This window comes from Pagrus pagrus (assembly GCF_965226575.1).
Source record: "Pagrus pagrus genome assembly, chromosome: 22".
Lineage (NCBI taxonomy): Eukaryota > Metazoa > Chordata > Actinopteri > Spariformes > Sparidae > Pagrus > Pagrus pagrus.
This window is the reverse complement of record NC_140204.1, coordinates 1348604-1475372: the sequence shown is the minus strand read 5'-3', so window position 1 is coordinate 1475372 and position 126769 is coordinate 1348604. Positions and strand designations below refer to the sequence as shown.

The 126769-nt window shown below is 44.7% G+C and overlaps 10 protein-coding genes across 10 annotated transcripts in view; 8 read left to right on the top strand and 2 right to left on the bottom strand.

The window, feature by feature from the left end:
- The window catches only part of LOC311251798 (GTPase IMAP family member GIMD1-like), a gene marked incomplete at its 5' end in the record, with an annotated part of 4647 nt that extends 3783 nt beyond the window's left edge, over positions 1 to 864 (top strand). Inside the window, 2 exons of the mRNA XM_084344441.1 lie at positions 224 to 486; positions 586 to 864. Of these exons, the coding sequence (XP_084200567.1) occupies positions 224 to 486; positions 586 to 861 (539 nt within the window). The 3' untranslated portion in view covers positions 862 to 864. The remainder of the gene's footprint in view (positions 1 to 223; positions 487 to 585) is intronic.
- A 373-nt stretch (positions 865 to 1237) lies between these two features.
- aimp1b (aminoacyl tRNA synthetase complex interacting multifunctional protein 1b) lies at positions 1238 to 6507 on the bottom strand. Its single transcript, XM_084343969.1, has 7 exons — positions 6376 to 6507; positions 3445 to 3539; positions 2983 to 3096; positions 2255 to 2428; positions 1970 to 2169; positions 1688 to 1859; positions 1238 to 1586 (listed from the first exon to the last, which is right to left on the bottom strand). Exons 1-7 carry the CDS (start codon positions 6396 to 6398, stop codon positions 1420 to 1422), a joined length of 945 nt encoding a protein of 314 aa, XP_084200095.1. The 5' UTR covers positions 6399 to 6507; the 3' UTR covers positions 1238 to 1419.
- A 1976-nt stretch (positions 6508 to 8483) lies between these two features.
- LOC311251698 (phosphatidylcholine:ceramide cholinephosphotransferase 2-like) lies at positions 8484 to 15991 on the top strand. The gene is made up of 7 exons (XM_084344292.1): positions 8484 to 8651; positions 10865 to 11665; positions 12223 to 12340; positions 12428 to 12485; positions 12581 to 12676; positions 12829 to 12995; positions 13388 to 15991. Exons 2-7 carry the CDS (start codon positions 11133 to 11135, stop codon positions 13559 to 13561), a joined length of 1146 nt encoding a protein of 381 aa, XP_084200418.1. The 5' UTR covers positions 8484 to 8651; positions 10865 to 11132; the 3' UTR covers positions 13562 to 15991.
- A 597-nt stretch (positions 15992 to 16588) lies between these two features.
- Positions 16589 to 18027, bottom strand: LOC311251699 (transcription factor 7-like). Its single transcript, XM_084344293.1, has 4 exons — positions 17915 to 18027; positions 17339 to 17446; positions 17196 to 17245; positions 16589 to 16657 (listed from the first exon to the last, which is right to left on the bottom strand). Exons 1-4 carry the CDS (start codon positions 18002 to 18004, stop codon positions 16636 to 16638), a joined length of 270 nt encoding a protein of 89 aa, XP_084200419.1. The 5' UTR covers positions 18005 to 18027; the 3' UTR covers positions 16589 to 16635.
- A 3419-nt stretch (positions 18028 to 21446) lies between these two features.
- LOC311252000 (uncharacterized protein) lies at positions 21447 to 30530 on the top strand. The gene is made up of 8 exons (XM_084344740.1): positions 21447 to 21759; positions 22144 to 22215; positions 22659 to 22733; positions 22956 to 23109; positions 23202 to 23299; positions 23383 to 23615; positions 27214 to 27302; positions 27447 to 30530. The coding sequence occupies exons 1-8, from the start codon at positions 21513 to 21515 to the stop codon at positions 28858 to 28860; spliced, it is 2382 nt and encodes a 793-aa protein (XP_084200866.1). The 5' UTR covers positions 21447 to 21512; the 3' UTR covers positions 28861 to 30530.
- Positions 30531 to 31591: 1061 nt separating this feature from the next.
- On the top strand, positions 31592 to 65719 carry LOC311251914 (butyrophilin-like protein 2). Its single transcript, XM_084344584.1, has 6 exons — positions 31592 to 32627; positions 59926 to 60045; positions 61267 to 61593; positions 61866 to 62189; positions 63337 to 63669; positions 65004 to 65719. Exons 1-6 carry the CDS (start codon positions 32474 to 32476, stop codon positions 65093 to 65095), a joined length of 1350 nt encoding a protein of 449 aa, XP_084200710.1. The 5' UTR covers positions 31592 to 32473; the 3' UTR covers positions 65096 to 65719.
- Positions 33014 to 48114, top strand: LOC311251777 (uncharacterized protein; the record flags this gene model as incomplete). Its single annotated transcript, XM_084344420.1, has 3 exons — positions 33014 to 33365; positions 46803 to 47135; positions 47405 to 48114. 3 exons carry the CDS (start codon positions 33014 to 33016, stop codon positions 47494 to 47496), a joined length of 777 nt encoding a protein of 258 aa, XP_084200546.1. The 3' UTR covers positions 47497 to 48114.
- A 236-nt stretch (positions 65720 to 65955) lies between the features above and the next one.
- Positions 65956 to 73507, top strand: LOC311251915 (uncharacterized protein). The gene is made up of 7 exons (XM_084344585.1): positions 65956 to 67217; positions 67264 to 68382; positions 69577 to 69930; positions 70010 to 70120; positions 70350 to 70676; positions 71297 to 71629; positions 72713 to 73507. The coding sequence occupies exons 2-7, from the start codon at positions 68346 to 68348 to the stop codon at positions 72802 to 72804; spliced, it is 1254 nt and encodes a 417-aa protein (XP_084200711.1). The 5' UTR covers positions 65956 to 67217; positions 67264 to 68345; the 3' UTR covers positions 72805 to 73507.
- Positions 73508 to 82323: 8816 nt separating this feature from the next.
- LOC311251776 (butyrophilin-like protein 2) lies at positions 82324 to 93481 on the top strand (the record flags this gene model as incomplete). Its single annotated transcript, XM_084344419.1, has 8 exons — positions 82324 to 82384; positions 88953 to 89306; positions 89388 to 89489; positions 90185 to 90511; positions 90945 to 91271; positions 92136 to 92462; positions 93211 to 93340; positions 93460 to 93481. The coding sequence occupies exons 1-8, from the start codon at positions 82348 to 82350 to the stop codon at positions 93479 to 93481; spliced, it is 1626 nt and encodes a 541-aa protein (XP_084200545.1). The 5' UTR covers positions 82324 to 82347.
- Positions 93482 to 112430: 18949 nt separating this feature from the next.
- On the top strand, positions 112431 to 118367 carry LOC311251916 (butyrophilin-like protein 2). Its single transcript, XM_084344586.1, has 6 exons — positions 112431 to 113294; positions 114487 to 114840; positions 114920 to 115030; positions 115255 to 115581; positions 116195 to 116527; positions 117743 to 118367. Exons 1-6 carry the CDS (start codon positions 113258 to 113260, stop codon positions 117832 to 117834), a joined length of 1254 nt encoding a protein of 417 aa, XP_084200712.1. The 5' UTR covers positions 112431 to 113257; the 3' UTR covers positions 117835 to 118367.
- Positions 118368 to 126769: the final 8402 nt, after the last annotated feature.

Genomic DNA, 126769 nt, shown 5'->3' with positions numbered 1-126769 from the left:
GCCCAGAGACACTGCAGCTGCAACAGCTGAAGAGGGCGGTGTGTTTAACAGGGCAACTGCTGCTCATAATGCACCGTATCAGCTCCACTGCACAACCCATTACATACAGTTAAGAAATAGCATGCTAGCTAGCCAGTGTTTACATCCTGTGTGGTGGAAATGGGATTGATTATCATTCAGACCGTAATTAAAACCATTTATTTATAAATCGTGTGTTCGACAGGTGGAGAAGAATTCCCAACAGGTAGCTGCACCTCTGGACTCTGCGTGACGACGGACTGTCAGGTGCTCAGACGAAATTTCCAGGGATATTTCAGGAGACAGGGGGCGGAGTCTGACCTCATGCTGAGGGTGGTCGACACGCCCCCTGTGGTGCCCCGCCCACGCATCGTGCATGAGCTCTGCCCCGATGGCGTGCACGTGCTTGTGCTCGTTGTGAGGGCTGACCTGACACACGGCAACACACACCTGGAGGAAGATGTGGAGGTACACACACACACACGCACACACACACACATAAACACACACTGTAATGTGATTTTTTTAGTTGATTTTGTATATTTTGTGTATTTTGTGTGTTTTCAGAAGCTCTTCGGTCCAGAGTGGCGTCGTCACGCTTTGCTCGTGTTCACCCACACCGACCACCTGAAGGAGGTGGGGCTTAGCCAGTCAGTCTACCTGACACAGACCACTGATTGGCTGAGAGCTCTAGCTGAACAGGTGGGAGGAGGAGTCTTGTTCTTGGACAACAGCTGTGATTGGCCGTCGATCAGAGGACGACCGCTGAGAGAGCAACTGCTCCGCCTCTCAGCCAGGAACCATCACAGAGCTCTGACAGTCAGGACAGAGGTCTCACTCTGAACTTTAAAGAGGAACCACACACAGGAACTACAAACTTTTAGTAGAGTAAAAGTCTTAAAGTATCTGATGTTAAATCTATATATTTACTTTATTTTTCATCACTCATTTTAAATTACAATTGATGATTAAAAAATATAATATATAATATTTTGGATGTTTTACTTTGTCTCTGATGCAGCATGTAATCTGTAAAGTAACTAGTGACTGAAGTTATCAAATAAATGTAGTGGAGTGGAAGTATAAAGTAGCAGAACATGGAAATACTCAGGTGAACTACCTCAAATTGTACCAGAAGGTGGGTAAATGTACTTAGCTACATTAGATTACTCCTCTCCTCAGGTCATATATGATCAAGAACACTGAAGAAAACAGACGATTGTTGTTAAATGAGTTTTTAATCAATAAACAAGAATGATGCAACTGAAATTAAATCAATTTCAATTCATTTTGTCTTCTTTTGTAAGCTAACAGCACTAGCCGCTAACGAGCTAGGTCTTTGTTAGCTGGTACACCATCTCTTGGGGACGTGTCGTCCTGTACGCCGTGGCCCCTCGCTGTCTATCTGATGATGCAGTTGGTGAGGGACGGCGCCCTGCACAGTCCCTTCCCCTTCACCTCAAATCTGCAGCCCTTGTAGTTGGCCATGCCGCGGCAGTCGACCTGCAGGTCGGGCTGAAGAAGCTCCCAGATCCTCTGCTTGGACTGCAGCTCTCTGTCCGGGTCACCTGAGCACACACAGAGAAGGTGTCAAGATTACCTGGAGAGTGAGTGCGGATCTCAGCAGGCCATCACGGCGGCCATGTCCGCTACTTATGTTCATGGTTACCAGGGTAGTTGTTGAAGGTAACTCTGTCTCCAGGGGCGGAGCCTGTGGGCGGGACCAGCATCTCGCTGACATCATCCGAGGTGGAGCAACAGAGGAGGCGGGCCTTAGAGACCACGCCCCTCACTTTACAGGCCTTGACGTTGCATAGCAACACAGCTAGGGCGCCCTGGAGCTGCAGAGAGAGAGAGGGGAAATACCTGTAAGTACTTTTTTTTTAAGCTCAAAATATTTCATAAAGTTTTATAATAAAGTTGTAACATGTTTATAATAAAGTGTTGTTACCTCCTCCAGGTGTGTTTTTGCCCCCAGCTTGCTGACGACCATGCGGGGGGCGTTCTCTCCCAGGTCCACTTCCTGGACGGACAGGGCCTCGGCCAGCGGGTGGCGCCGGACGCTGATGATCCGTCCAACCCGCAGGTCCAGTCGCGACACGTCGACCCGAGGCTCCACCCCCAAGGAGAGAGCGTCAGGGGTGGGACGAGCTAAGAGAGAGAGAGAGAGAGAGAGGTGATGTCAGTCGTTTCCTCGCCTGCTTCCTTTCTTCCTTTCCTCATAGTTTCCTCTCACCTTTCCTCTCTCCTCGCCTCCTCCTGCTGTGTCTCTCTCTCTGGTCGTGTGAGGAGGGGGGAGGAGGGTTTGTTGGAACAGCAGCTGTTGCTCCTGCAGGGGAGGGGGGTTGATTGACAGGTGTTGTAGGGGCGGGGCTTATGGTGGAGGGAGGCGGGGAGAACAAAGCCTTGACTGAAAGAGAAAAACTGTCTTTAACTTTTATCAGCAAATAAAAGCAGGAATTTAATTAAATGAATCTGGAAGTTAGTTTTTATCTCTCGGACGAATCTCCAAAAGGTTTTGACTTAATAAAGTTCTTACTTAGTGAAAATAATTCAGTCTGGTTCTGTTATTTAAATCCGACCGCAGTCGACACTGAACCAGCTCGGAGGGAAATCAGCTCCAGTTGTTCGAGTGTTTCTGTTTCTGTCTCTGAGGACCGGCTGCAGTGTCACACCGCGAGAGGCAGGACAGTGTTCAAAAGTGAGGAGATTGTGGATGAAATATGAACAACTTATATGCAAAGTGAAGACTTTTTGAAAAGTGGGGACACACTTATCAAAACGTCTTCACGTGAATTTAAGTTCTCACTTTCCAAAAAATATCGAGGTACCCCCAAGTCTCATATATGACTTGAAAGAGCTGTTTAAGGGTTAAGACTTGTTTTAAGGCTTTAAGACCAGAGTAGGGTTCAGTGTGTGTGTGTGTGTGTGTGTGTGTGTGTGTGTGTGTGTGTGTGTGTGTACCGGTGCGTCTCCTCTGTTTGTCTTGCAGCTGAACTCTCAGCTGCTCGATGTCTTTCTTCAGTTTGCCGTTTTCCACCAGCAGCTTCTTCTGATCTCTGACCGACGCCTGCAGCACTAAAACACACACATAGATGTAAAATCCTCCACAAGGGGGCGCATTACCTGCTTGAACATTCATTTTTTGTCTCAGTCACACATGTACAAGCCTAAATTTGAGCATGAAATAAAGACAATATGAATATCAAATATTATAATATTAATTTGATTAATTGATATTTGAACGGTCCTTTATTGATATTGTATTCTCAGTGTTTCCTGCAGGTTTCTGATTGATTAGGATTAAAACAGCTAATCAAAGGTCTTGGGTCATTTACAGAAGAGGGGTTTTCATGTTTGGGATCATCACGATTATTATTGATCATGTATTTAATTGGTGTGTAACGTGTGTGTATTGGCTCTTACGTGCTTTCTCTCTCGACAGCAGGGCGTGAGTTTTGAAATACTCCACGATTTGCTCGCCGTCCTCTGGATCGAGCTTCTTGAGAGCAGCTTCCAGGCTGAGAGACAGAAAGTCAAGAGGGTTACATACTGACATATTTCTCAACACACGATTATCATGGACTAAAGTATTCATGATAAAGATATTATCCTAATATCTAGAGATCTTTTTTATGCCATTGACACCAACACAAGACACTGACGCTGCTGTGTCACACATCACACCTCTGCTGTTTGTGGCATGCTATCCAAAATCCTACATCGGGACATCAGCATCATGCTGCTGTTGTTTTTTTGTTCAGTGCCCAGAAATAAAGAATTACAGACATTTTGTAGAATTATGAAAAAAAAGCAGCAACAAGACAGTGATATTATAAATTCAACATCAGGTAAACACTGTGCGAGCACCGAGCATCAACGACGTAAACACTGAGTCCACCTCCGCTCGTCTGTAACAACGGGTCCTCAGTGTTTACAGGACTTTGATGACATGAAGGAGGAATGAACCGGAGATTTAATCAGCTGAGAGAAGATGTCACAAATGTTTCTGTATCTTTTTATCAACATGTCTCATGCAAATGTGACGCGTTTAAATGTAAATTAAAGAGTGAGAATGACTTTATGGTCCGACTGACAGTCAGTGATGTCATCAACACGCCGATCAAACGTTTATATAGATGATATCTCCGAGGAAGGATGTCGACGTTAGTGCCATTAAATGTCAGAATTAATTGAGAGGGGAAGTTTGTTTGGGGCTTGATTTATGTATCAGAGCAGAGATGAAATGAATCCTGTTGTTTCAAGGCGCTTCAAAGCACTTCCTGTTTGACTGCAGATGGACAGGTGGATTACAACACACACCTGTCGGCCTGGGACCAAATATTGGACCTCAAGGTGACTGTGTGCAGCTTTTAAGGGCCAAAAAGGTACATACAGGTACCGCGTTCTCTAAGTGTACCCTTTTTACAAGATCAACGTTTGTCCTCTTTAGTTAAGGGTCCAATTTAACGTACAAACAACATGGATACAAATACAGTAAGTACCAAATGTCAAGGGTACAAAAGGTGTACTTTAGAGGGTACAAATATAAACCCTCTTTCACTTCCTGACAGTGTCTCTCTGGTTCTGTCACCACAGACACTTCTAGAAATGTCTCAGTTGATTTAAATTATAAATAGAGTTTTATCTAATAATGACTGCGATGCATAATAATATTTTTACAGTCAGATTTTGGCAGATTGAGAATGGATCAACGCTTACGACTATAAAGTAGATAAAAGTAGCTCCATCTCGACTTGTAATGGAGTATTAAAGTATTTTATATCGTCGTTTCGTTGAAGTAAAAGATCTGAATTCTTCTTTCCAAAATAAAGTCGAGACTTTGGCGTTTGAACTGAGACATGAAAGCATAGAAAGAGCCGACACTGAAGTTTTGATGGATGTTATCTGTGATGAAGGAACATAAAGATTATTACCATCAAAGTACTGCACACACACACACACACACACACACACACACACACACACACACACACACACACACACACTGAAACCAGCCTATTTGCATAATGATAAACAGAAATCTGCTGCCTTACCGTCAGCTGGTTAACATTTACATACACAAACACACTGAGCTGACACTGACACTCTTATCTACACAAGCTTATTATTAAAGGGAAAATCCCCCTAAAACACTCAGATAAAATGTTTCAATTGATGCTGCTGGTGAACTTTACTGCACGAGAAGCTAACGTGTCCAACCTAACCTGACGAAGAGAAGGCAGCACACAGGCTGGGAAAAGACATGTTGAAAACCTTTATTTTTATGTTAATTTGATTTTTAAAAAATGATATCATAATAAATATACAAATATTTTAGTATAGATTAATAGTCTCATAACACTTGGCCTTGTGGGGACCTTTTGTCCCCAGATCGTATTTGGGTCCTCACACTATACGTGTGTGAACAAACGTCCTCACAATGTAATTAATACACACACACACACACACACACACACGTGCAGCAGCTGTTAAACTACTGAAATGCAGAGAGACACAACAGCTGCAGTCGGCCTGCTGCTATAAATAACATCAGCTGCAACAAGACAAACCGACGACTCCAGTAGTAAAGTCAAGTCAACACAGTGATATCACAATGAAACAATACTGTGGTACAAGTACATGTAGTGCTAGCAGACAATGGACTTAAAGTATTACAAGTAAATGTACTTCTTATGCAAAATATCTCCAAAAAGTCAAAGTTATTCATGAAATATTTATTATTTGAATGTTATTCAGAATTCTGCATCTGAATGTCAAAGTAGAGCAGAAAATTCAACCAAAGTTGTGTTTAGTTTTGGGCAGTTTTATATATAACTGCATATTTCTGAAAAAAACCTTATATATTTAACATTTAAAATCTTGATCTGGAAAGTATATACAGCCTTAGAGTACAATACGAGCACCTTACATTACAGAAGTTGAGTAGATCGCTGGTCTTTACACAAAATGAAATAATGGAGCAAAGAAAAACAAAACAACAACAGAAAAAATAATTTTAAGAGAAACGAGCGTCTTCAATGTGCTAAATCTCCTCAGAGTTCTTTAAAACAATAAATGAATCTTTCTCCGTCCAAAGGACAGATTAAAGATTAAATGGACTTCAGTAAGTATAAATAACATAGGATAAAGATAGTAAAGAAAACACACAAAAAGATGAATTCCAACATACAAAGGACATTTTTACACAACTTTGGCTGAACAAACAGACTTCAGCTCTGACTTAACCTCTTTAATGAGTCCAGCTCGTCGTGATCTTTGTTTAACACTAACACACACTGAGGACGCCTTCATAAAACAAATCAAACACACTCAGGAGAAGGTTTGTGGTCGTACCTGGGGTTAAACAGGTTGTCCATGTTGTCGGCCGGCCGGTCGGAGACAGAAAGCTCTGAGTGTGTCTTCAGCTGAGACACACACTCTGTCAGCTGTCTGCGTCCATCTCCAGCTGCCTGGAGGTCAAAGGTCAAACACCTCCCCTTTAAAATCTGATGACATGATCTGAATCTGATACGAGACTTGATCACCTCTGAAGTCTTCAGTCTGCTTCTGCTGCTGTCACGTGTTTGTTTTATTCTGTTTTTCTTTGTTATATCTGACTCACATCTGTGTCGTCTCACTCTTCACTGTCAAACAGCGCTGTGATTAATCTGGTCTCACAAAACGGCGCCTGAATAACGCCAGTGACTAAAAGATTTAATATTTAAGAGTTCGGCATCAAAATGTATCAAAACGACTCGACCGTTGACTTCCAGGAGAGTCAGAGACTGAGGAAGGACGACTACCAGGTCTCTGCTGGTCTCTGCTGGTCTCTGATGGACTCTGCTGGTCTCTGATGGACTCTGTTGGTCTCTGCTGGACTCTGCTGGTCTCTGCTGGTCTCTGCTGGTTTATGTTGAGGAATCAATTAATCGACTGTTTGATAGATTCTTACACTAACTCAGGTTGACATCATCTATCTGGTATCTGGTATCTCCTCAGTGTCATACTAGTGTTCAGTATGTAAAGAAGTATATATATGTGTGTATATAGAGGATGTTGTGTCACTACAGCAGTCAGTTGTGTTTGAGTGCACGGTCAGCCCCCTCTGGTGGATTGAAACACAACTACAACCCTGACACAAACCTTACTGTGCCTCCGGTGTGTTGTCATGCTGGTGTCTCTGTCGATACTTCTCTATAATGTCTCTTAAAATGTTAGAAATAACTTCAGGATGGTTTTCACTCTGCTGGAAACAAGATGTTGAGATGTTTTGTTTTTAAAAGTGAGTGCAGTTAAAGTCAGCAGAGGTTAAATGACTATTTTGATTTATTTCTTCAGGATAAAACTGTCACATTTTTAATAAAAAAAAATAATAATAATCAGCCATAAAAGTAAATTCAGTCTTTATCTCCTCTTCGTCCACAAACATCTCTGGAGCTTCACAGTAAAACATTCTGCCGAACACCTGAAGCAGCTGGAGATGATTTAAAACGGAGAAACAACCAAAGAAACATCAGATGTGTCCGAGTCTGCAGGAGCCAGAGATCACAACGCTTTCATCTTGGCAGCTCCAGTGTTCATACTGTGAATTTACACTTTCTGGGTGAACTGCTCCTTTAACAACACTCACTTGTGACATCACGGTCGGACGTTGAGTGTAAACTCCTCCGCTCATTCAAATCGTCAATGATTTCCACACTTATCAAATATACAGTGACACAGTCAGTTTGGCGAGCTGCCAGACAGGGAGTGAGCCGACGTGTGAGTATCGGTGACATCACAGTGACATCACAGTGACATCACAGTGACTTACTGCCTCTTCAGACTGTCCACAGGAAGTGCTTCACACTGCAGACAGGACCAACATGAGTAAACCTTTATTAGTCACCATGTCGGATCTACCTGGTTTAAAACCAGTCGACCACTTCCTGTGGACCTCACGGACCCTCAGATGAACGTCACAATACATCTGCTCACACTGATGGCTCCATGCTGGTGTTGGTTCTGGTGCTGATGAGACGATGTAGTTCACTGAGCGCTTTGACACAAAACCACATGAGGTTTGACTTTAATACAACAAACTGACAAACATCATGTGACTGATAACCCAGTTCAACTGGATCAGAACACTCTGTCTGCTTCACTACCAGACACAGGTTTAATTAAATAAAGGTAAAGATCATAAATAATTTTATCTAAAAAATGTGACGTAACATCGAAGCAATGATAACATCTGCTGTAATCTGTTCACCTATTTTCAACTTTCTGTCTTTTATTGTAAAAACAATCATCCGCCATCTTGTTCACGGAAAACCCCGAACTCAGGTGAGCCGTCGTCGTCAGCGTGGCCGGAAGCTGCCGAACCATATTTGGATTCTAAACGTCGGACGGGAGGGGGCGGGGCTCGTCCCGCACACAGGCGGAGGAGCCGGGCGCGCGCTCACAGTTGATGAGGAGGGCGCGGGTCGAGGAGAGCAGGAAGTTTGAACGTGAAGCTTTGGAGGAGAAGACGTGGAGACCTTCAGCCCGAGCGGTGCGCGTGCTGCCCGACAGGAACATGGCGGCTCGAGCTGCTGCTGCTGCTGCTGCGGACAGGTAGAGGCTGAGGTGGAGCCCAACACCTCCGACAGGTGAGTTCACTTCCTGTTTGTGTCGAGTCAGAATGAAGGACGTGGAGGGCTTTCTGCTCCTGCCAGGCTGAGCAGGTCCTGTTGGCTCATCGATAATCGACTGTGTGATAGATTATTAACTTAATAATTCACCTTCATGAGCAGTGATGCACTTTATTAATATACACAGGTGTGTTTTAATACTTTTATTCACAGCTGGAGCAATTATCAGATTCATTCACCTCATTTTCTGTGTTTATATGTTTTAAACTGAATATCTTTTAGTTTTGGATCCAACAATATGAAACAGGTACAAATACAAACTATTATTGTTCATGAGTTAATAAACAAGCTGCTGGCAGGCTGAGGTGGCAGGGTCCGCCAGTATAAACTGTGTCGTCCTTTCAGGTCAGTTTGTTTATTCAGTCATGAAAACAAAGAGAGTTTGTTTAAAATCAGCCAATGAACATCTTTCACTGCTCATTAACGTTTCCTCACCAGAACTACAGACTGATAAATAAGAAATAGTCTGTATTTGTAGCTCGGAGCCCGGTCCTGGTCTCCCGGTCCTGGTCTCCTCCCGGTCCTGGTCCCCTGGTTCTGGTCTCCCGGTCCGTCTGTCTTGTGTTCATGAGTTGGGTCTAATTAGGAGGGAATTGAATGCTCGTGATCTTAACTTCGTTAGAGTCGCTGTCGTCCTGCAGGGCCGTCAACAGGAAGTGTGACAGCCTCATGTTGAAGAGCTAAAAACATAAATCAGGTTTTATAAACGTAATTCAGACAGTTTATCAAACTTTAACACTGTTTTATTACCAACCAAAGCACAGAGAAGAAACTGGTGAAACAACAAAACTCCAGTTGTTAGTTTAGTTTTAGTTTTCTTGTTTCAGGCTGTGTTTGTCATGTCACTGGAAATTGAGCGTTAACTTTTGGACTGTTGGTCGAACAAAATGAGGAACTCGAAGACGTCTTCTTCTTACAACCACAGAGCAGGTCAGTCGGGTCACGGCAGGTGTGCAGTTCAGAACTGCATAAGGAATTCATTCGATTTAGTGATTTTCATTTGAAGCTTCTGTTGAGACTTTGAATTGACGCATCACAATAATCCAGCCGGACGGGTTTGAACAGAAAGTGTCTCTGAACGTATTTAACTTGTGTGTTTGAGCAGCGAGCTTTAACACGAGACACAAACAGTCCAACACACACGTGTGTGTGTGTGTTAGCACACATTCACTAGTGTGTGAAGTGTTGTTGCAGAGGCAGCAGGGCGAGGAGGCATTTAGCAGGAGAGGGAGACTCGACTGCAGAAACATCACACGCTGTCACAGTTTCACCTGCAACACAAACCAACACTGCCTGGATTTAACTACACAGATGTGTACGAGCCTTCCACCGGATAATTACTGCAGTGATTATTGATTATTAACTAACTGATGCAGTGAGGAGCTTCTCACTTCTGAACCAAACTGTCAGAAGACATCTCTGTTTCACAAGAGTCAAATTATTGACCTGAAAACAACTGAGGAGACGCTGAAACTATAAAAAACTGAGTTAAGAGCTGTCCAACACATTATCTGAGTCTCCAGGTTTTTCCCACAATGGATTTTTTCTTCCCTGATGGACATTTTCAAGACGACACTGTCACGATTCATCAGGCTCAGACTGTGAAAGAGAGACTTCATTACCAGAACCACAGAGTCCAGACCTGAACCCCAGTGAGGATCGATGTTTATTGTCTCACGAGTCAGATATAGTCAGTCTGAAGGTGACACCAGCTGACGGAGGATTCAGGTCAGGTCTGACGATAAGGACGTCTGTGCTGTCTGACTCACTATCTACCAGAAATCTAGTGTGTGGGTGTGTCTGTCTCACAGGGTGTGCCTCCCTCAGGTTACTCAATGTCAAACAGTCGAGGTGTGTGTGTGTGTGTGTGTGTGTGTGTGTGTGTGTGTGTGTGTGTGTGTGTGTGTGTGTGTGTGTGTGTGTGTGTGTGTGTGTGTGTGTGTGTGTGTGTGTGTAAGGAATGAACTGCACACATAAGAAAATTCCTCCTTCCAACCGCAGAGCAGTTGAGTGCTCAGGTCACAGCAGGTGTGCAGTTCAGAACTGCATAAGGAATTTATCCGATTTAGTGTTTTTCATTTGAATCTATTGAGGCTCTGAATGTTTGGACCTTTAAGTCCTCAGGCAGTTTGATGAAAAGTAAAAATATGTTTGTCTTGTTTTGTTTCCAGGTTTGTGCTGAATCATCCTGATTGGAGCTGATCGATCAATCACCTGCCCCCTCTGTGACCTCACCAGTTCAGACCAATCAATGACCCTGGACTTGTGAGCAGACAAAGAACTTTGCTGACTGGATTATTGATCACGCTTGAACCGGAGAAGCTGTATATAAAGGAAACCTCCAGAGACAACTGAAGCTTTTTCATTCAGCTGTTTTTCATTGGACAGAACGAGGGAAACTCTTCCTTATTGGTCGAACAGTCAACAACAGGCCAATCAATGGCGGCGTCAGAGCTGATCCAGGACACCGACGACGTGCGCCCTCATGTGGAAGTGAACGTCACCACGATGAATCCCCCTTCACCTCCTCGCCCTCCGAGGGTCGCCAACGGTAAACCGACCCAGCTCACCTCCACGCCGTCACCCACCACGGACGCACATGATGGCAGGACGGGCGGCAAACTGAGCAGCCTGCTGAAACAGAACCAGCTGATCCACTCTCTGAGCAGCGGGCTGAGGAAACACTGCGAGTACGTCAAGATCCCCATGCAGGAGGAACGGGCCAACCGCCTCCCCAAGGAGTGGTGGAAGACGGGCGTGGCCTTCCTCTACGCCCTGTTCAACCTCGTCTTCACCACCGTCATCATCACCATCGTCCACGAGAGGGTGCCGGACAAGTCGGTGAGCCCGCCGCTGCCCGACAAGTTCTTCGACTACGTGGACCGAGTGCCCTGGGCCTTCACCGTCACCGAGGTCAACGGGCTGATCCTGTGTGGACTCTGGCTCGTCCAGTGGCTCCTCCTCAAGCACAAGTACGTCAGCACTGCAAGTTTTGTGGCGTCTGACTCTGTTATTTAGTTTATTGAACCAGCATCAGGTGTCAGACATCTTGTGATTGAAGTTTCGGTCATGTAGATGAAGGAAATGGATCAGAACAGAGAAACATATGATCCATTAAACATGAACAACAGAAACTACCGGGTCTTCCTTGATGAATCAATGCACTTTATATGAGTTTTTAAAGCAAATGGAGGATTAGAGGTTCAAAAGTTAGTAACATAGTAACACATCTAGTAACATAGATGAGAGCAGCCTATCCGGGTACTCTGACCTTGTGTCATGCCCCGCCCCCTTTTGGGTGAAACCAAATTTAACTGGCGGTAAAAGTAAAACGTGGTCCTGTGTCAGTTTAATAGCATAAAATAAGAATACCAGTTTTTTAGCTATTAGAAGCCTGAATCTGATGTTCAGACAGACAAACCATCATGTTGTTCAGCGTCATTTCATATAAAAGATAAAGAAACAGTGGCCGATGAGTCTGTAGGTGTAATAAACCTTGGTATCTCTTCCTGTCTGTCTTTGTCTTCAGAGCTATAGTTGGTCGTCGCTGCTTCTTCCTGATCGGGACTCTCTACATGTATCGCAGCGTCACCATGTACATCACCACGCTGCCTGTGCCTGGAAAACACATGGTGTGCGCCCCAAAGGTACAAATACACACTAATCTGTATACTTCAGTGTGCTGCAGGTGTACATGTTCCTTCATCAGTAGATGTTTTCTTGTTTCTGTGCAGCTGTACAACGACTCCACGGGGAAAATCTGGAGGATTTTGCGGCTGATCTCAGGAGGAGGTAACGTCTGACGCTGCGTCCAGTTTCTCCTTCATAGACTCGATGTTATCGGACTCACAGCGCTGTTTGTTTGTTTGTTTGTTTGTTGTGTTCAGGTTTGTCTCTGACCGGCACTCACCTGATGTGCGGTGACTTCCTGTACAGCGGACACACCGTCATGTTGACGCTGTCCTACCTCTTCATCAAAGAGTGTGAGTTCACTTCGTTTATCGTCGGTTATTTCACTTCAGACTCACTGCTGCTGTTTTAGTTTTAATAACTGGGATCATCAGTGACGCTGCAGTTCTGATGTTTGACACAATAAATTGGATCATATTGATGGATTGTGTTTTGTGTTGTCCAGACTCTCCTCGGTGGATGTGGTGGTATCACTGGGCCTGCTGGTTGCTCAGCGCCTCGGGAGTCCTCTGCATCCTGATCGGACACGAGCACTACAGCATCGACGTGGTGATTGGGTACTTTGCCACCACCAGGACCTTCTGGTGGTACCACACCATGGCCAACACACACGTAAGAGCACACACACATATCAGCAAATTAAAACTAACTGTGGAAGTGTTATTGATTAATCTGCTGATTCTATTCTTGGAATTTATTGATTGACTCAATATAATCTCATCACCATTACCCAAATATATCAGATCAAGAGTCCGAAACTAAAGACCGTTATGTTTATTATCATGTGTGATCAATACATCATCAAATATTCACATGTTAGAAGTGGAACTGTGAAAGTTCTGCACCTTTGCTGGAAAAGTGATTAGTCAGTTATTGCTGCTCGTGAGTCTGCTGGTCTGGATCTCCTGCCATGTGGCAGCAGGGTGGACTGAGCGGCTGGGTGTCGTCTTTTCATTTCATCTCCAGTAATTTCCTGTTATTTACTTCTGTGTGTTTCTGCTCAGGCGCTGCGTCAAGCTCCCAACAACTACCTGTCGAGGACGTGGTGGAACCCGGTCTTCAATTTCCTGGAGAGGAACATTCAGACGCCGGTTCCTCTCGTGTTCTCGTGGCCCATCACGCTGCCGTCGTCCTGCAGGCAGCGGTACAGGATAGTGGAGGGGGGCAGGGACGAGTGAGGACAGGGAAGAAGACAACTGTTGTAGGAAACAAAACTTTAACATCAGTTTATTTAGAAGAATCAACATGTTCAACCTTCTCCTGCATACTGAGGGAGAGGTTACTATGTTTACATTATTATGGTCACTTGGTATTTATTAATCTGCAAGTATAGTCGCCAAAACAGTAATAATGCAGCTCAACTTCCTTTTGAATCTGAATCTGAATCTGAGCTCAGCTTCCATGAGAGGTTTTGACTTGATCAAGCCACAATCATGATCAAGACAGATGGTGGTTGAAAACTAATTTTCTAATATTTGAGGTTTAAATTGGATCAAGTTTCTGATGTCGTAAAGTTTCTGAAAGTAAATCCAACTTCTGGTCTTGTAAACTATGAACATTTGGGATTCTGTCACGACCTTGTTCAGCCTCTGAGCTGGAAGGTTTTATGGTCTCCAGCTAACAGGATGAAACTTAACACATCCTGCTGTTCCACATTCATACCAACCAATTATCACCAACAATCGTCACTTACTGCTAGCTAAGACTCGTGATGTGCTTGCTTAAAACAGAGCCTATGTGGAAACAAGCAGCTGCGTCACCACTGTTATTGTTTGCATACTTGTCCGTGTGACTCATGTGAGTCTGGAGTATTGAAAGGTTTATCTGCCGGCCAACAACAGAATATAATCAAGGCGAACAGAAACAGTTTACAGGTTTTGCAGCGTGTGCTGTATAATACTACAGAATCTAAAAAACGTGCTTACATGAAGAAGATTTGAGGATGTTTACAGGATGGATGTTTAGACAAACAGCAGAAAACTAGTAGAAATATTGTCATACTGATGCCGAAAACAACACCTGAATTTAAGAGCAAAATAATGCGACTGACATTCAGCAACTTTGAGTTATAAAAGCTTTTGTAACTCGGTGTTATGAACGTAGTTGTGACGGTACCAGAATCATTCCAGGAGGAACCACGAGGATGTTTTCAAATGACAAAATCTTGGGAGAAACGATCTTTTGGTAAAAACATCAGTGTAGCATTAGTGACAGCTGCGAAGCCAAGATGGCTGCCACTAAAAACAAACCATCAGCCAACAGAAACGTTATTATAATTTTAACAACAAAAAAGTATTTGTTCAGTGCAGTTAGCTACTTCAGTGGTAACACCAACAAGGTTTAAAGAAAACAAACAGCATGCATTAAAGATAAATGTAACACTTCCCAATAAAGTAAAAATACGTGTTTCAATATAGAGATTATTTCTTTTTGTTCAGTGTGTAAGCTAGCTGTGTACAACCAAAGCTGCCTTGCTAGCAGTAGCATTCTCAGTGCTGGCCTTGGATCTAACAATTAAAATGAAGCCAAAAAAGCTCAACTTCCCGATTATAACAACACCCGAATCTTCCGGAGAGACTTCCGCCGACCGAGCCGGCTAACTTCCTGTTTAGCGCCCGGCTAACTTGAATGGAATAAAATAACTTCATCTTGTAGCTCTTCTAGACTTTTCAGATGTTATCGGACTGAGCGGATCAGATTATGGTAGTGAAAGGAGTTACTTCATGCAGGTTGTTAACGGCCGCTTCTTTCCCAGTGGAAGCTTATGGGAAAAGTCTTTTGGGCCGCAGTCCATCACGTGATGATGTAATTACACAGTTTGGCCACTATGAACGTCTTCAAAGCCTTCCTCAGGGGGCTTGGTGCTAGCTACAGTTGAGTCTTCATTAGTATGAGATTGCTTATGGAACTGAATTGGTTTCAGTTAGCCACATGCTAGCTAATCATAAACAATTGTTTTGATCTGCGTAGCATCCATGTAAGGTACATGTGCCACCTGTCAACAAAGAGAAATCACACTATTTAAATGTGGAGATTGTTAATTCTGACTGTGTGGTTAGTAAGCTAACCAGCTACTAGCTAATAAGTGGTATCAGTATCTGTATCTGCCCTTAAAAAAAGCCCTATCAGTCGACCGCTAGTCTGGATCTCTTGCCACGTGGCAGCAGATCCAGACCTGGTGTCGACCGATGTGTCTTTTTCAGGGCAGCTAGCTACGTGACTTAACATTCCAAGTGCTAACTTCAGTTTCATCAGTGTGAGAGTCGATGAGTGAATTTAATGAGTGTTGTTGTTTAAGTCTTTCTGTATTTGATTGTTTAAGTTATATTTTCAAGTCAGATTGTGCAAAGTACTGAGACACTGAGCTCACAGGTTTGTTTTGCTGTTGTCTTAACTTATGCCGTTCTTTAGCATAATGTAAATGAATGAGTGAAACAGTCAGATTCCACCTGAACCTGCTGCTGACGTGAAGTCGGAGTAATGACGACTGTTGTTCCACAAAGCTCCAGTTACTTGTACACAGATGTTACGTGATGTTCTGAGTTTATTATATGTGGTTAAACAGATGAGATGTTGCTTTGACAATAAAAGCTTTATTTTTCAGTCAAGAGCTGGTGATGATTGACGTGTTGTAAGCGAAGCTAAGCTAATGGTGAAAATGTACTACCACTCAACAACTATTTAATGGATTGTTATCAGATTGTGCACAGAAATGTTCCACTTTTTTGTTGTGCCATCATCGGTTCAATCATATGCTGCTAATTAACAAATGTTAGCATGCTATCACGCTAAACTAACAAGGTGAACATGGACATTTTGAGCATGTTAGCTAACAACCTAAAACTAACTTCAGCCAGAAGTACGGACACTCATCGTGTGTCTGAGTCAGTCGGGATGATTTCAGCCAATCAGCAAGCAGCAAAACAGCAGCATCACATAGAAATATACATTTTTCTTTATTGAGCAACAAACATGTTTTACACAACGTCTCCCAACGAGTCGGACGCACTTTGTGTTTTAAAGAAAAAAAATAATTTAATACAAAACTGATTAATTTCACAAACCAACACAGGAAACATGAAAGATTTAAAACAAACTACAGTTTCATCAGCAGCAACTACGTTTACTGGGGTGACGTGTGTGTGTGTGTGTGTGTGTGTGTGTGTGTGTGTGTGTGTGTGTGTGTGTGTGTGTGTGTGTGTGTGTGTGTGTGTGTGTGTGTGTGTGTGTGTGTGTTGTCTCTTCAGGGCTCTCATGCAGCACTCAGAGTCCAGCTGCAGGAAAAAAACAACAGATCATGTCAGAGACGCGTCGAGTCAAAGGTCAGCTGCTGCTAAATAACAGTGGTGCATGATGGGAAAGTGTCGCAACACATCAGCACAGTGGGACAAGAGGAACCTAAAAGACATACTCGAGTAAAAATAAGTATATGGTGCTAAAATATTACTGTGGTAAAAGTGAAAGTCACCCATATGAAGAGTACTCGATTAAAAGTCTAATATTAAATGTACTCAAGTGTCAAAAGTACAAGTAAAAGTAAATTATACAAATATTTACATTTGTTTTTATTAACTTATCACTGATGCTGAAATAAATTAAGTTAAAAATGTTGTACTTTGGTTCTGATGCGGCATGTAATCTGTAAAGTAACTAGTAACTAAATGTCGCAGAGTGGAAGTATATAAAAATAGATATAGATGAATATATATATGTATGATATATAAATGTTATTTATCTTGTACATATTTTACTACTATTTTTATCTATTTTTTTATACTTGTTTATATTTGATATGTATTTGTCAAACCTGACCTGGGGCTACTTCCTGTGTGCTGCTGGCTCCTCTTCCTCTTCCTCTTCCCCTGGAAGGAATAGAAGGAGAAAGTGAAGCCGTCTGAAACACACAGTACAAAATACACACAGTACACAGTATACATGTACAGTGCAGTACATACGTAGTTATCCCTGGCGGACCATCCAGGGTAGAGCTGCATGTGAAGCAGCCTCTCCTTCTGGGCCAGCTCGTAGTATTTGGACTGCTCAGAGTGAGACAGCGCGTGCCACTGAAACAGACGAAGACACCGATGAAGAGTCCGGATGTGTCAGAGCATCTGTCCTCTAGATCCATGACATCATCACTGAGTCCAAAACACACAATTCATCAATAAGATCGAGCCTCAGTGTCCGACCTACAGCCTACAACAGCCAATGAGTGATTGACGTCCGACCCACCCCCTCTTCTTCCTCCTCTCTCCTGAGCCACTCACACACCAGCCTCCAGGTGATCGATGCATCATGTAGCCAATGAGAGTTCAGATCCAGTAAGTTCAAATGTGAACTTGGACCATGTCAGACTGTGTGATGTGGACACGTGTTGGCTGTTGTAGGCTCTGGGGCGGAGTCTTCTTACACATAAACAGGAGTCTTCTTACACATAAAAGCACGATTAAACAGAAATCTGTAGCCGCCATGCCACATGACATCACTGTGACATCACGGTGACATCACTTTGACACAGCTCACTCCCTCACCCTTCGTCCCAGGATGCGGTTAATGGCGGCGCTCTCCCTCTCCCGTCCCTCCTGCAGCACCTTGTGTCTCGTCTCCTTCATGTAGAGCATGAAGGCGTTCAGAGGCTTCTTCACCGGCTGTCTGCTGCTGCTGCTGCTGAGGGCGAGAGACACACAGACATACTGCCACTACTACTACTACTACTACTACTACTGCCGCTACTACTAAGATTTACCTGAGATGGTCACAAACTCACCTAGTGACAACGTTGCTATGGTAACATGGGTGTGTCTCAGAGTGGGCGTGGCCCTGTCCCGCAGCGGGCGCCCTGATTGGCTGGCTGTAGGGCGAGGACAGAGGGAAGTGTGTGTCGCTGTAGAGCAGCAGAGGGACGAGAGGATGGACGGACGACTGCAGGGAGAGGACAGAGACTTTAAGGTTCAGACATGAACATGATGATCTGACTTTACATTACATGTAATGAAGATATTCAGATATCTACTGTTAGTTTTACAGTAGTAGGATTGTAGTTCACACTTCATCCACTAGAGGGCAGCAGAGGTTCAGTTCAGGACCAATGAAGAAAGCACCTTCTTCACCTCTACTACTGATGACAGCGGCTTATCATCAATAATACTAAGTGCATTTAATATCAGATTCTTTAAGACTCATACTCGAGTACTCTTCATATGTTTGACTTTAACTTTCACTCAAGTATGACTTAAGGGTACTTGTTACAACACTGCCAGTTGTAGTGGTAGTTATAATAATAATAATAATAAAAGTAGTATCAGCACATAAAAAGTATCAGATTGTAACAGGAGGAGACAGCAGCATCTGTTTCCTCGCAGGGTTGGATGGAAACACACTGACACACACACACACACACACACACACACACAGCTGGGGGTATGGACCACACACACTCTCTGGGTACAGTTAACACTGATCGTGTCAGAAAGGGACACACTGGCTGGAGGGAGAGTTCAGAGACACACACTCACAGCAGCAGTCTGAGTGTGTCGCCCCCTGCTGGTCAGAGTCAGGTGCTGCTGTGGAGGCGGACACCAGTCGAACACCTGAGGTTTACCTGAAACATGACGTAAACAAAGACTGATCGTCTGAAGTCCAGGATGTTATATGTTATCATGTGTCACTGAGTTACTGACCACAGGTGGAAGCTTCAGGCTGCTGACTCAGCACCTCCTGCAACAAGATCAATAACAATCAGTCGACAGAACCGGATCATCAACCAATGACTGGAAAAATAGTTTGAGGTCATATTGTAACATTAATACAGAATACATCTTTTTCATACACAAAATGTAGCTTAAAGTGCTTTTAAAATTAAAAGTAAAAGTCAAATAATTATTATAACAAAGTACAATATATATTGATTTATTAATAATAATGTGTAGAAGGTTAAACGCAGCTGTAGATGGAACAACAGTTTAAATATAATGTCAAATGTATATTACTTCAAATCAAGATTATAAATCCATCAAAGTTGATTTATTTAATAATCAATATGAAAAGTAAATTCTGTTGAATAGAAAGAATATATATATAAAACTCTTGACATTTCAAAGATGTTTGATTAATTAAGATGAAAAATCAAATATTCATACATATATACATATATACATACATATTCACACAAAGACTTTCTTTAAATAATAATAATAATAATAATGAGTCCTTACCTCTCTGCTGTTCATCGGCTCCATCTGTTCACTCGAGTCAATAAAAACCAGATTCAGTGATTTTATATTAAATAATATGAAGTCAAAGAAGAGACGAGTGAAGACGCTGCTGACTGTCAGATCAGACTCACACTGTGATGTTTATAACACCCCCACCACACACACACACACACACACACACACACACACACACACGTTAACCCTCAGGTTCTTTCACTGCTTTGCTTTTATTCTTATTATAAGTTTGAAGTTAAAATTAAAGACTCTGCATTAAAGATTGTTTACTGAACACTACAAACATACGTGACGTCCTGCGTTCAGAGTCCTACTGAAGTAAAAGTACTGCAGTATTGTCAGCTTTACGCAGTAAAATGTCTCAGATCTTACAGGAGCACGATGTTTTAAACACTTTGAATCTGTTTTTTATTGAATTTGAACAGAAACAGTAATTCTGAGAACAGTGACGAAAAGTAACTAAGTACAAATACTTGATTACAATGTTGTTGCTCTTTTACTTAGCTCACTTAAAGCAAACATTAGTTGCTTTGCACATTTAGGTTAATAGAACAAAAAGTCATCAACAAATTAACAAAGTACTGTTTATTTTCAGTCATTTAAAGGAGCAGTGTGTAGTTTTATAGAAGAAATTCAACCTCAGGATTCAAATATTTACAATATTAATGAGGTGATAATACAAACTTTTGTCCATCAGTGAATAAACAAAGATAAAGTCCCAGATTAAACACAAAGTTACATGAAAGATGAATTAATAACACAGAATTGATTTCAGTTAAATTGCTGATCTGTCACAAAGTCAACACACATGGAAGCTACTAAATGCCTAATTATTAATATTTGATCTCATACCAGTATTTTGTATTTATTTTGATATATTTGATAAGCAACTATTTTCATGCAAAGATCTAAAAGTTCAAAAAGCCAAACATCCAAATTCAGATATTTTACTTTTAAATTACAAAACGTGGAGAATAAACCAAAAGTCAGGGCTTAATATTCTCCCTGCTGTGATTCAAATATTTCTGACAGCTGTGCTCGCACATCCACAGGGACATGAAACCTCTGACATGAAACCTGAGGGGGAAATAAAGGAAGGGGACGAGCAGACAAGGTCAAAGGTCAGAGTGCTTAAAGGACAGGAAGACCGGGGAAACAGAAGTGGAAGTCGTATCCAGTGTCAGAGACTGTTGCTGTGAAATGTTTCATCAGTGATCATTAATATTAACTTAAACAACAAAATACATAATAATGTATTAACAGTAAATATGAGACGCTGTGATGTGGAAAGAAAAAATACGTAAATAAAATGAAACAAACTTTGATTAAAGTTCTGATTTTCCCAAAAACCCATTGTATTATTTACAGACACTGACTGGTGGTAAATGTAACTTCATGATTGACTTCAACATGTGAGGCTGAAACGTTTCCGTGCACAGTGATGTCCCTGCAGCCTTGTGAGGCTCTGATGGAGCTCAGGCTTCAGGAGGCTGAACACGGATCATTAACTGTCATTAGATCTGGATCGTTGGGAGATTTAAATGATCAATGTGATGCCTTCAAATCTTTTCTGGTGTTTATGTTTATATTCCTCTTCCTGTTTATTCTTTTCTTCTGTTGCTGTTTTTTTTTATTATTTCTTGATGTGAAATAAGATGAGATTCTATTTTATTGATATTATTTTTGTAATGATGTGATTTATTAATCGCAGACTTCGGGCAGTGTGAAGGGGTCAGCAGGCGGTTTTAGCGGGTGTCAGAACCCTGTGGACCCGCTGGTGTTGGTGGAAAACGAAGAAACCCTGAAGCGGAACCTTCAGTTTGGACGCTTTCCAGTCGGACATCATTGGAGCGCGGGCTCAGGACCAGCAGGAGAAGCATGAAGTTTCTCTGTGGAGAAAATGGCGACAGTTAACGTGATGTTCGTGTCCTCGGCGGACTGCGCGGACTTCAAACTGTCTAAAGCCGAGATCCTGAGAGGGGTCGTGGCGGACAAACTCACCACGGCCGCGCAGGAGATCTTCGCGGTGGTGGAGAGAACAGTGGCCGGGTACGAGGAGGAGGCGTCGGGGCTGAGGCAGGAGATCGACCGGCAGAGGAGGCAGCTGGAGCTGCTGCTGCAGCCTCAGGTCACTCTCTACAGGATAGGTGCGCACCAAACTCCAGTCAAAAATCTTGCGATTTAATATCGTGGACATCTAAAGCGAGAGTTTTAAACACTTTGAATCTGATTTGATCACTTTTAAACTTCACTGTGACGGGGACAGTTATTCTGAGCCTCGGGACAGTGGGGAAAAGTAACTAAGTACAATAGTTGAGTACTTTATTTGAGCTACTTTAAGCTAACTTTAGTTGCTTTGCACAGTCAGGTTAGTACAACAAAATATCATCAACTCATAAAGTGTTATTCATTTAACTTTCAGCAAAGTAAATTTTACTTTTTCAGTTTTACTGAGTTAAACATAATTCTGGTGTGATCATCTCGTTTTAACTGAACCTCCCGTCTTGTTTCTGGTTCTGGTTCTGATCCAGATGATGAGTTTCCTGTCATTGAGCCAGCAGCTGGAGGAGGAACTGAAGAGGAGCAGCACAAACCTGAGCCCAGTACGTAATGAAGAAGTGAACCATGATGACTTATTTTAGATTTGATATAAAGTCATTAAAACGAGCTCCACGTTGAACAGCATCAATACTGATCTCACTCTGAGGTGAGTCTGTTGGAGAGAATTCATCACCAATAACTGTTTTAGTAGTTGTTGGGTAACTGACACTCTGCACCAAACTCCATTCAAAAATCTGGCAATTTAATATCATGAAAATCTAAACCAGCTGGCTGCACTTTGCTGAGTTTTAAGCACTATTACATTTCACTTTAAAGAGAACAAAATAAAATGAACAAAAAAGTAATATTAATATTAATTTAATCGTGTTTTATGATACATCTTTAGCCTTAGCAAAGTTTTTACTGAGTTAAACAGAATTCTGGTGTGATCATCTCGTTTTAATTGAACCATTCGTCTTGTTTCTGTTTCTTGGTTCTGATCCAGATGATGAGTTTCTTGTCTGTGAGCCGACAGCTGGAGGAGGAACTGAAAAGGAGGAGCAGCACAAACCTGAGCCCAGTACGTCTTCATTTCTGCTACTTGATGCTTCTATAGTTCTTTCTCCAAACTTGTTAAAAACTTAATTAAACATCTTCAAATAACAACATGACACAAAAACTGCAGACTGTGAATGATTCAGACCTTCATCTCTGATCCAGAGGAACCTGTGTGTGAGGAAGAGGAGGCTGGAGGACAGGAACTCTTTGCAAAATCAAGATATAATGTTTTTGTTTCGTTCAGATGTGGAGGACACAGAAAGACAGGACGTCTCAGGCCACGCTGAGGAAGAGGAGGGTGGAGATGAAGATGAAGAGTCTGCTGAGGAGCCAGCACAGAGCACCAGTCTCCATCAGGACGTCCCGAAGAACCTGGATTATCAGACACCAAAAACAAGGTTCAAATATGATACGATATCACCACTTAATAACTTTTGGGTCACACAGAACAACACTGATGTTTCTCCTTGGTTGGATTTCTTTCTTGCAGAGGTCGGTCTGTGAAGATGAAGAGCAGTGGGAGTGATCCTCTAAACCTCCGAGTCGGTCTGCTGAAGGACTCCCACTCCAAAGTCCTCAAAAGAAGCGGTAACAGTCCAACAGAAACCTGAAACGTTCTGAATTTGTGCTGTTTCCTTCAGCGTTATGATGAACTTCTGTTTGTGTGTTAGTGCTGATGTGTCCGGTGAAGGACCTGACGTGTCCTCAACGCCTGCAGGAGTCCGACTTCCTGGATCTGCTGAGGTCCACCTTCCCTCAGCTGACCAGAGGGTTTGACGTCTTCACAGTCGACTCTAACAGGAAACTGATGCCACTGAGACTACAGACACTAACACCGGAGGAGATCCAACGGTCCATCAAATCCAAAGGGAAAGGAAGATCAGCGCTGTATATCCGAGTTAAGGTACGTCCAATTATTTAAATATTACCGCATACCTCCACCGAGGCCCAACAGGCCCCTTTAATTCAATCAAGCCTGATCCAATCCTGATCCAATCCGATCCTGACAGCCCTGTATCACTCTAAATCTGAAACCTCACATAACTGCTTCACCATAATTTGAACTCACCAATTGTCACTCATAGATACCAGCCACCTGAATATCTGAAGTTTTTTTTCATCAACGTGCATTAGTCCCTGAGAAATCAATAAATCTTGCAACGTTGAAATGCCCCTTTTTCAAGATCCACACCGAAGGTTAATCTTGTCTGTTCTGGGCCGAGACCCATCCTCCATCCAAGTATGGTGGAAGTCTGTTCTGTAGTTTCTGTGTTATTCTACTGACAAACCAGCCATCAACAAACAAAACAACCAACAAAACAACCAACCACCAAACAAACAAAACAACTGTTGGGAATGGATGGTAGGGCAGGTGTGGTTATCGGGAATTAATAATTATTGAAAATAATTATTAAAATTAATAAAATAAAAATTAATAACATTAATCTTCAAATCGTTAAAAACGGGGCACCACCCTGAAATCAGGGACCAATAACCAGACCAAAATTAGTCTCAAAAGAAGGGTTCACTTTAAATGTAAATATTTATAAAATACTTACACTTAAAGGAACAGTGAAGGAAATGAATCCGAGCACTGACCATCACAACCAATAAATGTTACAAAACATATGCACAAAATAATCACAGAAAACTGCTATGTACAATATAATAGACTTTATTATTGTTAGCAAATTGATTAAATCAATAATACTTTCAATAAACACCAATCAATTACTCAACCAAAGCAGCTAAACTATGAAACTAAACTAAGACAAACTCAAGCACAAATAACAAACAAGCATGGGTGTGTGTGTGTGTGTGTGTGTGACAGAGACAAAGAAAGAGGAGCCAAGATGGCGGTTGTAGTCAAAGAAACAAAATGGCGGTCACTCTCCCTTGGAGGGTGACGTCACGGAGTGTTCCGTTGAAAGGACTACAAAAATGGCCGAACAGGAAATGGGAACTCACGTTCGTTCGACTACAAAAAATGGCCGACATGTGACTTGGAGAAGTCACGCGTGGGTACGAATTCAAAGGGACAATATATTTTGCTGAATCATATGTCTGGAATTCCAAAAATGGTGCACGTGAATACGTCACCTAAAGCTAGTCAATTGAACGAACGCGCGAGATTTGAACAACAGCAATGGTTACACCACCGTTGGACTCGTGTGCACTTTGATGCACAGGAGATGAATTTGTAGGGAAAGTGACCTACGGTCCCACAAAAGGTGGACGTGCTACCACGAGGCTTCTGTCTCCTAGGAGATATCACGAGACACATATCTTATGTTATAGTGAGGTCATCAACCATAAGTCTCCAACAGGTCGCCCATAAGATTATGTGTGTGCATGTGTAACCCCTAATGTGTGTACATGTGCATGTGGGTTAGTTAAAGAGAGAGAGAGACAAAGACAAAGGGCCAACGCCCTTAGCGGCGGCTAGCCTAACACTCCCGCTCCACGGCGTGGAGGGGCTCAAATCAGCTCGTAATGAGCGAAAAGTGAAAGCAAACAACATGTTTTACCACGTAAAACAAACAGCAATAAAAAGAGGGACACGGCGGTCCACAAACTCACAAACAATAATGTAGCTTACAAGCATACAATACACGCTAACTTCTAGTATCTGCCCAGACACTAATTAAGCCTCACTTGTAGTCGTGTCTTCCTTAATCCAGCTCGCTTCCTCGGCGTGGATTAAAGGCGGGTTGCAGTTTCTGCGTTGGCTGTTAAGACAGCGTGGTCGACGGGCAATAAGAAAACGGGCAGAAGCGGCCGTTTCTTGAGGAAAAATTAAAGTATCCTCCTTGCAGGCAGGTAAAGAGAGGCTGGTTGCACAGCATCTTTTCAGGATCCCGAGCGTGTTCGGTGAACACGGCGCAGTTTCGGCTCATCCGACGAGATGAAAGACTGCGTCCTAGACGGGAAAAATTAGTCCAGACATCTGTAGGCCCCGCCTGAGTAGTAGTTGCATATGGAAGCCCATGCTTCCTGCAACTCGTAACTCTGGGGCTACTTAGTCTGCAAAGACCACGTAAAAACTTCAGGTAAAAACCCTGCGTAAACTCTAACAACTCCAAACAACTCCCAGTTGAAAAGGGTCTGCCGCTGTATTTATCTCCTCCGGTGTCGCGGATGTGACGCGTTCAGGTGCGCACGCAGACAGTGGGAGATGGGAGTTTCCAACCTGGGGGCTGTGACAAGCAGGCGCCACCTACTGGACCTAAGAGTCGTTGCACTTTCCTTTGTTCATCAGGCTTTTGTAGTGCAAGGAAGCCGCATCAAAGCATTGAGCTGCATGCGGGCCGATCCGACGTCAGAACCATGTGGCTGGTCCCAACACAACCAACCACCAAACAAAACAACCAACCAATCAACCAACAAAACAACCAACCACCAAACAAACAAAACAACCAACCAACAAACAAAACAACAAACCAACCAACCAACAAACAAAACAACCAACCACCAAACAAACAAAACAACCAACCACCAAACAAACAAAACAACCAACCAACAAACAAAACAACCAACCAAAAAACAAAACAACCAACCAACCAACAAAAAAAACAACAAACCAACAAACAAACAAAACAACCAACTACCAAACAAAACAACCAACCAACCAACAAAAAAAACAACCAACCAACAAACAAACAAAACAACCAACTACCAAACAAAACAACAAACCAACCAACAAACAAAACAACCAACCAACAAACAAAACGACCAACCAACAAACAAAACAACCAACCACCAAACAAACAAAATAACCAACCACCAAACAAAACAACAAACCAACCAACAAACAAAACAACAAACAAAACAACAAACCAACCAACAAACCAACCAACAAACAAAACAACAAACCAACCAACAAACAAAACAACAAACAAAACAACAAACCAACCAACAAACAAAACAACAAACAAAACAACAAACCAACCAACCAACCAACAAACAAAACAACAAACCAACCAACAAACAAACAAAACAACCAACCAACAAAACAACCAACCAACAAAACAGACAAACAACAAAACAGACAAACAACAAAACAAACAAACAAAACAACCGACTGACTGCAGGCTAACAGAAAGAAGCAGAGACTCTGGTGAGTGCTGAGACTAAACTGAACTCCCTCTGTGCTGTTATTTGCTATGTTATGGCTCATGTACAGTGAAGTATTCTGGCTGGTTGAATACAGCGAATAAACCGGCTGTCAAACTGTGAATAATGCTTGACTTTTAATGGCCAACACAGCTAGGTTGTTAGTCTTTGCTAGCTTGGTTGCTTCGAGCTAGGTGGGCGAGTTTCAGCAGGCAGGCTTCATTCGGCTCCACCTCTTTGTCTGTTTTTGATAAGCCAGGGTCAAGTACTGTCAAGATGGCGACGACCAGTACCACCAACTCCGAGTCTCATTCTGGCTCTTCAGAAACCTGCAGGTGACTGTCCACTGTGGTTATGGTCAGCAATTTAACTGTTGTCATTTCTTCCAGAGAGCCAGCACAGAACAACTTCCTCCTCCAGAGACAACAGATGAAAACACCAACGACACAAGAAGAGATGATAACGGGCCTCATGCAAGGTGAGACAAGACCAGACAAAGAGGACGGTATCTTCAGGGGCTGGATGTTAGTAAGCTCCGTTAGCTCAGTGTTTGAGTTACAAGTATCTTCAGTAAACATGAAGGTACATTTAAATAATGAAACTGCCTGTTTTCTACCTTCAGTTCCGACGACGGTCCTGTTGAAAAAGTGGAGAGCAGCAAAACGAATCATCTGTCCAGCATCTCACGAAGGCAACAACAAGTGGAAGCAGAGGAAGACGGGCAACATCGTGGAATATCACGTGACTCTACTGCCCCTTCTTCTGCCCACCCTGCAGCTGAGAGCGAAGGAGAAATTGGAGATGATGACGAGGAGGTGGAGGAAGATGATGGAGATGATGAGTGGAAGCCAGACAAGAATGACAAGGAGCTGAGTGAGGACCAAGCTGAACTGAAATCATCCAAGACGACGAGGAAGCGGCGAGTCAAACATCCAGGAGTCAAAACAAAGAGACGGAAACAGAAGGAGACGTCTTCGGAGGCGTCGGCTGAAAACAGCGATGCTGCTCTGTCCTGTAAAGTCTGCCAGGCTCTGCACGGGTCAAAGAACATGTTGATCAAACACGCCTGGAGTCACGTGGACGATCCGGAGAGGCTTTGTGGAGCGTGTGGAGAGCGTTCAGAGTCTGCAGGCGAGCTGAGAAGTCATCTTCAAACTCACCGGAAAACACACAGCTGTAACATCTGTGGAAAGTCTTTCCTCACTGCTGCTAGTCGACGTAGCCATGCTACGCTACACACAGGAGAGCGACCGCACAAATGTGAAATATGCTATAAAACATACACGTGCGTGTCTGGTTTGAGAAATCACCTGTGGCAACATGTGGACGACAAACCACACAAATGTGATGTCTGTGATCAGTCTTTTGCTTTCAAGCAGCAGCTGAGGATCCACAGCAGCACCCACACCGGAGAGAAGCTCTTCTGCTGCAATGTTTGCGGCAAATCCGTTGCCGACTTCCGAGCTCTGTCCCGACATAAGTTGATGCACGTGGGGTTAAAATATTACTGCTGTCAGGTTTGTGGGAAGCGTTTTATAACTTCTGCAAAACTGAAAGCACACGAGAAGATTCACTCAGAACGAGACAAAGCGTTCCTCTGTGACGTTTGCTGCAAAACGTTCTACACAAGAGGTGAGTTGAGGGTTCACCTGAGAACACACACCAAGGAGAAGATCACCTGCACCGAGTGCGGCAAGGGCTTGTCATCTAAAGGAGCTCTGAACAGACACTTGATCGTCCACGCAGGAGCGAGGCCGTACCAGTGCTCAGAGTGCGGCCTGCGCTTCAACGGGATGAGCACTCTCACAGAGCACATGAAAATCCACACGGGCGTCAAATCGTACGTCTGCGGGGTTTGTGGGAAAACCTGCGCTCGCAAGACGTACCTGACGGTCCACATGAGGACGCACAACGGGGAGAGACCGTACCAGTGCACCGTCTGCGAGAGAGCCTTCACTCAGAGCCACTGTCTGAAAACACACATGAGGAGCCACCAGGAGGAGAAGGCAGCAGCAGGCGGACTCAAGTCCAGTTGAAGTGTTGGACTTTTCTTATTCGTTTAGATTTTGAAGCTCTGGAAGTTTTGGAGACAAATGTTCTGAGATCTCTGTTTCAGAGGCAGAATGTGTTCACGATGCTGCAGACTGTGGTCACAAACACTGTGAGGGGGGAGCAGCAGCGTTGGCTCGAGGCGGTGTCGGTCTGTCCAGTGCTGAATGAGCTGGGCCGCATTCCTCCACATTCTGCTCCCTGCTCATTGGAAACAACTGAACCAGAAAACGTTGTGTGGACTCGGGCCTGAGACTTTAACTACGGTACCTCACAGACTGCAGTGGTATGTTTGAGGCCTCATAGTTGTGAAACTGTATAATTTTATTCATATATCTCGACAACCGTTGATCTGTTCTACTTAACACTTTACCGGTTTGTTGCTGAGGACCTAAAGAAGTGCAGTGTTGAGTTTGGTCCAGTTTGGACACTGGATCCAGTGTCCAGGATGTGAGACGGCGACTTCACTGGGGCATAGTTCACCAATGTTGAACTCACAAAGCCAAGATGCACACTTTTTATTTCGCTTCACATAGAGGAGTCAAACATTCACACCTGCTGATGTGTCTTTGTGACCACATCTGTCAGCTCACACGTGATCCCTCTAATGTGATGTCACGGGTAAGCAGACATGAAAAAAATGGCGATTAGCATGGTGCAACGGCTTGATGTTGCAACGACTTGCAGTGAGAAAGAAAAGAAAAGCAGAAGGTGAAACGAGTCTGATGTTCTGTCAACAGCAGCATGCTGGCTAACGTTAGCCTCAAGGGTTACAGTGTGTACTGTTGCTTGGCAGCACCGTCAGCTGCTCCCAGGCGCCTCGGAAAGTAAATAAGTGGGCAGTTCAGGAGGCTTCAGACTGGATCTGTAAAGCCTCATCACCAGCTCACCTGAGCCAGACTCCATGTTTGAGCAAGATCATTCCAGATGTAGTTTGTGTACAAGGAACGTGATTATGACCCGAGCAGGACTCGACACTGACCGGCACAAAGGTCCTGTTGTAATCATGGCGTTATTCTCTCAGATTAATCAGTTTTCTGAGCAACTGAACGTCCGACAGATAATGAAACTTTGCTCACGTGTCACAGGTGGTGGAAATGACGTGTTTTATGGGTTTTGAACCTCAGCGGGGCAACTTTCACGTACATGTATGAACTTTGGAAGTGGAGATCTACAAAATGTGTCATGGTGCCAACAGGAAGAAATAAGTGCTGATATTTGTGATTTACACATGTTGTACTGTAAAAAATAACTATCTTTCACTACGTTGACTGTTTATTAAATTCTGAGCTTTTCTGAACAAAGTTCTGCCTTAAATAACTGGACTTGAACCTGGAATCTGTTCTGGTGGTTTTCCACTGTGATGAGTTTGTTTTACGTTTGCAGTCCACAACACGATGTGGTCAACGGTAAATAACTGATAAATAAATAAAGCTGCAACAGAAACAAAACACTGAATACTCCTTAAAGCAAATATTAGATTATTTCATGTTTACTTTTTCTGTTATTCTGTGATATTTTATCAGTTTGAGCCTCTAACAGGTCGTCAGTTCATCTGAAGCCAGCGAGGAAAATCATTTTTTAAAAACTAACTTTAAAACTCTGAGAAAAGTATAATGTAAACATTTAGCACATTATATTAAAGTACATAATGTTACTGTGTAGTTTCTGGTTATTTTGACTTGTAAGATTCCTGTCAGCCAATCGGAGTTAATCACTGATCAGACGATCTACAATAAACTCACCCAACTCTTCTATGAACTGGGAGTAAGAGGTCTGTAGATGACCACCAGGTGGAAGCCTGTTCCCTGGACGAGGCCGTTACTACTTGATGAAGATAGTTTAAAACCAGAGACTCATATGAAGTCAGTGTAATGGTCGTACCTTGAGCTCCACTGAACGGCTTCAGATCATTTATGAGCTGGAACAAGGAACCTTTCAGTAATAGTATGTTTGGTTGCCTGCAGGTCGGGATGACAGGATGCAGTCGTGATTAGTTTTGGTATTTTATCATGTAAGACTGTGTGAGGTTGTAATATATTAGTGATTTTAGTGCTATATTACTGATATATTTATAGAACGTACATGTAAATATATGCATCATTAGTTTTATCTGTACTGTTGATACTTCTGTTTTATATCAGATACTTAAACCTTTTAATGAAGCACTATTCATACGGTGAATTTAACTTTAACCAGAGTAATATTTCACCTCCATGTCTTTACTTTTACTGCAGTATGACTTGTGTGTACTTCTACCAAAACTGGTTGTGGAGATAAAAAGTGTTGTCTCGACACGAACTGGACCAGCAGCTCTGAAAACTATGAGGAAACTGAAGCTCCTCCTGTTTCCTCAGAAGTGATCTGTGGCGGTCTGGGCTTCATTCCAGGGAGCTGCTTTAACAAACTCTGAAGCTCAACTCTGAACTGACAACTGCCGACGGGTCAACAACAGTCTGTCGCCCCGAGAGTCACCAGACTCCCTTAACAAATGTCTCAATTTAGTGAGTTGTTGTTAGGAGACTCTTCAGATATGAACACATGGTGCAGTAAACTACACCTCAAATAATATTTAAACAGGAAATGAAGGACTTTATTTTGGTAAGAGGACGTAGCTGACTCACACTCACATCTAGTGATCAGAATCAGTATTTACATCAAACTGATCTCTGGATAACAAACATGACGAGTGTGTTGGTGACGTGTTGGACCTGTTTGTTCACATTCAGCAGCTGCTTCACTGGAAACAGCTCAAAGTGAAGGTGCAGTTCAGTCCTGGTGTCAGTGGACGGTCAGCAGGAGGACAGTGACGACTGGCTGTGAGCTGATGTCCTCCATGTGTCTCTGAAGTGAAGCTCATTAAAGAGGACTTTGTGCTGGTTGTAGTTGTGACAGGAAGATGAAGATGTTTGTGGTGTTTGTGATCCTCGTGCACGGTAAGATAACCTTCCTCCCTCTGATCTGATCATCACCTCAGTCCACCGTCGTGTCTTTAATGTGGGTTTGTGTCATGTTCACTTCATCAGTGTGTTTCAGCTCCAGGACCATGTTTTCTTCAGAGAAACACATGAACAGTTAAAGGCAGCAGATGTTCACTGTGTCTTTAACCCTGATGAATGTAGAAGACTGTACAGTCGCACTGTCCTCACTTCTGGTCTTCAGGATTAGATCCCTGCAGCTCGCTCACACTCTGATGGCTTCTGTTAACAGACGTGATGATGATGCTTTGCTGACAGCAGCGTCACATGTGGATGTAGATGTTGGCCTTCATTCACACAGAGTCTGAGTTGAGCTTCAGCAGCACAGTTTACAGGCTGCTCACACTGCAGAGGACCACATTCACTCATCACATGAAATAAGGCTGCTGTCATTGACCCTCTCTGTCTGTGTGACCTCACAGTTTCCCAGGATGCCTCAGCTGTGGAGGTGTATGTGGGGGACCCGTTTGTCCTGCTGCCCTGTGACTTTCCTGCTGATGAACTGGACGAGCCCTCAGTGGTGTGGAGCCGCTACGATCTGGATCCTTCAACCATCCACCAGCGTCAGCAGGAAGGTGACCAACTTAAAGACCAAAACCAGCTTTACAGCGGCCGAACATCCATGAAGACTGACGCTCTGGAAACTGGAGACCTCAGCCTCAACCTGACAGACCTCCACCTCTCTGACAGCGGCTCCTACACCTGCACCGTCAGAGGGTTCAGAAGAGGGATGAAGAGAGAACTGAGAGTGACGGACGTACAGCTGCAGGTCAAAGGTCAGCAACTAACCCTAAAACCTACTGTAGATACAGGTCAGAGGTCAGAGGTCATGTTCTTTATGTTTCTGGTCCCTCAGAACGATTCCCATCCTGGGCCACAGCTCTCCTGGTTCTCCTGGTTGTTGGACTTCTTGTTTCTGGAGCTCTTTTACTACATTTTAGGCACTATTTCATGTCAGGTATGTCACCACTACTACACTACCCATCATGCACATGGGCAGCATCTTTACTCTGGTGGCTCCCTGACTGTTGAGACAGACTGTCAATAGTGAGGTCTGGGATTATAAGAGAAGGATGAGACAGTGAGGTCTGGGATTATAAGAGAAGGATGAGACAGTGAGGTCCTGTTACCATCACAGTTCCTGCTGCTGTCTGTACAGCTGATGTTGTGGTTTGTTGTCCTCTCAGTCTACCAGGTGAAGGTGGATTCAGAGGCAGAGTCTGTCCAGCTGCCCTGCAAAACCACAGTTCACCTGCCTGAAGATGCTAAAGTGGAGTGGAGGAACAGAGACGACAGGAAGGTCCATGTGTATCAGAACGGCTCTGACCGGCCTGAACAACAGGAGGATGTTTACAGAGGTCGAACAGAGATGAAGAGCAACCTGCTGAAAACTGGAGACCTCAGACTGACCCTGAAATACCCCACAGAAAGAAACAGTAACACCTTCACCTGCACCGTCTACAACAGGGAGGGACACATCCAGATGAAGAAACAAGTGGAGCTGCAGGTCAAAGGTCAGTGCTGTAGATACAGGTCAGTACTGTAGATACAGGTCAGAGGTCAGTACTGTAGATACAGGTCAGTACTGTAGATACAGGTCAAAGGTCAGTACTGTAGATACAGGTCTTTTTGTATCAGTTATTGATTGATGATCAGTTCTCAGCAGATTCAACAAATCTTCACTTCCTGTTGAAGAACTTGATCATAGAAAATGTTTGGGGTTTTTTTTGAAAAATATTGTTTATTACATTTTCTCAAAACTCAAAACACACAGAACTGCTCAGACATGACAGAAAAAGAAAAAACATCAGTGTGGGCATGTAGGTACAGTAAATAAAAAATGACTATGAAAATAGAAATAAATAACAGTGGGCATATTTTCCATCCAGCCCCCTCCCTTTCAGTCTCCTGCAGCAAGACAAGGCAGTATCCAGATGACATTCAAAACGGAGCATACAAACATATCAAAGCTTCAAGGTGCTTGTTAGATAGTGAGCACTTAAGACAAAGTCACAAAGACAGACTAGGCTGATCTGGGAAATCCACGTAGCAAAGAAGATGACAGCGTGGGCCCGTTAGCTGCAAGTAAGGGTCCCAGACCTTATAGAAAGCATCTGTTTTGGAGTGAAGCATGCATGTGATGTATTCACTAGGAATGCAGTCCATAACAATGTTGAGCCATGATTTTTTTGTTGGAGCAACATTCTTGATCCAGAAGAGCAGAATGTTCTTTCTAGCAGCAAAAGTCAGTATATTGAAAAGTCTCCTGTGTTTACTGTCAGTGATCTGACCATCCGGGAAACCAAGTATAAGGCACATAGGGTCCATCTGTGTTGAGACACCAAAGATAGCAGACAGTTCATTCACAACACCAGACCAATACCTTTGTAGCTTCACACATGACCAGAGACAGTGAACATAATTACCAGTCTCAGAATTACATTTCCAGCAAAGCGGGGAAATATTAGCATCCATTTTGTTCTTGACAACAGGTGTTATATGTGTGCAATGTACAACTCTAAACTGTATGGATTTGGTGCGGTTACACACTGAAATGTTCATAGCCTGAGACCAGACTTCCTGCCAGTCAGCATCATCTATAGCAACGCCCAGATCTTTCTCCCAGGCTTGCTTAGTGGTTTGTGAGGTAAGAGGAGAATTGGCGGTCAGGGCTCCGTAAAAAACAGTAATGCATTTCTTATCAATCTGTAGAGGCAGGGCTTTCTTCACACACAAAGTGGTGTTATTTAGGGCCGGGACTTTATCGCGGTAATTAAGATTAATTAATTACACAAAAATTAACGCGTTAAAAAAATTAACACATTTTAATCGCACTTATTTTTGCACCGCAGAACGTTTCTCACTGGATGAGTTTCAGGCGTACCGATTATACTGGAGCACAATTATTTAACGAGTTAAAAAGCCGCCAACACTGATCACTGCCCATGGATCTATAAAGTTTTAATGTAGCCTGAACGCAGCTCAAACCGACCCGGTGCCTCAGCACTGCGACCAAGCTTTGATAAACACACCGGATCCGCGCCGGTTTACAGGATCCTCCTGTAGTTTAGCCGGTCGCTACTGTTTAAAAAGCGCTCGTCGCAGTGGAGCTGAGAACAGCGGAGTTTCCTCTGCTGCAGCTGAACAGCTGACATGTGGTCAAGACGTAGGTAGCCTACAGACCTGTCACTGTCTCACGGTGCATAAGACTTCAACCTCAGAGCTCTCTGTCTTCAGACTGTCCTGACCTGTCCCTGAACATCACACAGGGAAAACATAGAGCTGCCTGTGTTTTATTAATGTTTACATCAGGCTGAGTTCAACAAATCAGTTTATGCTACTGTGATTTAAGTAGTTAAATACAGTAATCATCATAGTGTAGTGGCAGGAAAGACCATTTACCAAATAACGTTACTTAAACATGTTTCATTGTGCTGTGCTCTAAAAATAAACTAACAAACCAGTGCAGAGTCCTGTATAAGGAATGTTCAGCTTAAATTTTCCCCTTAAATTTAGGTTCTTTAGGAAAATCGCTTCTTATCAGGAAATCGTTAATCGATCGATAAGGTCCATCAACTATCGATTAATGAATTAATCGATAATTTGCATCCCTAGTCTGTTGGTCTTGGTTAAGTACCACCTTGAAAAAAAAGAAACAATGTTTTGTTGCTTAAGCTTATGTATTCATGTATTCAGTCATTATTCAATGGTATACTAAAACCCATATGAAAAAAATTGCTTCTCACTGTTCTCAGGTCAAATATTTATATGCAATTAAAAATGCGATTAATTTCGATTAATTAATTACAAAGCCTCTAATTAATTAGATTAATTTTTTTAATCAAGTCCCGGCCCTAGTGTTATTAGTCATTAAGGTGGTATCTTTAACTATGAAATCTCTAATTTGTAAATATCTGTAGAAGTCACCTTGATTAAATAAGCCAAATTGTTGTTGCAACTGCTGAAAGGATAGTAAAATCTGGCCTTTAAATAGATCACCTATTTTCTTTAGCCCTTGGGTGCCCCACACTTTAAAGCCCTGATCCTCACAGCCTGGCAAGAAGTCCGGGTTATCAAGAATGGGAGTGAGAGGAGATGATAACTGAGCCCGGCCTTCTATAGAGCGGATGGATCTCCAGGCTTTGATGGTACTGGGATAGTGCAGAGGTTTTTAACAGATTCGGGGTTAGGGACACTTCGACTGAGAGGATTCAATATCATGGAAATCCAGGCTGGATCACACTTGTGCCAGCTTGCAATCACCCGCAGGTGTGATGCCAGTTGGTAAAATCTAAGATTTGGTACATCTAATCCTCCATCACAACCTGCTATTTGAAGTTTTGTCATCTTAAGACGGGGCTTCCTTTTGCTCCAGATGAAGGAGCTTAGCCAGCCTTCAAGCACCTTAATAACCTTGTTGGATGATTAAATAGGCATCATTTGCAGTGGGTATAGCAGTCTGGGCAGGACGTTCATTCCAAGCATCAAATTGTATGTCATTCTGTTCCAAATAATTGTAAAAGATATGCCAAATTTTCCAAAACTTATCCAGTTTATTTTTGGTGAAATAACTTATCTTTTCAAGAGCAAAATTAAAGGACATTCCCTTCAACCACTGGGAGATTCCACTGACCGATTGATTCTTCCATGAGTGGGCAATACATCTTTTGGCTTCAAGTAAACAAATGTTAAGAAGAGACCTTACATTGTTTGAAATAACAAAATCGTCCGGGTAAATATTTAGAATGCATGTTTTAGGGTTACAGGGTACCTTTTTTTTTTTCCAACAGTATCTTTATTTATTTATTTCCAGACATAATAACACATACATATAACCACTGGGACACCAAACGTCTGCCCCAAACTGTGCAGAACCCATGTTATCAAATCCCAACCAAGACATAACAACAAAACAACAACACAAATAAATAAAATAAATCACTAACGAGAGAAAGGAACTTAAATACACAGTGAAATAATAATACAAATACTACATAAGTAAATAAAAAGTAAATAATAAAAAATAAAATACACAGGTGGGGGAGAATAAATATAAAGTCAACCATATACTGCTCATACTCACAAGTGTGCACTGCACATAAATTAGATAATGGTCAATCAACATCAGACAGTAAATATTTTTCCAAAATGAACTGCAGAGGGCTACTTATGGATCATCACCAGATGTTTCCACCAACCCAGACGAGTCTTTATTCACAAGAAAATTTCTAAAGGGGCCCCAAATGTTATCAAAAATAGGTTGCTTACCCCTGATTGCATACGTGATATTTTCTAAGGGCAGAGTTGCTGTTAATTCTGAAAGCCATTTACCTATCCTTGGTCTATCTACCTCTTTCCAAGCTATTGCAATGACTCTCTTCGCCAACAACAAGCCTATATCTAAAAATAAACAATGATTCTTTCTTATATTACAATTAGTTGGGTAGATACCCAAAAGAAATATTTTTGGCTCTAAATGTAATTTTATCTCTAGTATTTCCTCAATACACTGCTTCACTTCTTCCCAGAATTTCTTTATTTGAGAACACTGCCACAAACAATGGAAAATCGTGCCCTTTTCTTTGTCACATTTTATGCAAACATCCGGTATGGCATTATTGAATTTGTTAAGTTTAACTGGAGTCATATAAGAACGCATTAACCAGTTGTACTGCAGAAATTTTAAACGTGTGTTCACTGTTTGTAATTGTGCTTTGGTACATGCCCTCTCCCACTCCTCAATGGAGATATTCTCCTGTAGGTCCTCTCTCCAGGAATCGAGCTTATTTATTGACGATTCTGAAGATTCACCAACCAGGTCATTATATATTTTGGAGATCAAGCCCCTTCCCTGGCAGTCTTTCACCATCATTTCTTCAAGTGTTGATAGACTAGGAATGGACAAGGACTGATTTTGTTGAATTCTAATAAAATCTCTCAGTTGTAAATATCTAAAGAACTGGCTGCGAGCAATGTCATGCTTGACAATAATTTCATCAAAAGACAACAGATGATTATCATCAGGACTATAAAGATCTCCTATTTTTTGTAACCCCTGTTTAGCCCAAATTTTAAACCCCCCCTTCACCTCCTCCTGGGGGGAAGAGATCATTTCCCCATATCGGACTAAATAATGAGAGCGAGTCAACTACTTTGAAATATTTCTCAACTTGATGCCACACACTAATCATATTTTTAGCCATAGGATTCTTGGTGTTATTTTTGAGTTTCTTAAAATTAGCTGAGTACAGGTAAATGGGCAAAGGCAGCTTCAATGTATCACCTTCCATTTCTCTCCACAGTGGCACATTCTCCTCAGAGTAGTAGAACATCAGTGTTCTCAGTTGCGCCGCCCAGTAGTACCATAGTGGGTTTGGGCATTTAAGCCCTCCTCTATCGTAAAGCAAGTACAACAAAGAAGTGCCTTCAGCTGAGAAAATAAATTGCTTGGTGGTGGCAGCGGTAAATTTTGAAATAAATACAAAAGTTTAGGAAGTACATTCATTTTGAGAGTGTTTATTTTTCCCATTAATGACATTGGTAAAGCCGTCCATCTATCCAAAGAATTTGAGATCTTTTGCATAACTGGTCTATAGTTAGTTTCTATGATATTGTTAAGCAATGGAACAATTTGAATGCCTAAGTAAGAAAAGCAATTGACAACTTTAAATTGTGCAACTACATTAGTTGGATTTTCCCTGTCTACTTGGTTTAATAACATAATGGATGTTGTAGATTTATTAATCTTGTAACCTGAAGTCTAGCAGGGCTGGGATGGATTTGTTGGTATTTTTGAGAAAAACAATAATGTCATCAGCATATAAAGCTAAACGGTGTCCTATAGCTATTCCAGAAATGCTATTATATGACCTCACTGCAATTGCCAAAGGTTCAATTGCCATTATGAACAACAATGGAGACAAAGGGTCCCCTTGTCTACACCCTCGATTTATTTTTATAGTTTTTGAGATATTACACAGGGTACCTTTTTACCAGTAATGCGACTGATTACATCTAAAACCTTTCCCCAAAAGCCAATAATCTGAGGGCATTCCCACATACAATGGATCAGTGACCCCTTCTGATGATTACATTTAATACACGTGTCAGGAATATTGGGATTCAAGTGGTGTAATCTAGCTGGAGAAATATACTGTCTACTTAACCACTTAAATTGTAGCAATTTGGAGTGTGTGTTTACAGTTTGGGTTTGGACTAAGGAGCAAGCCTCTGTCCATTCCCTTTCTGTTATATTCTCTGTTAAGTCCATCCTCCAGGCCTGCAGGATATTGTTTGAAGATTCTTTGCACTTGCTGACAAATAAATTATATAATATGGTCACTTGCCCCTTGTTTTCAAGATGCTTTAAAATTATGTCTTCCAGTGTAGATAAAGGTGATAGCTTCAAACTATTACCCTGTCTAGACATTATAAAACTTCGTAACTGGAGATATTTGAAAAACTGCTTCGTGGGGGTATCATATGTGGTTTTAAGTTCTTCAAATGACATAAATGTATTTCCATTGTAAAGGTCAGCCACCTTAGATAAACCTTTAGTGGACCAAAGTTTATAACCTGGATCTGCTCTGCCTGGCTGGAAGTTATCATTACCAAAAATAAGTGAAAATTGCGATAGTTGTTGTGTTTCATCAATATATGCTAAAACATTATGCCAAATTGTTATTGTGTTCTTCAGAAAAGGGTTTTTTTGTCTGTTTAATTATTTTTTTCTTCTCTGCTGAGTGTATATACAGTTTTAAAGGGATTGAGATCGAGTGGGATTCAATTGTTACCCATACTGGGGGATGGTCCTTAACGAAATAAAACATGCTTGCTCTAATGTGGGCTGCCCAGAAATACCATAAGAGATTTGGTAGTTTCAAACCACCTCTGTCATATGGCAAATATAACAAGGAAAGTCTGAGTCTTGGTCGTTTATTGTTCCAAATGAAATTTGAAAATGTTTTCTTTAAAGATTCAAAGAGAGAGAGTGGAGGAGAGAGTGGGATCGATTGGAAGAGGTATAAGTATTAGGTAAAATTGTCATTTTTAGAATATTAATGCGTCCGATCAAGGATATTGGTAATTTTGTCCACCTATTTATAAGCTGTATAACTGCATCTGTAGGGGGGTTGTAGTATGCTGAGATAATTTCACTGACAGTGCCCTCAATTTTTGAAGCTCTATAATTTGCTGTTGGTTAGGATTCTGGTAAATCTGGTTTTCAATTTCTTTTATTGCTTTTCCAAGCTCTTCCATTTCCAATCTTTGGGATTTGTGTTTAAAACTTGTAAAGCTTATCATTTGGCCTCTTAAAAACGCTTTTGAAGCTTCCCACCTCACAGATGTCGACGTTTGGTCAGTATTATGTTCAAAAAACATATCAATTTGTGTACCAATAAATTCTATAAATTCAGGATCTCTCAGCCAGTATGTTTGTAGACGCCATCTTTGGGAATGGTGTAAGGTGCTAGGCAGTTTAAAAAGAAATGAAGTTGAGGCATGGTCTGAAATTAAGATGCTGTCATACCAGGAGCTTGTAATTTTGGGTATTAAACCAGCTGAGATTAAAAAATAATCAATTCTAGAAAAGGTCTGATAGGTACTGGAATAGCGGGAGAAAGTTTGTTTGTTGAGGTACATATTTCTCCACACATCAGTCAAGTTAAAATCTTTCATACACTGAAGTAACTCTTTTCTTGCCTGAGGGTGAGAGGTGTCTATTCCTGTAGACCTATCGAGCTCTGGTTGAAGTGCACAATTGAAATCCCCACCGATGACAAGGTGACCAGGCAGAGCAGCAAGTGACAAGAAAAGCTGTCTGAAAAATGTGGGATTGTCATTGTTTGTCCCATATACATTTACCAGGTTCAGTCTGATTGAGAGAATTTCACATTGGATGATAAGATATCTACCAAATTTGTCTTGAGTAATGTCAATAAGTTTAAAAGGCAATGATTTATGTATAAGAGTAATTTTATGTTATTTCTTCAGTTATAGTAGCTTGGATATACTTCAGTATATATACACTACTCACAAAAAGTTAGGGATATTTGACAAGAATATCCCATAAAAAGTTCATGCTATTCTTTTCTATTGTTCTTCTATGTTCATGATATTCTACCATGAAAGCAGGGCATTTAAGTGAAAGGATGTAATGGTAATTTCTTTATCTCAAACAAGCGCTAACAACAGTGGTGGCTATACCACAACAAAAAATCTCAATGTCTCAATAACTTGATCAATTTTAAAGTGATGATGTCAAAATTTGAACATCATGATGAAGAGGACTGTTTGAATACAAATTGTCATTGAACCAGAACATTTAGAGGTTCAATGATAACTGAACCACTAAATCAGACAGGTGTTGTGATTTTCTTGGTTAATCACCTTGTTAGAGAACAGTGCATCTGAAATTTAATCCAAAAGCCAAGCATCCCTAACTTTTTGTGAGTAGTGTATATAACAGAGATGCAAAACAATAACAAACGGTGAATGAACACTTGAAAAATAACTGGGCGCACTTCCCAAACTGAAATACACCCCCCCACCCCACAATAAACTGATCCCTAGGAGCCCATAACCAGGCCCAACTATGGAGCTTTGCCAGTCCACCCTTGCCATCAGCATGGAGAGGAACAGCCTGCCTAACATACTGGAATAAACAGTATCATTATAAACTAAGACAACCAAACACTATGACTTAGTTATTATTATGCGAACAGTATCACAGAGTCATAATCCACTGTATAGTTTGAAGCCAAACATAAACAGAGCTGAACAGAGACAAGAAGAGCAGTAATGACATAAAGTCGTATTTAGTGTTGACTATCATTGTTCTTTTCTGCCCGTTACCTATTGTGCCAAAAATGCAGTTCAAGCTGTGTTAGTGCCATTAAGGCAATTTTAGTGATTACCCACAAACTTCTGGTTGTAGTCCCTGTACAAACTTCTCTGCTGCCGCCGCAGTGTCGAATATGTGGCGTTTCCCTTGGTAGGTTACCAAAAGTCTAGCCGGGTGGATAATCCCGTATCGTAGCTCTGGAATGGAAAGGGAAGCCAGATCTTTCTTTACTTGGTCGAAGATTTACCTTCGCTTGAGCAGGTTGGCGGAAAACGTCGGGGAAGAGCATGATCCTCTGGTTGTCAAGAGACAGCGGTCCCTTCATCCTGGCAGCCTTCATTATCCGAGTCTTGTCCGCGTAGTTCAAGAACTTGATTATCACTGCCCTGGGCCGCACCGTTGATTGTCGGTCAGTTACATTAATTTGGCCGATTCTGTGTGCTCTCTCGATCAGCAGCGGTCCAGGAAAATTATCCGCACCAAGCACATCAGTTAGCCATTTCTCCAGAAATGCGCACATATCATCCCCTTCTTTCTTCTCCGGGAGGCCCACCAGTCGAAGGTTGGAACGGTGGCTGCGGTCTTCCAAGTCGTCAACTTTAAGCACCAACTTCTCCACGGTTGCTTTCATGGCAGCATTTTGGGCCTGCAGAGATGCGATGTCATCATCGTTGGAGCTAATTCTATCTTCAGCCTCCGTAACACGCACTATGACCGCTTTCAGTTCGCTTTTCACTCCCTGAATCGCATTCAGCAGTCCATCAAATCTCGACGTGAAGTCTTCCTTCATTGCTTGAATAGCGGTGAGGATTTGGTCTGGGCTGGCCATGAAGCTAGCACCTGGTGCTTCTCCGCTAGCCACAGCCATGCTGCTTGCTTGCTGTGCAAGATCAGGTGTGGGGTCTGTCTTCGCAGGTTTTTGTGCCTGTTTTGTCAGTTTCGGTGCCATTGGTACTACACCTCTCTTCAACTTAAAAAGAGAAGAAAAAAGTGGCTGTACAGGGTTATTTGTAGTTGTTTGGTTGTCCAAAAGTCAAACCTTTATGGAGGAGCTCTGACCCACCTCTGCTCAGTACCGCGCCATAACCGTAACTCCAGAGCAACCCTGCCTAGCCTGGAAAGAGGGAGAGGGGCCCATCGGTCTAAATCTGCCCTTATAGCATCCAAGGGGGAAGTTGGACTTAAACATTTGACCAAAAGTGGGTGTTATGTGCACTCCTAAGTAAATGAAACTGGTGGGAGACTAGCGGAACAGGAAGGGCTCAGCCATACTTGGAACACATGTTAACGACCCCATGGCCTCGGATTTTGCAAAGTTAATTTTATATCCCGAAAATGTAAATGTATCAAAATGTTGTCCGCGTATAAGGTGATTTTGTGTTCCCTTTCACCAGCAAAGATACCAGAAATTAAAGTGTTCTGCCTTACTGCTTGGGCCAGCGGCTCGATAGCAATGTCAAAGGGCAGAGGGCTGAGGGGGTCGCCCTGCCTATTCTTGCGGTGGAGGGGGAAGTTGTCGGATCTCAGCCCATTAGTCAGAACTGCTGCCGTTGGAGTGTTATACAGAACCCTAATCCAGTTCACAAAATTATCGCCTAGGCCAAATTCCTCCAGAGCGTAGAACAAATACGACCACTCGACCCAGTCGAATGCCTTCTCAGCGTCGAGAGTCAGCACGAGGGCCGGGTCCTTACAGCTCTGGGTTAGTTGGATGATGTTAAGGAGCCTCATCATATTATCACAGGAGTTCCAGCCCTTGACAAAACCGGTTTGGTCCTACTTGACAATATGGGGCAGCACCTTTTCTAGGCATAAGGCCAAAATTTTGGAGAGCAGTTTTTGGTCCGATTTAAGTAGGGCTATCGGCCTATAAGAGGCGCAGCTATCCGGGCATTTTCCTTTTTTAAGGATGAGAGAAATGTTGGCCTCCCTAAGGGATTGAGAAAGGATCCCATTTTCAAATGAATGATTAAGCATAGACAGCAGAGGGTCTAAAAGAATACTACTTAACTCCTTATAAAACTCACATCCAAATCCATCCGGCCCTGGGGCCTTAGCGGACGGTATAGATTTCAAAGCAAGTAGCGCCTCCTCTCTAGTAATTTGGGCATTAAGTTGTCATTTTTGATCCTCCGTAGCTTTGGGGAGTCTCAAATCTGCAAAAAACTGACGCATAAGGGTCAGGGCATTGTTAGGCTGTTCTGAACTATATGGATTGGAATAAAATGATGCAAAGTGTTTATTAATGGTTCTAGTATCGAACGATCTAACACCATTAGAGCCAGTGATAGAAACTATACTTTGAGAATCTGCCCTCTTCTTGACAAGATTAGCAAGAGATGTTCCAGGTTTATCCCCAAACTTATATAGTTTGGCAAATTTGAGGGACTGTTCGGAGTCCTGAATCAGAAAAATATTCAATGCAGCACGTGCGGATAACAGTTCCTTAAGCAAATCTGGACCCGAGCTAGATATGTGATTCTTTCCCCCAATTCAGCTACTCATGATTCGAGAAGTTCACGCTGCTCATTTTTCCTACGTCTTTTGAATGCAAAAAAAGACATAATCAGTCCGCGGGAGTATATTTTACACGTCTCCCAGAGGACAGAGGGATTATCTGTGGATGGTGAGTAAGTAAAGTAGAAAATAAACTTGCCATCTTTGAGGAGATAAGGTTGAAATCTGCAGCGCCGTGACAACGCCCTCTCCTCAGCGAGAGAATATACCAAATAAAGGGGGGCATGGTCTGACAACACAATGTTGCCTATGGAACATGATAAAGCAAGAGACACCTTTGAGGAGGGGATGAAAATGTAATCAATTCTGGTATAGCTTTTATGTCGGGCTGAAAAAAAAGGTGAACTCTGAATCAGTAAGGTGAAGCTGCCTCCACACATCAGAATATTCAATATCATGACATATATTAGTGAGCACCCTCGCTTTCTTAGAAGGGCGAGAAGTGTCAGATGGAAGTTTGTCAAGAGAGGGATTAAGGTGACAATTGAAATCTCCTCCCACAAAAGAGTTCCCAGAGCCCGCTCCATAAACACTGCAAAAGCCTTGGAGAGAAAATCAGGGGAATAGACTGGGGGACAATATAGATTCATAAATGTTACCTCTTTTCCTGCGAGTATTCCTTTAACAATTACATACCGGCCCTGGCCCCACCCAACTCCTTTGCAATTTAGCATTGTCTTTGTCCTCCAGGTGAGTTTCCTGGAGGAACGCAATAGAAACATCTTCCTTTTTAAAAAATGATAATACTGCCGTCCTCTTGGCAGGTTTTTGTAGGCCACGGATGTTCCAAGAACAGAGCTTAATATTATTTAAATCAGAGATGGCCATAAGACACTATTCGCCATAAGGGCAGGATAAAAAGCCAGAGCCGGTTACACCTACACTCAATCCTGTACATGCATCCCATGACCTACATTATCAGATAAATAGGACAGTTACATTTGGCAGGAGTGGAAAACACCACACTGATACCCAACTTAAATCTTATATACGTGTCATGTCCTTAGCAAATCACATTAACTACACTCAGCAAGCGTAACAAATGTACAACAGAGAAAAACAAACTGAGGGTCTTTTCCCAAATAAACAGGGACTGTTCACCATACAAGCACTCTTTCAAGAGCGAACTGATGGCATATGATGAATAGCGTGCCAAGAAAACTAAAAGAGTCCTCCCTGTGGGAATGATCGAAATAAGGTGGAAACATAATATTCACGTTACGAGCAGCCGTGTCACTCGGTTAAGAAATGTTCAATATGTTCAAAATGTGAAAAAAAAAAAAAATTGAGAAAAAGTGTCCCAAACCAGACAATCGGAGCTCCGTGCACCGCAAAGTTATCATCCAGGCAGAGAGTCAATGAAAGTGCGTACCTCCTCCGGGTTGGAAAACCTCTTTTTGGAGCCTCCGTGTGTCACCTGTAGAGTAGCCGGGAACTGCATAGCATACAGCATCCCTCGCTCTCGCAGCCGCTGTTTTACCGCATCGTATGCCTTGCGTTTCTTCATCACTGTCGAGGAGAAATCGCTGTAAAAAGGGACCCTGGATCTGTTGTAGATTAAGCCACTGTCCTGGCTGGCCTGGCGCGCCGCTTCCATAACCTTCTGTTTGTCTCTGAACGGTTGGAATCATAGCAGCAGCGACCTGGGGTTCCTGTTCGAATCCGGTTTCGGTGCTAGAGTCCAGTGGGCTCTCTCCAACTTTATGCGGCCGGCCTTTGTGGTCATCTTTAGGACGCAGGGTAGCCATGACTCGAAAAACTCCACCGGCCACCCAGTCTCCGTATCCTCTAACAAGCCGACGACCCGAATGTTCAGGCGTCTGCTATAGTTCTCGGCCATGTCCAAACTCTCTGTAAGGGCGCTGACCTGCTTTTCCAGCTCCACAATCCTCGGCTCTTTTGCTGCGCAGAGTTTTCAACTGCTAGTAGCCTATCCTCTGCTTCATCTAGCCGCTTGCTAGCGACCTGGAGGTCTGTAGCATGCTTATGGATAGTCTCGGCTAGAGGGCTGAGTTTTTCATCGATAACTTTAATAATGTTGGAAGTCATTACGCTCAGAGCTTAAGAAAGGGCAGGGTCAAGCTCGTCCGCGGTTTCAAACTCGGCCTGGTCGCTATCTTGTGTATCGTCACCGGGCTCGGACGGGACGTCTTTTTTGTCTTTATTTCCTCTGGTTCTTCCCATCTTGTCGAAAGACTGTGGCCAAAAAGAGAGAGCTAGTACCAAGTGGCACGGAGCTCTGGCAAAAGCATCTGCTCAGCTCACATGTGACCCCCAAAAGAAAATGTTAAATTTGACGTCCAGAAATGTGAAAGTGACAAAGAGAAGCAACAAACAGCAGTTCAACACTGAGAGGAGACATTACTGTGAAGACCACAGGGACAAAACATCACAACACCATCAGGACTCTGATCATGTCCAACACCTTGAACACCTGGTTTTACTTCCTGTATGTCTGTCCCCTGTTACCTGCTGGTCTCACCTGGTTCTGTCCTTCAGCTTTCTCTACTACTTTGTAATCAGTCAATAAAGTTATTCAAACTGCTGCTGCTGTCTGTACAGCTGATGTTGTGCTTTGTTGTCCTCTCAGTCTGTCAGGTGGAGGTGAAGGAGGGGGAGGAGTCTGTCCAGCTGCCCTTCAAAACAGCACCTGACCTGCCTGAGGACGTTACAGTGAAGTGGAGACGCTATGAACCCTCATACAGGAGAGTCCACCTGTATCAGAACAGACTTGACCAGCCTGATAAACAGGACCAGGATTACAAAGACCGAACAAAGATGAAGGAAGACCTGCTGAAGACTGGAGACCTCAGTCTGACCCTGAAATACCCCAAAAACACAGATGCAGGAAGATACTGGTGTGCAGTCTACAACAAGGACAAATACATCCTGAGAGCGAAGACAGTGAAGCTCAAAGTCAAAGGTCAGTATGAAGATACAGAACAGAGGTCTGTGTGCCTGTCTCTGGTTGGCTGCTTGTCTCGGATTGGTTGCTTGTCCCTGGTTGGCTGCTTGTCTCGGATTGGTTGCTTGTCTCTGGTTGGCTGCTTGTCTCTGGTTGGTTTCTTGTCTCTGGTTGGTTACTTGTCTCTGGTTGGTTGCTTGTCTCTGGTTGGTTGCTTGTCTCTGGTTGGCTGCTTGTCTCTGGTTGGCTGCTTGTCTCTGTCTAACTGTCCTCTGTCTCCTCTGCAGAGAGAATTCAGATCAAATTTGAAACAGTGGATATCAAGAACAGAAGCAGCTCCACTGATCCGACTCCTCTGATGGCTGATCAATCTGTTTGATCGGTCTGTTGGTCAATCTTTGATTATTGATCTGATGTGACTTTGGATCAGAGACAAAATGGAGGTGAAGGAGCTGATGGACGACGGATGAAGACAGGAGGACGCTTCGTCAGCTTCTTCTTCACTCTGACTCCTCCTGCTGACTCTCACACAGTCTACACACTCACTATTGATGACTGTTGATCAGTGATGTCAGAGTGATGTCACATGTTGTTTGGACTGAAACATGTGGTTTAGATCCTCTGAACTGTGACAGTAAAGTGTAAATACCCCCTCAGGTGTACAGACAGCATGTCTCTGTAGTAACTAAATGTCTCCTGACCTTCACAGAGTGTCTCCAGATAGAAACAGGTCCAGTTCAGACTGTGAGGACCTGTGGCCGCCTGCTTTAACCTCACATATCATCTTTACCTTCTGTTCAAAGCAGCGCATCTTAAGCCTGAACCTCAGTTTGTGTCTCATCGTAGTTTTCTATAAACTGAGACTTTCTCTGCAGCTCTTTGTCAGACTCACCCAGAACGCCCTGGTGTGCAGAGCGCCGACCGTTCAGCTGCAACAGATCCACTCTGTGATTCTCTGTTTTATATTTAACACTTTATTAAACAACACAAGAGACAACTGCTGTTGTTCATCTGCTGTTTGTTCACTTCTCTACAAGGGACTCACACACCTTCATGCACACAGACTCACACACCTTCATGCACACAGACTCACACACCTTCATGTACAGACTCACACACCTTCATGTACACAGACTCACACACCTTCATGCACACAGACTCACACACCTTCATGTACAGACTCACACACCTTCATGTACAGACTCACACACCTTCATGTACACAGACTCACACACCTTCATGCACACAGACTCACACACCTTCATGCACACAGACTCACACCTTCATGTACAGACTCACACACCTTCATGTTCACAGACTCACACACCTTCACAGACTCACACACCTTCATGCACACAGACTCACACACCTTCATGTACACAGACTCACACACCTTCATGCACACAGACTCACACACCTTCATGTTCACAGACTCGCACACCTTCATGCACACAGACTCACACACCTTCATGTACACAGACTCACACACCTTCATGCACACAGACTCACACACCTTCATGTACACAGACTCACACACCTTCATGCTCACAGACTCACACAGACTCACACACCTTCATGTACACAGACTCACACACCTTCATGTTCACAGACTCACACACCTTCATGCACACAGACTCACACACCTTCATGTACACAGACTCACACACCTTCATGTACAGACTCACACACCTTCGTGCACACAGACTCACACACCTTCATGCACACAGACTCACACACCTTCATGCACACAGACTCACACACCTTCATGTACACAGACTCACACACCTTCATGTACAGACTCACACACCTTCATGCACACAGACTCACACACCATAATTCAGACTTTGTATCTCACAGTAACTTAATCTCATCATGTCGACTTCATTCTTTAACAATCCTGATGTTTTGTCTCATAATCGTCACATTTGATCTCATAATTTAACTTCATGTCTCTTAGTTATAACTTTTGATTCTCAGTATTTTGATTTGCCATTAAAACATTTGTTTTAATCAAGCTCAGATATCAGATGAAGATTCCTGTCAGCCAATCAGAGTTAATCACTGATGTTCTTGTAAACAACCACCAGAGGGCGACATGACTCCAGCAGGATTATTACCTCTGCCAGCGTTTAGTTTTCAGTACTGCACTACAGTACAGTTTAGAGGTATTTGTACTTTACTCGAGTATTTCCATGTTCTGCAGATACTTTTTACTCCACTACATTTATTGAAAACACTGTTTTAGTTACTAGTTACTTTACAGATTACATGCTGCGTCAGAGCTGAATCAGCACTTTTTATAATTCATTTATTTGATCAACAGTCAGATTAAAAACAGCTCTTGGGTTGGAAATGCCACATGCAAGTTTTTTTATGTAAACAGACACAAACATTTGAATTATCCTGACACTGTTTATACACTTTACATCACGTTGATACACAAACCAGTCAGTAGGTGGCGCTCTGGTGCTGCTGTGGATCCACTAGGAGACTTCAGCTTCATGCTCTGCACATGCGCAGCTCAGAAACAAACGAGCACTGTCCTGAGCAGGACGATAACTGTTGTCCTCTCTATTTCATCCCACAGAAAATGTCTCTGCTACACAGTGCTTCCTGGCCTGTGTCCTTTGCTACTGGTCCAGATGTCCTCTAGGTCTGGTGCCGGTAACACGTGCAGTGGACTCCACATGAGTCCAGACGCTTCTGACAGCAGCTGCACAGCCAGTCATTGATGACTCAAGCTTTGCCCAGGAAGACTTTGTGGTAGCTAATCTTTTGGACAATATTTAAATGACATATTTAGTTATTCTTTGTTGAGTGTTTTCATGTGATCCATCCTTAAAAACTCATTAAACCTTTGATGATGCCATTTATGATCCATTTGGAGATCACAAGCTGTAATTTCCAGTTGAACCGCATGGCATTTGACTGCACTGCTGCTGCCAGTAGACTGTAAAATGTAAATACAGTTTGTATTCATAAAATATTCTTTTGTTGGCAGTTTGACCTGGAGAACAACTGTGCAATGTGCTCTGCCTCAAAGTCCCCAGGATCTGGGCCTCCCACTACTGACTGGGTGAGTGTTTCTCATAACGTGTACTTATAATGTGGTTTTATCATAATATTATAATGTAAGTAAATGTATGGTATGACATAGATTGTATTAACTGTAGCATCACTCGGTCTATCAGCAGCACCACATACGTATAACATGTGTGGACATTGTATTTATGAAATACCAATCATGAGCCATTTCATTACACCTGTACAATGTAATACAGTCCAACCCAACATTTAACTGTGAGGAAGCTCATCATGTCTCACTTTTTGTTGACACTGTCCAACAGGAAACAATCACACTGTTTATTGTTGAGCTCACAGTGGGTGCTGGTGTTTGTTGGGACCCACAGATGTAGTCGTTCACTGTGGATTTCAAAATGGGCTCTGAACTGAACTCAGTTTCCCAGAATTCCCCATTCTTCACACCTAAGTGCAAATTCAGCTTTGAGCTGCTATTGGTCAGAGAGACAGACCCCCCTCTGAGCAGATAGTCAAAACTCCAGCTCCTTTCTGTGTTCTCTCTCTTCTCCACCTCTCTCTCCACGGGGCTGCCTGCCCTCAAGCTCTCTTCTCCTGGATTCTTCTGGGCCTAACAGCTGCTGAGAGCTGCAAGCTGCATTTCCAGCAGGCCATAAGAACTTCTCCTCACTGCAGCGACACAAGGTCCTGCTAGTGTTCCAGATCAGTTAGCACCAGCAGCTGCGACGCAAAGCTTACCAGCTAACACCACAATCTGAGGAACACCAAGCAAGTTAGCACTGAGCTGATATCCCTGCAAAGGAAAGGAGCGACCAGGTTCCTCCATCTGCTGTCTTTCATCAGATCTTGCACAACAAGAACAGCATTGTTCAACATTGGAATCCCAACGTTCTCCTGGTTGGCTCATCAGCCAAGGAACCACCAGCACCTTTACTTCAAAGACTCTTAACCCTGAACTGGGCCTAAATTGCATAGCATAGCATGGCTAAGCACAGGACTTTAAACTCTGGTTGATGTAATGCATATGTGTTCAATCTATGTGTTTGTTCACTGTTTGAGTGTTATGTGATCTCAGGTCAGGTCATTGGTAGTTTGCTTTGCTACACGGCTAATTTGACATTAGTTGAATGATGCTTCACACAGACTCAGAGTCTATGCATGCAACTAACCATCTTCTATAACCTGGCATCACATCACACACACACACACACCTGTATTTTGTACATGTTAGTGTGTTTTCATCTTTGTGTAAATAAAAGACTTTTGAACCTTCATGCTGTCTATTTAATATTGTACAAGAGTGAAAGTTGCCAACCTCGACTCTGTCAAGAACTCCAAAATCCTTCAACCATTACAGCTGTTATGGTAATATTGGTTGTAGTTATTAAGTTAATTATTAATCAGAGTTACAAATAGTTTAGTACCTTTTCTGAGACTGATTTGGTGAATTAACTCTTTTCCCTTCTTCAAGGGCGGTGCCCCGAGGTGATCTAATGTAAATTGGATCTTATTATTAATCATAATTAATAATTATCCATCCATCCATCCATCCATCCATTTTCTTCCGCTTATCCGGGGCCGGGTCGCGGGGGCAGCTGCCTGAGCAGGGACACCCAGACTTCCCTCTCCCCAGACACTTCCTCCAGCTCTTCCGGGAGGATCCCAAGGCGTTCCCAGGCCAGCCGGGTGACATAGTCACTCCAGCGTGTCCTGGGTCTTCCTCGGGGTCTCCTCCCCCCGGTGGGGCATGCCTGGAACACCTCCCGAGGGAGGCGTCTAGGGGGCATCCGATACAGATGCCTGAGCCACCTCAGCTGACTCCTCTCGATGTGGAGGAGCAGCGGCTCTACTCCGAGCTCCTCCCGTGTGGCGGAGCTCCTCACCCTATCTCTAAGGGAGCGCCCCGCCACCCTGCGAAGGAAACTCATTTCGGCTGCTTGTATCCGGGATCTTATTCTTTCGGTCACGACCCAAAGTTCGTGGCCATAGGTGAGGGTAGGAACATAGATTGATCGGTAAATCGAGAGCCTCGCCTTACGGCTCAGCTCTCTCTTCACCACGACGGACCGATACAACGACCGCATTACTGCGGCCGCCGCACCGATCCGCCTATCAACCTCACGCTCCATCCTTCCCTCACTCGTGAACAAGACCCCAAGATACTTGAACTCCTCCACTTGAGGCAGGATCTCTCCCCCAACCCGGAGGGAGCAAGCCACCTTTTTCCGGTCGAGAACCATGGCCTCAGACTTGGAGGTGCTGATTCTCATCCCAGCCGCTTCACACTCGGCTGCAAACCGCCCCAGAACATGCTGGAGGTCCTGGCCCGAAGGAGCCAACAAGACAACATCGTCCGCAAAAAGCAGGGATGAAATCCTGTGGCTCCCGAACCAGATCCCCTCCGGCCCATGACTGCGCCTAGAAATTCTGTCCATAAATATAATGAACAGAACCGGTGACAAAGGGCAGCCCTGCCGGAGTCCAACATGCACTGGAAACAGGTCTGACTTACTGCTGGCAATGCGAACCAGACTCCTGCTCCGGTCGTACAGGGACCGCACAGCCCTTAGCAGAGGGCCGCCGACCCCATACTCCCGGAGCACCTCCCACAGAATGCCACGGGGGACACGGTCGAATGCCTTCTCCAAGTCCACAAAACACATGTGGACTGGTTGGGCAAACTCCCATGAACCCTCGAGCACCCTGCGGAGGGTATAGAGCTGGTCCAGCGTTCCGCGGCCAGGACGAAAACCGCATTGTTCCTCCTGAATCCGAGGTTCGACTATCGGCCGAATTCTCCTCTCCAGTACCCTAGAATAGACTTTACCAGGGAGGCTGAGGAGTGTGATCCCCCGATAGTTGGAACACACCCTCCGGTCCCCCTTTTTGAATAGAGGGACCACCACCCCGGTCTGCCAGTCCAGAGGCACCGTCCCCAACTGCCACGCGATGTTGCAGAGACGTGTCAGCCAAGACAGCCCCACAACATCCAGAGACTTGAGGTAGTGAGGTAGTGCTTTGCCACTGGGCAGCTTCCGAACTACCTCAGTGACTTCAGCTTGGGTGATGCATGAATCCACCTCCGAGTCCCCAGCCTCTGCTTCCTCTATGGAAGGCATGTCAGTGGGATTGAGGAGATCCTCGAGGTATTCCTTCCACCGCCCGACGATATCCCCAGTCGAGGTCAACAGCTCCCCACCTCCACCGTAAACAGTGTTGGTGGAGGGCTGCTTCCCCTTCCTGAGGCGCCGGATGGTTTGCCAGAATTTCCTCGAGGCCGACCGGTAGTCCTCCTCCATGGCCTCCCCGAACCTTTCCCAGGCCCGAACCTTTGCTTCCGCGACTGCCCGCGCTGCAGCACGTTTGAACTGCCGATACCCGTCAGCTGCCTCAGGAGTCCCCCGAGCCAACCAGGCTCGATAGGACTCCTTCTTCAGCTTGACAGCATCCCTTACACTCGGTGTCCACCACCGAGTTCGGGGATTGCCGCCACGACAGGCACCGGAGACCTTACGGCCACAGCTTTGGACAGCCGCGTCAACAATGGAAGTGGAGAACAAAGTCCATTCGGACTCAATGTCCCCAGCCTCCTTCGGGATCTGGTCAAAGCTCTCCCGGAGGTGGGAGTTGAAGACCTCCCTGACAGAGGATTCCACCAGACGTTCCCAGCAGACCCTCACAGTACGTTTAGGTCTGCCAAGTCTATCAAGCTTCCTCCCCTGCCAGCGGATCCAACTCACCACCAGGTGGTGATCAGTTGACAGCTCAGCCCCTCTCTTCACCCGAGTGTCCAAGACATACGGCCTGAGATCAGATGATACGACCACAAAGTCGATCATTGACCTCCGGCCTAGGGTGTCCTGGTGCCACGTGCACTGATGGACACCCTTATGCTTGAACATGGTGTTCGTTATGGACAAACTATGACTGGCACAGAAGTCCAACAACAGAACACCGCTCGGGTTCAGGTCAGGGAGGCCGTTCCTCCCAATCACACCCCTCCAGGTATCACTGTCGTCGCCCACGTGAGCGTTGAAGTCCCCCAGCAGAACGATGGAGTCCCCGGTTGGAGCACTCTCCAGTACTCCTCCCAGGGACTCCAAGAAGGCCGGGTACTCTGCACTGCCGTTTGGCCCATAGGCCGAAACAACAGTGAGAGACCTATCCCCGACCCGAAGGCGCAGGGAAACGACCCTCTCGTTCACCAGGGAAAACTCCCAACACATGACGGCTGAGCTGGGGAGCTATGAGCAAGCCCACACCAGCTCGCCGCCTCTCACCGCGGGCAACTCCAGAGTAGAAGAGAGTCCAGCCTCTCTCAAGGAGTTGGGTTCCAGAGCCCAGACTGTGCGTGGAGGTGAGCCCGACTATCTCTAGTCGGTAGCGCTCAACCTCCCGCACCAGCTCAGGCTCTTTCCCCCCCAGCGAGGTGACATTCCATGTCCCCATGGCTAGAGTCACCGTCCGGGGATTGGGTCGCCGGGGCACCCGCCCAGGACAGCCACCCAAATAACACCGCACCGGCCCCTTCTGATCCCTCCTGCGGGTGGTGGGCCTACAGGAGGCCCACCACCCCATCACTATCCCTGATAATCATTAATTATTATTGATAGCCAAATTTAACCTATAACTCCCTGTTACTGTTGCATGAAGCACTACATATGGTGCCCCGTGTGAAGTGAGCACAACATGTTGTCCTGGACTGCATTATATTGAAAGGTGTTCCTAATATTCTGTCCCTCGCATGTCTTCAAATGGGGTGGACAAAATATTAGAGACACCTCTCAATATAATGCAGTCCTGTCCAGCAACACTGCAAACTACAACCGCAATAATTAACATGTAGTTTAATGAATAACTCTCTGACAGTGTCAATCAAAAATGAGCATTATTATCTAAAGGACATAACATTATTAGTTAATAATTCACGGCACTAAATTGCTCCTCTAGTTCTTGGGAACTGACACTGACACTGATATTTACAGATTTACAATCAAAACAGTCAGGATATGTGGCTTTAGTATAATCAACACACCAAAACAGTCGTCAAATAGACGTCCTGCTATTCTAAGCTGAAATAGGTTTTACGCCTTGAATCCAAGAAATGCATTGAAGCACTGCTCATAATGGAGAAGGATCACTGACGAAGAGGCTTGTGTGTGTTTTCAGACGTTGTAACACCAACATCCTGTGGGTCACTCTCAAAATATGGGAAGCAGGGATAAGCAGGTCACATGCATTGCATAACTTACCAATTAATATTACCAGAAAGTCAAAACATTGTAGTGACCGTAGACGTCCAATGGCAGTGATAAAATGGACGGCTAAGTAATACTTAGAACAGTTTTTTAATATTTAAAAATGAGACATTATATAATATGTTGCAAGGATTCATTTAAATTGTAAAGCATCACATTGTTTAATAAAATATTGATAGTTCTAAAATGAAGGATCCTCACAGAAAGATATGCCTCAAATATGGGAGGCTTAGTACATTTTAATGTACATAACCAGTCTTTGAGGCCAGTATGCTGCACACTATTTGCTACATGTAATAAAGTGGACATAATACACTATATAGAAATCTGAAGAGAAAATTATTATAAAGACCGATGACCAGAAATGATCCTCTGTTGTACATCTACTCCATTATTTCAGATGAAAAGATGAGTTAGACTTTATAATCACTTGTTTCATTGTACAGATACAGTGTGATAGTTGTGATAGATGTTTCCACGTGCAGCTCCTGGGGATGAGTAAGGACCAACTCAAAGACACCAGGGCAAGAAACAGGAAGTGCTTTGTCTGCACGTAGGACTCAAGATGTTCAGAACATCTGACGTTATTTTCTCTGTTGTGTTTTTAGAGACCAGTTTTAGTCAGACAGTCTTTGAATGACAGTGTGCCTCATGTCTGAATAAATGCTGTGATTTAAAATGTAAATAACTAGATAGATGTATATAATTAAAGGTGTTCATACTGTTTTATTTTCAAAGACACATTTTAAGTGTATTTTTATATTTTCATCTTTCTTTATTTTAAAAATGTGAAACAATGTAAATAATATTTTGTATTTGAAATAGATCGATGCTTGTATGTGTGTGTTTATTGCAACATCAGAACAACCTCAGGTAGGTTGAACATCAACAGCCAGAAACAACAGAGCTTCATCCCACAACTACATGTGTGAATTGTTTGGTCCTCTCCAGCCACCAGCTCGCTCTCAACGAGTCTCACTAGCCACACTGTCTCGTCCTCTTCCTGCTCTGCCAGCTACACCAGCCATCGCTTTCTTGCCACTAATCCAGCCCAACATGAAGGCGATGAACTACGACTTCAGCAGTATTATGCATCTGAACTACTTATGAAAGAAATGTTTTTAAATCCACATCAAAGTTGGGTGAAAGACATATTCTTGTTCTTGACAAAGGATTACTCAAAAAATACACAGTAAAAGTACTTCATAGCACTTATACAAGTAGACTAAAAAGTACTTAGTTCAGCAATATATGAATGTTGAATTACTTATGGAAACAATGTTTTTTTGTTTTTATCTCACGTCGTCCTTCACTTTGAAATCTGGAAGGATACCTTTGTGATACCTTCAGTTCATTACCAGGAATAATTACTCTAACAGTACCGTATGTTTCATGGGTCTGGTTGTGAGACTGAAGGCTGATCCGGATTCAGAACCAGCGGCTCTTCAGAGCAGGTTCATTACGATTACCGTAAACGTCAGATCATTTGCGCAATGGAAAAAAAGTGGCGGCTGATTTGACCGCAGCCGGTAAATCACCTGTTGGACTTTGCTTCCCGTGACGCCCACCTGGACTTCCGTGAGATCGACAGCTGAGTCTTTCACAGTCCGCCTGGTTTTGTACCATAGCTGACGTGAGACTTCATTAAAGAAGACTTTGTGTTTGTTGTAGTTGTGACAGGAAGATGAAGATGTTTGTGGTGTTTGTGATCCTCGTGCACGGTAAGATAACCTTCCTCCCTCTGATCTGATCATCACCCCAGTCCAACGTCATGTCTTTAATGTCGGTTTGTGTTGTTTGGACTGCTCACAGTCAAAGGTCGCTCTAAGATGTGCAGTTTCATCTCACAACACAATGAAAGTGGCATGTTGGCTGCAGGAATGTCCTCCAGAGCTGTTCCCGTGAACTGAAGGGGATCAGACTGCACATTTCAGAGTGGCCTTTTATTGTGACCGGTCCAAAGACCACCTGTGTAATAACCCTGCTGTTTGATCAGCACCTTGATATGCCACACCTGTCAGGTGGGTGGATTATCTCGGCAGAAAAGACGAGCTCACTAACACACATTTTAACAAACTGCTGCTGAGAGAAATAATTCTTGTGTGCATCAAAAAGTCTTACATCTTTGAGTTAAACTCATGAAAAATGGAGCAAAAACCAAAGTGTTGTGTTCATATTTGTGTTGAGTGTAGAAGACTGTGCAGTCACACTGTCCTCAGTTATATGGCCTGTTGCAGCAGCTGTACGGGGCAAAGTCCACACAAATGATCCATAGAAACTCATTTATTAGTTTGGTACTGAAGGTGTGTCATGTTGGATCACACCACAGAGAGGCCAGGTTCTTCTACTCCGGTCCAAACTAAAACAATTTTAAAAACTGTGAGGGCAGGAGCGCATCATGACACATGTAGACATAAAAATCACAAGAAAACTCTGTTCAACTATTAAAAACCTTTATTGTCACAGCATGGATATGTTAGACCTTAAAGACTAAAAACTCTGAAGTGTTTGTCATCAAGTCTTCATCAGGGAGTCAAACAGATCTCATGGAACAAAAAGCTCTTTTATAGTTGTGACCCATCAACAGGAATCTTCCACCTGATGCTGGAGTTGGGATCTACAGAGGGTAGTTTACAAAAGCTCCAGCAGATGGCAGCGACAACATCTACAACAGTTACACAAAAGATTCACACAGAGCAACTCAATGTTGACAAAAAGCAGCAAACTCAAGTTCCTCATTCAGTTCTGGCTGTTTATTTGTCTGTAGTTTGTTAATCAAATCACTTCCTGTTGGTGAAGCTTCCTGTCTGTCAGCTTCTCGTAGGGAAGATGGGACCAATCAGTGCCAGAGTATTATAATGTGGCTGGTTTACTGTCATGGAAGTGCCAACTTCAGATTGCTGAAACACGTCAGAGTTTTTGTTTTGAAGGTCTAACACAACCCTGCTGTGACCATAAAGTCATTTTTTATAGTTTAACAGAGTCCCGTTATGACATTATATCATAATGATGGCGTCTCTGACGGACTGTTCTCAATGAGAAAGTTCTCTGAGCTGATGGATTTGTTGCTAACACTGTAACGTTAGCGTCTGAAGTGTCCAGTTGTCCCACACAGAGTTTTAAACCCTGTAGCTCCTCCAGTTAGTTAGAACTGAAGAAGCCTCTTGGATGAAAGGTGAGACGTCTTCAACAAACTGAAACACGTCCAGTTGACAACGATACAACACTTAGAAAACTTTGAGGTACTTCCACTCCAAGCCATTTATTTGATAACTTGAGTTACTAGTTACTTTGCAGCTTACCCATATTTTCATGTTTTGGTGTGTAACTGATTCATACATGCAAAAAGTTTTGGACTCAGTCCACTGGATCGCCTCAGCTGGCGGCTGCACGCGGCTGCAATGTAATCCTTTGGGGCAACTGCGACGACCTCAGTGCAAAGGCTGAGGTTGTTATTCTAAGTGTCTGACAACATGACAGAAAACGCTCCTAAACAATAAGATACTTTTTGTCTTCTTCAAGAAAAAATTTGATCTGAAGTCTGGAGACGTGAGTTGTGTCCTCATCGAGAAATCAAATCTGTCAAAATCAGTTAAATATTCAGCCATGACTTACAAAGAAGTTCCTTGAGGTGAACTTCAAACTCCTCTCTCTCTCTGATTTATGTTTCCACCGTCGTCTTCATCACCTTTATTTGATCACATATCATACGATGTACAACATAGTGAAACTGCTACTGTGCATGTAACCAGCAGTGGACAACGTATGCAACGTTACTAATAATAAAGATTTTAATTCAGCTGGTGCAACCTTCAAATGTTAGCAGCCCCTAATCCTCATCCTAAATAATAAAATATGATCAAACTAGACTACGCCTGAACTTAACAAACGTGATGGTGATGCTTTGCTGACAGCAGCGTCACATGTGGATGTAGATGTTGGCGTTCATTCACACGGAGTCTGAGTTGAGCTTCAGCAGCACAGTTTACAGGCTGCACACACTGCAGAGGACCACATTCACTCATCACATGAAATAAGGCTGCTGTCATTGACCCTCTCTGTCTGTGTGACCTCACAGTTTCCCAGCATGCCTCAGCTGTGGAGCTGTATGAGGGGGACCCGTTTGTCCTGCTGCCCTGTGAGTCTCAGACTTTTGAACTGAACGAGCCCTCAGTGGTGTGGAGCCGCTGCGATCTGGATCCTTCAACCGTCCACCAGCGTCAGCAGGAAGGTGACCAACTTAAAGACCAAAACCAGTTTTACAGCGGCCGAACGTCCATGAAGACTGACGCTCTGGAAACTGGAGACCTCAGCCTCCATCTGACAGACCTCCACCTCTCTGACAGCGGCTCCTACACCTGCACCGTCAGAGGGTTTAGTATGGGGATAGTGAAAGAACAGAGAGTGACGGACGTACAGCTGCAGGTCAGAGGTCAGCAACTAACCCTAAAACCTACTGTGGATACAGGTCAGAGGTCAGAGGTCAGAGGTCATGTTCTTTATGTTTCTAGTTCCCACAGAACGATTCCCATCCTGGGCCACAGCTCTCCTGGTTCTCCTGGTTCTCCTGGTTGTTGGACTTCTTGTTTCTGGAGCGCTATTACTACATTTTAGGCACTATTTCATGTCAGGTATGTCACTACTACTACACTACCCATCATGCACATGGGCAGCATCAAATCAGCAGCAAATTCAGGGGCTGCAGCCCACGAAGTGTGCATTTGAAGGCCAATTACATCACAACGCTGCACGAAGGCTGTCCAAATTCAAAGGCTCCTTCAAATGCAGCCCACAAATGCAGCCTAGCGTTCCCTCTTTTTGGAGGATGCACCGCTACTATCCTTTGCGGCCTGCTATATCCCAAGATGTTTTGCGCGCCGCTGCTCAGTCCCGAAACTGAAGAGGAAGCAAGAGAAAATGACAGACATGACATGACAAATTTAAGTAATGGGTTTATACTCGGTTTTTAGTCATTTCAACATCCAACGCCAGATATGTTAAACTTCAAGGGACTATAAAACCTCCAAATTTTAACTTTCAGTTAAAATACGTGACGCTGGTGATGCTATGGTAAATATAGTTGTTATTCACCAATGGGTTAATGTTTATTTTGTAATGTTGATGATTCAATTTAGATTTGACACATTTTGTCGTTAATTTTTGTACTCACACAAATAAATGTACACGTTTGATAGATTTGAACCAAAACAGACTTTAATGCATCTCTTCATTCACAATCGTAACGTAAGGGTAAGGGGCGGGAACATCTGGTGAGGCAACCAGGAAATACTCCGAAGGCTAGACCGTCCAATTTAACAACGGTGGACGAGGCCTTCAAAGACCTGTCCGAAGGACCCGGCCCTCGTGGACCGCAAAGGCTAGGCCACTGAAGGCTGCAGCCCCTGAATTTGGACACAGCCAGACTGTCAACAGTGAGGTAATTTCTAAGCTCCGCCCATTGCGAACATTCATTGGTCCGTGGCGGCCATGTCTTTTGACCAGTCTGGCTCATTTATAATAAAAAGTTGTATTTTCATCCCCCGAGGCTTGATGCACATCATTTCCAATCGTTGGGCCAAGTTTCAAGTTTCTGGCCTATTCCAGCTCACGGGAATTTGAGCTCAAGCGGCAGACAACAAATAATAATAAACCGGTACAATCTTCTAATAACACAACAAAAACAAAGTGGTCAAAACTTTGATCTGAATTGGCTGCTGCCTCTGGACACGCTGCCATCTTGGAGACAGTGAGGTCTGGGATTATAAGAGAAGGATGAGACAGTGAGGTCCTGTTACCATCACAGTTCCTGCTGCTGTCTGTACAGCTGATGTTGTGGTTTGTTGTCCTCTCAGTCGACCAGGTGAAGGTGGATTCAGGGGCGGAGTCTGTCCAGCTGCCCTGCAAAACCACAGTTCACCTGCCTGAAGACGCTAAAGTGGAGTGGAGGGACGGAGGTGACTGGAAGGTCCATGTGTATCAGAACGGGTCTGACCAGCCTGAACAACAGAACAGAGATTACAGAGGTCGAACAGAGATGAAGGGAAACCTGCAGAAACCTGGAGACCTCAGTCTGACCCTGAAATACCCCACAGACAGAGACAGAAACATCTACACCTGCACCGTCTACAACAGGGAGGAACACATCCTGATGAAGAAACAAGTGAAGCTGCAGGTCAAAGGTCAGTACTGTAGATACAGGTCAGAGGTCAGTGCTGTAGATACAGGTCAGAGGTCAGTACTGCAGATACAGGTCAGAGGTCAGTACTGTAGATACAGGTCAAAGGTCAGTACTGTAGATACAGGTCAAAGGTCAGTACTGTAATATCCTCAGAGAAGGATGAGACAGTGAGGTCTGGGATTATAAGAGAAGGATGAGACAGTGAAGTCCTGTTACCACCACAGTTCCTGCTGCTGTCTGTACAGCTGATGTTGTGGTTTGTTGTCCTCTCAGTTGACCAGGTGGAGATGGATTCAGGGGCGGAGTCTGTCCAGCTGCCCTGCAAAACCACAGTTCACCTGCCTGAAGACGCTAAAGTGGAGTGGAGGGTCAGATACACTAAGATCCACGTGTATCAGAACGGCTCTGACCAGCCTGAACAACAGCACAGTGTTTACAGAGGTCGAACAGAGATGAAGAGAAACCTGCTGAAACCTGGAGACCTCAGTCTGACCCTGAAATACCCCACATACACAGACAGTGCCATCTACACCTGCACCGTCTACAACAGGGAGGAACACATCCTGATGAAGAAACAAGTGGAGCTGCAGGTCAGAGGTCAGTACTGTAGATACAGGTCAGAGGTCAGTACTGTAGATACAGGTCAGAGGTCAGACTGACATCAATCAGCTGATTGATTTCCAATCAGAGTTGACAGTAGGGGTGTCCCGATCCGATATTGATATCGGATATCGGTCCGATATCAGCCAAAAAACGAGTATCGGATTATATCGGACTGCATCTAAAATCTCCGATACAAGCAGTCCGTTCCGCTCTAGCACTTCTATCCAGCAGGGCCTGTTGTGATCACGTGGACTCTGCGTGTTGGATGCATGCAGATTATAATTTGTTTTTATTGGATTTATTGAGGTTATTTTTCAGGGTCTTCTAATTTATTTTTTATTTATTTTATTCAATTGTAGAATATTCTTATGTTGAAGGTTAAAATGTATGTAACCCATTGGTTAATAATAAATGGGTCAGTTTTCCTAACCCTGTTGCTGACTATTGTTCTCTCTTTGAGTAATATCACTTGATCAAGCCCTTTCTAACATTCCACACTACAAAATAAATAATAAAAGTATGTATGATTCATGCTGATATCGGTATCGGATCGATATCGGTATCGGCCAATACTCAAGGCTGCAATATCGGTATCGTATCGGAAGTGAAAAAGTTATATCGGGACATCCCTAGTTGACAGTATTGATCTGAATGTGAGGTTTTTATTTGATCCAGAAGAAAGTTGAAGGAACGAGCTGAAAGAAACAACAAATCTTTTCATCACTGAGAACAAAGAAATGCAGCTTTAATAGTTTGTATCAGTTATTGATTGATGATCAGTTCTCAGCAGATTCAACAAATCTTCACTTCCTGTTGAAGAACTCGATCAAAGAAAATGTTCAATTTGACGTCCAGAAATGTGAAAGTGACAAAGAGAAGCAACAAACAGCAGTTCAACACTGAGAGGAGACATTACTGTGAAGACCACAGGGACAAAACATCACAACACCATCAGGACTCTGATCATGTCCAACACCTTGAACACCTGGTTTTACTTCCTGTATGTCTGTCCCCTGTTACCTGCTGGTCTCACCTGGTTCTGTCCTTCAGCTTTCTCTACTACTTTGTAATCAGTCAATAAAGTTATTCAAACTGCTGCTGCTGTCTGTACAGCTGATGTTGTGCTTTCTTGTCCTCTCAGTCTGTCAGGTGGAGGTGGAGGAGGGGGAGGAGTCTGTCCAGCTGCCCTTCAAAACAACACCTGACCTGCCTGAGGACGCTGAAGTGGAGTGGAGATGCTCTGACATGTCATTCAAGACAGTCCACCTGTATAAGAACAGATCTGACCGGCCTGAGAAACAGGACCAGGATTACAAAGACCGAACAGAGATGAAGAAAGACCTGCTGAAGACTGGAGACCTCAGTCTGACCCTGAAATACCCCAAAGAGTCAGACACAGGGACATACTGGTGTGGAGTCATCGACAAGGACAGAAACATCCTGAGAGAGAAAACAGTGAAGCTCAAAGTCAAAGGTCAGTGTGAAGATACAGACAGAGGTCTGTGTGCCTGTCTCTGGTTGGTTACTTGTCAAATCAAATCAAATAAAATTTTATTCATATAGCCCAAAATCGCAATCACATTGCCTCAATGGGCTTTACAGTCTGTTCAGTGAACGATATCCTCTGTCCTTTGACCCTCGATTTGAGTGAGGAAAAACTTGCCATGTTGTTGGAAAAAAAAGACGATGGAAGAAACCTCAGGTAGAGCCACAGAGGAGGGATCCCTCTTCCAGGACGGACAGACATGCAATAGATGTCGCATGTACAGAAAAGAACAACAAATCACAGTTTCCAAGTTGCACTGACAGAAAATCTGATACAAATTATAATATATGTAAAGTGTGTGGATCCAGGAGATGACTGAGCAGGACGAGGCATCGCCAGGTGGTGCCCGAGCCACACGACCTCCTGTCCACCGTGGTGACCTGGAAGAGGGCAGGCCACACAGGATGATTAGTAATAGACGGAGAGATCAGAGTGAGGAGGCATCAACATTTACAGGAATACAGTTATAAGGAGATAGTGAAACAAGGAGAGGAATGATCCAGCAGAGCCCAGGGTGTGACGATCCGGATCAGACAGTATGTGAGGGTGCAGGAGCCAGGAAGGTTAGATGGTCCCAGGGGCCCGAGGTCCATCAGAAGGGAGCCTGAATGAAAAGAGAGGAGGAGGAGGAGAAAGAGGAGGAGGAAGTTGTAGAGAGTGAGAGAGCGACACAGCTTGCAGCTTGTGGGAACAGAAAACAACAACAAAAGTTGGAGAAATCTGATGCTAATCAGAATAAGCAGATTGTTTCTCATCGACAAGACAATGAAAATTCTAATACTATAGGTGACAATACTACTATTAAAATAGTATATAGGTTGTCTCTGGTTGGTTGCTTGTCTCTGGTTGCTTGTCTCTGGTTGGTTGCTTGTCTCTGGTTGCTTGTCTCTGGTTGGTTGCTTGTCTCTGGTTGCTTGTCTCTGGTTGGTTGCTTGTCTCTGGTTGGCTGCTTGTCTCTGGTTGCTTGTCTCTGGTTGGCTGCTTGTCTCTGGTTGGTTGCTTGTCTCTGGTTGGTTGCTTGTCTCTGGTTGGCTGCTTGTCTCTGGTTGGCTGCTTGTCTCTGGTTGGTTGCTTGTCTCTGGTTGGTTGCTTGTCTCTGGTTGGCTGCTTGTCTCTGGCTGCTTGTCTCTGGTTGGTTGCTTGTCTCTGGTTGGCTGCTTGTCTCTGGTTGCTTGTCTCTGGTTGGTTGCTTGTCTCTGGTTGGCTGCTTGTCTCTGGTTGGTTGCTTGTCTCTGTCTAACTGTCCTCTGTCTCCTCTGCAGGGAGGACTCAGATCAAAGATGAAACAGTGGACATCAGGAACAGAAGCAGCTCCACTGATCCGACTCCTCTGATGGCTGATCAATCTGTCTGATCGGTCTGTTGGTCAATCGTTGATTATTGATCTGATGTGACTTTGGATCAGAGACAAAATGGAGGTGAAGGAGCTGATGGACGACGGATGAAGACAGGAGGACGCTTCGTCAGCTTCTTCTTCACTCTGACTCCTCCTGCTGACTCACACAGTCTACACACTCACTATTGATGACTGTTGATCAGTGATGTCAGAGTGATGTCAGAGTGATGTCACATGTTGTTTGGACTGAAACATGTGGTTTAGATCCTTTGAACTGTGACAGTAAAGTGTAAATACCCCCTCAGATGTACAGACAGCATGTCTCTGTAGTAACTAAATGTCTCCTGACCTTCACAGAGTGTCTCCAGATAGAAACAGGTCCAGTTCAGACTGTGAGGACCTGTGGCCGCCTGCTTTAACCTCACATATCATCTTTACCTTCTGTTCAAAGCAGCGCATCTTAAACCTGAACCTCAGTTTGTGTCTCATCATAGTTTTCTATAAACTGAGACTTTCTCTGCAGCTCTTTGTCAGACTCACCCAGAACGCCCTGGTGTGCAGAGCGCCGACCGTTCAGCTGCAACAGATCCACTCTGTGATTCTCTGTTTTATATTGAACACTTTATTAAACAACACAAGAGACGACTGCTGTTGTTCATCTGCTGTTTGTTCACTTGTCTACAAGGGACTCACACACCTTCATGCACACAGACTCACACACCTTCATGCACACAGACTCACACACCTTCATGTACACAGACTCACACACCTTCATGCACACAGACTCACACACCTTCATGCACACAGACTCACACACCTTCATGCTCACAGACTCACACACCTTCATGCACACAGACTCACACAGACTCACACACCATAATTCAGACTTTGTATCTCACAGTAACTTAATCTCATCATGTCGACTTCATTCTTTAACAATCCTGATGTTTTGTCTCATAATCGTCACATTTAATCTCATAATTTAACTTCATGTCTCTTAGTTATAACTTTTGATTCTCAGTATTTTCATTTGCCATGAAAACATTTGTTTTAATCAAGCTCAGATATCAGATGAAGATTCCTGTCAGCCAATCAGAGTTCATCACTGATGTTCTTGTAAACAACCACCAGAGGGCGACATGACTCCAGCAGGATTATTACCTCTGCCAGCGTTTAGTTTTCAGTACTGCACTACAGTACAGTTTACAGGTATTTGTACTTTACTCGAGTATTTCCATGTTCTGCAGATATCTGCTTTTTACTCCACTACATTTATTGAAAACACTGTTTTAGTTACTAGTTACTTTACAGATTAGATGCTGCGTCAGAGCTGAATCAGCACTTTTTAAAATTCATTTATTTGATCAACAGTCAGATTAAAAACAACTCTTATATACAAACAAATAATCTGGAAAGTGCTGAATATACTTTAGTATATTTACTTGAGACTTGAGGGTCACGCTTCACTTCAGGTCTGTAAATGTTAGTTAAGTATGTTTTAGTGACAAAACAATGTTCAGTCATTTCTCTGAATTTGACCCCAGTTATCACAACATGTGTTAAAAACATGATTTAATAAAGATTTTCTCATGATGAACTCAACTGGATCCTAATGAACTTCTGCACTTCAGTAAAGTCAAATATATTTTGTCTCATCAGCAGAATATTATTACTAAATCATGTTGAGGTCGTTATTTAATTTCAAAGACATTTAATAAATACATGACTTCATAATTACTCCGCTGCTGACCATTAAAGTGTGTGTGTGTGTGTGTGTGTGTGTGTGTGTGTGTGTGTGTGTGTGTAATAAAAGTCAAATGAAATGTGTCAAATTATTTTTGGGCGGCAAAAACTACACAACTCACAATATTCAGAAATGTCACAAACTAAAGAGAAACACTAAAATATCCCTGATTAATTCTGAGTCGTGAATCAACACGTCCAGAACTTTAATGGTCAGTAGGCGAGTAATTATGATGTCATGTATTACACCTACGAAGGTGTGTGAGTCTGTGTGCATGAAGGTGTGTGAGTCTGTGTGCATGAAGGTGTGTGAGTCTGTGTGCATGAAGCTGTGTGAGTCTGCACATGAAGCTGTGTGAGTCTGTGTGCATGAAGGTGTGTGAGTCTGCACATGAAGGTGTGTGAGTCTGCACATGAAGCTGTGTGAGTCTGTGAACATGAAGGTGTGTGAGTCTGTGTGCATGAAGGTGTGTGAGTCTGCACATGAAGCTGTGTGAGTCTGTGTGCATGAAGCTGTGTGAGTCTGTGTGCATGAAGCTGTGTGAGTCTGCACATGAAGCTGTGTGAGTCTGCACATGAAGCTGTGTGAGTCTGCACATGAAGCTGTGTGTTGGCTGCCTGCAGGTCGGGAGGACAGGATGCAGCAGTGAGCAGCTCTGGTATTCAGGAGCCTGCTGAGACGTTAATAAACTAAATGATTGACACATTTGCAGCATGACTCAAACAGAGAGGGAGGTGACAGTCTCAGTGTTACACACTCAGCTGTCATGTCCCTGACTGACCTGTTCACTAGGCTCGTAGCCTCAGACCAGCACTAACCATCACTAGCAGGCTCAGTCACCTGCGACCTGCTGAGTGCTACATCGTGTCAACCCGCTTCACACACCTGTCTGTTGTCAGACGAGGCTGAGCTAATGCTAAGGCTAGCAGGCCTGCTGTCAGGCCCGGGGCTAACACTGTCTGCAGTGCCCGTGTTTCTAACGGAGAGCAGCAGCTGTAGCTCCCGGACACGTCCCTCTAACAGAGACACCTGAGACACCTGCAGGACAGCCAGCACAAACCATCCTGACGCGTTTCTCCGGGCTGCTCACTGCGGTGACAGCCACAAACAGTGAGCTAGGCTCGGCTGAGGAAGCTACCGGGCAGCAGCACACTGCCCAGTAACAGACACAATACTACAGGTTATAGGAGCTAAAGTTAGCTACGGGACAAAACCAGCGGGACTGTGAGCGACTCACGACCGAAGAATACACAACTAACACACATAGACAAGGAGAGACACAGTAAACAACAGCAGTCGAGCTCGGGGAAGTCCAGGTGGGCGTCACCGGAAGCAACGTCACAGGACGCAGCGCTCAACACGTGATTTACTGGAAACAGCTCAAAGTGAAAGTAAAGTTCGGTCCTGGTGTCAGTGGACGGTCAGCAGGAGGACAGTGACGACTGTGAGCTGATGTCCTCCATGTGTCTCTGAAGTGAAGCTCAGTAAAGAGGACTTTGTGCTGGTTGTAGCTGTGACAGGAAGATGAAGGTGTTTGTGGTGTTTGTGATCCTCGTGCACGGTAAGATAACCTTCCTCCCTCTGAACTGATCATCACCTCAGTCCACCGTCGTGTCTTTAATGTGGGTTTGTGTCATGTTCACTTATTTTTATTTTATTTATTTATTTATTTATTTATTTAGACGGGACAATGCATATTGATGATCATTACATATGAAATGCAACGTAAATACACCGGATTTGGCACAGATGCTAATTTCCATCCGTAGTCCCCGGACATCAAACAGCACTGGCACAACAAGACAGGAGAAGACATGGGAGGAAGTGTAGGGTGCGACTACACATGTTGTCTAGTAGAATAACTTGTGCATAAAGTGCAGTGTTGCTTTCAAGTGTTACAGGGTTCAAGTAATACAGGACTCATCTAGACGAAAAAACTATGCATGGTCGCAGGTTTGGTTGTCGAGTAACCGTTTCTTTAGATTGTACTTAAAGGATGGGAATGACAGACAGTGTCTTATTGTCAGAGGTAGGTCATTCCAGATTGAACAGCATTGGACTGAAAGGATGTTTTTACTAAAGGTGGTTTTTGGAACGGCACTTCGCAGCCTCCTCTAACGGTCGACCTGGTGCTGATTCCTCTATCAGACTTCCTTTGTATGAATTCTGATAATGGAGGCGGGCCCAGACCGTGTAAGGTCTTGAATATAAAACCAACCTGTTTAAAAACCTTAAAATTAGCAGAACTCAGAAAGCTGTACCTCCTCAGGATGTTACGGTGGTGATAAGAGCGAGGTTTCCTATCGAACACCTTGAGCGCACTCTTATATAGCTGTTCTATGGGTTTGAGAGTTGTTAAACCTGTTACACTTCATCAGTGTGTTTCAGCTCCAGGACCATGTTTTCTTCAGAGAAACACATGAAGAACAGTTAAAGGCAGCTGATGTTCACTGTGTCTTTAAACCTGATGAATGTAGAAGACTGTGCAGTCGCACTGTCCTCACTTCTGGTCTTCAGGATTAGATCCCTGCAGCTCGCTCACACTCTGATGGCTTCTGTTAACAGACGTGTTGATGATGCTTTGCTGACAGCAGCGTCACATGTGGATGTAGATGTTGGCCTTCATTCACACAGAGTCTGAGTTGAGCTTCAGCAGCACAGTTTACAGGCTGCACACACTGCAGAGGACCACATTCACTCATCACATGAAATAAGGCTGCTGTCATTGACCCTCTCTGTCTGTGTGACCTCACAGTTTCCCAGCATGCCTCAGCTGTGGAGCTGTATGAGGGGGACCCGTTTGTCCTGCTGCCCTGTGACTTTCCCACGGATGAACTGGACGAGCCCTCAGTGGTGTGGAGCCGCTACGATCTGGATCCTTCAACCGTCCACCAGCGTCAGCAGGAAGGTGACCGACTTAAAGACCAAAACCAGCTTTACAGCGGCCGAACATCCATGAAGACTGACGCTCTGGAAACTGGAGACCTCAGCCTCAACCTGACAGACCTCCACCTCTCTGACAGCGGCTCCTACACCTGCACCGTCAGAGGGTTCAGCTGGGGGAGACAGAGAGAATGGAGAGTGACGAGCGTACAGCTGCAGGTCAAAGGTCAGCAACTAACCCTAAAACCTGCTGTAGATACAGGTCAGAGGTCAGAGGTCAGAGGTCATGTTCTTTATGTTTCTAGTTCCCACAGGACGATTCCCATCCTGGGCCACAGCTCTCCTGGGTCTCCTGGTTCTCCTGGTTGTTGGACTTCTTGTTGGAGCTCTTTTACTACATTTTAGGCACGACTCAGGTATGTCACTACAACTACACTACCCATCATGCACATGGGCAGCATCTTTACTCTGGTAGCTCCCTGACTGTTGAGACAGACTGTCAACAGTGAGGTCTGGGATTATAAGAGAAGGATGAGACAGTGAGGTCTGGGATTATAAGAGAAGGATGAGACAGTGAGGTCCTGTTACCATCACAGTTCCTGCTGCTGTCTGTACAGCTGATGTTGTGGTTTGTTGTCCTCTCAGTCTACCAGGTGGAGGTGGATTCAGGGGCGGAGTCTGTCCAGCTGCCCTGCAAAACCACAGTTCTCCTGTGTAGGATTGCAAAGGTGGAGTGGAGGGACGGAGACGACACGACGGTCCATGTGTATCAGAACGGCTCTGACCAGCCTGAACAACAGCACAGTGTTTACAAAGACCGAACAGAGATGAAGAGAAACCTGCTGAAACATGGAGACCTCAGTCTGACCCTGAAATACCCCACAGACACAGACAGAAACATCTACACCTGCACCGTCTACAACAGGGAGGAACACATCCTGATGAGGAAACAAGTGGAGCTGCAGGTCAAAGGTCAGTACTGTAGATACAGGTCAGTACTGTAGATACAGGTCAGAGGTCAGTACTGTAGATACAGGTCAGAGGTCAGACTGACATCAATCAGCTGATTGATTTCCAATCAGAGTTGACAGTATTGATCTGAATGTGATGTTTTTATTTGATCCAGAAGAAAGTTGAAGGAACGAGCTGAAAGAAACAACAAATCTTTTCATCACTGAGAACAAAGAAATGCAGCTTTAATAGTTTGTATCAGTTATTGATTGATGATCAGTTCTCAGCAGATTCAACAAATCTTCACTTCCTGTTGAAGAACTGGATCAAAGAAAATGTTAAATTTGACGTCCAGAAATGTGAAAGTGACAAAGAGAAGCAACAAACAGCAGTTCAACACTGAGAGGAGACATTACTGTGAAGACCACAGGGACAAAACATCACAACACCATCAGGACTCTGATCATGTCCAACACCTTGAACACCTGGTTTTACTTCCTGTATGTCTGTCCCCTGTTACCTGCTGGTCTCACCTGGTTCTGTCCTTCAGCTTTCTCTACTACTTTGTAATCAGTCAATAAAGTTATTCAAACTGCTGCTGCTGTCTGTACAGCTGATGTTGTGCTTTGTTGTCCTCTCAGACTGTCAGGTGGAGGTGGAGGAGGGGGAGGAGTCTGTCCAGCTGCCCTTCAAAACAACACCTGACCTGCCTGAGGACGTTAGAGTGGAGTGGGTCTGCTTAGAGCCCTCATACAAGACAGTCCACCTGTATCAGAACAGATCTGAGCGGCCTGAAGACCAGGACCAGGATTACAAAGAACGAACAGCGATGAAGAAAGACCTGCTGAAGACTGGAGACCTCAGTCTGACCCTGAGATACCCCAAAGAGACAGACACAGGAACATACTGGTGTGTAGTCTTCAACAAGGACAGAAACATCCTGAGTGCGAAAACAGTGGAGCTCAAAGTCAAAGGTCAGTATGAAGATACAGAACAGAGGTCTGTGCGTCTGTCTCTGGCTGGCTACTTGTCTCTGGTTGGCTGCTTGTCTCTGGTTGCTTGTCTCTGGTTGGCTGCTTGTCTCTGGTTGGCTGCTTGTCTCTGGTTGGTTGCTTGTCTCTGGTTGGCTGCTTGTCTCTGGTTGCTTGTCTCTGGTTGGTTGCTTGTCTCTGGTTGGCTGCTTGTCTCTGGTTGGTTGCTTGTCTCTGGTTGGCTGCTTGTCTCTGGTTGCTTGTCTCTGGTTGGTTGCTTGTCTCTGGTTGGCTGCTTGTCTCTGGTTGGTTGCTTGTCTCTGGTTGGCTGCTTGTCTCTGGTTGGCTGCTTGTCTCTGGTTGGTTGCTTGTCTCTGGTTGGCTGCTTGTCTCTGGTTGGTTGTCTGTCTCTGGTTGACTGCTTGTCTCTGGTTGGCTGCTTGTCTCTGGTTGGCTGTTTGTCTCTGGTTGGCTGCTTGTCTCTGGCTGCTTGTCTCTGGTTGGTTGCTTGTCTCTGGTTGGCTGCTTGTCTCTGGTTGGCTGCTTGTCTCTGGTTGACTGCTTGTCTCTGGTTGGCTGCTTGTCTCTGGCTGCTTGTCTCTGGTTGGTTGCTTGTCTCTGGTTGGCTGCTTGTCTCTGGTTGGCTGCTTGTCTCTGGCTGCTTGTCTCTGGTTGGTTGCTTGTCTCTGGTTGGCTGCTTGTCTCTGGTTGGCTGCTTGTCTCTGGTTAGTTGCTTGTCTCTGGTTGGCTGCTTGTCTCTGGTTGGTCACTTGTCTCTGGTTGGCTGCTTGTCTCTGGTTGGTTGCTTGTCTCTGGTTGGCCGCTTGTCTCTGGTTGGTCACTTGTCTCTGGTTGGCTGCTTGTCTCTGGTTGGCTGCTTGTGTCTGGTTGGTTTCTTGTCTCTGGCTGCTTGTCTCTGGTTGCTTGTCTCTGGTTAGTTGCTTGTCTCTGGTTGGCTGCTTGTCTCTGGTTGGTTGCTTGTCTCTGGTTGGTTGCTTGTCTCTGGTTGGCTGCTTGTCTCTGGTTGGCTGCTTGTCTCTGGTTGGCTGCTTGTCTCTGTCTAACTGTCCTCTGTCTCCTCTGCAGGGAGGACTCAGATCAAAGTTGAAACAGTGGACATCAGGAACAGAAGCAGCTCCACTGATCCGACTCCTCTGATGGCTGATCAATCTGTCTGATCGGTCTGTTGGTCAATCTTTGATTATTGATCTGATGTGACTTTGGATCAGAGACAAAATGGAGGTGAAGGAGCTGATGGAGGACGGATGAAGACAGGAGGACGCTTCGTCAGCTTCTTCTTCACTCTGACTCCTCCTGCTGACTCTCACACAGTCTACACACTCAGTATTGATGACTGTTGATCAGTGATGTCAGAGTGATGTCAGAGTGATGTCACATGTTGTTTGGACTGAAACATGTGGTTTAGATCCTCTGAACTGTGACCGTAAAGTGTAAATACCCCCTCAGATGTACAGACAGCATGTCTCTGTAGTAACTAAATGTCTCCTGACCTTCACAGTGTCTCCAGATAGAAACAGGTCCAGTTCAGACTGTGAGGACCTGTGGCCGCCTGCTTTAACCTCACACATCATCTTTACCTTCTGTTCAAAGCAGCGCATCTTAAACCTGAACCTCAGTTTGTGTCTCATCATAGTTTTCTATAAACTGAGACTTTCTCTGCAGCTCTTTGTCAGACTCACCCAGAACGCCCTGGTGTGCAGAGCGCCGACCGTTCAGCTGCAACAGATCCACTCTGTGATTCTCTGTTTTATATTTAACACTTTATTAAACAACACAAGAGACGACTGCTGTTGTTCATCTGCTGTTTGTTCACTTCTCTACAAGGGACTCACACACCTTCATGCACACAGACTCACACACCTTCATGCACACAGACTCACACACCTTCAGACTCACACACCTTCAGACTCACACACCTTCATGCACACAGACTCACACAGACTCACACAGACTCACACACCTTCATGCACACAGACTCACACACCTTCATGCACACAGACTCACACACCTTCATGTGCACACTCACACACCTTCATGCACACAGACTCACACACCTTCATGCACACAGACTCACACACCTTCATGCACACAGACTCACACACCTTCATGCACACAGACTCACACACCTTCATGTGCACACTCACACACCTTCATGCACACAGACTCACACACCTTCATGCACACAGACTCACACACCTTCATGCACACAGACTCACACACCTTCATGTACACAGACTCACACACCTTCATGTACAGACTCACACACCTTCATGTACACAGACTCACACACCTTCATGCACACAGACTCACACACCTTCATGCACACAGACTCACACACCTTCATGTACACAGACTCACACACCTTCATGCACACAGACTCACACACCTTCATGCACACAGACTCACACACCTTCGTGCACACAGACTCACACACCTTCATGTACACAGACTCACACACCTTCGTGTACACAGACTCACACACCTTCACGCACAGACTCACACACCTTCGTGCACACAGACTCACACACCATAATTCAGACTTTGTATCTCACAGTAACTTAATCTCATCATGTCGACTTCATTCTTTAACAATCCTGATGTTTTGTCTCATAATCGTCACATTTAATCTCATAATTTAACTTCATGTCTCTCAGTTATAACTTTTGATTCTCAGTATTTTGATTTGCCATTAAAACATTTGTTTTAATCAAGCTCAGATATCAGATGAAGATTCCTGTCAGCCAATCAGAGTTAATCACTGATGTTCTCGTAAACAACCACCAGAGGGCGACATGACTCCAGCAGGATTATTACCTCTGCCAGCGTTTAGTTTTCAGTACTGCACTACAGTACAGTTTACAGGTATTTGTACTTTACTCGAGTATTTCCATGTTCTGCAGATATCTACTTTTTACTCCACTCCATTTATTGAAAACACTGTTTTAGTTACTAGTTACTTTACAGATTACATGCTGCGTCAGAGCTGAATCAGCACTTTTTATAATTCATTTATTTGATCAACAGTCAGATTAAAAACAACTCTTGGGTTGGAAATGCCACATGCTAAGTTTTTTTATGTAAACAGACACAAACATTTGAATTATCCTGACACTGTTTATACACTTTACATCACGTTGATACACAAACCAGTCAGTAGGTGGCGCTCTGGTGCTGCTGTGGATCCACTAGGAGACTTCAGCTTCATGCTCTGCACATGCGCAGCTCAGAAACAAACGAGCACTGTCCTGAGCAAGACGATAACTTTTGTCCTCTCTATTTCATCCCACAGAAAATGTCTCTGCTACACAGTGCTTCCTGGCCTGTGTCCTTTGCTACTGGTCCAGATGTCCTCTAGGTCTGGTGCCAGTAACACGTGCAGTGGACTCCACATGACGCTTCTGACAGCAGCTGCACAGCCAGTCATTGATGGCTCAAGCTTTGCCCAGGAAGACTTTGTGGTAGCTAATCTTTTGGACAATATTTAAATGACATATTTAGTTATTCTTTGTTGATTTTTTTCACGTGATCCATCCTTAAAAACTCATTAAACCTTTGATGATGCCATTTATGATCCATTTGGAGATCACAAGCTGTAATTTCCAGTTGAACCGCATGGCATTTGACTGCACTGCTGCTGCCAGTAGACTGTAAAATGTAAATACAGTTTGTATTCATAAAATATTCTTTTGTTGGCAGTTTGACCTGGAGAACAACTGTGCAATGTGCTCTGCCTCAAAGTCCCCAGGATCTGGGCCTCCCACTACTGACTGGGTGAGTGTTTCTCATAACGTGTACTTATAATGTGGTTTTATCATAATATTATAATGTAAGTAAATGTATGGTATGACATAGATTGTATTAACTGTAGCATCACTCGGTCTATCAGCAGCACCACATACGTATAACATGTGTGGACATTGTATTTATGAAATACCAATCATGAGCCATTTCATTACACCTGTACAATGTAATACAGTCCAACCCAACATTTAACTGTGAGGAAGCTCATCATGTCTCACTTTTTGTTGACACTGTCCAACAGGAAACAATCACACTGTTTATTGTTGAGCTCACAGTGGGTGCTGGTGTTTGTTGGGACCCACAGATGTAGTCGTTCACTGTGGATTTCAAAATGGGCTCTGAACTGAACTCAGTTTCCCAGAATTCCCCATTCTTCACACCTAAGTGCAAATTCAGCTTTGAGCTGCTATTGGTCAGAGAGACAGACCCCCCTCTGAGCAGATAGTCAAAACTCCAGCTCCTTCCTGTGTTCTCTCTCTTCTCCACCTCTCTCTCCACGGGGCTGCCTGCCCTCAAGCTCTCTTCTCCTGGATTCTTCTGGGCCTAACAGCTGCTGAGAGCTGCAAGCTGCATTTCCAGCAGGCCATAAGAACTTCTCCTCACTGCAGCGACACAAGGTCCTGCTAGTGTTCCAGATCAGTTAGCACCAGCAGCTGCGACGCAAAGCTTGCCAGCTAACACCACAATCTGAGGAACACCAAGCAAGTTAGCACTGAGCTGATATCCCTGCAAAGGAAAGGAGCGACCAGGTTCCTCCATCTGCTGTCTTTCATCAGATCTTGCACAACAAGAACAGCATTGTTCAACATTGGAATCCCAACGTTCTCCTGGTTGGCTCATCAGCCAAGGAACCACCAGCACCTTTACTTCAAAGACTCTTAACCCTGAACTGGGCCTAAATTGCATAGCATAGCACGGCTAAGCACAGGACTTTAAACTCTGGTTGATGTAATGCATATGTGTTCAATCTATGTGTTTGTTCACTGTTTGAGTGTTATGTGATCTCAGGTCAGGTCATTGGTAGTTTGCTTTGCTACACGGCTTATTTGACATTAGTTGAATGATGCTTCACACAGACTCAGAGTCTATGCATGCAACTAACCATCTTCTATAACCTGGCATCACATCACACACACACACACACCTGTATTTTGTACATGTTAGTTAGTGTGTTTTCATCTTTGTGTAAATAAAAGACTTTTGAACCTTCATGCTGTCTATTTAATATTGTACAAGAGTGAAAGTTGCCAACCTCGACTCTGTCAAGAACTCCAAAATCCTTCAACCATTACAGCTGTTATGGTAATATTGGTTGTAGTTATTAAGTTAATTATTAATCAGAGTTACAAATAGTTTAGTACCTTTTCTGAGACTGATTTGGTGAATTAACTCTTTTCCCTTCTTCAAGGGCGGTGCCCCGAGGTGATCTAATGTAAATTGGATCTTATTATTAATCATAATTAATAATTATCCATCCATCCATCCATCCATCCATCCATTTTCTTCCGCTTATCCGGGGCCGGGTCGCGGGGGCAGCTGCCTGAGCAGGGACACCCAGACTTCCCTCTCCCCAGACACTTCCTCCAGCTCTTCCGGGAGGATCCCAAGGCGTTCCCAGGCCAGCCGGGTGACATAGTCACTCCAGCGTGTCCTGGGTCTTCCTCGGGGTCTCCTCCCCCCGGTGGGGCATGCCTGGAACACCTCCCGAGGGAGGCGTCTAGGGGGCATCCGATACAGATGCCTGAGCCACCTCAGCTGACTCCTCTCGATGTGGAGGAGCAGCGGCTCTACTCCGAGCTCCTCCCGTGTGGCGGAGCTCCTCACCCTATCTCTAAGGGAGCGCCCCGCCACCCTGCGAAGGAAACTCATTTCGGCCGCTTGTATCCGGGATCTTATTCTTTCGGTCACGACCCAAAGTTCGTGGCCATAGGTGAGGGTAGGAACATAGATTGATCGGTAAATCGAGAGCCTCGCCTTACGGCTCAGCTCTCTCTTCACCACGACGGACCGATACAACGACCGCATTACTGCGGCCGCCGCACCGATCCGCCTATCAACCTCACGCTCCATCCTTCCCTCACTCGTGAACAAGACCCCAAGATACTTGAACTCCTCCACTTGAGGCAGGATCTCTCCCCCAACCCGGAGGGAGCAAGCCACCTTTTTCCGGTCGAGAACCATGGCCTCAGACTTGGAGGTGCTGATTCTCATCCCAGCCGCTTCACACTCGGCTGCAAACCGCCCCAGAACATGCTGGAGGTCCTGGCCCGAAGGAGCCAACAAGACAACATCGTCCGCAAAAAGCAGGGATGAAATCCTGTGGCTCCCGAACCAGATCCCCTCCGGCCCATGACTGCGCCTAGAAATTCTGTCCATAAATATAATGAACAGAACCGGTGACAAAGGGCAGCCCTGCCGGAGTCCAACATGCACTGGAAACAGGTCTGACTTACTGCTGGCAATGCGAACCAGACTCCTGCTCCGGTCGTACAGGGACCGCACAGCCCTTAGCAGAGGGCCGCCGACCCCATACTCCCGGAGCACCTCCCACAGAATGCCACGGGGGACACGGTCGAATGCCTTCTCCAAGTCCACAAAACACATGTGGACTGGTTGGGCAAACTCCCATGAACCCTCGAGCACCCTGCGGAGGGTATAGAGCTGGTCCAGCGTTCCGCGGCCAGGACGAAAACCGCATTGTTCCTCCTGAATCCGAGGTTCGACTATCGGCCGAATTCTCCTCTCCAGTACCCTAGAATAGACTTTACCAGGGAGGCTGAGGAGTGTGATCCCCCGATAGTTGGAACACACCCTCCGGTCCCCCTTTTTGAATAGAGGGACCACCACCCCGGTCTGCCAGTCCAGAGGCACCGTCCCCAACTGCCACGCGATGTTGCAGAGACGTGTCAGCCAAGACAGCCCCACAACATCCAGAGACTTGAGGTACGCAGGGTGGATCTCATCCACCCCCGGTGCTTTGCCACTGGGCAGCTTCCGAACTACCTCAGTGACTTCAGCTTGGGTGATGCATGAATCCACCTCCGAGTCCCCAGCCTCTGCTTCCTCTATGGAAGGCATGTCAGTGGGATTGAGGAGATCCTCGAAGTATTCCTTCCACCGCCCGACGATATCCCCAGTCGAGGTCAACAGCTCCCCACCTCCACCGTAAACAGTGTTGGTGGAGGGCTGCTTCCCCTTCCTGAGGCGCCGGATGGTTTGCCAGAATTTCCTCGAGGCCGACCGGTAGTCCTCCTCCATGGCCTCCCCGAACCTTTCCCAGGCCCGAACCTTTGCTTCCGCGACCGCCCGCGCTGCAGCACGTTTGAACTGCCGATACCCGTCAGCTGCCTCAGGAGTCCCCCGAGCCAACCAGGCTCGATAGGACTCCTTCTTCAGCTTGACAGCATCCCTTACACTCGGTGTCCACCACCGAGTTCGGGGATTGCCGCCACGACAGGCACCGGAGACCTTACGGCCACAGCTTTGGACAGCCGCGTCAACAATGGAAGTGGAGAACAAAGTCCATTCGGACTCAATGTCCCCAGCCTCCTTCGGGATCTGGTCAAAGCTCTCCCGGAGGTGGGAGTTGAAGACCTCCCTGACAGAGGATTCCACCAGACGTTCCCAGCAGACCCTCACAGTACGTTTAGGTCTGCCAAGTCTATCAAGCTTCCTCCCCTGCCAGCGGATCCAACTCACCACCAGGTGGTGATCAGTTGACAGCTCAGCCCCTCTCTTCACCCGAGTGTCCAAGACATACGGCCTGAGATCAGATGATACGACCACAAAGTCGATCATTGACCTCCGGCCTAGGGTGTCCTGGTGCCACGTGCACTGATGGACACCCTTATGCTTGAACATGGTGTTCGTTATGGACAAACTATGACTGGCACAGAAGTCCAACAACAGAACACCGCTCGGGTTCAGGTCAGGGAGGCCGTTCCTCCCAATCACACCCCTCCAGGTATCACTGTCGTCGCCCACGTGAGCGTTGAAGTCCCCCAGCAGAACGATGGAGTCCCCGGTTGGAGCACTCTCCAGTACTCCTCCCAGGGACTCCAAGAAGGCCGGGTACTCTGCACTGCCGTTTGGCCCATAGGCCGAAACAACAGTGAGAGACCTATCCCCGACCCGAAGGCGCAGGGAAACGACCCTCTCGTTCACCAGGGAAAACTCCAACACATGACGGCTGAGCTGGTGAGCTATGAGCAAGCCCACACCAGCTCGCCGCCTCTCACCGCGGGCAACTCCAGAGTAGAAGAGAGTCCAGCCTCTCTCAAGGAGTTGGGTTCCAGAGCCCAGACTGTGCGTGGAGGTGAGCCCGACTATCTCTAGTCAGTAGCGCTCAACCTCCCGCACCAGCTCAGGCTCTTTCCCCCCCAGCGAGGTGACATTCCATGTCCCCATGGCTAGAGTCACCGTCCGGGGATTGGGTCGCCGGGGCACCCGCCCAGGACAGCCACCCAAAACACACCGCACCGGCCCCTTCTGATCCCTCCTGCGGGTGGTGGGCCTACAGGAGGCCCACCACCCCATCACTATCCCTGATAATCATTAATTATTATTGATAGCCAAATTTAACCTATAACTCCCTGTTACTGTTGCATGAAGCACTACATATGGTGCCCCGTGTGAAGTGAGCACAACATGTTGTCCTGGACTGCATTATATTGAAAGGTGTTCCTAATATTCTGTCCCTTGCATGTCTTCAAATGGGGTGGACAAAATATTAGAGACACCTCTCAATATAATGCAGTCCTGTCCAGCAACACTGCAAACTACAACCGCAATAATTAACATGTAGTTTAATGAATAACTCTCTGACAGTGTCAATCAAAAATGAGCATTATTATCTAAAGGACATAACATTATTAGTTAATAATTCACGGCACTAAATTGCTCCTCTAGTTCTTGGGAACTGACACTGACACTGATATTTACAGATTTACAATCAAAACAGTCAGGATATGTGGCTTAGTATAATCAACACACCAAAACAGTCGTCAAATAGACGTCCTGCTATTCTAAGCTGAAATAGGTTTTACGCCTTGAATCCAAGAAATGCATTGAAGCACTGCTCATAATGGAGAAGGATCACTGAAGAAGAGGCTTGTGTGTGTTCTCAGACGTTGTAACACCAACATCCTGTGGGTCACTCTCAAAATATGGGAAGCAGGGATAAGCAGGTCACATGCACTGCATAACTTACCAATTAATATTACCAGAAAGTCAAAACATTATAGTGACCGTAGACGTCCAATGGCAGTGATAAAATGGACGGTTAAGTAATACTTAGAACAGTTTTTTAATATTTAAAAATGAGATATTATATAATATGTTGCAAGGATTCATTTAAATTGTAAAGCATCACATTGTTTAATAAAATATTGATAGTTCTAAAATGAAGGATCCTCACAGAAAGATATGCCTCAAATATGGGAGGCTTAGTACATTTTGATGTACATAACCAGTCTTTGAGGCCAGTATGCTGCACAATATTTACTACATGTAATAAAGTGGACATAATACACTATATAGAAATCTGAAGAGAAAATTATTATAAAGACCGATGACCAGAAATGATCCTCTGTTGTACATCTACTCCATTATTTCAGATGAAAAGATGAGTTAGACTTTATAATCACTTGATTCATTGTACCGATACAGTGTGATAGTTGTGATAGATGTTTCCACGTGCAGCTCCTGGGGATGAGTAAGGACCAATTCAAAGACAACAGGGCAAGACACAGGAAGTGCTTTGTCTGCACATGGGACTCAAGATGTTCAGAACATCTGACGTTATTTTCTCTGTTGTGTTTTTAGAGACCAGTTTTAGTCAGACAGTCTTTGAATGACAGTGTGCCTCATGTCTGAATAAATGCTGTGATTTAAAATGTAAATAACTAGATAGATGTATATAATTAAAGGTGTTCATACTGTTTTATTTTCAAAGACACATTTTAAGTATATTTTTATATTTTCTTCTTTCTTTATTTTAAAAATGTGAAACAATGTAAATAGTATTTTGTATTTGAAATAGATCGATGCTTGTATGTGTGTGTTTATTGCAACATCAGAACAACCTCAGGTAGGTTGAACATCAACAGCCAGAAACAACAGAGCTTCATCCCACAACTACATGTGTGAATTGTTTGGTCCTCTCCAGCCACCAGCTCGCCCTCAACTAGTCTCACTAGCCACACTGTCTCGCCCTCTTCCTGCTCTGCCAGCTACACCAGCCATCGCTTTCTTGCCACTAATCCAGCCCAACATGAAGGCGATGAACTACGACTTCAGCAGTATTATGCATCTGAACTACTTATGAAAGAAATGTTTTTAAATCCACATCAAAGTTGGGTGAAAGACATATTCTTGTTCTTGACAAAGGATTACTCAAAAAATACACAGTAAAAGTACTTCATAGCACTTATACAAGTAGACTAAAAAGTACTTAGTTCAGCAATATATGAATGTTGAATTACTTATGGAAACAATGTTTTTTTGTTTTTATCTCACGTCGTCCTTCACTTTGAAATCTGGAAGGATACCTTTGTGATACCTTCAGTTCATTACCAGGAATAATTACTCTAACAGTACCGTATGTTTCATGGGTCTGGTTGTGAGACTGAAGGCTGATCCGGATTCAGAACCAGCGGCTCTTCAGAGCAGGTTCATTACGATTACCGTAAACGTCAGATCATTTGCGCAATGGAAAAAAAGTGGCGGTTGATTTGACCGCAGCCGGTAAATCACCTGTTGGACTTTGCTCCCCGTGACGCCCACCTGGACTTCCGTGAGATCGACAGCTGAGTCTTTCACAGTCCGTCTGGTTTTGTACCGTAGCTGACGTGAGACTTCATTAAAGAAGACTTTGTGTTTGTTGTAGTTGTGACAGGAAGATGAAGATGTTTGTGGTGTTTGTGATCCTCGTGCACGGTAAGATAACCTTCCTCCCTCTGATCTGATCATCACCCCAGTCCAACGTCATGTCTTTAATGTCGGTTTGTGTTGTTTGGACTGCTCACAGTCAAAGGTCGCTCTAAGATGTGCAGTTTCATCTCACAACACAATGAAAGTGGCATGTTGACTGCAGGAATGTCCTCCAGAGCTGTTCCCGTGAACTGAAGGGGATCAGACTGCACATTTCAGATTGGCCTTTTATTGTGACCGGTCCAAAGACCACCTGTGTAATAACCCTGCTGTTTGATCAGCAGCTTGATATGCCACACCTGTCAGGTGGGTGGATTATCTTGGCAGAGAAGACGAGCTCACTGACACACATTTTAACAAACTGCTGCTGAGAGAAATAATTCTTGTGAGCATCAAAAAGTCTTAAATCTTTGAGTTCAACTGGTGAAAAATGGAGCAAAAACCAAAGTGTTGTGTTCATATTTGTGTTGAGTGTAGAAGACTGTGCAGTCACACTGTCCTCAGTTATATGGCCTGTTGCAGCAACTGTAGGGGGCGAAGTCCACACAAATGATCCATAGAAACTCATTTATTAGTTTGGTACTGAAGGTGTGTCATGTTGGATCGCACCACAGAGACGTCAGGTTTATCTACTCCGGTCCAAACTGAACAAAATATTAAAAACTGTGAGGGCGGGAGCGCTTCATGACACATTCCTCTGTAGTTTGTTCATCAAATCACTTCCTGTTGGTGAAGCTTCCTGTCTGTCAGCTTCTCGTAGGGAAGATGGGACCAATCAGTGCCAGAGTATTATAATGTGGCTGGTTTACTGTCATGGAAGTGCCAAGTTCAGATTGCTGAAACACGTCAGAGTTTTTGTTTTGAAGGTCTAACACAACCCTGCTGTGACCATGAAGTCATTTGTTAGAGTTTAACAGAGTCCCGACACTTGAACCAAAATACTGTTGTGTCAAATATTAGTGAAAGCACTTTTCTTCAGGCGGTGTTCATCAGTGTTGTCTCTACACATTAGCAAAGAGGCTAACGGCTAAAACTAGCCAACGTTAGCTACCAAACACCAACACAAGGGAACATAAGGAGGACAAAGTGTTGTGATCAGGTGATAACCACCAGTACATAACTTAAATCTGCAGCTAGTGTGAAACATCAACAGTGACATCAGGTGGTCAAAGTCTCCTCTACAACATGTGGTGATGTAATGCTACTTAATTATCTGGCAGCTGTTACGTTATAATGTTACGTTATGACATTATATCATAATGATGGCGTCTCTGACGGACTGTTCTTGATGAGAAAGTTCTCTGAGCTGATGGATTTGTTGCTAACACTGTGACGTTAGCGTCTGAAGTGTCCAGTTGTCCCACACAGAGTTTAAAACCCTGCAGCTCCTCCAGTTAGTTAGAAGTGGAGAAGCCTCTTGGATGAGAGGTGAGACGTCTTCAACAAACTGAAACTGATGGACTTGGTTTTGTCAGAGATGCTTTACTGACAGTTACAGACTGGTAAAGGTTTATAGTGCGCAGTGTTCAGGGTTTGTGCAGTTTAAACATGGTTATGTACCTCAGTTTAATCTGTAATTATTACTATTATTATTTTTGTTCGCTTTTTACCTTTCACGTTTGTACGTTCATGACAGTCTCACTTGCGAAAACAAGACATGGAACCTCCTCACTAGCACAGTTACACATTTCCATGCAAAGTTACGATGTCTGTTCATGACAATAAAAACTTGCGCCTAGCCACCTGTGTGTCAGTGGTTTAGGAAGCCCAGCTACGAGGAATAAGGTTCTTTTCAGTTTGAAATCAATCAGATATGATGTTGTTTTTTTGCAAGAATGCCATACGTCTCTGAAGGACGCCAAAAAAATGCATCAAGGAAAGTGGGATATGTTTTTTGTAGTCGCGGAACGAGCCAAAGCAGCGCGGTGATCACTTTAGTGAATAAACTTTTGCAGTTAAAATGTCTAAAAGAGGTGAAGGATGGTGAATGGAGGTGTCTCACCATTTTAGCCGAAGTCCAAGGGAAAAAAATAATATTGGCTAATTCATATGCCCCAAATGTTGATGACCCCATGTTTTTTGCTGACCTTGAATGTACATTGATTGATATGGGAATTTATCCAATTATCTGGGCTGGGGACATGAATATTGTTATGGATGCAATTCTAGACAGAAGTGTCCCTAGTAAGACTAGTCCCCCAAAATCACTTCTCACGATTAAGAAACTGTGCTGTGCCCTGGGTCTTGTGGACGTGTGGTGTTTGCTTAATCCTGCTGGGAGGGATTATACTTTTTTTTCAGCAGTGCATGGTGTATTCACGAGAATCGATTATATTTTTATTTCCAAAGAAATACTTCCATCTACAATGTCATGTGCAATTGGCCACATACTAATATCGGACCATGAGTGATGCTTGACCTGGTGCCTATTGATGATGTGACGAAATCCCCAAGATGGAGATTCAACTCCTCCCTCTTGCAAGATGATGCCTTTAAGGCAATGCTGAAAACACAAATAGAGTTATTCACTGAAACAAATATTGCTTCTGTCTCATCAGCAGGCACAGTCTGGGAGGCCTTGAAAGTTTTTATAAGGGGACATGTTATTCAATTCTCATCACACAAGAAAAAACAAAACACAAGGAAGCTTGCAGACTTGGAGAGGACTTTAGACTTTAGACTTTAGATTTTTATTTATCCCACATCGGGGAAATTTACTTGTTACAGCAGCAGGTAGAACAGACATACAATACGTACAGGGGACATAAAAACAAGTAGACTTAAAATACTAAAAATACCAAAAAGGATTTAAATAAGAGACAGAAAATATAAATGTGTAGAAAAATAAAATAAAATAAAAATAAAATTAAAGGTATTAACAAGGTATTATTGCACACAGTAATTACACAGTAATTACACAGAATGGCGGAGGTAGAAGTGGTAATAGTGCAAGATATGGTGGTGTTAAGGTGCTTATGGTGCTGCGTTAAGAGTTTGTGGTGTTGTACAGTCTGACTGCAGACGGGATGAACGACCTGCGGTAGCGTTCTGTTTCGCACCGTGGGTGGAGCAGTCTGTTACTGAAGGAGCTGCTTAGGGCCCCCACAGTGGGAAAGTGGGAGAGGCAGAAGACAAATTAAAGCAGATCTATTCCCCACACAACTTAAAGACAGTCACGCAGCTTAAATATGAATATAATCAGATAATATCACAGAAGGCCGAGTTTAGACTTTTTAGAGCAAGACAAAGGTATTTCAAGTCTGGGGATAAAGCCGGGAAACGTCAGACATAAATGAGGCGTTTAGAAATTTTTCTAAACCGTACACCACCGCATCGTCTTGCCAAAAGAAGGACATTCCTTCATTTTTGGTGGGGTCAGACCTCCCGGCTTTGAATAAAGATCATCGTGAGATGCTTGACGCTGCAATCATGGCCGAAGAAATAAAGGAAGTCATTCGAACGATGTGGTCTGTTAAATCACCAGGACCCGACGGGCTGACGGCAGAATTTCATAAGTGCTTTTCGGATGAGCTCACTCCACTATTGTTACAAATGTATAATGAAGCTTTTGAAAGTGGAGTGCTACCCCCCACTTTGTCTCAGGCTCTAATATCTCTAATCCTAAAGAAAGGCAAAGAGCGCACAGACCGTAAAAGCTATCGCCCAATTTCTTTAATATCAATAGACACTAAAATACTTTCCAAAATCCTTGCAAATCGTCTCAGTAGTGTTATAACTACGCTAATACATGCAGATCAGGTCGGGTTTATACGTAATAGATTTGCCTCAGATAACATTGGACGTCTGATTAATGTTATGTGGGTGGTTAGGAACAACAATACACCTACCGCAGCCTCACTTGATGCTGGAAAAGCATTTGATTGCGTAGAGTGGCAATACCTTTTTCAAGTGCTGGAGATTTATAGTTTTGGGCAGACGTTTCTAAAGTGGGTGAAACTGTTACATAATGAGCCTCAAGCAGCTGTACAAACTAATGGCATCATTTCTTCATATTTCAAGCTAGGTCGTGGGACCTGACAAGGCTTTGTTTAGCATTGGAACCTTTAGCCGCAGCAATTCGTAAAGACGCTAATATCCCTGGAGTCCCTATTGCGGGGACCACACACAAACTAATGCTATATGCTGATGATATTTTAATGTTCATTACGGACCCAGGCAAATCTTTTCCCGCATTGCTCAAAATTATAAAATCTTTCCCTAGCTTCTCAGGTTATAGAGTGAATTGGACGTCTGAGGCTCTCCCCTTGATGACGTATTGCCCAAAAACATTATTTCAAGCCGGATCATTCCAGTGGCCCCCTAAGGGAATTAGGTATCTGGGAATATTATTCCCTAGGCAATTAGACAAAATAGTGCAATGTAATTTTAAACCACTCCACTAGAAAAAATTAGCACAGATTTAGAAAGATGGTCTCCACTTTATCTCTCATTATGGGGAAGTGTTAATATTATAAAGATGAACTGCTCTGCCAGAGTCAATTGTCTACTTCAGTCTCTGCCACTGAATATTCCTGTAAAATACTTCAAACAGTTTGATGCACTTTGTAACAAGATTTTTTTCAATGGTAAAAGACCAAGAATACATCTGTGTAAATTGCAGAAGCCGGTAACGTAAGGTGGCCTGGGACTCCCAAATCTATTGTTTTATTGTTATGCATTCAACCTGAAGCACTTGGTACACTGGGCATTACCTCCAGAAAGAGTGCCACCTTGGTACGCAGTAGAGCAGTCAATGTGCATTTCCCTACCTCCATTGCTATTCTTATCAGCAAGAATGCCTCCGAATGCTCGATCCCATCCTGTTATCTTTCATTATCAGGGACTATGGTAAAAAGTGTCTCGTATATTTAAAATCAACACCTTTCTAAGCTTTTCCTCTGGTCTGTGGGACAACCCCAAACTCTTTATTAGTAAACCACCACCTATATGGAGGGAGTGGGTGATTAAGGGGGTACATGCTCTGGGTGATCTTTATAAAGATGGTGTCCTTCAGCCATTTGACAATCTTGTTGAACAATTCAAGCGAGCCAACAATCAATTTTGGAGATATCTTCAGCTGAGACACCTCCTTATTACTACTTTTGGCTCTACACACACACCACCTCAGGGCATGGACCTCATTAAAGAGATTTTGATCGCAGGGATTGGACATGGGGCTTCCCATTATTACTCTCTGCTTATGAACAATACTGGCTACCCGTCCAACACAGCTCTGAAAGCCTTATGGGAGAGGGACCTGAACATAACAATTGAAGAAAACGATTGGGATACAATTATTGGAGTCACTAAACAAGTCTCCAGGGATATCAAAATAAGATTGATTCAATTTAAATTCCTTCATCGATTCTATTGGTACCCAAGTAGGCTATTCATGCTAGGTATAAAGGAAACACCAGACTGTTGGAGGTGTGAAGGGGAGCTGGGTACCCTAACACATGCCCTGTGGTCATGTCCAAAGATTCAGACATTTTGGAAAAGGGTTCATGAGAATATCACAGAGGTCATAAGAGTGGATTTTGAGTTTTGCCCCAGTCTTTACATATTAGGCAACCCTAAGCCCATGGCCCATATTGTAAAACCCCTAACCAATTGGATTCAAACGAGTATAATGAATGGCAAACAGATGATAATGAGAAAGTGGAACGATGCAGAAGGCCCGCTGTTTCAGGCCTGGCTTACAGAGCTAGGCAAAGTAGCAGCTTCTGAAAGAATATAATATAGTATAATAAACGACACTGATAAATGTAATGAGAAATGGGGAATGTTCGTAAGATTATATTCTTTACATGGTAGCTAAAAGGTATGTGTGCACACTCTGATCACTGTGGTCTGTTCTTGGGGGGCTGTCACGGAAATGGAGGTGGTCTGGGTGAATACAGGGATCTGTTTACTGGAAGACCTCAACCTCACATTGGACAATGAATGGACACGCAGCAGTGTTTTGGTAGTTTCCTGGATAGACTGCTTAACATGTCGTGCATGGACTAATTTTCCTTGTCATGGACGGTTTTTTTTTAATATTGTATATATGTATTTTCTTCTTTTAAATATAATTTTATATTATTATTATTATTTTCCTTATTATTTTATTTTATTGTCCTCACTCTGATATTTCATTGTCAACACATACAGTTGTGTATCTCAATTTTGCCTTTGTTTGTTGTAAAAATTAAAACCCAATAAAGTTTGAGTCATGAAAAGTGAAGCTGCTACTGTGCATGTAACCAGCAGTGGGCAACATGTGCACCGTTATTAATAATGATGATTTTAATTCAGCTGGTGCAACCTTCAAGTGTTAGCAGCCCCCAAAATTCATCCTAAATAATAAATATGATCAAACTAGACTACGCCTGAACTTAACAGACGTGATGATGATGCTTTGCTGACAGCAGCGTCACATGTGGATGTAGATGTTGGCCTTCATTCACACAGAGTCTGAGTTGAGCTTCAGCAGCACAGTTTACAGGCTGCACACACTGCAGAGGACCACATTCACTCATCACATGAAATAAGGCTGCTGTCATTGACCCTCTCTGTCTGTGTGACCTCACAGTTTCCCAGCATGCCTCAGCTGTGGAGGTGAAGGAGGGGGACCCGTTTGTCCTGCTGCCCTGTAAGTCTCAGACTTTTGAACTGAACGAGCCCTCAGTGGTGTGGAGCCGCTACGATCTGGATCCTTCAACCGTCCACCAGCGTCAGCAGGAAGGTGACCGACTTAAAGACCAAGACCAGCTTTACAGCGGCCGAACATCCATGAAGACTGACGCTCTGAGAACTGGAGACCTCAGCCTCAACCTGACAGACCTCCACCTCTCTGACAGCGGCTCCTACACCTGCACCGTCAGATGGGTCAGCTGGGGGATGAAGAGAGAACAGAGAGTGACGGACGTACAGCTGCAGGTCAAAGGTCAGCAACTAACCCTAAAACCTACTGTAGATACAGGTCAGAGGTCAGAGGTCATGTTCTTTATATTTCTGGTTCCCACAGGACGATTCCCATCCTGGGCCACAGCTCTCCTGGTTCTCCTGGTTGTTGGACTTCTTGTTTCTGGAGCTCTTTTACTACATTTTAGGCACTATTTCATGTCAGGTATGTCACTACTACTACACTACCCATCATGCACATGGGCAGCATCTTTACTCTGGTAGCTCCCTGACTGTTGAGACAGACTGTCAACAGTGAGGTCTGGGATTCTAAGAGAAGGATGAGACAGTGAGGTCTGGGATTATAAGAGAAGGATGAGACGGTGAGGTCTGGGATTATAAGAGAAGGATGAGACGGTGAGGTCTGGGATTATAAGAGAAGGATGAGACAGTGAGGTCTGGGATTATAACAGAAGGATGAGACAGTGAGGTCTGGGATTATAAGAGAAGGATGAGACAGTCTGGGATTATAAGAGAAGGATGAGACAGTCTGGGATTATAAGAGAAGGATGAGACAGTGAGGTCTGGGATTATAAGAGGAGGATGAGACAGTGAGGTCTGGGATTATAAGAGAAGGATGAGACGGTGAGGTCTGGGATTATAAGAGGAGGATGAGACGGTGAGGTCTGGGATTATAAGAGGAGGATGAGACGGTGAGGTCTGGGATTATAAGAGAAGGATGAGACGGTGAGGTCTGGGATTATAAGAGAAGGATGAGACGGTGAGGTCTGGGATTATAAGAGAAGGATGAGACAGTGAGGTCTGGGATTATAAAAGAAGGATGAGACAGTGAGGTCCTGTTACCATCACAGTTCCTGCTGCTGTCTGTACAGCTGATGTTGTGGTTTGTTGTCCTCTCAGTCTACCAGGTGGAGGTGGATTCAGGGGCGGAGTCTGTCCAGCTGCCCTGCAAAACCACAGTTCTCCTGCCTAAACACGCTAAAGTGGAGTGGAGGGACAGAGATGATTGGAAGGTCCATGTGTATCAGAACGGCTCTGACCGGCCTGAACAACAGGACAGAGATTACAGAGGTCGAACAGAGATGAAGAGAAACCTGCTGAAACCTGGAGACCTCAGTCTGACCCTGAAATACCCCACATACAAAGACACAGACACCTTCACCTGCACCGTCTACAACAGGGAGGGACACATCCTGATGAAGAAACGAGTGGAGCTGGAGGTCAAAGGTCAGTACTGTAATATCCTAAGAGAAGGATGAGATAGTGAGGTCTGGGATTATTATAGGAGGATGAGACAGTGAGGTCTGGGATTATAAAAGAAGGATGAGACAGTGAGGTCTGGGATTATTAGAGAAGGATGAAACAGTGAGGTCTGGGATTATAAGAGAAGGATGAGATAGTCTGGGATTATAAGAGAAGGATGAGACAGTCTGGGATTATAAGAGAAGGATGAGACAGTGAGGTCTGGGATTATAAGAGAAGGATGAGACAGTCTGGGATTATAAGAGAAGGATTAGACAGTGAGGTCTGGGATTATAAGAGAAGGATGAGACAGTGAGGTCTGGGATTATAAGAGAAGGATGAGACAGTGAGGTCCTGTTACCATCACAGTTCCTGCTGCTGTCTGTACAGCTGATGTTGTGGTTTGTTGTCCTCTCAGTCTACCAGGTGGAGGTGGATTCAGGGGCGGAGTCTGTCCAGCTGCCCTGCAAAACCACAGTTCACCTGCCTGAAGACGTTAAAGTGGAGTGGAGGAACAGTAACAACAGGAAGGTCCATGTGTATCAGAACGGCTCTGACCAGCCTGAACAACAGAACATTGTTTACAGAGGTCGAACAGAGATGAAGAGAAACCTGCTGAAAACTGGAGACCTCAGTCTGACCCTGAAATACCCCACAGACACAGACAGAAACACCTTCACCTGCACCGTCTACAACAGGGAGGGACACATCCTGATGAAGAAACAAGTGGAGCTGCAGGTCAGAGGTCAGTACTGTAGATACAGGTCAGTACTGTAGATACAGGCCAGAGGTCAGTACTGTAGATACAGGTCAGTACTGTAGATACAGGTCAGAGGCCAGTACTGTAGATACAGGTCAGTACTGTAGATACAGGTCAGAGGTCAGTACTGTAGATACAGGTCAGTACTGTAGATACAGGCCAGAGGTCAGTACTGTAGATACAGGTCAGTACTGTAGATACAGGTCAGAGGCCAGTACTGTAGATACAGGTCAGTACTGTAGATACAGGCCAGAGGTCAGTACTGTAGATACAGGTCAGTACTGTAGATACAGGTCAGAGGTCAGACTGACATCAATCAGCTGATTGATTTCCAATCAGAGTTGACAGTATTGATCTGAATGTGATGTTTTTATTTGATCCAGAAGAAAGTTGAAGGAACGAGCTGAAAGAAACAACAAATCTTTTCATCACTGAGAACAAAGAAATGCAGCTTTAATAGTTTGTATCAGTTATTGATTGATGATCAGTTCTCAGCAGATTCAACAAATCTTCACTTCCTGTTGAAGAACTCGATCAAAGAAAATGTTCAATTTGACGTCCAGAAATGTGAAAGTGACAAAGAGAAGCAACAAACAGCAGTTCAACACTGAGAGGAGACATTACTGTGAAGACCACAGGGACAAAACATCACAACACCATCAGGACTCTGATCATGTCCAACACCTTGAACACCTGGTTTTACTTCCTGTATGTCTGTCCCCTGTTACCTGCTGGTCTCACCTGGTTCTGTCCTTCAGCTTTCTCTCCTACTTTGTAATCAGTCAATAAAGTTATTCAAACTGCTGCTGCTGTCTGTACAGCTGATGTTGTGGTTTGTTGTCCTCTCAGACTGTCAGGTGGAGGTGGAGGAGGGGGCGGAGTCTGTCCAGCTGCCCTGCAAAACCACAGTTCACCTGCCTGAAGACGTTAAAGTGGAGTGGAGGAACAGTAACAACAGGAAGGTCCATGTGTATCAGAACGGCTCTGACCAGCCTGAACAACAGCACATTGTTTACAGAGGTCGAACAGAGATGAAGAGAAACCTGCTGAAAACTGGAGACCTCAGTCTGACCCTGAAATACCCCACAGACAGAGACAGAGACACCTTCACCTGCACCGTCTACAACAGGGAGGGACACATCCTGATGAAGAAACAAGTGAAGCTGCAGGTCAGAGGTCAGTACTGTAGATACAGGTCAGTACTGTAGATACAGGTCAGAGGTCAGTACTGTAGATACAGGTCAGTACTGCAGATACAGGTCAGTACTGTAGATACAGGTCAGTACTGCAGATACAGGTCAGAGGTCAGTACTGTAGATACAGGTCAGTCCTGTAGATACAGGTCAGAGGTCAGTACTGTAGATACAGGTCAGAGGTCAGACTGACATCAATCAGCTGATTGATTTCCAATCAGAGTTGACAGTATTGATCTGAATGTGATGTTTTTATTTGATCCAGAAGAAAGTTGAAGGAACGAGCTGAAAGAAACAACAAATCTTTTCATCACTGAGAACAAAGAAATGCAGCGTTAATAGTTTGTATCAGTTATTGATTGATGATCAGTTCTCAGCAGATTCAACAAATCTTCACTTCCTGTTGAAGAACTCGATCAAAGAAAATGTTAAATTTGACGTCCAGAAATGTGAAAGTGACAAAGAGAAGCAACAAACAGCAGTTCAACACTGAGAGGAGACATTACTGTGAAGACCACAGGGACAAAACATCACAACACCATCAGGACTCTGATCATGTCCAACACCTTGAACACCTGGTTTTACTTCCTGTATGTCTGTCCCCTGTTACCTGCTGGTCTCACCTGGTTCTGTCCTTCAGCTTTCTCTACTACTTTGTAATCAGTCAATAAAGTTATTCAAACTGCTGCTGCTGTCTGTACAGCTGATGTTGTGCTTTGTTGTCCTCTCAGACTGTCAGGTGAAGGTGGAGGAGGGGGAGGAGTCTGTCCAGCTGCCCTTCAGAACAACACCTGACCTGCCTGAGGACGCTACAGTGGAGTGGAGACGCTATGAACTCTTCAACACCAAGACAGTCCACCTGTATCAGAACGGATCTGAGCGGCCTGAAGAACAGGACCAGGATTACAAAGACCGAACAGAGATGAAGAAAGACCTGCTGAATTCTGGAGACCTCAGTCTGACCCTGAAACACCCCAAAGAGACAGACACAGGAACATATAGGTGTAGAGTCATCAAGGACGGATTCATCCTGAGAGGGAAAACAGTGAAGCTCAAAGTCAAAGGTCAGTGTGAAGATACAGAACAGAGGTCTGTGTGTCTGTCTCTGGTTGGTTGCTTGTCTCTGGTTGGTTGTCTCTGGTTGGTTGCTTGTCTCTGGTTGGCTGCTTGTCTCTGGTTGGCTGCTTGTCTCTGGTTGCTTGTCTCTGGTTGGTCGCTTGTCTCTGGTTAGTTGCTTGTCTCTGGTTGGTTGCTTGTCTCTGTCTAACTGTCCTCTGTCTCCTCTGCAGGGAGAGACATCAGGAACAGAAGCAGCTCCACTGATCCGACTCCTCTGATGGCTGATCAATCTGTCTGATCGGTCTGTTGGTCAATCTTTGATTATTGATCTGATGTGACTTTGGATCAGAGACAAAATGGAGGTGAAGGAGCTGATGGACGACGGATGAAGACAGGAGGACGCTTCGTCAGCTTCTTCTTCACTCTGACTCCTCCTGCTGACTCTCACACAGTCTACACACTCACTATTGATGACTGTTGATCAGTGATGTCAGAGTGATGTCAGAGTGATGTCACATGTTGTTTGGACTGAAACATGTGGTTTAGATCCTCTGAACTGTGACAGTAAAGTGTAAATAGCCCCTCAGATGTACAGACAGCATGTCTCTGTAGTGACTAAATGTCTCCTGACCTTCACAGAGTGTCTCCAGATAGAAACAGGTCCAGTTCAGACTGTGAGGACCTGTGGCCGCCTGCTTTAACCTCACATATCATCTTTACCTTCTGTTCAAAGCAGCGCATCTTAAACCTGAACCTCAGTTTGTGTCTCATCATAGTTTTCTGTAAACTGAGACTTTCTCTGCAGCTCTTTGTCAGACTCACCCAGAACGCCCTGGTGTGCAGAGCGCCGACCGTTCAGCTGCAACAGATCCACTCTGTGATTCTCTGTTTTATATTTAACACTTTATTAAACAACACAAGAGACGACTGCTGTTGTTCATCTGCTGCTTGTTCACTTCTCTACAAGGGACTCACACACCTTCATGCACACAGACTCACACACCTTCATGCACACAGACTCACACACCTTCATGTTCACAGACTCACACACCTTCATGTTCACAGACTCACACAGACTCACACACCTTCATGCACACAGACTCACACACCTTCATGTACACAGACTCACACACCTTCATGCACACAGACTCACACACCTTCATGCACACAGACTCACACACCTTCATGCACACAGACTCACACACCTTCATGTTCACAGACTCACACACCTTCATGTTCACAGACTCACACAGACTCACACACCTTCATGCACACAGACTCACACACCTTCATGTACACAGACTCACACACCTTCATGCACACAGACTCACACACCTTCATGCACACAGACTCACACACCTTCATGTACACAGACTCACACACCTTCATGCACACAGACTCACACACCTTCATGCACACAGACTCACACACCTTCATGTTCACAGACTCACACACCTTCATGCACACAGACTCACACACCTTCATGCACACAGACTCGCACACCTTCATGTACACAGACTCACACAGACTCACACACCTTCATGCACACAGACTCACACACCTTCGTGCACACAGACTCACACACCTTCACGCACACAGACTCACACAGACTCACACACCTTCATGCACACAGACTGACACACCTTCATGCACACAGACTCACACACCTTCATGCACACAGACTCACACACCTTCACGTACACAGACTCACACACCTTCATGCACACAGACTCACACACCTTCGTGCACACAGACTCACACACCTTCAAGCACACAGACTCACACAGACTCACACACCTTCATGCACACAGACTCACACACCTTCACGCACACAGACTCACACACCTTCACGTACACAGACTCACACACCTTCACGCACACAGACTCACACACCTTCATGCACACAGACTCACACACCTTCATGAACACAGACTCACACACCTTCGTGCACACAGACTCACACACCATAATTCAGACTTTGTGTCTCACAGTAACTTAATCTCATCATGTCGACTTCATTCTTTAACAATCCTGATGTTTTGTCTCATAATCGTCACATTTAATCTCATAATTTAACTTCATGTCTCTTAGTTATAACTTTTGATTCTCAGTATTTTGATTTGCCATGAAAACATTTGTTTTAATCAAGCTCAGATATCAGATGAAGATTCCTGTCAGCCAATCAGAGTTAATCACTGATGTTCTTGTAAACAACCACCAGAGGGCGACATGACTCCAGCAGGATTATTACCTCTGCCAGCGTTTAGTTTTCAGTACTGCACTACAGTACAGTTTACAGGTATTTGTACTTTACTCGAGTATTTCCATGTTCTGCAGATATCTACTTTTTACTTCACTACATTTATTGAAAACACGGTTTTAGTTACTAGTTACTTTACAGATTACATGCACTTACATTACACTCTTTGTTAACACTGTCCAACAGGAAACAATCACACTGTTTATTGTTGAGCTCACAGTGGGTGCTGGTGTTTGTTGGGACCCACAGATGAAGTCGTTCACTGTGTTGTGCTCACATCACACGAGGCACCATAATGTGGTGCTTCATGCAAGAGTTTTGGGTTAAATTTGGCTATCAATAATAATTAATGATTATCAGGGATAATTATTAATTCTGATTACTAATAAGATCCAATTTACATTAGATCACCTTGGGGCACCACCCTTGAAGAAGGGAAAAGAGCCAATTCACCAAATCAGTCTCAAAGAGGTACTAAACTGTTTGTAACTCTGATTAATAATTAACTTAATAACTACAACCAATATTACCATAACAGCTGTAATGGTCGAAGGATTTTGGAGTTCTTGACAGAGTCGAGGTTGGCAACTTTCACTCTTGTACAATATTAAATAGACAACATGAAGGTTCAAAAGTCTTTTATTCAACACAAAGATGAAAACACACTAACATGTACTATATACAGGTGTGTGTGTGTGTGTGTGTGTGTGTGTGTGTGTGTGTGTGTGTGTGTGTGTGTGTCTGGCAGAACAAAGAAACAATGGTGGTCACTGATATCACATGTGGGTGTGATATGCTCCAGGCTTAAGGTGTGTGTGTGTGTGTGTGTGTGTGTGTGTGTGTGTGTGTGTGTGTGTGTGTGTGTGTGTGTGTGTGTGTGCGTCCTGATGCCAGGTTATAGAAGATGGTTAGTTGCATGCAAAGACCCTGAGTCTGTGTGAAGCATCATTCGACTAACGTCAAATCAGCCGTCTAGGAAGGCAAACTACCAATAACCTGACCTGAGATCACAATAACACTCAAACAGTGGACACACATAAATTGAACACATATGCATTACATCAACCAGAGTTTAAAGTCCTGTGCTTGGCCGTGCTATGCTATGCTATGCTATGCTATCTAAGCCCAGTTCAACGTTGCCAGTCTTTGAAGAAAAGGTGCTGGTGGTTGCAGGAGAACGTTGGGATTCCAATGTTGAATGCTGTCCTTGCTGTGAAGGACTGATGAGTTGGCAGAGGAGGAAACGGTTCGCTCCTTTCCTTTGCAGGGATAGCAGCTCAGTGCTAACTTGCTCTGTGTTCCTCAGATTGTGAAGTTAGCTGGCAAGCTTTGCGTCGCAGCTGCTGGTGCTAACTGATCAGGAATACTGGCAGGACCTCGTGTCGCTGCAGTGAGGAGAAGTTCTTTGGGCCTGCTGCAAATGAAGCTTGCAGCTCTCTGCAGCTGTTAGGCCCAGAAGAAGAGATGTTGAGGGCAGGCAGCCCCGTGGGGGGGAGATGGAGAGGAGCCCTTGAGGAGAAGAGGCTTGAGGAGAAGAGAGAGAACAAAGGAAGGCGCTGGAGTTTTGACTCTCTGCTCAGAGGGGGGTCTGTCACACTGACCAATAGTAGCTCAAAGCTGAATTTTGCACCTAGGTGTGAAGAATGGGGAATTCTGGGACACTGAGTTCAGTTCAGAGTCTATTTTGAAATCCACAATGAATGACTTCATCTGTGGGTCCCAACAACTGTGGATTTCAAATTGGGCTCTGAACTGAACTCAGTTTCCCAGAATTCCCCAGTCTTCACACCGAGTTGCAAATTCAGCTTTGAGCTGCTATTGGTCAGAGTGACAGCCCCCCCTCTGAGCAGAAAACTCCAGCTCCTTCCTGTGTTAGAGTAGTCTAAAAAGGGCTTTGTTCAGCAGTAGCCTATATGAATCTTGAACTACTTATGGAAATAATGTTTTCCATAAGTAGTCGTCTCACGTCGTCCTTTACTTTGAAATCTGGAAGGATACCTTTGTGATACCCTCAGTTCATTACCGGGAATAATTACTCTAACAGTACCGTATGTTTCATGGGTCTGGTTGTGAGACTGCAGGCTGATCCAGGTCCAGAACCAGCAGCTCTTCAGAGCGGGTTCATTACGATTGCCGTAAACGTTAGATCATTTGTGCACTGTAAAAAAAGTGGTGGCTGATTTGACCGCAGCCGGTAAATCACCTGTTGGACTTTGCTCCCTGTGACGCCCACCTGGACTTCCGTGAGATCGACAGCTGAGTCTTTCACAGTCCGTCTGGTTTTGTACCGTAGCTGACGTGAGACTTCATTAAAGAAGACTTTGTGTTTGTTGTAGTTGTGACAGGAAGATGAAGGTGTTTGTGGTGTTTGTGATCCTCGTGCACGGTAAGATAACCTTCCTCCCTCTGATCTGATCATCACCTCAGTCCACCGTTGTGTCTTTAATTTGGGTTTGTGTCATGTTCACTTCATCAGTGTGTTTCAGCTCCAGGACCATGTTTTCTTCAGAGAAACACATGAAGAACAGATAAAAGGCAGCAGATGTTCACTGTGTCTTTAAACCTGATGAATGTAGAAGACTGTACAGTCGCACTGTCCTCACTTCTGTTCTTCAGGATTAGATCCCTGCAGCTCGCTCACACTCTGATGGCTTCTGTTAACAAACGTGGTGATGATGCTTGTCTTTAAACCCTGATGAATGTTCACTCAGTACAAATATAAATGCAGGACTGTTGCACAGGTGTTGTTTGGACTGCTCACAATCAAAGGTCGCTCTAAGATGTGCAGTTTGATCTCACAACACAATTAAAGTGGCATGTTGGCTGCAGGAATGTCCTCCAGAGCTGTTCCCCTGAACTGAAGGGGATCAGACTGCACATTTCAGAGTGGCCTTTTATTGTGACCGGTCCAAAGACCACCTGTGTAATGAAGTGTATGGGCTGTCGTCCTCCAAAGGTGTCGGTGTGTAGTATGTTGATAAAGAAATTCTGCGGAGGCAGGCTGGGTGAAAGATAGAGCAATCTTTATTGAAACAGATCTCAAGCCAGCGTCCGAACCAGAGTGTGCACTCCCTGGTATTCTCAAATCTTGGCAAAGGATGCCCAAAATGCTTTGCCCTCTGCTCTATCAGAAATCCTCTCTGCTCTAGGAAATCTACAAGTGTCCACCACAATCTGATCTTCTCTGCCTGTGTGGGCCTTTTTAGATCCCTTCTGCCTACAACTATCTACGTCTTCTAATTGGTCACTTTTGGTGGATTGAAGGTCCATCTATCCAATAGTAATTGAATCTATACGTTGCCTAACTCTGCTGATGTCACTTCTGGATTTTACGACCTAAAGATGCTCTGCATCTCTCTCTCTGTCTCTATATGGAAATGTATACGTTAAGCCAGATCCAAACAATTGGGATGAGAGCCGAACTCAGTTCAATACCTTTTTAGGCCTCATCTTATAGCTAACATGTAACACACACACATGCAGCTGCATTCCTTAAACCTCTCACAGATGAACACCCTATCACAGTCTCATTACTCATAATACAGAATGTGCTGTTGTTCAGATACCTCAGTAATAACCCTGCTGTTTGATCAGCAGCTTGATATGCCACACCTGTCAGGTGGGTGGATCATCTTGGCAGAGAAGACGAGCTCACTAACACATTTTAACAAACTGCTGCTGAGAGAAATAATTCTTGTGTGCATGAAAAAGTCTTAAATCTTTGAGTTCAACTGGTGAAAAATGGAGCAAAAAGCAAAGTGTTGTGTTTATATTTGTGTTGAGTGTAGAAGACTGTGCAGTCACACTGTCCTCAGTTATATGGCCTGTTGCAGCAACTGTACGGAGCAAAGTCCACACAAATGATCCATAGAAACTCATTTATTAGTTTGGTACTGAAGGTGTGTCATGTTGGATCGCACCACAGAGAAGTCAGGTTCATCTACTCCGGTCCAAACTGAACAAAATATTAAAAACTGTGAGGGCAGGAGCGCTTCATGACACATGTAGACATAAAAATCACAAGAAAACTCTGTTCAACTATTAAAAACCTTTGTTGTCACAGCATGTACATGTTAGACCTTAAAGACTAAAAACTCTGAAGTGTTTGTCATCAAGTCTTCATCAGGGAGTCGAACAGATCTCATGGAACAAAAAGCTCTTTTATATTTGTGACCCATCAACAGGAATCTTCCACCTGATGCTGGAGTTGTGATCTACAGAGGGTAGTTTACAAAAGCTCCAGCAGATGGCAGCGACAACATCTACAACAGTTACACAAAAGATTCACACAGAGCAACTCAATGTTGACAAAAAGCAGCAAACTCAAGTTCCTCATTCAGTTCTGGCTGTTTATTTGTCTGTAGTTTGTTAATCAAATCACTTCCTGTTGGTGAAGCTTCCTGTCTGTCAGCTTCTCGTAGGGAAGATGGGACAAATCAGTGCCAGAGTATTATAATGTGGCTGGTTTACTGTCATGGAAGTGCCAACTTCAGATTGCTGAAACACGTCAGAGTTTTTGTTTTGAAGGTCTAACACAACCCTGCTGTGACCATAAAGTCATTTTTTATAGTTTAACAGAGTCCCGTTATGACATTATATCATAATGATGGCGTCTCTGATGGACTGTTCTCAATGAGAAAGTTCTCTGAGCTGATGGATTTGTTGCTAACACTGTAACGTTAGCGTCTGAAGTGTCCAGTTGTCCCACACAGAGTTTTAAACCCTGCAGCTCCTCCAGTTAGTTAGAACTGAAGAAGCCTCTTGGATGAAAGGTGAGACGTCTTCAACAAACTGAAACACGTCCAGTTGACAACGATACAACACTTAGAAAACTTTGAGGTACTTCCACTCCAAGCCATTTATTTGATAACTTGAGTTACTAGTTACTTTGCAGCTTACCCATATTTTCATGTTTTGGTGTGTAACTGATTCATACATGCAAAAAGTTTTGGACTCAGTCCACTGGATCGCCTCAGCTGGCGGCTGCACGCGGCTGCAATGTAATCCTTTGGGGCAACTGCGACGACCTCAGTGCAAAGGCTGAGGTTGTTATTCTAAGTGTCTGACAACATGACAGAAAACGTTCCTAAATAATAAGATACTTTTTGTCTGGAGACGTGAGTTGTGTCCTCATCGAGAAATCAAATCTGTCAAAATCAGTTAAATATTCAGCCATGACTTACAAAGAAGTTCCTTGAGGTGAACTTCAAACTCCTCTCTCTCTCTGATTTATGTTTCCACCGTCGTCTTCATCACCTTTATTTGATCACATATCATACGATGTACAACATAGTGAAACTGCTACTGTGCATGTAACCAGCAGTGGACAACGTATGCAACGTTATTAATAATAAAGATTTTAATTCAGCTGGTGCAACCTTCAAATGTTAGCAGCCCCTAATCCTCATCCTAAATAATAAAATATGATCAAACTAGACTACGCCTGAACTTAACAGACGTGATGACGATGCTTTGCTGACAGCAGCGTCACATGTGGATGTAGATGTTGGCCTTCATTCACACGGAGTCTGAGTTGAGCTTCAGCAGCACAGTTTACAGGCTGCTCACACTGCAGAGGACCACATTCACTCATCACATGAAATAAGGCTGCTGTCATTGACCCTCTCTGTCTGTGTGACCTCACAGTTTCCCAGCATGCCTCAGCTGTGGAGCTGTATGAGGGGGACCAGTTTGTCCTGCTGCCCTGTGAGTTTCAGACTTTTGAACTGGACGAGCCCTCAGTGGTGTGGAGCCGCTGCGATCTGGATCCTTCAACCGTCCACCAGCGTCAGCAGGAAGGTGACCAACTTAAAGACCAAAACCAGTTTTACAGCGGCCGAACGTCCATGAAGACTGACGCTCTGGAAACTGGAGACCTCAGCCTCCATCTGACAGACCTCCACCTCTCTGACAGCGGCTCCTACACCTGCACCGTCAGAGGGTTCAGTATGGGGATAGAGAAAGAACAGAGAGTGACGGACGTACAGCTGCAGGTCAAAGGTCAGCAACTAACCCTAAAACCTACTGTAGATACAGGTCAGAGGTCAGAGGTCATGTTCTTTATGTTTCTGGTTCCCACAGGACGATTCCCATCCTGGGCCACAGCTCTCCTGGTTCTCCTGGTTCTCCTGGTTGTTGGACTTCTTGTTTCTGGAGCGCTATTACTATTTCATGTCAGGTTTGTCACTACTACTACACTACCCATCATGCACATGGGCAGCATCAAATCAGCAGCAAATTCAGGGGCTGCAGCCCACGAAGTGCGCATTTGAAGGCCAATTACGTCACAACGCTGCACGAAGGCTGTCCAAATTCAAAGGCTCCTTCAAATGCAGCCCACAAATGCAGCCTAGCGTTCCCTCTTTTTGGAGGACGCACCGCTACTATCCTTTGCGGCCTGCTATATCCCAAGATGTTTTGCGCGCCGCTGCTCAGTCCCGAAACTGAAGAGGAAGCAAGAGAAAATGACAGACATGACATGACAAATTTAAGTAATGGGTTTATACTCGGTTTTTAGTCATTTCAACATCCAACGCCAGATATGTTAAACTTCAAGGGACTATAAAACCTCCAAATTTTAACTTTCAGTTAAAATACGTGACGCTGGTGATGCTATGGTAAATATAGTTGTTATTCACCAATGGGTTAATGTTTATTTTGTAATGTTGATGATTCAATTTAGATTTGACACATTTTGTCGTTAATTTTTGTACTCACACAAATAAATGTACACGTTTGATAGATTTGAACCAAAACAGACTTTAATGCATCTCTTCATTCACAATCGTGACGTAAGGGTAAGGGGCGGGAACATCTGGTGAGGCAACCAGGAAATACTCCGAAGGCTAGACCGTCCAATTTAACAACGGTGGACGAGGCCTTCAAAGACCTGTCCGAAGGACCCGGCCCTCGTGGACCGCGAAGGCTAGGCCACTGAAGGCTGCAGCCCCTGAATTTGGACACAGCCAGACTGTCAACAGTGAGGTAATTTCTAAGCTCCGCCCATTGCGAACATTCATTGGTCCGTGGCGGCCATGTCTTTTGACCAGTCTGGCTCATTTATAATAAAAAGTTGTATTTTCATCCCCCGAGGCTTGATGCACATCATTTCCAATCGTTGGGCCAAGTTTCAAGTTTCTGGCCTATTCCAGCTCACGGGAATTTGAGCTCAAGCGGCAGACAACAAATAATAATAAACCGGTACAATCTTCTAATAACACAACAAAAACAAAGTGGTCAAAACTTTGATCTGAATTGGCTGCTGCCTCTGGACACGCTGCCATCTTGGAGACAGTGAGGTCTGGGATTATAAGAGAAGGATGAGACAGTGAGGTCCTGTTACCATCACAGTTCCTGCTGCTGTCTGTGCAGCTGATGTTGTGGTTTGTTGTCCTCTCAGTCTACCAGGTGAAGGTGGATTCAGGGGCGGAGTCTGTCCAGCTGCCCTGCAAAACCACAGTTCACCTGCCTGAAGACGCTAAAGTGGAGTGGAGGGACGGAGGTGACTGGAAGGTCCATGTGTATCAGAACGGCTCTGACCAGCCTGAACAACAGAACAGAGATTACAGAGGTCGAACAGACATGAAGAAAGACCTGCTGAAGACTGGAGACCTCAGTCTGACCCTGAAATACCCCACAGACAGAGACAGAGACACCTTCACCTGCACCGTCTACAACAGGGAGGGACACATCCTGATGAAGAAACAAGTGAAGCTGCAGGTCAGAGGTCAGTACTGTAGATACAGGTCAGTACTGTAGATACAGGTCAGTACTGTAGATACAGGTCAGAGGTCAGTACTGTAGATACAGGTCAGTACTGTAGATACAGGTCAGTACTGCAGATACAGGTCAGAGGCCAGTACTGTAGATACAGGTCAGTACTGTAGATACAGGTCAGAGGTCAGACTGACATCAATCAGCTGATTGATTTCCAATCAGAGTTGACAGTATTGATCTGAATGTGATGTTTTTATTTGATCCAGAAGAAAGTTGAAGGAACGAGCTGAAAGAAACAACAAATCTTTTCATCACTGAGAACAAAGAAATGCAGCTTTAATAGTTTGTATCAGTTATTGATTGATGATCAGTTCTCAGCAGATTCAACAAATCTTCACTTCCTGTTGAAGAACTCGATCAAAGAAAATGTTAAATTTGACGTCCAGAAATGTGAAAGTGACAAAGAGAAGCAACAAACAGCAGTTCAACACTGAGAGGAGACATTACTGTGAAGACCACAGGGACAAAACATCACAACACCATCAGGACTCTGATCATGTCCAACACCTTGAACACCTGGTTTTACTTCCTGTATGTCTGTCCCCTGTTACCTGCTGGTCTCACCTGGTTCTGTCCTTCAGCTTTCTCTACTACTTTGTAATCAGTCAATAAAGTTATTCAAACTGCTGCTGCTGTCTGTACAGCTGATGTTGTGGTTTGTTGTCCTCTCAGTCTACCAGGTGGAGGTGGATTCAGGGGCGGAGTCTGTCCAGCTGCCCTGCAAAACCACAGTTCACCTGCCTGAAGACGCTAAAGTGGAGTGGAGGAACAGTAACAACAGGAAGGTCCATGTGTATCAGAACGGCTCTGACCAGCCTGAACAACAGCACATTGTTTACAGAGGTCGAACAGAGATGAAGAGAAACCTGCTGAAAACTGGAGACCTCAGTCTGACCCTGAAATACCCCACAGACAGAGACAGAGACACCTTCACCTGCACCGTCTACAACAGGGAGGGACACATCCTGATGGAGAAACAAGTGAAGCTGCAGGTCAGAGGTCAGTACTGTAGATACAGGTCAGTACTGTAGATACAGGTCAGAGGTCAGTACTGTAGATACAGGTCAGAGGTCAGTACTGTAGATACAGGTCAGTACTGTAGATACAGGTCAGAGGTCAGACTGACATCAATCAGCTGATTGATTTCCAATCAGAGTTGACAGTATTGATCTGAATGTGATGTTTTTATTTGATCCAGAAGAAAGTTGAAGGAACGAGCTGAAAGAAACAACAAATCTTTTCATCACTGAGAACAAAGAAATGCAGCTTTAATAGTTTGTATCAGTTATTGATTGATGATCAGTTCTCAGCAGATTCAACAAATCTTCACTTCCTGTTGAAGAACTCGATCAAAGAAAATGTTCAATTTGACGTCCAGAAATGTGAAAGTGACAAAGAGAAGCAACAAACAGCAGTTCAACACTGAGAGGAGACATTACTGTGAAGACCACAGGGACAAAACATCACAACACCATCAGGACTCTGATCATGTCCAACACCTTGAACACCTGGTTTTACTTCCTGTATGTCTGTCCCCTGTTACCTGCTGGTCTCACCTGGTTCTGTCCTTCAGCTTTCTCTCCTACTTTGTAATCAGTCAATAAAGTTATTCAAACTGCTGCTGCTGTCTGTACAGCTGATGTTGTGCTTTGTTGTCCTCTCAGCCTGTCAGGTGGAGGTGGAGGAGGGGGAGGAGTCTGTCCAGCTGCCCTTCAAAACAACACCTGACCTGCCTGAGGACGCTGAAGTGGAGTGGGTCTGCTTAGAGCCCTCAATCAGGAGAGTCCACCTGTATCAGAACAGATCTGACCAACCTGAGAAACAGGACCAGGATTACAAAGACCGAACAGAGATGAAGAAAGACCTGCTGAAGACTGGAGACCTCAGTCTGACCCTGAAACACCCCAAAGAGTCAGACACAGGAACATACTGGTGTAGAGTCTACAAGGACGGATTCATCCTGAGAGGGAAAACAGTGAAGCTCAAAGTCAAAGGTCAGTGTGAAGATACAGAACAGAGGTCTGTGTGCCTGTCTCTGGTTGGTTACTTGTCAAATCAAATCAAATCAAATTTTATTTATATAGCCCAAAATCGCAATCACATTGCCTCAATGGGCTTTACAGTCTGTTCAGTGAACGATATCCTCTGTCCTTTGACCCTCGATTGGAGTGAGGAAAAACTTGCCATGTTGTTGGAAAAAAAAGACGATGGAAGAAACCTCAGGGAGAGCCACAGAGGAGGGATCCCTCTTCCAGGACGGACAGACATGCAATAGATGTCGCATGTACAGAAAAGAACAACAAATCACAGTTTCCAAGTTGCACTGACAGAAAATCTGATACAAATTATAATATATGTAAAGTGTGTGGATCCAGGTGGTGCCCGAGCCACACGACCTCCTGTCCACCGTGGTGACCTGGAAGAGGGCAGGCCACACAAGATGATTAGTAATAGACGGAGAGATCAGAGTGAGGAGGCATCAACATTTACAGGAATACAGTTATAAGGAGATAGTGAAACAAGGAGAGGAATGATCCAGCAGAGCCCAGGGTGTGACGATCCGGATCAGACAGTATGTGAGGGTGCAGGAGCCAGGAGAGTTAGATGGTCCCAGGGGCCCGAGGTCCATCAGAAGGGAGCCTGAATGAAAAGAGAGGAGGAGGAGGAGAAAGAGGAGGAGGAAGTTGTAGAGAGTGAGAGAGCGACACAGCTTGCAGCTTGTGGGAACAGAAAACAACAACAAAAGTTGGAGAAATCTGATGTTAATCAGAATAAGCAGATTGTTTCTCATCGACAAGACAATGAAAATTCTAATACTATAGGTGACAATACTACTATTAAAATAGTATATAGGTTGTCTCTGGTTGGCTGCTTGTCTCTGGTTGGTTGCTTGTCTCTGGTTGGCTGCTTGTCTCTGGTTGGTTGCTTGTCTCTGGTTGGCTGCTTGTCTCTGGTTGGCTGCTTGTCTCTGGTTGGTTGTCTCTGGTTGGCTGCTTGTCTCTGGTTGGTTGCTTGTCTCTGGTTGGCTGCTTGTCTCTGGTTGGTTGCTTGTCTCTGGTTGCTTGTCTCTGGTTGGCTGCTTGTCTCTGGTTGGCTGCTTGTCTCTGGTTGGTTGCTTGTCTCTGGTTGGCTGCTTGTCTCTGGTTGGCTGCTTGTCTCTGGTTGACTGCTTGTCTCTGGTTGGCTGCTTGTCTCTGGTTGGCTGCTTGTCTCTGTCTAACTGTCCTCTGTCTCCTCTGCAGGGAGGACTCAGATCAAAGTTGAAACAGTGGACATCAGGAACAGAAGCAGCTCCTCTGATCCGACTCCTCTGATGGCTGATCAATCTGTCTGATCGGTCTGTTGGTCAATCGTTGATTATTGATCTGATGTGACTTTGGATCAGAGACAAAATGGAGGTGAAGGAGCTGATGGACGACGGATGAAGACAGGAGGACGCTTTGTCAGCTTCTTCTTCACTCTGACTCCTCCTGCTGACTCTCACACAGTCTACACACTCACTATTGATGACTGTTGATCAGTGATGTCAGAGTGATGTCACATGTTGTTTGGACTGAAACATGTGGTTCAGATCCTTTGAACTGTGACAGTAAAGTGTAAATACCCCCTCAGATGTACAGACAGCATGTCTCTGTAGTAACTAAATGTCTCCTGACCTTCACAGAGTGTCTCCAGATAGAAACAGGTCCAGTTCAGACTGTGAGGACCTGTGGCCGCCTGCTTTAACCTCACATATCATCTTTACCTTCTGTTCAAAGCAGCGCATCTTAAACCTGAACCTCAGTTTGTGTCTCATCATAGTTTTCTATAAACTGAGACTTTCTCTGCAGCTCTTTGTCAGACTCACCCAGAACGCCCTGGTGTGCAGAGCGCCGACCGTTCAGCTGCAACAGATCCACTCTGTGATTCTCTGTTTTATATTTAACACTTTATTAAACAACACAAGAGACGACTGCTGTTGTTCATCTGCTGCTTGTTCACTTCTCTACAAGGGACTCACACACCTTCATGCACACAGACTCACACACCTTCATGCACACAGACTCACACACCTTCATGCACACAGACTCACACACCTTCAGACTCACACACCTTCATGCACACAGACTCACACACCTTCATGTACAGACTCACACACCTTCATGCACACAGACTCACACACCTTCATGTACACAGACTCACACACCTTCAGACTCACACACCTTCATGCACACAGACTCACACACCTTCATGCACACAGACTCACACACCTTCAGACTCACACACCTTCATGCACACAGACTCACACACCTTCATGCACACAGACTCACACACCTTCATGTACACAGACTCACACACCTTCATGTACAGACTCACACACCTTCAGACTCACACACCTTCATGTTCACAGACACACACACCTTCATGCACACAGACTCACGCAGACTCACACACCTTCATACACACAGACTCACACACCTTCATGCACACAGACTCACACACCTTCATGCACACAGACTCACACAGACTCACACACCTTCACGCACACAGACTCACACACCTTCACGCACACAGACTCACACGCCTTCATGCACACAGACTCACACACCTTCACGTACACAGACTCACACACCTTCATGCACACAGACTCACACACCTTCATGTACAGACTCACACACCTTCATGCACACAGACTCACACACCTTCATGTACAGACTCACACACCTTCATGCACACAGACTCACACACCTTCATGCACACAGACTCACACACCTTCGTGCACACAGACTCACACACCTTCATGTGCACAGACTCACACACCTTCATGCACACAGACTCACACACCTTCGTGCACACAGACTCACACACCTTCATGTACAGACTCACACACCTTCATGCACACAGACTCACACACCTTCGTGCACACAGACTCACACACCTTCATGTACAGACTCACACACCTTCATGCACACAGACTCACACACCTTCACGCACACAGACTCACACACCTTCATGCACACAGACTCACACACCTTCACGCACACAGACTCACACACCTTCATGCACACAGACTCACACACCTTCACGCACACAGACTCACACACCTTCATGTACACAGACTCACACACCTTCAGACTCACACACCTTCATGCACACAGACTCACACACCTTCATGCACACAGACTCACACACCTTCATGCACACAGACTCACACACCTTCATGCACACAGACTCACACACCTTCAGACTCACACACCTTCATGCACACAGACTCACACACCTTCATGTACAGACTCACACACCTTCATGCACAGACTCACACACCTTCATGCACACAGACTCACACACCTTCATGTACACAGACTCACACACCTTCAGACTCACACACCTTCATGCACACAGACTCACACACCTTCATGCACACAGACTCACACACCTTCAGACTCACACACCTTCATGCACACAGACTCACACACCTTCATGCACACAGACTCACACACCTTCATGTACACAGACTCACACACCTTCATGTACAGACTCACACACCTTCAGACTCACACACCTTCATGTTCACAGACACACACACCTTCATGCACACAGACTCACGCAGACTCACACACCTTCATACACACAGACTCACACACCTTCATGCACACAGACTCACACACCTTCATGCACACAGACTCACACAGACTCACACACCTTCACGCACACAGACTCACACACCTTCACGCACACAGACTCACACGCCTTCATGCACACAGACTCACACACCTTCACGTACACAGACTCACACACCTTCATGCACACAGACTCACACACCTTCATGTACAGACTCACACACCTTCATGCACACAGACTCACACACCTTCATGTACAGACTCACACACCTTCATGCACACAGACTCACACACCTTCATGCACACAGACTCACACACCTTCGTGCACACAGACTCACACACCTTCATGTGCACAGACTCACACACCTTCATGCACACAGACTCACACACCTTCGTGCACACAGACTCACACACCTTCATGTACAGACTCACACACCTTCATGCACACAGACTCACACACCTTCGTGCACACAGACTCACACACCTTCATGCACACAGACTCACACACCTTCACGCACACAGACTCACACACCTTCATGCACACAGACTCACACACCTTCACGCACACAGACTCACACACCTTCATGCACACAGACTCACACACCTTCACGCACACAGACTCACACACCTTCATGTACACAGACTCACACACCTTCAGACTCACACACCTTCATGCACACAGACTCACACACCTTCAGACTCACACACCTTCATGCACACAGACTCACACACCTTCATGTACAGACTCACACACCTTCATGCACACAGACTCACACACCTTCATGTACAGACTCACACACCTTCGTGCACACAGACTCACACACCTTCGTGCACACAGACTCACACACCTTCATGCACACAGACTCACACACCTTCATGTGCACAGACTCACACACCTTCATGTACACAGACTCACACACCTTCATGCACACAGACTCACACACCTTCATGCACACAGACTCACACACCTTCACGTACACAGACTCACACACCTTCACAGACTCACACACCTTCATGTACACAGACTCACACACCTTCATGCACACAGACTCACACACCTTCATGCACACAGACTCACACACCTTCGTGTACACAGACTCACACACCTTCATGCACACAGACTCACACACCTTCATGTACAGACTCACACACCTTCATGCACACAGACTCACACAGACTCACACACCTTCGTGCACACAGACTCACACACCTTCACGTACACAGACTCACACACCTTCGTGCACACAGACTCACACACCTTCATGCACACAGACTCACACAGACTCACACACCTTCATGCACACAGACTCACACACCTTCGTGCACACAGACTCACACACCATAATTCAGACTTTGTATCTCACAGTAACTTAATCTCATCATGTCGACTTCATTCTTTAACAATCCTGATGTTTTGTCTCATAATCGTCACATTTAATCTCATAATTTAACTTCATGTCTCTCAGTTATAACTTTTGATTCTCAGTATTTTGATTTGCCATTAAAACATTTGTTTTAATCAAGCTCAGATATCAGATGAAGATTCCTGTCAGCCAATCAGAGTTAATCACTGATGTCCTCGTAAACAACCACCAGAGGGCGACATGACTCCAGCAGGATTATTACCTCTGCCAGCGTTTACTTTTCAGTACTGCACTACAGTACAGTTTACAGGTATTTGTACTTTACTCGAGTATTTCCATGTTCTGCAGATATCTACTTTTTACTCCACTACATTTATTGAAAACACTGTTTTAGTTACTAGTTACTTTACAGATTACATGCTGTGTCAGAGCTGAATCAGCACTTTTTATCACTTATTTGATCAACAGTCAGATTAAAAACAACTCTTATATACAAACAAATAATCTGAAAAGTGCTGAATATACTTTAGTATATTTACTTGAGACTTGAGGGTCACGCTTCACTTCAGGTCTGTAAATGTTAGTTAAGTATGTTTTAGTGACAAAACAATGTTCAGTCATTTCTCTGAATTTGACCCCAGTTATCACAACATGTGTTAAAAACATGATTTAATAAAGATTTTCTCATGATGAACTCAACTGGATCCTAATGAACTTCTGCACTTCAGTAAAGTCAAATATATTTTGTCTCATTAGCAGAATATTATTACTAAATCATGTTGAGGTCGTTATTTAATTTCAAAGACATTTAATAAATACATGACTTCATAATTACGCCACTGCTGACCATTAAAGTGTGTGTGTGTGTGTGTGTGTGTGTGTGTGTGTGTGTGTGTGTGTGTGTGTGTAATAAAAGTCAAATGAAATGTGTCAAATTATTTTTGGGTGGCAAAAACTACACAACTCACAATATTCAGAAATGTCACAAACTAAAGAGAAACACTAAAATATCCCTGATTAATTCTGAGTCGTGTATCAACACGTCCAGAACTTTAATGGTCAGTAGGCGAGTAATTATGATGTCATGTATTACACCTACGAAGGTGTGTGAGTCTGTGTGCATGAAGGTGTGTGAGTCCGTGTGCATGAAGCTGTGTGAGTCTGTGTGCATGAAGCTGTGTGAGTCTGTGTGCATGAAGGTGTGTCAGTCCGTGTGCATGAAGGTGTGTGAGTCTGTGTGCATGAAGCTGTGTGAGTCTGTGTGCATGAAGGTGTGTGAGTCTGCACATGAAGGTGTGTGAGTCTGTGTGCATGAAGGTGTGTGAGTCTGTGTGCATGAAGCTGTGTGAGTGTGTGCATGAAGGTGTGTGAGTCTGTGTGCATGAAGGTGTGTGAGTCCGTGTGCATGAAGGTGTGTGAGTCTGTGAGCATGAAGGTGTGTGAGTCTGTGTGCATGAAGCTGTGTGAGTCTGTGTGCATGAAGCTGTGTGAGTCTGCACATGAAGCTGTGTGAGTCTGCACATGAAGCTGTGTGAGTCTGTGTGCATGAAGCTGTGTGAGTCTGCACATGAAGCTGTGTGAGTCTGCACATGAAGGTGTGTGAGTCTGTGTGCATGAAGCTGTGTGAGTCTGCACATGAAGCTGTGTGAGTCTGCACATGAAGCTGTGTGAGTCTGCACATGAAGCTGTGTGAGTCTGTGTGCATGAAGCTGTGTGAGTCTGCACATGAAGCTGTGTGAGTCTGCACATGAAGCTGTGTGAGTCTGCACATGAAGCTGTGTGAGTCTGCACATGAAGCTGTGTGTTGGCTGCCTGCAGGTCGGGAGGACAGGATGCAGCAGTGAGCAGCTCTGGTATTCAGGAGCCTGCTGAGACGTGAATAAACTAAATGATTGACACATTTGCAGCATGACTCAAACAGAGAGGGAGGTGACAGTCTCAGTGTTACACACTCAGCTGTCATGTCCCTGACTGACCTGTTCACTAGGCTCGCAGCCTCAGACCAGCACTAACCATCACTAGCAGGCTCAGTCACCTGCGACCTGCTGAGTGCTACATCGTGTCAACCCGCTTCACACACCTGTCTGTTGTCAGACGAGGCTGAGCTAATGCTAAGGCTAGCAGGCCTGCTGTCAGGCCCGGGGCTAACACTGTCTGCAGTGCCCGTGTTTCTAACGGAGAGCAGCTGCTGTGGCTCCCGGACACGTCCCTCTAACAGAGACACCTGAGACACCTGCAGGACAGCCAGCACAAACCATCCTGACGCGTTTCTCCGGGCTGCTCACTGCGGTGACAGCCACAAACAGTGAGCTAGGCTCGGCTGAGGAAGCTACCGGGCAGCAGCACACTGCCCAGTAACAGACACAATACTACAGGTTATAGGAGCTAAAGTTAGCTACGGGACAAAACCAGCGGGACTGTGAGCGACTCACGACCGAAGAATACACAACTAACACACATAAACAAGGAGAGACACAGTAAACAACAGCAGTCGAGCTCGGGGAAGTCCAGGTGGGCGTCACCGGAAGCAACGTCACAGGACGCAGCGCTCAACACGTGATTTACTGGAAACAGCTCAAAGTGAAAGTAAAGTTCGGTCCTGGTGTCAGTGGACGGTCAGCAGGAGGACAGTGACGACTGTGAGCTGATGTCCTCCATGTGTCTCTGAAGTGAAGCTCAGTAAAGAGGACTTTGTGCTGGTTGTAGTTGTGACAGGAAGATGAAGATGTTTGTGGTGTTTGTGATCCTCGTGCACGGTAAGATAACCTTCCTCCCTCTGAACTGATCATCACCTCAGTCCACCGTCGTGTCTTTAATGTGGGTTTGTGTCATGTTCACTTATTTTTATTTTATTTATTTATTTATGTATTTAGACGGGACAATGCATATTGATGATCATTACATATGAAATGCAACGTAAATACACCGGATTTGGCACAGATGCTAATTTCCATCCGTAGTCCCCGGACATCAAACAGCACTGGCACAACAAGACAGGAGAAGACATGGGAGGAAGTGTAGGGTGCGACTACACATGTTGTCTAGTAGAATAACTTGTGCATAAAGTGCAGTGTTGCTTTCAAGTGTTACAGGGTTCAAGTAATACAGGACTCGTTTAGACGAAAAAACTATGCATGGTCGCAGGTTTGGTTGTCGAGTAACCGTTTCTTTAGATTGTACTTAAAGGATGGGAATGACAGACAGTCTCGTATTGTCAGAGGTAGGTCATTCCAGATTGAACAGCCTTGGACCGAAAGGATGTTTTTACTAAAGGTGGTTTTTCGGAACGGCACTTCGCAGCCTCCTCTAACGGTCGACCTGGTGCTGATTCCTCTATCAGACTTCCTTTGTATGAATTCTGATAATGGAGGCGGGCCCAGACCGTGTAAGGTCTTGAATATAAAACCAACCTGTTTAAAAACCTTAAAATTAGCAGAACTCAGAAAGCTGTACCTCCTCAGGATGTTACGGTGGTGATAAGAGCGAGGTTTCCTATCGAACACCTTGAGCGCACTCTTATATAGCTGTTCTATGGGTTTGAGAGTTGTTAAACCTGTTACACTTCATCAGTGTGTTTCAGCTCCAGGACCATGTTTTCTTCAGAGAAACACATGAAGAACAGTTAAAGGCAGCTGATGTTCACTGTGTCTTTAAACCTGATGAATGTAGAAGACTGTACAGTCGCACTTGTCCTCACTTCTGGTCTTCAGGATTAGATCCCTGCAGCTCGCTCACACTCTGATGGCTTCTGTTAACAGACGTGATGATGATGCTTTGCTGACAGCAGCGTCACATGTGGATGTAGATGTTGGCCTTCATTCACACAGAGTCTGAGTTGAGCTTCAGCAGCACAGTTTACAGGCTGCACACACTGCAGAGGACCACATTCACTCATCACATGAAATAAGGCTGCTGTCATTGACCCTCTCTGTCTGTGTGACCTCACAGTTTCCCAGCATGCCTCAGCTGTGGAGCTGCATGAGAGGGACCCGTTTGTCCTGCTGCCCTGTAAGTCTCAGACTTTTGAACTGGACGAGCCCTCAGTGGTGTGGAGCCGCTACGATCTGGATCCTTCAACCGTCCACCAGCGTCAGCAGGAAGGTGACCGACTTAAAGACCAGAACCAGCTTTACAGCGGCCGAACATCCATGAAGACTGACGCTCTGGAAACTGGAGACCTCAGCCTCAACCTGACAGACCTCCACCTCTCTGACAGCGGCTCCTACACCTGCACCGTCAGAGGGTTCAGCTGGGGGAGACAGAGAGAATGGAGAGTGACGAGCGTACAGCTGCAGGTCAAAGGTCAGCAACTAACCCTAAAACCTGCTGTAGATACAGGTCAGAGGTCAGAGGTCAGAGGTCATGTTCTTTATGTTTCTAGTTCCCACAGGACGATTCCCATCCTGGGCCGAGGCTCTCCTGGTTCTCCTGGTTCTCCTGGTGGTTGGACTTCTTGTTGGAGCTCTTTTACTACATTTTAGGCACGACTCAGGTATGTCACTACTACTACACTACCCATCATGCACATGGGCAGCATCTTTACTCTGGTAGCTCCCTGACTGTTGAGACAGACTGTCAACAGTGAGGTCTGGGATTATAAGAGAAGGATGAGACCGTCTGGGATTATAAGAGAAGGATGAGACAGTGAGGTCCTGTTACCATCACAGTTCCTGCTGCTGTCTGTACAGCTGATGTTGTGGTTTGTTGTCCTCTCAGTCTACCAGGTGGAGGTGGATTCAGGGGCGGAGTCTGTCCAGCTGCCCTGCAAAACCACAGTTCACCTGCCTGAAGACGCTAAAGTGGAGTGGAGGGACAGAGACAACAGGAAGGTCCATGTGTATCAGAACGGCTCTGACCAGCCTGAAGAACAGCACATTGTTTACAGAGGTCGAACAGAGATGAAGAGAAACCTGCTGAAACCTGGAGACCTCAGTCTGACCCTGAAATACCCCACAGACAGAGACACAGACACCTTCACCTGCACCGTCTACAACAGGGAGGGACACATCCTGATGAAGAAACAAGTGAAGCTGCAGGTCAGAGGTCAGTACTGTAGATACAGGTCAGTGCTGTAGATACAGGTCAGTGCTGTAGATACAGGTCAGAGGTCAGACTGACATCAATCAGCTGATTGATTTCCAATCAGAGTTGACAGTATTGATCTGAATGTGATGTTTTTATTGGATCCAGAAGAAAGTTGAAGGAACGAGCTGAAAGAAACAACAAATCTTTTCATCACTGAGAACAAAGAAATGCAGCGTTAATAGTTTGTATCAGTTATTGATTGATGATCAGTTCTCAGCAGATTCAACAAATCTTCACTTCCTGTTGAAGAACTCGATCAAAGAAAATGTTAAATTTGACGTCCAGAAATGTGAAAGTGACAAAGAGAAGCAACAAACAGCAGTTCAACACTGAGAGGAGACATTACTGTGAAGACCACAGGGACAAAACATCACAACACCATCAGGACTCTGATCATGTCCAACACCTTGAACACCTGGTTTTACTTCCTGTATGTCTGTCCCCTGTTACCTGCTGGTCTCACCTGGTTCTGTCCTTCAGCTTTCTCTACTACTTTGTAATCAGTCAATAAAGTTATTCAAACTGCTGCTGCTGTCTGTACAGCTGATGTTGTGCTTTGTTGTCCTCTCAGACTGTCAGGTGGAGGTGAAGGAGGGGGAGGAGTCTGTCCAGCTGCCCTTCAAAACAACACCTGACCTGCCTGAGGACGCTGAAGTGGAGTGGGTCTGCTTAGAGCCCTCAATCAGGAGAGTCCACCTGTATCAGAACAGATCTGACCAGCCTGAGAAACAGGACCAGGATTACAAAGACCGAACAGAGATGAAGAAAGACCTGCTGAAGACTGGAGACCTCAGTCTGACCCTGAAAGACCCCAAAGAGACAGACACAGGAAGATACTGGTGTGGAGTCTTCAACAAGGACAGAGACATCCTGAGACTGAAGACAGTGATGCTCAAAGTCAAAGGTCAGTATGAAGATACAGAACAGAGGTCTGTGTGTCTGTCTCTGGTTGGCTGCTTGTCTCTGGCTGCTTGTCTCCGGTTGGTTGCTTGTCTCTGGTTGGTTGCTTGTCTCTGGTTGGCTGCTTGTCTCTGGTTGGTTGCTTGTCTCTGGTTGGCTGCTTGTCTCTGGTTGGTTGCTTGTCTCTGGTTGGCTGCTTGTCTCTGGTTGGCTGCTTGTCTCTGGTTGGTTGCTTGTCTCTGGTTGGCTGCTTGTCTCTGGTTGGTTGCTTGTCTCTGGTTGGTTGCTCGTCTCTGGTTGGCTGCTTGTCTCTGGTTGTTGTTTGTCTCTGGTTGGCTGCTTGTCTCTGGTTGGTTGCTTGTCTCTGGTTGGCTGCTTGTCTCTGGTTGGCTGTTTGTCTCTGGTTGGCTGCTTGTCTCTGGTTGTTGTTTGTCTCTGGTTGGCTGCTTGTCTCTGGTTGGTTGCTTGTCTCTGGTTGGCTGCTTGTCTCTGGTTGGCTGCTTGTCTCTGGTTGGTTGCTTGTCTCTGGTTGGCTGCTTGTCTCTGGTTGGCTGTTTGTCTCTGGTTGGTTGCTTGTCTCTGGTTGGTTGCTTGTCTCTGGTTGGCTGCTTGTCTCTGGTTGGTTGTCTCTGGTTGGCTGCTTGTCTCTGGTTGGCTGCTTGTCTCTGGTTGGTTGCTTGTCTCTGGTTACTTGTCTCTGGTTGGCTGTTTGTCTCTGGTTGGCTGCTTGTCTCTGGTTGGCTGCTTGTCTCTGGTTGGCTGCTTGTCTTTGGTTGGTTGCTTGTCTCTGGTTGGTTGCTTGTCTCTGGTTGGCTGCTTGTCTCTGGTTGGTTGTCTCTGGTTGGCTGCTTGTCTCTGGTTGGCTGCTTGTCTCTGGTTGGTTGCTTGTCTCTGGTTACTTGTCTCTGGTTGGCTGTTTGTCTCTGGTTGGCTGCTTGTCTCTGGTTGGCTGCTTGTCTCTGGTTGGCTGCTTGTCTTTGGTTGGTTGCTTGTCTCTGGTTGGTTGCTTGTCTCTGGTTGGCTGCTTGTCTCTGGTTGGCTGCTTGTCTCTGGTTACTTGTCTCTGGTTGGTTGCTTGTCTCTGGTTGGTTGCTTGTCTCTGGTTGGCTGCTTGTCTCTGGTTGGCTGCTTGTCTCTGATTGGCTGCTTGTCTCTGGTTGGCTGCTTGTCTCTGGTTGGCTGCTTGTCTCTGTCTAACTGTCCTCTGTCTCCTCTGCAGGGAGGACTCAGATCAAAGATGAAACAGTGGACATCAGGAACAGAAGCAGCTCCACTGATCCGACTCCTCTGATGGCTGATCAATCTGTCTGATCGGTCTGTTGGTCAATCTTTGATTATTGATCTGATGTGACTTTGGATCAGAGACAAAATGGAGGTGAAGGAGCTGATGGACGACGGATGAAGACAGGAGGACGCTTCGTCAGCTTCTTCTTCACTCTGACTCCTCCTACTGACTCTCACACAGTCTACACACTCACTATTGATGACTGTTGATCAGTGATGTCAGAGTGATGTCAGAGTGATGTCACATGTTGTTTGGACTGAAACATGTGGTTCAGATCCTTTGAACTGTGACAGTAAAGTGTAAATACCCCCTCAGATGTACAGACAGCATGTCTCTGTAGTAACTAAATGTCTCCTGACCTTCACAGAGTGTCTCCAGATAGAAACAGGTCCAGTTCAGACTGTGAGGACCTGTGGCCGCCTGCTTTAACCTCACATATCATCTTTACCTTCTGTTCAAAGCAGCGCATCTTAAACCTGAACCTCAGTTTGTGTATCATCATAGTTTTCTATAAACTGTGACTTTCTCTGCAGCTCTTTGTCAGACTCACCCAGAACGCCCTGGTGTGCAGAGCGCCGACCGTTCAGCTGCAACAGATCCACTCTGTGACTCTCTGTTTTATATTTAACACTTTATTAAACAACACAAGAGACGACTGCTGTTGTTCATCTGCTGCTTGTTCACTTCTCTACAAGGGACTCACACACCTTCATGCACACAGACTCACACACCTTCATGTACACAGACTCACACACCTTCATCCACACAGACTCACACACCTTCATGCACACAGACTCACACACCTTCACGTACACAGACTCACACACCTTCATCCACACAGACTCACACACCTTCATGCACACAGACTCACACACCTTCATGCACACAGACTCACACACCTTAATGCACACAGACTCACACACCTTCATGCACAGACTCACACACCTTCACGTACACAGACTCACACACCTTCACAGACTCACACACCTTCATGCACACAGACTCACACACCTTCATGTACAGACTCACACACCTTCATGCACACAGACTCACACAGACTCACACACCTTCATGCACACAGACTCACACACCTTCGTGCACACAGACTCACACACCATAATTCAGACTTTGTATCTCACAGTAACTTAATCTCATCATGTCGACTTCATTCTTTAACAATCCTGATGTTTTGTCTCATAATCGTCACATTTAATCTCATAATTTAACTTCATGTCTCTTAGTTATAACTTTTGATTCTCAGTATTTTGATTTGCCATTAAAACATTTGTTTTAATCAAGCTCAGATATCAGATGAAGATTCCTGTCAGCCAATCAGAGTTCATCACTGATGTTCTTGTAAACAACCACCAGAGGGCGACATGACTCCAGCAGGATTATTACCTCTGCCAGCGTTTAGTTTTCAGTACTGCATTACAGTACAGTTTAGAGGTATTTGTACTTTGCTCGAGTATTTCCATGTTCTGCAGATATCTACTTTTTACTCCACTCCATTTATTGAAAACACTGTTTTAGTTACTAGTTACTTTACAGATTACATGCTGCGTCAGAGCTGAATCAGCACTTTTTATAATTCATTTATTTGATCAACAGTCAGATTAAAAACAACTCTTGGGTTGGAAATGCCACATGCTAAGTTTTTTTATGTAAACAGACACAAACATTTGAATTATCCTGACACTGTTTATACACTTTCCATCACGTTGATACACAAACCAGTCAGTAGGTGGCGCTCTGGTGCTGCTGTGGATCCACTATGAGACTTCGGCTTCATGCTCTGCACATGCGCAGCTCAGAAACAAACGAGCACTGTCCTGAGCAAGACGATAACTTTTGTCCTCTCTATTTCATCCCACAGAAAATGTCTCTGCTACACAGTGCTTCCTGGCCTGTGTCCTTTGCTACTGGTCCAGATGTCCTCGAGGTCTGGTGCCGGTAACACGTGCAGTGGTGAACATGTTGAGTCCAGACGCCTCTGACAGCAGCTGCACAGCCAGTCATTGATGACTCAAGCTTTGCCCAGGAAGACTTTGTGGTAGCTAATCTTTTGGACAATATTTAAATGACATATTTAGTTATTCTTTGTTGATTTTTTTCACGTGATCCATCCTTAAAAACTCATTAAACCTTTGATGATGCCATTTATGATCCATTTGGAGATCACAAGCTGTAATTTCCAGTTGAACCGCATGGCATTTGACTGCACTGCTGCTGCCAGTAGACTGTAAAATGTAAATACAGTTTGTATTCATAAAATATTCTTTTGTTGGCAGTTTGACCTGGAGAACAACTGTGCAATGTGCTCTGCCTCAAAGTCCCCAGGATCTGGGCCTCCCACTACTGACTGGGTGAGTGTTTCTCATAACGTGTACTTATAATGTGGTTTTATCATAATATTATAATGTAAGTAAATGTATGGTATGACATAGATTGTATTAACTGTAGCATCACTCGGTCTATCAGCAGCACCACATACGTATAACATGTGTGGACATTGTATTTATGAAATACCAATCATGAGCCATTTCATTACACCTGTACAATGTAATACAGTCCAACCCAACATTTAACTGTGAGGAAGCTCATCATGTCTCACTTTTTGTTGACACTGTCCAACAGGAAACAATCACACTGTTTATTGTTGAGCTCACAGTGGGTGCTGGTGTTTGTTGGGACCCACAGATGTAGTCGTTCACTGTGGATTTCAAAATGGGCTCTGAACTGAACTCAGTTTCCCAGAATTCCCCATTCTTCACACCTAAGTGCAAATTCAGCTTTGAGCTGCTATTGGTCAGAGAGACAGACCCCCCTCTGAGCAGATAGTCAAAACTCCAGCTCCTTCCTGTGTTCTCTCTCTTCTCCACCTCTCTCTCCACGGGGCTGCCTGCCCTCAAGCTCTCTTCTCCTGGATTCTTCTGGGCCTAACAGCTGCTGAGAGCTGCAAGCTGCATTTCCAGCAGGCCATAAGAACTTCTCCTCACTGCAGCGACACAAGGTCCTGCTAGTGTTCCAGATCAGTTAGCACCAGCAGCTGCGACGCAAAGCTTGCCAGCTAACACCACAATCTGAGGAACACCAAGCAAGTTAGCACTGAGCTGATATCCCTGCAAAGGAAAGGAGCGACCAGGTTCCTCCATCTGCTGTCTTTCATCAGATCTTGCACAACAAGAACAGCATTGTTCAACATTGGAATCCCAACGTTCTCCTGGTTGGCTCATCAGCCAAGGAACCACCAGCACCTTTACTTCAAAGACTCTTAACCCTGAACTGGGCCTAAATTGCATAGCATAGCACGGCTAAGCACAGGACTTTAAACTCTGGTTGATGTAATGCATATGTGTTCAATCTATGTGTTTGTTCACTGTTTGAGTGTTATGTGATCTCAGGTCAGGTCATTGGTAGTTTGCTTTGCTACACGGCTAATTTGACATTAGTTGAATGATGCTTCACACAGACTCAGAGTCTATGCATGCAACTAACCATCTTCTATAACCTGGCATCACGTCACACACACACACACACACACACACCTGTATTTTGTACATGTTAGTTAGTGTGTTTTCATCTTTGTGTAAATAAAAGACTTTTGAACCTTCATGCTGTCTATTTAATATTGTACAAGAGTGAAAGTTGCCAACCTCGACTCTGTCAAGAACTCCAAAATCCTTCAACCATTACAGCTGTTATGGTAATATTGGTTGTAGTTATTAAGTTAATTATTAATCAGAGTTACAAATAGTTTAGTACCTTTTCTGAGACTGATTTGGTGAATTAACTCTTTTCCCTTCTTCAAGGGTGGTGCCCCGAGGTGATCTAATGTAAATTGGATCTTATTATTAATCATATTTAATAATTATCCATCCATCCATCCATCCATCCATTTTCTTCCGCTTATCCGGGGCCGGGTCGCGGGGGCAGCTGCCTGAGCAGGGACACCCAGACTTCCCTCTCCCCAGACACTTCCTCCAGCTCTTCCGGGAGGATCCCAAGGCGTTCCCAGGCCAGCCGGGTGACATAGTCACTCCAGCGTGTCCTGGGTCTTCCTCGGGGTCTCCTCCCCCCGGTGGGGCATGCCTGGAACACCTCCCGAGGGAGGCGTCTAGGGGGCATCCGATACAGATGCCTGAGCCACCTCAGCTGACTCCTCTCGATGTGGAGGAGCAGCGGCTCTACTCCGAGCTCCTCCCGTGTGGCGGAGCTCCTCACCCTATCTCTAAGGGAGCGCCCCGCCACCCTGCGAAGGAAACTCATTTCGGCCGCTTGTATCCGGGATCTTATTCTTTCGGTCACGACCCAAAGTTCGTGGCCATAGGTGAGGGTAGGAACATAGATTGATCGGTAAATCGAGAGCCTCGCCTTACGGCTCAGCTCTCTCTTCACCACGACGGACCGATACAACGACCGCATTACTGCGGCCGCCGCACCGATCCGCCTATCAACCTCACGCTCCATCCTTCCCTCACTCGTGAACAAGACCCCAAGATACTTGAACTCCTCCACTTGAGGCAGGATCTCTCCCCCAACCCGGAGGGAGCAAGCCACCTTTTTCCGGTCGAGAACCATGGCCTCAGACTTGGAGGTGCTGATTCTCATCCCAGCCGCTTCACACTCGGCTGCAAACCGCCCCAGAACATGCTGGAGGTCCTGGCCCGAAGGAGCCAACAAGACAACATCGTCCGCAAAAAGCAGGGATGAAATCCTGTGGCTCCCGAACCAGATCCCCTCCGGCCCATGACTGCGCCTAGAAATTCTGTCCATAAATATAATGAACAGAACCGGTGACAAAGGGCAGCCCTGCCGGAGTCCAACATGCACTGGAAACAGGTCTGACTTACTGCTGGCAATGCGAACCAGACTCCTGCTCCGGTCGTACAGGGACCGCACAGCCCTTAGCAGAGGGCCGCCGACCCCATACTCCCGGAGCACCTCCCACAGAATGCCACGGGGGACACGGTCGAATGCCTTCTCCAAGTCCACAAAACACATGTGGACTGGTTGGGCAAACTCCCATGAACCCTCGAGCACCCTGCGGAGGGTATAGAGCTGGTCCAGCGTTCCGCGGCCAGGACGAAAACCGCATTGTTCCTCCTGAATCCGAGGTTCGACTATCGGCCGAATTCTCCTCTCCAGTACCCTAGAATAGACTTTACCAGGGAGGCTGAGGAGTGTGATCCCCCGATAGTTGGAACACACCCTCCGGTCCCCCTTTTTGAATAGAGGGACCACCACCCCGGTCTGCCAGTCCAGAGGCACCGTCCCCAACTGCCACGCGATGTTGCAGAGACGTGTCAGCCAAGACAGCCCCACAACATCCAGAGACTTGAGGTACGCAGGGTGGATCTCATCCACCCCCGGTGCTTTGCCACTGGGCAGCTTCCGAACTACCTCAGTGACTTCAGCTTGGGTGATGCATGAATCCACCTCCGAGTCCCCAGCCTCTGCTTCCTCTATGGAAGGCATGTCAGTGGGATTGAGGAGATCCTCGAAGTATTCCTTCCACCGCCCGACGATATCCCCAGTCGAGGTCAACAGCTCCCCACCTCCACCGTAAACAGTGTTGGTGGAGGGCTGCTTCCCCTTCCTGAGGCGCCGGATGGTTTGCCAGAATTTCCTCGAGGCCGACCGGTAGTCCTCCTCCATGGCCTCCCCGAACCTTTCCCAGGCCCGAACCTTTGCTTCCGCGACCGCCCGCGCTGCAGCACGTTTGAACTGCCGATACCCGTCAGCTGCCTCAGGAGTCCCCCGAGCCAACCAGGCTCGATAGGACTCCTTCTTCAGCTTGACAGCATCCCTTACACTCGGTGTCCACCACCGAGTTCGGGGATTGCCGCCACGACAGGCACCGGAGACCTTACGGCCACAGCTTTGGACAGCCGCGTCAACAATGGAAGTGGAGAACAAAGTCCATTCGGACTCAATGTCCCCAGCCTCCTTCGGGATCTGGTCAAAGCTCTCCCGGAGGTGGGAGTTGAAGACCTCCCTGACAGAGGATTCCACCAGACGTTCCCAGCAGACCCTCACAGTACGTTTAGGTCTGCCAAGTCTATCAAGCTTCCTCCCCTGCCAGCGGATCCAACTCACCACCAGGTGGTGATCAGTTGACAGCTCAGCCCCTCTCTTCACCCGAGTGTCCAAGACATACGGCCTGAGATCAGATGATACGACCACAAAGTCGATCATTGACCTCCGGCCTAGGGTGTCCTGGTGCCACGTGCACTGATGGACACCCTTATGCTTGAACATGGTGTTCGTTATGGACAAACTATGACTGGCACAGAAGTCCAACAACAGAACACCGCTCGGGTTCAGGTCAGGGAGGCCGTTCCTCCCAATCACACCCCTCCAGGTATCACTGTCGTCGCCCACGTGAGCGTTGAAGTCCCCCAGCAGAACGATGGAGTCCCCGGTTGGAGCACTCTCCAGTACTCCTCCCAGGGACTCCAAGAAGGCCGGGTACTCTGCACTGCCGTTTGGCCCATAGGCCGAAACAACAGTGAGAGACCTATCCCCGACCCGAAGGCGCAGGGAAACGACCCTCTCGTTCACCAGGGAAAACTCCAACACATGACGGCTGAGCTGGGGAGCTATGAGCAAGCCCACACCAGCTCGCCGCCTCTCACCGCGGGCAACTCCAGAGTAGAAGAGAGTCCAGCCTCTCTCAAGGAGTTGGGTTCCAGAGCCCAGACTGTGCGTGGAGGTGAGCCCGACTATCTCTAGTCGGTAGCGCTCAACCTCCCGCACCAGCTCAGGCTCTTTCCCCCCCAGCGAGGTGACATTCCATGTCCCCATGGCTAGAGTCACCGTCCGGGGATTGGGTCGCCGGGGCACCCGCCCAGGACAGCCACCCAAAACACACCGCACCGGCCCCTTCTGATCCCTCCTGCGGGTGGTGGGCCTACAGGAGGCCCACCACCCCATCACTATCCCTGATAATCATTAATTATTATTGATAGCCAAATTTAACCTATAACTCCCTGTTACTGTTGCATGAAGCACTACATATGGTGCCCCGTGTGAAGTGAGCACAACATGTTGTCCTGGACTGCATTATATTGAAAGGTGTTCCTAATATTCTGTCCCTCGCATGTCTTCAAATGGGGTGGACAAAATATTAGAAACACCTCTCAATATAATGCAGTCCTGTCCAGCAACACTGCAAACTACAACCGCAATAATTAACATGTAGTTAAATGAATAACTCTCTGACAGTGTCAATCAAAAATGAGCATTATTATCTAAAGGACATAACATTATTAGTTAATAATTCACGGCACTAAATTGCTCCTCTAGTTCTTGGGAACTGACACTGACACTGATATTTACAGATTTACAATCAAAACAGTCAGGATATGTGGCTTTAGTATAATCAACACACCAAAACAGTCGTCATATGAAATCCTGCTATTCTAAGCTGAAATAGGTTTTACGCCTTGAATCCAAGAAATGCATTGAAGCACTGCTCATAATGGAGAAGGATCACTGAAGAAGAGGCTTGTGTGTGTTTTCAGACGTTGTAACACCAACATCCTGTGGGTCACTCTCAAAATATGGGAAGCAGGGATAAGCAGGTCACATGCACTGCATAACTTACCAATATTACCAGAAAGTCAAAACATTATAGTGACCGTAGACGTCCAATGGCAGTGATAAAATGGACGGCTAAGTAATACTTAGAACAGTTTTTTAATATTTAAAAATGAGACATTATATAATATGTTGCAAGGATTCATTTAAATTGTAAAGCATCACATTGTTTAATAAAATATTGATAGTTCTAAAATGAAGGATCCTCACAGAAAGATATGCCTCAAATATGGGAGGCTTAGTACATTTTGATGTACATAACCAGTCTTTGAGGCCAGTATGCTGCACAATATTTACTACATGTAATAAAGTGGACATAATACACTATATAGAAATCTGAAGAGAAAATTATTATAAAGACCGATGACCAGAAATGATCCTCTGTTGTACAGCTACTCCATTATTTCAGATGAAAAGATGAGTTAGACTTTATAATCACTTGTTTCATTGTAGAGATACAGTGTGACAGTTGTGATAGATGTTTCCACGTGCAGCTCCTGGGGATGAGTAAGGACCAACTCAAAGACAACAGGGCAAGAAACAGGAAGTGCTTTGTCTGCACATGGGACTCAAGATGTTCAGAACACCTGACGTTATTTTCTCTGTTGTGTTTTTAGAGACCAGTTTTAGTCAGACAGTCTTTGAATGACAGTGTGCCTCATGTCTGAATAAATGCTGTGATTTAAAATGTAAATAACTAGATAGATGTATATAATTAAAGGTGTTCATACTGTTTTATTTTCAAAGACACATTTTAAGTGTATTTTTATATTTTCATCTTTCTTTATTTTAAAAATGTGAAACAATGTAAATAATATTTTGAATTTGAAATAGATCGATGCTTGTATGTGTGTGTTTATTGCAACATCAGAACAACCTCAGGTAGGTTGAACATCAACAGCCAGAAACAACAGAGCTTCATCCCACAACTACCTGTGTGAATTGTTTGGTCCTCTCCAGCCACCAGCTCGCTCTCAACGAGTCTCACTAGCCACACTGTCTCGTCCTCTTCCTGCTCTGCCAGCTACACCAGCCATCGCTTTCTTGCCACTAATCCAGCCCAACATGAAGGTGATGAACTACGACTTCAGCAGTATTATGCATCTGAACTACTTATGAAAGAAATGTTTTTAAATCCACATCAAAGTTGGGTGAAAAGACTCATTCTTATTCTTGACAAAGGATTACTCAAAAAATACACAGTAAAAGTACTTCATAGCACTTATACAAGTAGACTAAAAAGTACTTAGTTCAGCAATATATGAATGTTGAATTACTTATGGAAACAATGTTTTTTTGTTTTTATCTCACGTCGTCCTTCACTTTGAAATCTGGAAGGATACCTTTGTGATACCTTCA

Bases quoted from the DNA above. Each gene is read 5' to 3' on its own strand.
- aimp1b (XM_084343969.1), bottom strand. From the start codon at position 6,398: ATGGACAACCTGTTTAACCCCAG. The intron at 2,429-2,982 runs GTACACACACAC...TTTCTCTTTCAG, and splicing joins CAAACAGAGGAGACGCACCG to TCAAGGCTTTGTTCTCCCCG. The intron at 1,587-1,687 runs GTAACCATGAAC...GTGTGTGCTCAG, and splicing joins TACCTTCAACAACTACCCTG to GTGACCCGGACAGAGAGCTG.
- LOC311251698 (XM_084344292.1), top strand. From the start codon at position 11,133: ATGGCGGCGTCAGAGCTGATCCAGGACACCGACGACGTGCGCCCTCAT. The intron at 12,486-12,580 runs GTAACGTCTGAC...TGTTGTGTTCAG, and splicing joins GCGGCTGATCTCAGGAGGAG to GTTTGTCTCTGACCGGCACT. The intron at 12,677-12,828 runs GTGAGTTCACTT...TGTGTTGTCCAG, and splicing joins CTACCTCTTCATCAAAGAGT to ACTCTCCTCGGTGGATGTGG.
- LOC311251699 (XM_084344293.1), bottom strand. From the start codon at position 18,004: ATGCTCTACATGAAGGAGACGAGACACAAGGTGCTGCAGGAGGGACGG. The intron at 17,447-17,914 runs GTGAGGGAGTGA...CGTCTGTTTCAG, and splicing joins ACCGCATCCTGGGACGAAGG to TGGCACGCGCTGTCTCACTC. The intron at 17,246-17,338 runs GTATGTACTGCA...TATTCCTTCCAG, and splicing joins GGTCCGCCAGGGATAACTAC to GGGAAGAGGAAGAGGAAGAG.
- LOC311252000 (XM_084344740.1), top strand. From the start codon at position 21,513: ATGGCGACAGTTAACGTGATGTTCGTGTCCTCGGCGGACTGCGCGGAC. The intron at 22,216-22,658 runs GTACGTAATGAA...GTTCTGATCCAG, and splicing joins GCAGCACAAACCTGAGCCCA to ATGATGAGTTTCTTGTCTGT. The intron at 23,110-23,201 runs GTTCAAATATGA...TCTTTCTTGCAG, and splicing joins TATCAGACACCAAAAACAAG to AGGTCGGTCTGTGAAGATGA.
- LOC311251914 (XM_084344584.1), top strand. From the start codon at position 32,474: ATGAAGACTGACGCTCTGGAAACTGGAGACCTCAGCCTCAACCTGACA. The intron at 32,628-59,925 runs GTCAGCAACTAA...TTATGTTTCTAG, and splicing joins CGTACAGCTGCAGGTCAAAG to TTCCCACAGAACGATTCCCA. The intron at 62,190-63,336 runs GTCAGTACTGTA...TTGTCCTCTCAG, and splicing joins AGTGGAGCTGCAGGTCAGAG to TCTGTCAGGTGGAGGTGGAG.
- LOC311251915 (XM_084344585.1), top strand. From the start codon at position 68,346: ATGAAGGTGTTTGTGGTGTTTGTGATCCTCGTGCACG. The intron at 69,931-70,009 runs GTCAGCAACTAA...TTATGTTTCTAG, and splicing joins CGTACAGCTGCAGGTCAAAG to TTCCCACAGGACGATTCCCA. The intron at 71,630-72,712 runs GTCAGTATGAAG...TCTCCTCTGCAG, and splicing joins AGTGGAGCTCAAAGTCAAAG to GGAGGACTCAGATCAAAGTT.
- LOC311251916 (XM_084344586.1), top strand. From the start codon at position 113,258: ATGAAGATGTTTGTGGTGTTTGTGATCCTCGTGCACG. The intron at 113,295-114,486 runs GTAAGATAACCT...GTGACCTCACAG, and splicing joins GTTTGTGATCCTCGTGCACG to TTTCCCAGCATGCCTCAGCT. The intron at 115,031-115,254 runs GTATGTCACTAC...TTGTCCTCTCAG, and splicing joins ACATTTTAGGCACGACTCAG to TCTACCAGGTGGAGGTGGAT.